We start from the raw sequence: 122,941 nt of genomic DNA on the forward strand, positions 1-122,941 counted from the left end.
GTCTTACCAAACAGACTCCAGGGAACAACCCGAACCCTCTCAAAGGAACTTGAAGATGTTTTTGCAAGGAGAGCCTTAAGCAACACTAGGCACTTCAAACCCACCTGCGCTGAGCTACGTGGGTCTTAAGGGCTGGGGTGAGGCGAGCACACGGAGAAGGGGAAAGTTTATTTTACACCATGGAAGAAGGGTGAAAACCGACTGGGAAGCGAGGCGCCCGGGGCGTGAAGGCGGAACGGCGCCCGGCAGCCAAGAGGGAGGCGCCGGGCCCGAGCACTGCCCGGAGAGGGGTGGGGAGAGCCGGGGGAGGGCGGGCGAGGTGCCGCCGGCCCTGAGGCAGCCCGGCCCGCGCGATGCGCGCTGAGGGCAGTGCCGGGCGCGGCGCCGCCGAGGAGCCTTTCCCCTGCCCTTCTCCTTCTCCCTCAGGGGCTGCTCCGCCCTCCTCCTCCTCCTCCTGCTGCTGCTCCCGGGGGCAGCCCCAGGTGGTGGCCGCGCCGGCGGCACCATGTGAGGCGGCGGGGCTGCCGCCGCGCCTCCCGCTGCCATGAGGGGAGGGGACGCGGGGCTGCGCCCACGCCGCCCACAGGTACGGCCCGGCCGGCAGCGGCTGCTGCTGAGGCTGCTGCTGCGCCTCCTCCTCAGCGGCGCCCTCCTCAGCGGCGCCGGGGTGGCGGCGCTCGGAGACTTCGCAGGTAACGGGGCGGCAGCGTGGTGTGAGGGAGGGAGAGGCGGGAAGGCGGGGCGGGAGCGCCCAACGGTCGCCCACCGCCGGTTAACGGTCGCCCACCGCCGGTTAACGGTCCCCCACCCCCCTGCTAACGGTCCCCTGAGGGGGATAAAAGGGGACTAAGGGTGTCCCCGAGGGCTCTGGCGGGAGGGTGCTCGCTGTGTGCTGTGTCCTCGCCCTTAGTGAGCAGAGCAGAACTTTCCCAAAGCCAGCCGGAACAAAGCTAGTATGGGATTAATAACCCAAATGTGCTATTACACATGTTAACGGAGTTCACAAGGCCAGTGATGGTCCTGCAGAAACTAGATCTATTTTCTCAGCAGTAGGAAAGCACAGCCTGGGACTTTCTGACTGTGTCGAGCTACGTAAGTCTGAGCATTCCTAAGGAAGCAATCACCAAATGTAAAAACCATGTGCTGAGATAAACTGCGTTCTCCTCTTGGATTCCTTTCAGAAATAAAAGCCTTTTAGGTCGTTTAAATGCTTGCTTTATTTTGTTTTTGCCTACCTGCTGGGTTTTAGATGTTAGTTTTGGACTTGCATGTAGTTCTCAAAACAGAAGTTCAGATTTTCCCTTCCAGATAGACACTGAGTTAAAAAATATCCCTCTGGTTTATCTAAGAAAGTTCCTCTCACAAAAGTCCATTCACATTTAAAATGAAGTTATTCAGATAAGGTTATCCAAGATAGATTTCAGAAGTACAGCTGTATTCAGTATTTCATCGTGTGCTGGACTTTCCCAATAAGCAGAATGACCAAAGATAATTCTCCAACTCAGCCTAGACATCAGCATTAAAAATGTCATGCAGACAATCCGGTAAATAAAATGTAGAAAAGATTAGATTCAAAAATGCTTGCCAATCCTGACTGGGGACGCTTCCAGGCCTGAACAAACGCTGCTCACATTTGCTTTTTACTTTTAACAGAGATGTAATCCGGAATGACAGAAAACACAGAAACGGTGCTGGATACTTTTTTTTTTTTTTTTTAAAAAAAAGGCATCCAGAACACAGGAGGAAGTTTTTAGCTACTTCAAAAGCAGGGAACCGCAGCAGGTGCTGCAGGCCGGGAGCTGTCAGATGTAAGGTGACACCCTGCAACGCCATCCCCAGCCTGCTTAATACCTGCTAAAGGATTGCAACGAGCTCTGCAACGGCAGCTTCGGGCCAAGCCTCTGAAGTTGCTGAATTTCCTTATTTGTTCCCCCCCCCCGCAGCAGGAACAGCGACTTGATTTTCATAAGCTCTGCTGAACGTGCGTGGAAACCAATCTGCCCCGTTTAAAGGGACAGCACCTCCCTGGGGATTGTCCCGAGGGGTGACAAGAGGGACCTGGCACCCCTGTTTTTACCGACATCCCACACTTTCACAGTGCTGGGAGGGGGCAGGTCCAACCCCCCTGCTTTACCCTTTCTGAAGGTGAAGCTCCCGGGTGGCAGCCTGCACGTTTCCACGTCGTGTTGTGGCAAAAGCAGCAGAGATCAGGACCGTGAATGTGTTCGGCACCCTTTGATCTCCTACGGGGGAATTTAAGTGCGCACAGAGAACCGGAGGGAAAGTCACTTAAACTTTTCCTTCTGTTCACAGATTGCAGGCTTTTATACTCAGATTATCAGGTGCATACTTTCTTGGGTCATTGCCTTTTCTGCTCTGTGTGTTTCCAGCATCAGATCCCTACCTCTACAGCCCAAGCTCTGTTTCTTTCTCCTTCTCTTTCTCTTCCCCTCACTCTTTCTCCTCATTCTCTCACTCTGGCAGCTTTCTGCAATCCTTCCCAGCCTGCTGTCAGATTGCAGCAACCGTACATGTAATCCTTGTTGTTCTCTTCATGTATGCATTAAATTACTCTGGCAATTCTAACCTGCCTGGAGTCCTTCTGTTAATCACAAGACCTACCTGCTGCTGGTAACAGCCCAAATGAGATGACCCCTCTTTGGATTTGTCTGGTATTTTGGAAAGCAAGAGCAGGGAGTGGTGTATGTGGATAGTGAAGGGTTATTATCAGGTTGTGTTGTTTTGTTTTTTTTTTCAGTATGTGACTTGTATTTATTTCCCCATTTAGTAAACTGTCGACATTTTTTTATGGATCATTTCACAGAGCAGAAGCAGTGAAACTTTTACAGTATTTGTCCCTCCCTTTTCATAAGAGGCAGGCTGGGAGTAGAATCTCTTCACTTGGCTGTTGCAGGTCAGTTGCCCTGATGGTCTTGTTATTGCACTTGCTCTCCTAGGACACTGAGCTGCAGGTTCTTGTATGTTTCTCAGTCTGGCTTTTAACTATGGAAAGGTGTTGTGTTGTGTTCTGTTTTCTTGGCAACATTTCTCCACTGTGTGGTAATGTTTTGTGAATTGGTATTTCCTAGGGAGAAAAATGTTCTGAAACAGGACTCCAGCAGCAGAGTTCTCCATCTAACCGTGTGAGGAGGACTCTGTCAGTAAGCAAAGTTAGTTTTCCTTGGTAACAGGAGGTATTTGAGGTAAAGCAATGTTGATAGACACGGCACTTAAAGATCCACGTAATCCATTCTTCTCCAGCAACTTGGTGGCAACAAAGGACATATGGATATTGTATTGGTTGTTGTAAGTGGAGGTTTGCCCTCAGGTCTGCAGTTCTCTAAATGATTAATTTTTTAAAGCATGCATGCCAAAGTTTGTTACTGGTAGCTGAAGTTTTGGAGTGGGAGGAAGGGGTAGGGGGGTCAGAGAGAGGGAGAAATCCCAGTTCTTTCCTCATGCATACTGGTTTGAGCTGCAAAATTTTCTGCCTCTTATGACTCCTCTTCAAAGGCCATCTAAAATCTTTTCTCACCAAAATATTTAGTCATGTGGAAAAAAAGGTGAAGAGCTGTTTTACCTCCTTGCTTTCTCCTCTGCCTCTTCTCTCCAAGCTACCTTGGGCACAGGCCTTCTTGCTTGAACGGCCCTCCTTCACTCGGTTCGTCACTTAGTCTCCCCTTCTGTACCTAAGTCCCAGCCAGGTTTTCTGGGCAGCTCTCAAGAAATGTGTCGGTAACCAAAGATCAGAAATGAAGTAACCGTGTGATTGCAGGGCTGGGCTGAAGAATGACTTTTGGGAGGTGAACAGAAAAAGTGGCCCACTGTTTAGGTGGAACCTTTTAACCTCTGTGCACCCGTGTCAACTTTTCTTTCATTTTCCAGAAAGTTCAGTCGGAGCTAGGCATTACTTTAACTTCATAGGCTTGATCTTCTGACCCAATAATAGGGAACAAATGGACCTAATGAAAAAGCAAACGAGTTCACCCAAGAAACATAATCTGGTCTTGCGGCCTTTCTCCATTAAAAGTTTCCATTAAGTTCCGTGGCATTTACCCATCCCAGATTCCCCCAGGCAAAAGGAAAGCAAACAAATGCTTCGAGCAAATGCTGTGTTTGTAATAACGTGGCAGGATCAATCAAGACCAACCGCAATGATGCAGAGAGGTTCTTTGTTGGCTTTGTGCTGGTCAGATAAAGTCCTGTACAAATTTTCTGGAGCCAGTTCTGTTGACTCATTGTGGCAAGCGGAGCTTGTCTTTCCACCAGGATATTTAATGAGGTGCTAAAAGGAGTAATGTCGATGATGCATCTTCTTGATACTGGCTTGCAAATGCCAAACACAAATTTTGGTTGCTTTGCTTAAAGGGAACATTTCGTTTTAGAAACACGTTTCATTTCAGTAACGTGTGAGTTAAATCTTTAAGTCTGGTTTAAGGTTTCTCAGTGTGTAGTGGATTTGGATCTGTGAAACAGGTCCGTGTCAGAAATGAGAACCAAGGTTTTGTTCTAGGCTCATCTCTGCAGTTCTAGATGCTTTCCCGAGGAAGTGTAGCTTATGAAATCCTATTTTATATGTGGCCTAGTGTTTAGTTTTTGTTGAATCCACTGGTTTTGATCATCCTTGTTGAAGCTTTGGCCCTACTGAATTCCTACACATTATGTGAGCATAAGCAGCTGGGCCCTGCTGGCTTCCCCAAGAAAGGATGCTGCTCCAGAAGCTCTCTGAAAGTGAGTTAAAGCTTAGCTTGATGCTCTCTGCCTCCCTCACCACCACTCCCAACAGACTTTGGGAAATCCAGGTATGAGACACAAACCTATAGGAAACCTGACTTCCTGAGCTCCACCGCTCAGGGATGGACATGTTGGAGTCTGTCTTTCAGATTCTTTCAGCTCTGGGGCAGGAACTGTCTTCTTTCATCACTGTGCAGACTGCTGGCACTTGACACATCATGTGTTATTTCTATTCAAAATAAACAGCAGGGTTTAGCTCCTCCTGCCTTCCTATTCTATCCGCTACCGATACCCTTCTCAGCAAGACAGAGCTTCCAGGCACTCTCGGCTTTATTAGAGAAAGTGGTTACAGACTATTCCAGACAAATGCTCTTATTTTGATGGAAGCGTCCCCAGACAGAGCAGTCACTGTCTGACCACTCACCAGAAGTCTGCTGTCTTCCAACTATAATCTGCAACTAAAACTGAAATATTTTGGTATATAACCAAACACAGAGAAAATAGTGTCTTAAAGGGAGCTGAAGAGCAGAAGGAAGTGTGGTTGTGCCTTATTTGTTCGGCATTGGTGAGTCATTTCATCTGAATTTTCTATGCATTTTAAGAGTTTTGTTTCAAAGGTCTATTGTGTGGCTTCTGGCAACAAATTAAATACCAGTGCTGTTTGGGTCTTAATTTAGAATTAATTTAAAAACATCACTCATAATATAAGACCTGACTGAAAGCCTATGGAGGTCACTGGAAGGATTCCCAAGAATTTCACTGGGCTTTGGATGAGGGTCGTAACCCACAAATATCTGTTTATTTTTCCTCATTGTATTTACTCTTGGATGGGAAGGCAAGCATTCATTTTTCAGAATCGTTGTACAGTTTGGGACATTTTTTTTAGGTTAAAACTGAGTTGGGAAAAAAGAAATGTTGCTGTAAAGAAAATCATCAAGCTATGAGGATAGAGGGTTGTAGGGTTTTGGTTTGGGTTTTGTTTTCATTTCTGTTTTTTGCTTTTCTGGCTTGGCCCTGGTAAACTACAAGCTCTCCTAACACTGCAGATGCAAGCTGCCAGAGGATGGACTTAGTGATTCAACACACAAATTCCCTGGGCTCTAATTTATCCCAGTCCCTGTAATCTGATTTTTCAAGTGTCACATATCAATGGGAATGCATTAAATGGGAGTTTGACTGACTCAGTTTGCAAATTGAATTTTCTTTTTATGAGGGGCTGGCAATGAACATACTCCCCCACCTCCCAAGTCTGCATGGAAATTCAAGTTCATAAATTCAAGTTTGCAAAGAAGTATTTTCCCCTAGTCCCTAGGGTACTTTTACTTTTAGTCTTTGGGAAGATCATAACTTTTCTGTCTTGTGGGCATGGTGATTGACTCATTCTGTCTCCATGATGAAGTTGCCATCTGCTGAGCCTTTCTCTTGTTACTTCTTGTTCATGGCACTAGAAGAAGCTACTCCATCTCCAATGAAAAGGAGTTTTTTTTTGTTGGTGGAGTTGGTGATTTTTGTTTTCTTTCTTTCCTTCTGTCTTTCTTTCTGTCTTTCTGCAGAAAAGAACCTCACAGTCTCCCTTAGAAGTCTTTTATCTCTTGTCAGCATCACTGGATAGGAGGGAGAAAATCTTCCTTTTTTACTGTGATTTTTCCATATTAAAGTCACAGGACAAGCATCTGGCCCTCTGGAATAGCTGGGAGAAGTATAGCTGACTGTAGCATGCGGTTTAATACAGCCACAAATCTTCAGAGAATGATAATAGTTTACCCCTTCCTAGCACCTACGTTGCTTGTTAAGGAACTCCTGGATGCTTTTACCCAGGCCTGCCAGGTGTTTTATGCTGCCCTTCCTATTTGGTGTACAGCCACAGGAGTGTGTGTGAGTGTAAGGAGAGAGAAGGAGGGAAGGAAACTAGGAAAAAAAAGAGCAAGTGAGGGGGAGAAAGGAAATGAGTAGGGATCTCTGATTTCCTCAGAGAGCCATTTGGATATAAAGAAAGTAAGCATCACTCCTCGGTGACAACACAAGGGAATATGAAATTGTCCATCTGAAGGAAACAGAGAACAGCTGTGGGAGGACATGCGAGAGAGAACAGTCAGCTGGCCTGTGAGTGCAAGTCATGGATTTTCCCAGTCTGAAAAAATTTCTTACACCTAACTGCAAGTCCAAGCTGAGTGGCCTGGATGCAAAGATGTTACGGGCTACCTGCAGAAACAATGCCCATTTGGCATAACCAGAAAAGCTGCAGGAGGTCTACGCTTCCTTCATGATATCTTTATTTGTTTATTATATTTTCTGAAAAGAGCTCATGGCTTAGACTTTTATGTGTGCTGTTACTCACTGAATAAACCCTGTTCACATAGTTGAGTTTAAACTCAATGAGTTCTTAGGCGGAATTGCCTTCTTGTTACCTAAATCCCTTCTTTGGCCTAAGTGGAATCAAACCCTTGCTTAATTTGACCCTCAGATTTAGCAGACAGAGGGAGTTATGATCAATAAGATGGTTATGACCCATGAGTTCCGATTACGGGGAAGAAAATATAAACAAAATCATTTCCTTAGTAAAGCGCACGCATGTTTTTAAAACAGTTCATGGAAAACATGACTGAGCTCTCCATCACTAATGCCTGCTTTGATTGCCACGCTATCCCAAAAGCATTTTCACTTTTAACTTAAGGATTTTCTTGCTGAAGTCTTAATCCCCCATCTGTCATTAAGGCCAGTGAAAACAAGTTGCCCCATTAGCAGCAGGCTGATTAGCTCTCCAGTATGTGTGCGCCAGCTCTTCAGCAGCCAGTTTGAATTGAAAGTGAGAGCTCTTCCTTTAGCCTGTTAGCTCGCGCTAATTTCATGAAACTTGTGGCAACTTTATTTCTGTGATTCCTCTACCCCCCTAGGTTTGAATCTGGCCACTGAGCTCAACAGCTGTTAAGGGAATGGCAGATGGACAGAGCAAGATCTCCTAAGTTTTATCTCCTTGAGGAATGGTTCATTGAAAACTCACGGGGTCTGATTTTAAGAAAAGTTAGAGCTTTGGAAGCTCTGAACCCAAACTAGACGTTTGGAAATGGAAAGCTTTTAAATTGTCACTAGCTTATCACAGGAATGAGACTACCACGAGTTTTTCCAAGCGAGCATCTGCCCTCACATCAAAAAGGTTTCAATAACATCAAAAATAAAATTATGGAAAAATTATTTTTCTAGCCTGGCAGACCAGTTTCTGATGTCATCACCCGCAGTGCAAGCAAAAGGATGAAGATGTTGGGATAGCAGTCACTGGCAAGGAGTGTGAGTGTTGAGAAGAGTGGAAAAAGGCTCACTGAAAAAAACAAGTGAGGGAAATTGAGTCAAACAGTGACTCTGCAGGAAAGCATGTATTAAGCAAGTGTGGATTTTTATGTGTATCTCTTGAGTGAAGCTGGTATGCTCATTTCAGAACAGTAAGTAGAATAATCAATACTTCTGCCTGAGGATATTTCTAATTGATAAAAGCCTGTAAGACCACACCTTTCCGGGGTGACTCAAACAGTATGCTTACATGGCACCTGATGTACAAGAAAGAATAAAATGATGTGGCAAGAAACATGGTGGTTTAATTTTAGAAATAATGTATTTCATGCATAACATTTTGCATTCTGTCATGACTGCTGGCTCTCAAGTAGAGCTACCACAGAAAGAGCTTGCAGACAGCCAAAGTAAGAGACGAAAGGGAATTACAAGAAGCAGATCCCTGCCCTGCCTCCATGAACAGAGCCAGCCAGGCACTGTCAGATCCGCACACAGAGCAGGGCTCTGAAAGCAGTGATTATGCAGTAACCCTGAACAGCACTGTCTGTGGTGTGGTTAGTTGCCTCTAAAGACCAACAGAGAATGTGGCAGAGGGGAGGGGGCATGAAGCTTCGGGGGTTAATTTTCCTTCAACACTTCCTTCGCAAACCAGTGGAGAACATACTGCCAGAGAAATACTGCAGCTGGATCGTAAATACCGATAAATGTCAGACTGATGCTTCTGAGGGGGTTTGTAGTAGAGTTTATCAGCAGTTCTGTTATCGCTGCATGAAATCTCTTCCCTCAAACTCGTTAGTCTTGCTTGTGTATTTTTAATGCCTGTTGGCACAATTCTTCAGAAAGCGGTGGGAGATGATGTAGATGCACTGAATGGATTAGCCTTCTGGGACTCCCACAGCAATGTGTGTGCTATTTCAATCTATTTTGATCTGAAATGGATTTAAATGTCTTTAAAACAAGCTAGCAAATCATTGCGCTAATTAAGCTAGATAGCACTGTGCACAGCAACCAGTATTTCTTACTCTGTGTATAAAGGCCTGATTCTGAGCAGCCTTGTAGGCTGTGTGATACCCAGCTTCAGCCTCCAAAAATATTACAAAGCAAAGCTGCTCTCTTGCCAGAAGGACATTACATCAGTCAACGCTGAGCTTGTATTTAATAAATGCTAAGCAATAAGAATCAGAGCTCAAAATGTTGTTCTTCTTGATGCTTCACGTGGTGAGATTCATGCTGGCACAAGTGGGGAGGGCAGAATAAACACATTTCTACAGCCTAATGCTGAAAAAGGGCCTTAAGGCCTTGTGTGAACAACCCCCACCCTAAGGGATGAATTCCATATAACGTAGTACCCCGTGCTGTCTTGTGCCACGCACTGGAGACATAAAGCGTCTCTTGGCTGGCCATTTGTAGGCTTTTTGGTAGTCATGGTTCTTTCAACTGAGATTTTTTAAATTTCCATTTTTACAGTGGTCTGAAGTGGAGGAAAAAATCTTTCTGGCTTTTCTTACCTTCAGGTTCATGGTAATAACTACCATGATTGTTATTATCCAAAGCAATAATAGTAAGAGCAAATGTTGGGTGTAAAACTACAACTTTTTAAGAGCTCTGTTTTACACAAAGAGGTATCTATTTACAACGTTAACTCTCCCAGGCCAGTTAATTTTGTCTGTCATTGTCATTACAGTTTATCAGTTCTCCTTTGCAACCAGAAGTCATCAATAAGGCTTAAAGCTTTGTTCAGCTGCTCAGTCTCAGTGTTTTGTGTGTTTTCCTGGGGCTATGTTTTTTAGTTGAAGTTCTTTGTCAACACAGTTGATGCTGTGACTAATTTGGCTAATTCTGCAAGAAAGGATTACGCTTGGATCGTGCATTGGTATTTTGAGTCTCAGTAAGAAGTTACAATGAATGAGGAGTCTGGGTTAGGCAGACGGTTGAGTGGGATGATACCTTTTGGCCTTCAAATCAATAGGACGTATGATTCAGGCTTAACTTCTGAGCCAGTCTGTAATGTCTTTGAGATGATTTTGTATGCAGAGCACCCCGTACATCGCTTATGAATGTGTCTTGGGTAAATGGGAAAGCTCCTAGCGAGGCTTTCACACAGAGGCACAGAGATGCTATTGGGACACTGCTGCATTGCCAAGTTATTCTAATTTAGCCAAATCTCACAACCGCTGACATTTTCTCAAAAGTATCATATTGTTTTAAAGAAGTCACATTTATTATTTTTTTGAAAAACAAAACAAAAGAGGAAATCTGTAGTCTCCCTTGCTGCAGAATGAAGCTTGAAAAAGTGATTCCGATAGCTACCTCCCATCCCCCGTACTACCCAGCGAGCAAAGAGAAGGGACCCAACATCATGCTTAAAACACAATCCTGCTGCTGGGTTTGGACGATGACACAACTGGGAACTCCTTTCAGCCTCTGAGAGAGCATCATTTGCTCACCCAGCCCAGTCTTCCAGGTGGGCTCAGGGCAGGCAGGGCCCCGGGACATGGGAGAGGGCTGGCATCAGGAGAGGAAAAAGGCTGGAGACGTTCAGGGAAGAAACAAGAGGAAGCTGTGATTTGGGTCAGAGCCTCTGCCCAGCGTGGGCTGCCTGGGCTGCACTACTCTTTGCAAAGGGCTAGCTGCTCAACCTGTGTGTATAGTAATAAAAAATGCAGGTTTACATGGTCTGCCATGTGAGACAGGCAGTTCAGATACTAGTACGTCACCACTTCTCTTATCAGAGGGTAGCAGCCAATTTCCATTACTATTTTTATCTTTTATTGTGTGCAAATACGTAAGGATTTTAGTGTCAGCTTTAAAATGCCACTCGGAAGGCCAGGGAGCACGATGTCTTATTTTCACCAGTCCATCTAACGCTACTTTTACGAGTGAGCCGTATTGCTTGTACAGAACCTGAGCAAGTTTTTTAAGATGGCTTTTTTTTTTTTTTTTTTTTTTTTTTTTTAAGAATTGAATAGTTGCAATTGTTGGAGAAAGGTGCTTAGGTACCGCATTAGGAATTTGCAGGATCAAAGTAGCAGTTAAGATGCCAGGGAACTTGTCCAAATCACAACATAGCTGATATTCTGTGGGGAATACCGGGCTGTTCTGTATACAGCGCTCTTGGCTCCACGTAACTTAAAACCCGCAGAATTGAAATGATTACAAATATCAGGCTAAATCTTTCAAGGTGTTGAGTGCCCACAACTCATGTTGGGCTGAGAACTCTTTTACACTGTGGCCCTTTATGCTGTGAAGGTAATGAAAAAGCACTCAGCGGCAGCAAATGTCACTGGAAAACCCCTTTCAGCATCAGACCTAAGCAAAGGAGCTTGGGTGCCCATTCTCCCGGCAATAGGCAGCACCTCTCAGGAGCAGGCTGGCAGAGGAGCGGCTCTGGCAGGAAAGCTCAGTGAGTTGTGAGCTCAGTTACACAAAAAATGTAGGGGGCGGATTCTGCTTTTTTCTTTTTTCTTTTTTTCTTTTTTTAACCTGTGAGAAGCTGCAAGGATATCTGCAGGGCTTGAGATCTGAGCTGCAAGTACAGGGCATGAAATTCTCTCCATCCTGCAGGCAGTGCCAGCACTCAGATCGAATTCAATGAGGTGAGGAACTCACCTACGTCCTCGCTGCACTGGCAGATGCATCCAGTGACTCCTGTCCCCTCTTGGCCTGTAGTTGGGGAATGTCAGACTCGGTAGTGGACTAGGCTTCTCCTTTCCCCAAACTTCACAACTGGAATTTTCCTATCCAGCTGCTGCAGCTGGAAAAAATACCAGAGAACTAGATTATCTTATTTTCAAATCATTTACTTGGAATACTTAGGTTTCTATTCAAAGTATTTTTTAATTGCTCTTCTATTTTGAAGGCTTAAAAAGGGCAACGGGTGTGAAAATGAAATGGCATGAACAAACTCCTATTTTCTCTGAGAGAACTAATTTTTTAGGTACAACATAAATGTATTCTGTTCTATATCATTCTATTTACGATTCAGCCATAAAAAGGGACATTTTTTCCTACTTAATAGTAATAATATTGTCACAACAGTGGAGTTATGCCAGGCTTCTGAGGAGATGATGCTTGTGTTGCCTTTAAGTAGACCGATAACATGTTTGGAAAAGAGGCGAAGATAAGGAAGACATGATTCATGACTTTGAAAATTAGGAAGATCCTTATGTAATCATTGTCTCAGTTTTAAAACTTGTACAAGTCTTTTTTTTATATCAAATAAATCAACAGAAGCTTTTAGTTCTTTTTCAGTACTTAATAGTTTGTTGTTTGGGTGATTCTGTTGTTGGTTGGTTTGGGGTAGGCTTTTTGTTTGTTTGTTTTTTCTTTTTTTTGTTGAATCTGGGTGAACTTGGTGTTATAGAAGTTGGCTATTGATTTTAGACAGAATTATACAGAATTTAGAGAATGTATAAAATAAAGAAACCATTCGACTCTAGTTATTATCTGCATGTTAATGAAAAGTCTGGCTAATAGTGAAAGATTTAGGTAAAAGATTTGCTTTGATTTTAGTGTATTGGGTTTGGGTCTAATTTCCATGTGTTTATGGATGAAGGATGGGAAGGATAATGCTTTATTTGTAGGCTGGTATTTTGTGTCCTGTCCCTCACCGCTCTTCTTCCCCTTCACCCACAAACATTCTCTTCTTAAAGACAGATTTCAATCAAGTGTGACTGAGTGGTAAAAATATCAAAGCTTCAAAGTATAGGTGAGGAAAGTCTTTGAATTAAATTTCCCCTAGCAGTTTCACATCACAATGGCTAATTTGTAATGGTTAAAGCTAGCAGCCTGCATGTTTCCCTGCAAGTTTTCCGTGGGAGAACAGAGAAAAGGGCAGCAGGACATGAATTTTATAAATATTTGTGGTGATAACAGAAATCTTGGCTTAAGAGGCAATACACGATGAAATATAACTCATAAACCCAGCTTTCATTAGCTGTTTCATTAGCTGCTGATGATACTGCTTATGAGAAGATGCAAACGGATGGTACAGGTGGACAGCTGCATACAGACTCTCCCTCTCCTGTTAACACTGACAGACTCGCTAGTAAATAGAAAATTCTGCATGTAGTACTGCTGGGTCTCTGTCCAGCAGCCCCACATCCAGCATGTATGGACTGCCTTTCCTCTCAGTTGCCCTGGCACCTGGTTCAGTAGCCCATGCAGGGTCACTTCCATTGCCACTTGTGCACGACAAAGCTGCTGGGGAGCCCAGAAATGTGAAAAAGTTTAAGCCAAGGTGTAAGAAAAACCTGAGCTGGCTCAATTGAAGGGTCTAGGCCACAAAACCAAGCCACAGTCCTTCCTCCTTCTGCAAACATGCCCTAAAATTGTTATTAACCATGACAGCCAAGGGCCTGAGCCCATTTCTTGTCTGTGAAGTGGCATCTCCGACACCATGTGGCCCTGGGTCACCGCCACCCGACCTGCCGTGCCCCAGACCAGAGCGTTACTGGCACTTAAAGGCTGAACCATTCGCAGCCCCGTGTGCTGTGGCAGTGGGCCATAAATTTAACCTTGACTACAATGCCCTTTCCAGAGACTGATCGTGGTTTTCATATTATCTAATGAGTTTGTCATTTCCTGTGCTAGTTGTAACACAGCTGAATATTTTCTAGGTTACCTAACCAAACTTCTGCAAAATCATACCGCCTATGCCTGCGACGGGGAACATCTGAGTCTGCACTGTCCTCGGCATTCGACAATAAGCATTCAGTCAGCATTTTACGGGCAAGACTACCAAATGTGTGGCACACAGCAGCCTGAAGCCAGGATGACAGAACCCATAAACTGTGTGGCACCCACCTCCCTGCAGGTATCGCATAATGCTGTGTAGATTTCCTTCTGAGCCTTGCTTTGAAAGCCCCGTTCCCAATGTTCCCTAAAATAACCAATTCCCTTCTAATCGAGGACTTGTCATGACTCAGCAGGCCAGCCTTCATCCATCGCACAGGCCCTCCTTATTCCCAGCAGAGGATACAATCATTTCACACATCGGTGTTACAAACCCATGGAATGAGATAAGCATGGAACAAGCCAAACTCCTACCACGAGGCTATCTTCACTTACTGAAAAGGCCCCATGAGTTAAGCAACAGGGCCTAAGCACTTCTGTAGCTATCTACATTTCCATAAATACATGATTTGTATCAGGAATATCCTATAGCTTGTTTCCTGAGCCCACTTGAGTATAGGTTAAAATGATTTAGGTTTCATAAATTATTGCTTTCTGCCGTGGTGACTTTTTAACAAGGCTTAGAAGGCCTGGCTTCCACTGCTGTCAAAGGCTTGTTTCATCATAGTGAAAATTACAGTGTTAGGCCCAATTCAGTAAATCATTGGAAAATGGGTTGTCAGTGGAATCTAAATATGTTCTGTCAGTGGAGCTGTTGTAAATGCTTCACAGAAGCTTTGATGAAGCTGGCAACATTAGTGCTTGTAGCTGACACATGGCTTTTTGTCAACAGGGAACGTCTGTTTCCCCCACTAGTGAGCTGAAGAGTTTTACAGAGTGGTTTGGCAGTAATATCCTCTCTCTAGAAACAATATTAGGCCACAGTTTCTGAGTGTGGCTCGCCCATGCTGTATTGCAGCTTCTAAAGACATTCCAGCCATGACCTATAGGCCATGTGAAAGTACAGCTCTCCTCTAAAATCGGTAGACCAGATGCATCCTTGAGGTCATTTTACTGACTACAGGGAAGAGATACCAAGGATTATTTGGGGTCTGTGAGTCTTGAGTGCCTTTGTGAGGTCTCCTTGGGCAGTTTTTTTCCCTTGAGTATAATAAACAGCATGGAGTAACAGTTGTATAAACCATCATCATCATTCAGGCACTGTCACTGATCAAAGACACGAAAACATTTTGACAAGACCACAAATGTGAGAGATACAAACGCTCTGCATCTCAGGGAGTTCCAGCTCTGTCAAGGAGAAGAGACACATCCTGTAAACTGATTTCTTAGAAAAGAGCACCAGTGATCTCATCCTTCCTCCCCTTCCCTCTGAAAACACATCTGCAGTCTGCATCATCAGGCATGATGCTGCCCTGCAGCCAAGAGGAAGCATAACAGGTAATTTATACAGTGACCTCCTATTAAAAGGATCACTGCAAAGTTTGATCTGTCCTGAGATATTAATAGCCCCAGGCTGTCTCATTACGATTATCATTGTTTGCTTTCGTGGTTGCGTGCTTTTGCACAGCAACATGATAGAAAGTATGACTGCTCTTTGCATTAAGAGAAAACACAAACAGATGCACAGGAGATGATTCAGCTCAGGTACAAACAGAAGGTGACTCAGTAGGGGACATCCATCTCCACTTACTGAAGTTGTAACTCTATTTCACTGGCCTGTTCCAGAGCATTCCCAGTTACGGATGAGTTATTTGCATGACTTGCAACTTTTTAAAAGAAGAATTGAGCAACAAAATTGTCCACTGTGCTTTTCTTTCCCTTATAAACTTTTTAGTGTGCACTTAATGCTCAAAAAGTGTTGGATGAAAGTCTCCTTCTTCTACCCAGGGGAACAAAAAGACAAGAGTGTTATGGGATCACTGCGTTGTGCTGCCAATGTGTATCATTTCTGCTTGGGAAGGATGGCTTCCAGGGATGACAGGAGAGATTCAGCCACTGCCAACTATCTGAGCCTGGAAACAAGAGTGCAGCTTGTGCTAATCACAGTGGTAAATTTGTGATCTGGCCTCTTGATATGACTCAGACCCCTTCCGATGAGAAACAAGGCAAAAATTTCCATAGATTTTATGGAAGTACCTAAAATGATCAGAGAATAATATACTGCAGTTACACCTGCTGTGTGATGTAGAGATGATGCCCTCCTTATTGCAATCCGCTGGGATTTTAAACATCAAGAATCATGGGTACAACAACACAGGCTGCACAAAAACAGTGTACAGACAGCCTGCTCTGAGCAAGGCTCTGAAGGTGGATAAGAATTTCTTAAGTACACTGCTCAATTTAAACTGTTTTTTCAGATGCTTTGATGTGTGACTGGGTTAAAGAGGGACAGAGTCATTTGGGGCAATGTCTTCATATTTTGTAACTATTGCAATCATTGCTACAGCTCCAAAAGCACTGGTGAGGCAGGAACAATAGTGCAAGCATTAGGAGTACTCTGTCCTTTAGCTGGACTTGGAGGAGGTCCACGTGACCCTCTGTGTGTAATGCTGGTGACCTTCCTATTGTCCTTCAGCTGCTACTCCCAGTAAAGCAGAACAGTAAGAACCACGGTATATTTCTGGGAAAATAAATCTGGTGTAGATATAGCCTTAAAACAGCATTAAAAAAAAAAAAAAAAGAAAGAGAGAGAGAGAGAGAAAAACAGGTACCAACTAACAGGTTTAGGATAGACAGGCATATCTGTCCTGTCTTTCCAAATTAATTCTGAAACTGAATCAAGTGGCAAGTCAGGTAAATAGGCAACTAAGCCACTTGTTAGACCTCTTTCAAATAAAAGTATCGCAGAGCATGGTCAGGTAAACTTAAGGAGATGGAGATGAAATGGTTAAAAAGGCATCTTCCTGAGTTACCATACTTTGGCTGGACATCACATTCCCATAAATGCTATCAGGAAGATGTGCCTGAAGTGCTAGAGGCTGAGCATGTGCTCGGGGCTCTGAGCAGGGTCCCAGACACTGCTGAGGCCGTGGTGGCACACAGTAAGGTCTGGCTGACTGGTGTGGGGCAGAGGGAAAAGTAACAAGCGACAGTGAATCGGTAACATCCTAAATTGCCACAGACATTGCTGCTATGTGTGTGTTACCAAAAACTTGGCCGTGGCTCAAAGCGGAGAGGCGGCCTAAATCCAGTGATCCAGATGTTTTATGTGTTTATGGCCCGAAAGCTGTGAAAGGATGGTTTGTCTGCTGTATAGAACAAAGTACAGCTAAGTGTTGTCGTTGCTTTGTAGCTTCATATCTTGTTTTCAAGACTATCCTTTTTGCCCGTTGTTCTAGAAAGTACTGGATGAATGCCAAAACCTGAGATCCTGCCAACTCCTTGTCAATAGTCGGGTTTTCGGACCTGATCTATGTCCAGGGACCACTAAATTCCTCCTTGTCTCCTTTAAATGCAAACCTAGTAAGTAATCCACACCAGGAAAACGTATTTTTTGTGTGTTTCATTGTTTGTTTTGCTAAGAATGCTGCTGCACAAGGCTTTGCATAAATCCATGTTAAGTTTTACGTCTCTTAGATTAATAACAAGTTGTTTTTTCTACTTTACTTTAGCCTGCCATTGTGCTTACAACTCCACTGTGCTTGCTGCCAATGTAATGACCAGCATAATTTGTCAGAATCAGTTGTCAGACACCAGACTCGAAAGGAAAAATGTCTTGGAAAATATTTTTAAAGCCATGTCTTATTAGAAATACAGAGCTGAACAGCAAAAACAGATGTTTTGGGTTAAGGATCCAAATGATGAAGCTATCGTAACAAGTAGTATTAAAAATGCTTAAGAAGTAGGACCAAAGCTTTCAAAGATCCTTGGTTTACTACATACCGTTTATAAAATAATGACTGGAGGATACACTTGCATGGTTAATTTTATAGCAGGATTACCTGTGTCCTAAACAGGTAATTGACATTTGTATGGAAAAGGGACAAATCCTGCCTCAAACAGAATGACCTTTGCAAACACAAGAAGAGCATCAGAAAAATTAAGACAGTCACAATGAGGTTTCTTTCTTCTTTTTTTTTTCTTTTTTTTTTTTTCCAGTTGTCTTTTCTTGTTGCTATTATGTATGAGAAAAAGCCCCAGCTGCCCAGGGGCTCAGCTTTTCCTGGCAGCTCATCTCCAGTCTGGCTGAAATGGGTCCCAAAGAAAATACTTGAAAGAATCTTAGAGTTTACATTTTTAATATATTACAATTACTGCATTATTCACAGTAGATTTGAGTATTGTAGCTGTACCAGTTCTCATTAGAAACCTCCTTTTACTAATTGAAAGTGGACTGGGTTCCTCTTTGCTACTTTTAAAATATTTTTTTCCACTGGAAGTGAGTTAAAATGAATGCCTGATATTCTCTGTGACCCAAATATTACAAAAGCTAGTCCAAAGTGTATTTAATAGCAAGTGCTGCCTTCAGAATTGAGGCAGAGTCCAGGTCCAGGGTAAATTACATGATTTATTGGACAGGAAATTTATGTTTGTAGGTAAGATACCAACATTGTTACACTTGGCTATGGGAAGCATCCTTACTCAGGAAATCACTTGAGCATAATTTAAGCATATGTTACAATCTCCTCACCTTCAGGTGGGCACTTAAGTAATTGCCCAAATCCCTTAGTTTTTCATCTATTTAGAAATGTTGCATTTCCCTCTGTTGCTGAGGTCTCTGTTGTGTTTTTATCCTTGCTGTGTCCTGTGCCACTCGCAAGTTTGTTCTGTAGCCTCCCCAAAAGCCCAAAGCACGGCTGAACAGAGCTTTAGGCTGTCAGCCCTTGGGTCAGAGCTGCTGTTTTCTTGGCCTGATCCCCATGGGCGTACACTATGGCAGGTGTTTCTGCAGAAGCAACAACCTGCAGCAGGTTTACTATTCTTAAAAAACATATTTTTTTGACTTCAACTTGTGAGCGATGAAGAGTTCAAATGGAATAAACTGGATTATTACCAAGAGAATTAACCCTTTTTCAAAAATCTGTTCTGTCCTAAACAAAACAATGTTTCCTCTGCTGAATAGATAGGAGTTTTTCCCTGGCTGGTTCCCCTAGCCCCGACACCCACACTCTGCTCCAGCAACACCTCTCAGTAACAATAAGATTTCCCTTTGTTCCTGCTTAGCTCAGGAACCTCCTTTCCTGTTTTCACATTTCTGAAAGACAGCAAAATGGAGCAGAACCAACCCTTCTCCCCGGCCCCGTCTGCACAAAAGGATGGTTGGCCATGACCCTACCCGGGCCAGGAAGACCTGAGCGGTGAAATGCCGCAAGCAGAGAGGTTGCTCAGGCCAGCTGGGGACCTCTTTGGCCAGATGGCAGACTCCAACCAGATCCCAAGGTGGGATCAGCCGCCCTGCCCAAAAGGCCGCCTCACTGCTTCCCTACCCCGTGTGGGGAGAGCCGCCAGCCTGCCCATGCCCCCTGAGAAAGGGAGGGGGATGCTTTTCTTGGGCTCCTGTCAGCCAAACTTTCGAAGCAGCCCTTGCCAGGTCAGGGAAACCCACTGACCATGGTGGAGAGATGAAAATGCAGCTGAGGCCTGGCTTGGCACACACAGGCCATGCCCAGGGGCTGTGCTGTGGCACCAGGTGATGCCAGCCAGCCATCCCCGTGACTGGTGAGCAGCCTCAGCACCCTGGCAGGCACTGGGATAGGCACAGAAAGTGACATTGTCCTTCAGGGGCACGAAAGGAAGGGATGAGGTTTCTCCTACTGAACAGTAGTGGAAAGCAGGCCAGGAAATCAGGCGGGAATGGGGGTGGCTGTTCCACCGGGAGAGGAGGTTGGCAAAAGTTAGTATTTTCATTCATTGTTAAAAGGAGCTGGAGGCTCTAGATACTCATAAGGGAACAATTTAGTTGGAGGAAGCACTCTGCTTTGCTATTGGCTTTGCCTCTGGTTGTAATCGTGCCGCATATCACTGACAGCACTATTTGCAGAAAAGCTGTTTTCTGTCATGCTGGTATTTGCTACGAGCAGTCCAGCTGAGAAAGTTGCCTCACGCTACCATATTGTTATTTGCTTCTATTTTAGCTGAATACAAAACCAAATCGGCCTGTGAAAACCAGGAACTGAAGCTCCACTGTCAGGAGTCCAAGTTCCTCATGATCTACTCTGCCATCTATGGCAGGCGGGCACACGAAGAGAGCGTCTGCTCGGCCGAGGCGGAGCGCGTCCCCCCGTTCGGTATGTTACCATGCTCTGAACAGACCCTCCAAAAGGCTGCACAGGGAATTGAGGGCACAGGCAGGGAGAAAACTGCAGGCACGAGAGCATTGGCATCTTGGAAGTGCCGGTGATTGAAACGTGAGAGATTATTTCTGGAACTCAAACAAATTGCCTAGCACAAGGGAGAAATGAGTAAGAAATGTAAGCAAAGTAATAACCCTTGATGTAGTTAATCAGTTCTTAATATGATTAACATCAAAAATTATTTCTGTTGGCTCTCTTGAGCTTAAGTGACTGTATTAAATAGCAGCTGCTGGCCTCTCATCTTCCTCCAGCTTCTGATAATGATCAAACAACCCGAGTGGCCCAACACCTTATCTCACAGCTGCCTTCCACTTTGGTCTCTGCTTCCAGTGTCTTTACTTTCCCTTAAATGCAGCCAGTCAGGATGAGGTCCACAGATCAGGGACTGTTGCTTTAGATGCTGTTGTTTGACCATACTCCAAGACTGTAGTAGCATGCTAATAAATCAGAAGTGTCTGGGACTTCTCTCTGGCACCAAGTCCAGCAGGCAGGAAATGTCCTGTGTATGTAGCACTGAGCTCTTATCCCCCCAAGCAGGACGAATGCATGCAGGCTGCCTCCTGGGGCTGCTCTCTGCCCAGAATTGTGATGGAGAGCTGGTGAGAGGATGCTGTTGGACAGGCCAGAAAAGTGCAGGACTCGTACATACCACCGCAGAGCACTGTGTTACAGTGTCAGAAATGTTCCCTGCCGCTGCTGATTTGCTAGTACAAGTGCATCACAAAGAAGAGAATATTAATGATGCTCGATTAGTAATTAATATATAGCCAATATAGCAATGTTGATAGAATTTTAATATCACTTTGGTCATGGTCTATGAACACTGTCAGACTCACACCGTTCCCTTTCAAAAATGTGAAAGAACCCAAAACATCACAAGTCATCATCAGTAAGCTGTCATTGACTTCAGTGTGTAGTCTCAGCTGGTGTGTGACTGGTGACTCAGTTTTTATCATTAAGTATTTATACTTTTATATAAATTTATAGTAGCACATGGTTATGAGGGTGCTTGATGTTTGTATGAATGTGTTCAATGGTTGACAGCGAAAGCGTGAAGGTAAATTTGCATTCTGTAGAGAAGGTCAGCACAAAATCTGGGTGTTGTTCACATCCCTTCATACCACACAGGGAAGGACTTACATGACTGACACCAGGCCTGTCTGTGCAGAGCCTGAACTTTACTTACTTCTGAGAAACGTGCTACAAGTGAAATCTATAAGAAGCATTTCTGAACATCAAGAAGAGATCAATAATTAGTCTTAAAAGCCATTTGTCTGCAAGCCAATGTTTCAATTTAGTTTTATAGGTATTAAAAATGTATTGGCTGAAAATTGTATTCTGTTCTTTTACAAGAATTTATTTAAAATCGCCAAATCTGTGTTTCATATTAGCTGTCCTGTCTGATCCTTCACTGGGGCTTTAGCTCTAGATATCTGTTCTACAAAGGAAACATTTCAGCAGGTTTCTGAAGGATCCATACATCCTCCATGATGATGGCCTTGACTCAAAGCAGAGAAGAGAGAGCTCAGTTGACGGAGAAAGGCTGCTACTGTACTTATTTCTTGCACTTCATTCACCTCTGGGAATTGCTCAGTTGTCTATGGTGTCAGTCCTTACAGTTCACAGATCATAATACTACAAATCCTTTCTATATAAAGTTTCCCCATGTAAGTAGATGAAGAGTTTGCAACAATGACAAATTCTGTGCTGTGGCTGCCTGCATATAAGCAACTCCTGGCTGTTGCTGTTCTTGTGCTATGCAAAGAAACCTAAAACAGAGGTAATAGGAGAGAGCATAAAAGCTGAGACAAACACAAGGTAGATCTGTAGAAGGTAGATCTTTATGTGGGTTTCCCATTACTTAATGAAAGTAGCTGGCCTCTTGCTCCATGCTGCCAGTAACCCCTTGCAGTGAGCATGATTTTCAAAGGCACTTATGTGGCTTGGGGAGATAGATTCAGTTATCACAAGGGACTGAGCACTTAGGAGCCAAATCCAATTGACTCCAGTTCTATCCATCTGGAGCTTAAATCTTATTAATGTGGTATCTGAAGCACGATACAGATGTCAGTGGATGCATAATAAGACTTTTTAAGTGCTTGGATACCCTTCTCTGAGAGAAAGCAATAATAAACTGAGTGTCAGCATGATCTAAATGATTTGAGACAATTTAGAAAACATTTCTACTGCTCTTCATTCCAGAGTCAGAGCCCATGTACCTGTATATGTTTACACCAGAAGCTAGAGTCTGCTTCATCTCACATCCATGTTGTTTCTACACATTTGTTCATCCTGGGCTAAAGACAGTGCTCAATCCTTTCCATTTCTTTCATTGCATTATAGGGAAGCTGTTTGTTGTTGTTGTTATTGTTTGTTTGTTTATTTATATTTTTTTTAGTACTATGCAGAATAGAAGTTGTCTGTAGCTCCTCATGACATGCATAGGAAATCTCTGCTGAGTTCAGTTTGCATCAAGGCATACTGGATGTGGTCCTGCTAGGAGGACTGGATATCAAATTAATTAGATACTCACATGCAATATAGCTGGTAAGCAATTACTGACAAGCAGCAGCTTTGAACTGAGACAGATGTATTCTGAATTATCACTTTTCTTTGAACAATCTATCAAACCAGCTGACAGATTTCCAGAGCTATTCTTCAAAGGCAACACAGGAAGATGTATAATGTCTTTAGCATAAAGGCATTTCTCCATGTAGTAAATAGAGTATATAAATCCATCACTGTTATTGATGACATCTGTGTAGCCTCGGAGCACTTGTGGGATTGTGAGCCTCAGCTCAGCATTCAGCATGACTGCCTCCCCCTAGGACATGTTTTCCGAGCCAGTTCAATAATCTAACTCAGGTGCCATTGCTGGTACAGAGGAGGAAGCCGTGGTGCCTCCCCTGCTAGGTAAAGCCCTGACAGAAAAGTTTTCTTCTGGTCTGTTTGGGTTTTGCTTACCCTTGGTGGTGGAACAGCTTTAGCATGAGCCTATGCCAACAGAAAAGCCTACACAGGATGGGATGTGGGAGACAGACACAAGTGCCTGTTCTCCTTCAGACAGAGTGAGCACGTGAAATACTGAGTACAAGAAACTCTCTAACGTGCACTTCAGCCAATACAACAGCACCACTTCAGTCCCAGGACTGATACCTAATTATATGTGTGACTTCCACCTTTTGTTTCCAAATGTCTTCTACTTTTGTTAAAATTGTCCAGAAACAAAAAGCTGCACTTAGAATGACTCATCTTGCTCAATGCAGGTTTGGGGAGGGGAAGATTAATCAAAGAAGATAGTATTTCCATGTATGATCAGTAAAAAATATTTTTCCTGTTTTTTCTCCTTCATCATCAAACCGAAGGAGGACTTTTAACATATTTTACACGTTCTCCAACTTGGCATCAGGACCATTCATTCCTGTGAGCGGACACAGTTGCCCCCTTCAAAGGACAGCACATGAAGTCTTGTCTCCAAGTATTTTAGGGTATTTTGCCTTCAGGAAAAGTTTATTCTGCAAAGTAAACTCTTGCCAAAAGTAAGAGAATTCATTGAAGCTCAGGGGTTTATTTCATTATAAGATCTCTGGATCTTTGCAGGAAAATCAAGGACTTCAGGCAGTGTCCTGCTTCTGCAGCTGTTCAGTGACTGGCCCTGTTAGGACTCCACAGGATTTGGAGAAAGTAACTTCCTTGTTATGCTAAGATTATCAAAAAGCTCACAAGAAAACTGAGATTTGTTTTGGTTACAGTTCTGCTTATCAGGATCTATTGTGCCCAGCAGGTCTCCAGCAAAGTAGGAGCCTGTAGCAGTCAGCTCCTCTTCTGATATGCTCTCTTTTACATTTGTGCTAACATGTGTATGAGGAAAGAGAAAATTTATTGGCCAAATGAAGCTAAAGAGTTGTGCCAAAACAGGTTGCCATAGAGAATATGAAGAAGGTTCAGGCCAACAAACACTTCCCAAATAATAAATTACTCTTGTTAATACATGAAAGTACTTGAAAGGAGGCTTGGTGGTAGGCAACCTCTAGCTGCAACTTGCAAGCTAGAACACCAAAACATAATTCCCAGAAATTTTACCTGGATGTGCACTGGCTGGTCAGGTCTGTGCTTCCACAAGTGGCAGTGACCAGCAGAGCCCAAGAGTGCCCATCTGCACTGCTGGGAGGTAGGGTCCTTCCCAGCACAACCCTCTCTTTAGCCCGTTTCCATTCCGGGGAGAGTGAAGGGGTGTGTGTGAGTGTGTGTGTGTGTGTGTGTGTGTGAAGAATTCAGGCACTCCCATCACGGCTGTCACCATGGCATGACTTACCCTGGGGCTGGATTTTGTCTAATCCCCTCTTCCTGCTGAAATGATATTCAGGTAATAAGAAGGGGTGTTAGGAAGGAAAGAGAGACTTCCAAAATCCTGTAGATGCCTTCCAGCCCAGCACGGTATCACAATGTCATTATATAACAATGTTTTGTGATATTGTGATTCCTTTATTTTTATTTTTATTTTATTTTTTTGTATCAATGTTTTGGACAATTCAGTGGGCCTGCATCTGTTATTCACCAACAGTGACTGAAAATCTTTTGGCTCCTTCCCATACCAGGGGGTGTATGTTCCTCCTAGCGTGAGCCGGTCCCTCGTACAAGTCTCTTGAGAGCAGCTGTAAGTGAAGTAAGGGTACAAACAACTGAAGTCAGATCTGGAAGCACTTACGCACTGATGGTGTGGGTGGGGTAGATGCAGAGGCACGGTTCTGTAGCAACACCAGGACTCGGGGATGTGGAGAAGGTTCACATCTTCCCTTGCAGCTTCTGCCACCGCTGCCTCGTCACTTTGGGTGTGGGCGACAACAGCCAGCAGAACCTTATGGGTGCAAAGGTGGGGACAGAATTGCTCGGCTTTGCTTCCACCACAAAATGCCTTCAGTCAGCTCTGTCTGTGTGCAGACATCAGACATGAGAAGATCCTTGTCCGTGGCATCCTTGAGAAACTGGGAAAACCAGGAGGTGTTTTGGCCTCAAAAGAAGCCATTCCTCCCCTTGGCCCCAACAACAATTGTCAAGACAAAGCTCCCCTAGAAAGAAAGCAGCAGCAGGAGAAGAAGCAATTGTTGGAGTGCAATAAAAAAAGATCAGTCACCATTTTTTGACTCCAGGTAACTTTCTGCTGAGGTGACTGGGGAAGGTCACATTTTGCTGAGCAGCTGTTTGGAGGTGCTTAAAGCATGCCCAGACACACAGCACTTCACCCACCAATGTTTCCCTTACCAGCAGTTGAGGGGTTTTCTTGCGTATAGGTTCTTCTAGCTTAGATTTCTGAGCTGTTGGGAAAAGTGTGCTTGGCATTCAAGTTCAGAGTATGATAAGGAGGTGAATTGTGCAAACCCAGTGCTGTGAGCTGTTGAGCAGTAGGAGTTTGGTCCCTGCTGCCACCCGAGGAGCACGGAGCTCCCCTTGTGCCTTCTCCTCAGTGTTGGTGCTGGCAGATAGATCCCTCGCCCTGAGCCTATGCGGGATGACTGTGGGGTTTTTGCCCCAGATGCTCACAGACTGAATTCCAAACTCCGAGCTACTCGTAAGGAAATCCAAGAGCCTCGCAGCAGGCACAGGAGGTACAGGTGGTAAGGAATGGCCTGTTCTGACAGCAAGTGGTGGTGTGAGCATATCGTGCCGCCTTGTTTGCTGGCAGAACGTGGACCTGGGGTATAAAGGTATCAGCAACGCTTTCCCTAAGTGTTTTTGCTAGAACCAGCAGTGCAAATGGCCCTCCTCTGATGCGCAGGCAGGACCCTCTACGCCATGCCCTTGCATAAATTACCATGTTATTATGGAAACTTTCTTTAGGAGCTTGCAGCCCTGCTTGCTCCGGAACTCCGTGGTTTCCCCTTGTCAGTTCTTATCCCCGGAGCTGATGGTTGGGCTCCACAAAGCACAAGCTGTGCTGATGCAGTAGTGTGAAATCTTTGCTTTCAATCGATTCTAAAAGCAAGCTCCTTATTCTTTTTGCGGGTAGGCGTAGCCCACAAAACATAAAGCCCTGCAGGCCAGCAGTTTGGGATGAAAGCAGCTGGGCCCTAGCATCGAAGCGAAAAACTGTGGTGGGGCTCCTCCTTTGGGTGCCCCGGTCCTTCAGCAGCACGTTACTTTGTGTGTAACGTGGATCTGCGTTCGAGACACATCCCTCTTGTGCTCTGGGAACAGTGACGTGGGAGAAGACAGCCCTCAGTGGTGTTGGGAGCGGGTGTGCCAGGCCGGGGCTGCCAGCGCTTGGCACAAAAGGGCCAGCCCTGGCTACTCCATCACCTGCAGCTCTTGTGTGGCAGGATGCAAAGAAAGGGAGGGGAAGCTCTTAGGGCCTGAATGGAGAGAAGCTTTGAGCAACCAGAAGACAAATTGCCGCTCATTAAAGCCTTCGTGATTTATGGCATGTCATTTGCATGCCAAAACTTTCCTAAACAAAGCTAATTAGGGAGCTGAAAGAGCCTTTCCTCTTGAAACAAGGCTTTCTGCTCCAACTGTTAAATAGCTGTAGTCAGATCTGATAGTGTCCTACTGTGCACAGACCCTCTCCTCCCTGCCTGTATCTCCATGCCACCCATAGAAGCATTTCAAAGGATCCTCCAGCACTGCTGGTAAGTAACGGGCAACTCCGGCAGCAAGGCAAGAAGAATTGAGCGTTTTCCCAGCCGTCCATCGCTGCTTTTTCTGCCACTGCTGGTGGATGTCAGCAGCCTTCTAGCGTGCTGGGAAAGTGCTTCTCAAGAGGCCGTTTGTTTTAAACAGATGGTACCAATTTAGCAAGGCCCATAAATGTACGCTGAGTTCAAACATCGCTTAGATGTTCAGGAAGAAGACACAAGACATGTTTATGTTCGCCTCCTGATTTGTGATTTCTTCAGGGCCGCTGACTGCTGATTCAGGACTGGCTGCTCACTCATGGACTCAGAATTAATTTATTAATTAAATTAAGTACGGAGTGAATCGCCTCCTCGCTCAGACGCTGCAGTAAGGTGTTTGACCAGAAGCGTCCCTAGCAGGCAGGTAGCAGTGGCACAGACAAACCAGACAGAAAGAAACTGAACAATTTTTGACCGCATCACTAAAGGCCAAAATCTTCCCAAACCACAGATAGCTGTTAAATAGCGTTACCGTTGTAAATTGCTGGTGTTGTTGTTGTAGTTATGGTTCTTTCCAGTTAACGTTTGTGCTGTTCTGCAGAAGCAAGCCAGCCTTGGTCTCCATTCACACACCTGTGACACCAGCCAAGCCTTGGAAAGTTCTCCAAAACCCGGCCTGCCAAGAGCCTGTGGGCACATGACGGCTGGCTCCTCAGGTGGAGGAGCCAAATCCAACACGAATATAGGTGATAAGGAGCTATTAACTCCCAGAGAAACAAGAGCAAACATCTACCAAAGGCAAAGTGAAACATGTACTCTCTGTAGCACTGAATTTGTAGAAAACCATCAGCATAACAGCCGGCTGTGAGTAGCTCGAAGGGCATTGTGTAGAAAACACAATTCAGCTTGCCGGACTGCTGTTGTGCTCCCAATCCATTCAGCAGTTGGACCTGGTGATCCTGAGGCTCTTTTCCAACCTGGATGACTCTGTGATTTATGAATCATCTGATAGTTCCTCCTGATATTCTTCGGTTGTTTTCGTACTTGCCAAAATACGCTACTTAGCTGCCTAAAATGTCCACCTGGATATATCCTTAGTTAGCTGAGATCTCCAGAGGGACTAAAATAGCAGACTTATTTAAGCAGAGATATCCAGTGTTTTAAATCAGCCTTCCCCACCTGCCCAGCAGCCTCCTAGGACGCACAGGCCTTAGGTTTTCAGGTCTCCAGAAAGAGAAAGCTGCTCTCCCCAAAATCTGTCTTGAAAGGTAACCCCCGGGCCCTTCACCAAACATACAAATCAGCCCAAGGAAGACTTACAATAAGAAATGCCAGCCATCCATAGAGGCTGACCAGATGGGTGAGGTAACGCTGACTGGAAGTGGGCAGCTTCAGAAAACTATTGCCTCCCCCAGACCTGTGCCTTCTGCACGCTTTCTGTTTCGAAACTGAAACTAACAGGTATTTTTTTGCTTGATGTATGAGGGTTTCGCACATGTGGATACTGAGAATTCAGTCACATTTAGAGACATGCTTTCTTTTCTTTAAAGCAAGTTTTTAAAAGGTTGCTCCATCCACGGCTCTCCATTGGTATGGAGAAGCTGGGCAGCGGGGGCCCTCTGCGCACACACAACGTGTCATTAGGCACGAGCACCGTGCGGCGGAGGTGCCTTTGAAGTCTCTTTAGGCATGTGGACTTGGCTTGTGGTAGCAGCCCGGCTGGAACAGCGTGGCATTTGGTGCGGCAGGAAAAGTCAGGGGTCTGCCCGGTTAAACATCGAGCTTGGCCTGACCTCTTGGCCGTGGCGGAATGGCTCCCAGCAGCACCGGGCTGAGCAAGTCGTCAGCTACCTTCATACACCGAACATCACTGTTGTGGTGCACAAAAATTAATCTCGCCTAGCTGGAATTGAAACATCTGGTCAAACCATCGTGATAACCCAGGGAGATGGAGAGAGAGACCTGCAAACAGGATTGGATCTCCTTTTATTTGCAAGCTCTTCTTAAGGTGAACCAGGTGGAGAGCTGTTTGTGGGTGCTTGGTTCTTCCAGGCCATGATGAAGGGAACATAAATGACATCCAGCACAGCACCTCATTTGTAGGTTGACATGGATCTTACTACAACCTTAGCACGCACCTGGAGGTCAGCAGGAGGCAGTTAGCTTGCTATAAGTTCACATTTTCCTTGCATGCTGAGCTTCCTTGTATTCACAAACCCTGATGCCTAATTCTGAAATCCCATTTAGGCAAATATAGCTGTCCGAAACTGAGAGCAGATGTGTGTGTCTTGTTGTGCCCATAGCAGCTATTACTTCTGATAACACTGCTGGTGTGTATTTATGGCATGTATTTTTCTTTCAGACTGTTTGTCTTACACGGCGTTGGAAGTTTTATCGAAAAGGTGTTACGGGAAACAGAGGTGCAAAATTATTGTCACTAGCCAGGATTTTGGAAGTCCGTGTCTGCCTGGAGTGACAAAATACCTTAACGTCAGCTATGCATGTGGTAAGAGCACAATCGTTTTAAAGCCCTTTTTCTGTTTGCAAAGCAAAACAATGCCAAACAATGCGCACATATGGAGACACACACACACGTGGGCTTCCGAAATCTACCCTTCCTTAACACGGGAATTTTGTGACATGTCTATACCCAAAATATGTGAACAATCCCATGGGTAGAGCTGCACCCAGTGTAAACTTTGACATTAAGTTGTTTGTTGGTGTTCTTTTGTTTTGTTTTGTTGTTTTTTTTTTCCCTGTAAAGTGAATTTTATAATAAAATATTAAGTATGTATTATAATATCTCAGGAAATACTATCAAAATAAGATTCTGTTCTGCAGAATTCAGCTATAATGGAGCTAGGAAAAATAATCTGCTGTTGCCTGCCATGGGTCCAGGTACAACAGTGCTGTGTACAGAGCCCCGTCCTGAAACCTGAGTCACACGAGCACACCTCCAGCCTCCAGCCTTGCAGAGGGATTTCCTTTCTCATGGGCAAGCTCTCACTAAAATAAAGGTTTGAGGTTATAGATCCCTTGCAGGACTGAAGCCTACTTCAGCTCAGACAAGAAGGGAGAGTTTTTCATTTTCTTTATTGTAGCCTGATATATTGACATCATGTGGAAGCAGAGTTCCCTATAGTTCTTCTTCTCAAAAGCGAAGGCCATGGGACAGCAAAGTGTAGGACAAATGAAAGTGAGGAAAAAAAAATGACTGCAGGACTTCAGCATAGTGCCTTGTGTGGGTGTTGCATACTTTTAGGAAGTTACGTTGTTTAGGAACTTATGTTGTTGAGGAGAGCTGGGGACCTGCCTTCGTGCTGACACGTAACGTTGTTGTGCAGTTGTCTTCGTGCCGTAGTAACTTTATGAATGAGTTAATGGGATCCTGTTTAATTAAAGAAAGATAGTTGTAACAGATTGCTCTCTCTCCCGCATCCATATGCTGGAGGAGAAGCGTGTGTTTGTTTGCAGTGAGGTTACGCGTTCTGCTTTTTAGTGAAGTGGTTTTGCAATAGCACACGGATAACAAATAGCGCTCGTGTGTGCTGCTGGCACACCTCGAAGACTTTTTCTTCTGCCAGATCCTCCTGAGCTGTGCAGTCTGAAGCATTAGGCAGTGGTTTGCAGGTCTAATTGTTTTATAGATCATCTAGGGAACAGGGGAAGAGGCTGGCTGTAGTCCAGAGTGACCTTTTACAGTTAACTCCTACTGGTAAAAGGAGAGGCTGGTCTCTCACAGTCCCGGTGCCTCAATGACCCCCTCAGCATCACCTCGTGACCCCCCCCAGCATCACACTCACCCAGCATCGGCCACGTGGAGGCTCAGAGAAAGAGGCTACAGCGTGGGGATGCCGCAAAGTGTAGGCAGGGGACGCCTGCACCTCGTTTACTGCCTTCCAGCTCCTTCCAGCTCAAACTCTGCTCCTAGGAGCCAGGCCTGCGAACGCAGCCCGCAGGCTGAAAGAAGGCAAACCAACCTCGTCCGCTGACAAAAATACTCTGCTGCTGGAAAACAGTTATGAGTTACGGTGGTATACAAGCCAAAATAGAAATTAGCTCATTCGGCCCTATCGCTGTTGGCTTTCTGTTGCAAACAGGAGCAAAGAGTCCCAAAAAATTCCCTCATCGGGAAAGGAAACAGATATGACTTGGAGCCCACACACAGAAGAGTGCTGCTCAGAAAGAAGTGCTATTTTTAGTTGTTTTTGCAAATGAAAACTATGCTGAGCCCCAAGCCTCGGTCTCCTCTGTTCCGTTTAACTCTCCTTAACACTGTTTATTGGCAAATCTTTGTGTAAAGCATAGAGGTGAGCTTCATACTTGAAATTTCTTTCTATTTTTTTTCTCCTGCAAATCAATCATTCTGCCTTCGCACAATACAGGGAGCAGGTGCCAAGACCTGGGTACCTGAAGGGCCCATTCATCCCACACACAATACATGAGCTCTCAACGTCTGCACGCTGTGCCTTCTTTTAGCAATTTTACTTATTTTAAGAAGTATGTGAAAACTTCTCAAGGGAAAAAAAAAATAAATGTCAAGAGAAATGCCATACCCAGAGCCCTGCCAGCTCATCCTGAGCACCTTCCACTCTGGGACCTCTTTGCAGAGCACTTCACACGAGACTTTAAACAGGCAAAGCCTGAGGTGCCACCAGCAGAAACCCAATTAATGTTCGACATAAACACTCCTTTCCTGAGCAGGTGACCGAGCCCTGCCACAGGCTGCCCAGAGAGCTGTGGGGGCTCCTCCTTGGGGGTCTTCAGAAGCCACCTGGGCATGGTCCTGGGCAGCCTGCTGTAAGAGGTCCTGCTTGGGCAGGGGTTGGACCAGGTTGGACCTCCAGAGGTCCCTGCCACTCCCAGCCATGCTGTGATGCTGTAATGGGATTAGTAGTTAACCAGGGATCTGTTTTCCAAAGCTGACAGTGCGCCGTTTGCCTTTCTTCTTTCCAGTTCCTAAATTCATCCTCACAGCTGTCAACCCCCTGGTCACTGACAACAAGTCTTCCGTGAAGCTGAACGACGGTGAGCATGGTAATTAAAAAACTAATAATCATTTAGTCCTCTCCTTTGTCTTTGGCTGCAGTAGGACAGCAGAGGTGGGTGTGAGGGAGGGGACAGCATCTGCCCTCCTGGCTGGGACAGGCTGGGGCCAGCACGGCCACGGCTTGGCTGCCACAGCGATAGAGGGAAGGCTCTGCTGTCCTCTGTATGTTCCTTACGCTATTTCCAAGGAACTGTGAAGCTTTGCTTCAGTCAGCCTAAGTGTCATGCCAAGCAGGGGCTGAGACGTGCTGAACTTTGGCTGACAGGGATGTGGATACCCGGCAGTCCATAACCAGTGCACTGCTTTCTAACTTTGACAGATGGGAAGAGTAAAAGTGCAAGTGCAGTTGGTTCGTGGTGAAGGGTCTTTTAAAAATTATACCAACACCTGCTCCTCCTAAACGCAAACAGAATGAACGATGTGGCTAGTTCATTATGAATGCTGCACATTCACTACCATCACTAACTGCAGTGCCCTGCAGCAACTGGGCTAAAAAGTCCACTGGACAGGTGTGAAACTTAATGAAGTAAATTATTTCAGAAAGCCTAATGGGAACAGGCAAGGGGTTTCACTTGATAGTAGATCCTTTTTTAAAATAATTTTGCTATTTTCTATATACTCAATATTTTCAATGCCTTAATTATTTGCTGTTTATATTTGATTTCAATATTTGTTTTATTAAATCATCAACCATCATTTGGTCTAACGTTCTGCAAGGTTCCTACGGCACAGCGCTGTCCTGCCTGTGTTTTAGTCAGACTCATTGGTCCAAATGTCATAAGAAGAATATCGCCTTAGCAGCTTTGTCATCTACAACGTGACTGAGTTTGCTTTACCTCCTCTTGTTGCAGGTATCGACATTGATCCAAAGGAATCCAGACTTCCAAAGAAAGATGGCACAATTGTTAGCAACTCCTTGGCTACATTTGCATACATTAGAGGTAGGAAAAAGAGGCGGATTGGGTCATTATTAGATTGTGGCATTTTGGAAGGAGTAAGGAAGGGGAGGATCACCTCAGAAGGTCGCAGCTGGAAATCCCGTATTTATAGTAACAGTATTGTTGCAATATACTCGCAGTCTTGTGGATGGGACAATCACAGCACAATTGACATTTGTGGAATATTTTCCATCTCGAAGGATCCAAACTCTTTTTGGGACTGCAGCCAAGATTTTTTTTTAATGAACGTTTTCAATGGGGGCTGTTGGTTGTTCAGTATTTTTGAAAACCTGGTCCCCGATCTGGGACCAGCGCTGGAGACATCCATTTTTGGAAATGTTGGTTTACATGCATGGAAGGATCATCAAGGAGCAACAAATAAATAAATAAATCGTCCCAGCCATCGCCATGCTGAGCCGTGGCAGGTTTGTGACTCCGCAACACTAAGGCAAATTGTATTGAGGCCAAGAGATCTGCAAGCACCAGATCTCTAACACCACAGGAAAAGTCTCATGAATTTTGGAAGTGAGCAAGGGGCTGGCATTAAGAAGCAACTTTAAGGCTTCAGCTAAGGTTTTGGCTCTTCTAGAAAAACAGCAGGAGCCATGCAGCAGTCGAGTTGCTGCCTCCCTTGCTGCTATACTGGGACGTGATCTCAGCCTGTACTGGGAATCACAATGCTCCCTACCAGCCCGGGCTGGAGATGCTGCTGTGGTTCCTCGGAGCAGGGAGTTGCTCTTCCCATGCCCTCTGTTAGTGAGAGTAAGACCCATTTTGGCAGGGCAGCTGGAAAAAAATGGTATGCTTCTGGTAGGTGGTTAAGAATGCTAACAAAGTGGTGGGATAATGTTGTTATTTTGTGATGTTTTCAAGAGTCCAGGATTTTTGCACAGTAATCTGAAGAAGCGGAGACAGCACCATTCAGTTCCCCAGTGCAGGGTGTTTTGGGTGCAGGGCACAGCAAGCCCCCCCCACATCCCCTGCCCATAAACACCCACATAATGCAGGACTCTGGAAATGACAGCTGGCTTTGTTGCAGATAGACTTTGGCAGAGTGTGTGAAGTGTTTAAGCACTGGATTTCTAATTTCAGATCACCCAGAAAGAGCTGCTCTACTGTTTGTGTCCAGCGTTTGTGTGGGATTAATCCTCACGCTCTGTGCCTTGGTGATCCGCGTGTCCTGCTCTAAAGACTTCAAGAAATTGCAAGGAAAGAGGGAGCACCTGGTGCCAGAAAGTGACGGAGCAGACGAGATCAGTGAGAACGAGGAGGAGGACGACTCCTCCGAGTCAGAGCTTCAGGATGAACTGGCAGAACTTTACAGACCTCCTTACTCAGGTTATAACTCAGCAGAAGCAGCGGATCTGGCTGAACGGATCGAGCGCAGGGAACAGATCATGCAGGAAATTTGGATGAACAGTGGTTTGGATATGACACCACCTAGAAATATGAATACATTTTATATTAATGAACAATAAATGGCTTATTTTGGATGACACCCTAGCCTTTTTTTTTTTTTTTTTGAAAAAGAAATGTACCTTCTGTGAAGGAACATTTGTATCAGTACATATAATTATTTGTAAAGTAAGAAGAAATATATGCAATAAAAAGAGAGCTTCAAACCCTTGACTGTCTATAAATCATTCTGTGGAAAAACACTTTTATGAAGTCTCATAGTTTTGGATTATATTATAGATTGCTTTTCACTGTATTTTTGGGCTCAATTGCCATATGCGGGTTATGAAATATTAAAAAAGGAGAACAATATTTGAGAATCATAACATGGAGAAAAGCCTTCTGCTTTAGGACATAGCACTTGTAACCACTTAGTGTCTTGCAGCCCATAAATTACATGAGAATGTGTTCAGCTGATGAGAGATGTATTATTAACAGAGGCAGCAGGACAGAGCAAAATTAAACACAGGTGCTTGAAGCTTGAACCTGCAGATTCATTGTAACACATGGGGGGTGTGAAAAAACAAGCATACCTCCCCCCAACATCTGTTCAACCACTCTAATGATCTCCCACACCCAACGCATTTTCTTCTCAAATAAAATTTCGGTGAACCCAAAACAGTACCACAAAATGCTGCAAGTGTAGTAGGTGCATGTGCTTGAATGAATATCCACTGATTTTTTTTTATATTAAGGACCTACTTTGTAAGTGGAGCACTGTGTTAATAGTGCTAATATCACAGCATATTTTATAACCTTGATTTAAGATTATACTCACAGGATTTTTTTAAAGATCGCTTGCAAGTCATCCAGACTGATCAGGTTTGGCTTAGTGCAGTCAGACAGAAAATTAAACCCGAAATTTATCTAAGTTGAAAACATAACCTTCCTGCCTTTAAATAAAATGTCTCCAATATTTTAACTGCACTCCATAGGGAATTTCATGAACAATAGGAGGAAAAATGTCACTTCCTATTGGTAATACTTCATGAGTTCATTGTGCTTTCCCGCTCAGACACTGTGCTTCTGGGTAGCGCGAGGTAGCATGAAACGCTTGGAAAGAAAGAAGGGACAGGGCTCGTCATTTCCTACTGATACCAAGTCACATCTGAGCATGGGAAAACTTAAAAAGGAGGAAGGGACCTACTCGGATGACTAAGGCACAGTTGCGTGCTCAACTGGAAAAAATCTCAACAGTGACTGGCATCCTATTAGCGGAAGGAAGAGGGATTGAAGGGAGACACGAGGAGCTGAGCTCATCTGCAGGGCTGGGACACTTCCCCTCGTGCTTTTGGGGCTGCACGAAAGGCAGCGCTCCCGCGGGGGCCTGGCTCTCCCCCTGACGGGTAGATAGAGAGGTGTTGCTGTCCATGTCCCTGCGCAATGGTCCCAGATAGGTTTGTGTCTGAAAAGAATTGGCTTTTGTCCTATGGGTGGAGGAACCGGGGTTTTACTTCTGGTCGGCCCCGTGAGGAGATGTGGGACAGTTCTGCCAGGAGGTGACGCCGTCCTCCCAACCCATAAGGCAGGTTGGTTGCCAATTTAGGTTGGTTATGAGGCAAATTTCTTCACTGAAGCAGTTGTGAGGCATGCGTGCCTGCTTAGATGTATTCCTGTCCTACTGCATCTTCAAGCCTGGTGACAAAGTCCTGTCATGGGCGAGCACCAGGAGCATCTCGGTGGGGCCGGGGCTGTTGCTCCAGCGCAGTAGGGTGAGATTCACTCAGGGTTCGTTCCCTTGACTAAATTGTTTATGCTCTGAGCCTGGGTTGCTGTTTCATTCTTTCTGTGGAAAACTTTCCAAGTCTAATTGGGGAAAGCTATCAATTAGTGCTTCGTCTCGTTCCCAAATGTTCGCTGCTCACAGCGGTATGGAAGTCAGAGTGAAAACAAACACCACCAAAACTCAGGAACAGGCACCAAATTATTTCAATCTCTCTGAAATGACACCTTCTGCAGAAAAAAATATCCAGCATGGAAAACAGAGAACTAATGGGCAACATATTTACCTGACCTGACCACACAAACTGTATTTTATGGGAAGGCACAGGGTATGCCAATTAAAGACAAGCAGTGCGTACGGTGAGCCACGTTGTTGTCGGTGCTGGGGCTGTTTTACTGCAGTGGCATCAGTGGTAAGAAGCAATTGGATTTTGCCAGCTATTAGTGGGATACACAAATGAGAAGGAAAAAATAAAATATAAAATAAAATAAAAGTAAAGTAAAATAAAATATAAAATAAAATAAAATAAAATAAAATAAAATAAAATAAAATAAAATAAAATAAAATAAAATAAAATAAAATAAAATAAAATAAAATAAAAAACCACCACACAGCAGAAATACCACAGCCAGCATCTATTTCATTGCCAGGCTAAGGGCAGAAATATATCTGGACGAGGTGCCACAGGTCAGCAGCAACACCTTGGGGAGGGCATTTCACAGCTAGCAAGAAGATGACATCTCAGCCACAAAATCCTAGTGAGTGCCCAGAAAAGCAGCCTGGGGATATTACAGGGGAGATTTCGCAGGCTGTGTGGCTGGCTCGGCATGCAAGTAGCTATTAGGCTTTGGCTGCAGACGTGGCTGTGGGAATGACGTGCGTTTGAAAATGATAGGAGCCAGCATCAGCACCGAATAACCCAGGCAAGGGATCTCACATCACTTCTGAAATCATGCTTGTGAGCACCCAGGAGCAATTCCTCAGCGGGATCACCCGCACTCCTGGAAGGGGAGCCCTGCCCCAGCCTTACAGAGCTCCCCAACCATTTCTGCACCCGGCATTTCCCCGTGTTAAGGGGCAGCACCCCTAAGGAAGGGGCCCCGAGGACACGAGGGTGACACCCGGCTGCTCTCTCCCTGGGGGAGCGGGCGGTCAGGAAGGCCTCAGCCGGAGCTCAGGCCTTCGCTATGCAGCCAGGTCAGTCAGCCCTGAGAGCCTTTGCTAGGCCCAGAGACAGCAGAGCCGCCTGGTTTGGGTTTGGTTTTTTAATTTTTGAGACATCTGGACACAGCAACACGGCCGGGTTTTGGAGCTGGGTCCTGTCCGGAGCCGGGCCCTTCTCCAGGTCTGCGGTGGGACCAGCAGGCCTCAGGAGCTCCTCGCAGCCTACCCCAGTCTGTGAGCCGCTGACCAGCTCCAACCCCAACATTTGGGGTTGTGGTGACAGCAGTGCCAGGCCTTTTGGTTGTCTGGCTTGTCCACGACTGCTCCTGTCCACTCTAGGCAGAAATTTAAAATGGAATAGCTAAAAATATCCCTCATCAGGAAAGAGGCAGCATGTCCTTTTCTGAACGAGCCCGCAGGGTGCTGTTGAGGGAGAGGCAGGAAGAAGCAGAGCTCCGAAACTGCGACCAGCCTCTGCACTGTGGAAAATTATGGGCTGGATCCTAAAACTGCACAAACTGCTGCTCTGGCATGAAAAGAAGAGGTGGCGGCATGAAGCAGCACACCATGTGCACGGCCGTGCCCGCAGCCCCGAGTGGCGATGTGAGTCGCAGCTGTGCTGGTTCCTGGAAAAAATCTCCCTGCACAACAGCTTCTAACCACAGCATTATAAATATTTAATCTTGCCTGGCTGCATTACTCAGCCTTTATTAAAGAGCCGCTCTCACGGCCATAAACTTTGGAATAAAATAATAATCACTTTATTTTTTTTTCTTCTTTTTCTTCCTTAAGGAAGTGCCAAATTTCCTATTTTTGCTATAAACTTCCTCATTCAGAAGGCAGCCCCACCACGGCCGCTGCTCGGGACGCGCTCCCGGAGGCACGACGCGGGACAGGCGCCGTCCTTGAGGCTACGGGCAGGTGGCTTTGGCGAAGGGCCTGCTGTCCTGACAGGGCTGTCCCCGTCACCCGGAGCAGTGTGAGGGGGGGTGAGGACAGAGGATGGGTTGTACTGAGGGGGATAATAGAGCGAAAGTAGTCAGATTGGTTTTAAAATGCGCCGTGTGCGTGAGGCTCACCCTGCTCTGAGGCTTTCCAGTGCAGCATCCAGCCCCCAGCCCCCTGGTGATTTTGGTCCATGACCCTCCCGCAGTAAAATGAAGCAAGGGAAATGTGCTTGCAGGGGTCCCAGCCGCCCGCTGGAGGGGTGAGAAATGGGTGACTGCGAGGACCTGCCCCATCCTCCGAGGCAGAGCGGGCTCTGCAGAGCAACACCCACCCCATGCACAGGGGCTGGGCTCAGGTGGGGAAACCGTGGAAGAGGAATGCCCCTGTCCTGAGGCAGATAAATGCTTTCACAAACCTGCAAACCTGCAATGCTCACATCTCATAATTCGCAAATTCCTTGGAGCAGATACTTAAATATATAGCCCCGTGCTTTGTTCTAGCAGGCTTTCAGCTTTTTCCCATAACTTCATTCGATTTCAGTGGTAACGAATGAGTCCAGCAGCTCTGTGGATGCTACCACGAGCTCTCAGAAGAGCATTCATCCTAGGGACTTTTTTCTCAGCTGAAGCAGGAAGCAATGCCAACTACAAGAGCCTTGTGCAAGAGCACTAACAAGGGAGAGCAGTCATCAAAGGTATTTAGCATATAATGCAGTTTCTTCCACGTTAATTATTTCCTGTGCCTACTTTTTCCTCTCCTAGGAAGGAAATGACAATATCGTAAGCGACATCATCAAAGGTCCTGTTCAAATGTCACCCCTCAGAGATCAGATCCTCCATCTAATGGCAGCTGAAAAGGGTCTTTATCACCGAAACAATGACTTGCAACAAGCCTTGGAAATACAACAAGAGTCCTCAGGCTCCTTTGGTACGTGTGCCAGTGGCACAGAGAGCTCTGCTGGGAGGAGGGCGTGGGCAATGTCGGGTGGTTTTGCCATGGACAGCCACTTCCTTGCAGTTGTGGATGTGCACCGGGGTTTAACGAGTGAAACCCAGGGAATTCAGATACTTAACCGTGCTTCTTTCATGTTGCCTCCCCTGCTATTGAACACTTTCCTGGTATCAAGGGCATTGAAATGCCCTTGGTGGCCAGCAGCCAGCAGTGACTTCAGTTATTTACAGGCCGGGGAGCGCGCAGAACAAACTCCGCAGAATAACACTAATCTAAGATGAAAGCTCTGCTTGCAAGAGGGATTCGGGTGGGTATTTTCAACTGATTATAACTGATCCAAAACATCTGGGAAGCTTCCTGCCAAGGACACTAATCTCAGCGCAGTTATGACAAAGCAACTAAAAAAAACTGTTTTTTGAAGGAGGAGGAGCAGGAAAGTAAGGAGTGCTGGGGTGCATAAACACCCATAAATAATCACCACCAGGTACGGTCAGGTCGCGAGCCCAGATCCCAGGCAGCGATCTGTCCGTCTTGTGGAGATCTCAGCACCCTGCAGCAGGGCCTTGGCACGGCACTGCTGGCCCTGCTCAGCCTGCTTATTAAGCAGCAAAGATTCGATTTTGGGGAAGTGTTGTCAGAAGCAGCGCAAGAAACAAAGTGATCCTGGGAGGAATGAAGGCTGGGAGCCTCCAGACTGTAACTCCACTGGATGCAACTTGTGCCAGGCCACTGACCAATTTGCTGTAAAAAGTTATAAAAAGGGCTACTTTTTATATTTGCAACAACTGCCAGTTATAAATAGCCATTTGATTATTTCAAGCATAAACTGCCCAAACAAAATAATCACTTTCAAGGCAAAACCTGCTTTCCTTGGACAGCATTCATACACCTCGGAGTGAAACCCACGACGGAGAGCATCGCAGGACAGAGGGGAGAAGAGGGTTTGTGTCTGTGTGAACTCCCTTAGAAGTCGCAGCAGCCCCACTGGCAACCAGCACCTCTAGTGACCAGTAGGAGCTAGGTGCCTAGCACCTTTTATCATAAATCAATCGTTTTCATGATTTTATAATGATTTCACTGAATGCTGCCAATCCTAGTTATGGATCAAGATCACTCATTGTACCACTGTGGGTTGCACTGACTATGATATTAATAAATGAAGTACTTTCAGGTTTTCTTCACTCCACCCTTTGATAATAGCAAAGGAGCACATTAGGAAGAAAGCCTTGAGCTGGGTGAGTACTTAAAAGCCTCCAAAGAATTGCCCAGGATGCTGATTTTCATCTGAGGAAGCAATAGAAAAAGGGATTCTTTTAAAACCTGCTCTATTTCCTTGCTACATGGAAATAAATTCGAAGCAGCTTAAAAATACAAAGATAAAATATTGACATACTGACTTTTTTTCTTGAAAACATGTTACTGTAAAACTGATACTCAAGAAAAACCACCGGACAGCAACTTTCTTAAAATGATCAGTGATTGATGAAAAAAAAAATCAATAGTTTATTAAATGACATTATTTCTGTTTTCTATATTCAATCTTCCAGCTACAAGTTCAACCAAGCACTTCAATTCCATTTGATCCATGTCTCTTCAACCATACTAATACATAAGGAAAATTACGATTGCTTTGCAGTAATGGAAAAACATTTAGCAACGCACCTTCTCTTTGTTGTTCTACAACGACTCAAACAAGCTGAGAGACTGCAGCCAGCAGCACTAATATTTGGAAGGCTGGAGAGCCGCATGCAGGTATTTTTATTGGACAGGCAGCGACCACAGAATTTATTTCCATCTTGTTGCCCTGGCAGGTTTGGCACAGCTGGAAGTTTCTAGTTAATATCTCAAACATTTGTGTTTTCCAGTGTATCTATGACTAAACCCTTGTGACAAGAGGATTAGGGCATGAATAAGACTTAAAAAAAAAATAATAAAAAATCTACCAGTGAAAAATGTCAAACACAGGTGTAAGTTCAGACAGCAAACATAACCAGACTGTTAGAGCTGCTGAGTCACCCTAGCACCACAATCCCAAAACGTGGCGCCTGCATAAAATGTTTCACATAAGAATTTGACATAAGTTATTTGCTGATGAGCGACTGCCTGTTCTTGACACTGAGGTAGCTTGTGAACATGATCTAGTTTGGCTGAGGTGGAGAATGATGTGCAGGGGCAACTTGTTACCTGGAGTGTGCTGCAAACTACACTGCCAACCGGCTTCCTTCGCTTGCCTTTCTGCACTGCAGACTGGAAAAGAACTGATTCGGGGTGTGAATGAAGGCATCGTTATAGTTGCTGGCTGTGAGTGACCACAAAAAGTATGAGTTCACCTCCCTTTAAAACACCCAGTTGATCCTCATGCAGAATTTTCTAAGCAGCCTGGCTCTGCACTGCGCGACTACTGACAAGGAGACATACACACCTCTGTAGAAAAGCATCTCCTCTGAGCACACAGAAGCCTACACACAAAACTTGAGCGATGTTTTCTTAAAGACTTCTTATTCACCTAGGTAATTCTAGATACTTAATTATCCATTAGTAGCCTAGAATCCTAAATCAAAATCCTCCCTTCAAAACAAACCCAACATTCAAGTCTACTGCATTTTCTTTGTTACTCCTGAACCCAGAACTGAGACACTCGCCAATAAATTTCATTTTTCATTTTAAAATGTTGATGTTATAAATAAAAATACTTCTAAAGTCATAATCTTAAGAGTTATTTCTGTGGTAAAGATCTTACCCTATCGAGCTTGTTTTTATTGTATCCAATCCATTTGCACGTGATGCTTATTTCTGTAAACAGATTTCTGTCAGTCTCTGAAAGCATGACAGCTAACAGCTTGTTAAACTGAGCGAGCTCAGCGGAGTGCCTTCCAATGCCAAAGAAAAATAAAAGATGAAAATCTTTCTAGAATGCTTCATTTTCAATGTTACTGGAGCTTATACAAAAAAAAAATATATGTTCCTTAAATAATTAAGAGGTCAATTCCTTTAAAAATAAGGTTAAGATCAGGTATGGCAAAATGCAAACAGGCATATAGAGATCACTGAACTTTTACTGTATTAGCCTGGGAAACTTTATTTATTTATTTTTATAAAAAAATAACTTATACAGACTGTACTAGCTAAAAGAAGTGCAAGAACCAACAATTAAAGACCACTCAAAACAATATCCAATATCCTAGCACACATTTATTAGATATATTCTCTCTGAAATAGGTTAATATTTCAATACTCAAATTACAAGTTTCTAATAGAACAATCAACATGAACAGGACTGATTCCAATCTTTGCAGACAAGTGCTGCTACCGTTGTATAGAAATGTAAACATTTACTGAAAACCTAAGGCTGAAAGAGGCATCTGCTATGGAAGAGACAACTTCAGCTTTTCTCAGAAGAATCTAACACACAACGCCCCTCTTAGCAAACAAGTGGATCAACCAAACAGCAGGAAGAGGCAAAAAGGTGTTTGTAGAGCTTCATCTCGGCCCCCACTTGATGTCTTTTACGCCGTGAAATTGTCTTTTCAAAGCATGGCTGTCTGCCCACTCAGCGTTTAGAAAAGAGTCGTCATCATCCTCTTCTAGTTTCTGTGAAGAGAAGGGACAGGTGAAGGCAGCAGCAGTGAATTAAACCCGTGCTCGGTGGCTGCTGCAGCGTAGCTCACACAGAGCTAAAAGTCACTGCTACCTTAAGCTCCTCCTGCTTTTTGTAGTAGTACAGCATCATCTGTTTTTGCTCTTCATGACTAATCAGAGGTTCACGCCCTGGAGCTCCTTGTCCTTTCTGAAAGGGAAACCATAAATTTTGTTCACAATGGCATTTGTGATACAAAAAAGAACAGGAGAAACTGCTAGGCAAAGATAGCAGAATCTTTCTTCAGACAGTAAGGTATCTCATGTTCGACAAGGTCCTCAGGGCAGGAAAATAAACATTAAGAAACTCCTGCTGTGTTCAGGTGAGACTTACTCTTTTATCTTGCCATCTTAATCACGCTGTCAATTTTGTGAACATCAATGGAAGCTGCAAACAAGATTACTGAGTCTGCTTTATTTAAACTTCCGCTCTAAAAAACATTAGAAATCTCTCAGCTTTCAGGCCATTCCAAATGTCTTGGGGGGGGCCCATCCACCTTTAGTTTCCCTGCTAACACAGACTCAAAATGGCTATGGCTTGGTAAAGCAGGGAAGGAAGATAGTTACAAAACACTACAATTAAAATAAATTTTACTTGTTACTACAAATACTTTTTTCCAGGCAACTGTCCTCATGGAAGAAGTGATGCACACAGCAGAAAATAGCCGATGACAGCTATTGTCAACAACAGCAAACAGAACAGTTTAAAGGGAGATGGCGAACCCCTTCAGGAACAAAAAGGGTCTGGCATGGTTTAAATTAGCTCTCCAACCCAAGAATGCGGGCGTCCAGTGTCAGATAAGAAAACCACCGTACTACTTTGCATTCTCTGAAGAGGTCCAGCAACTAATTAAGCAGTGAGACAACTTTCCCAGGAGCCTGTCCTTCAATGGCTGTTGAGTTGTTGCACCATTTTTCAGCCACCCTGACAGAAAAGAGAAAGCAGTTCTGGGCTTCTAAATGGCATACATGTAAGTCACTTGACTTGGCTTCGAAGGGTTCTATTACGGGCACTCGCAGACAGTAAGATCTGCTGTAGCCATTTTGCTTTTCAAGGCAGAGAAGCGAAATGCAGCACCAGACTAACTCTGACCTACGGATAAGTAGGATGCTCTGAAGCATCCGACATTCACAAATGCATCCTTTGAACGTGGTGCTATATACACACAAACAGGCTAAGCAAGCTCCAAAAAAGTTCTGAAAGTGCACTGAAAACACAAATGTTCTCCCCTCAAATATGGCCTGAGGTGAACAGAACGGCAGTTAGTTTGTCACTCTGCCCAGAAAATAATGGCCAGGTTTATAAACTGAGGAGCAGCAGAATCTTTGCCTCTTTTTCGCTCGCTGCTCCACAGCAGAGCTATGTTCACAAGCCTCATGTGCTTCACCACACCTGACTGAGAAGTCTGATTTCTTTTAAGAAGCTCAACCTCAAGCTTTAGGTGCGCTGCAGCTGACAGCACAGCTGGGTGGTGCATGTGCAACAGCTTGATTTTCCTTCTAGCACGCAGCAGGTTCTCACTGAAGACTTCGGGAGAGCTCAAATTTGGGCTCTTTCACAACATGTGTCCTCAAAGAAGACACAAGCCCACATTCCCAAGACAACCGAAGCAGTTTGAAGACCTGCCATCAAGCAACTGAGGACCCCACAGTCAGAAAGTAACTGAGTTGTAGAAACCTTCTTTCAAAAAAGGCAATGAAGGGTATCCACACCACATATAACTGTGCATACTGAATGAGTGGGTCTGTCCACTGCTCCACACAGAGATGGAACTGAGAGACTGTTTGCCTTTTTTTTGTGCGTTTCTGTGGTTTTAAGCTTTTCAGGTTGTGTTTAATCTGGTTTTAAGTAGCTCTTTGGTGTATTCTTATAAAACAGGTAATAGCAACTACAGTAATTCCTTTGCCTATCAGCTAAATACTAAGAAGTACTTCGGATAAAATAAACTAAAAGCTCAAAATAGATTGAGTACAGCTTTGAGACACTTAAACTGGACCTAATCTAATCCATTTTATACACCTACTACCAATTCTCTTCCACAAAGAATCAGACTGCCGTAAACAACACATAAAAAACCTTCCCATGATACTTACTTTCTGTATCTTTACAATGATGGTTGTTTTCTCATTTTTGCCTACATAGTCAGAAAGCAACTTGGTTTCTTTCAACTCTTTTCCTGCCCACCATAATTGTGCTTCAGTTTCTTTTATAACTTCAAGTCCGGCCTGTGACAAATAAACAAACAAGGTGAAGAGTTTGGGGGAGAATTTACTGGGGTGCTGGTTTTAATTTTTTGCCTTTTTTTTGTCTTTTTTTTTTTTTCCCCTGGAAAATCTTTTTGGAATTAAGTGCAATTCAGCTGATTTTACACTATACGCCTGTTTCACTGCTCTCTTCATGTTAATGTGCAGCATCTTGGTTTATATTCCATTCAATTTTGATCTAACAGCAACACTTTGGGCATTAAATTCTCAATATTGACCACAAGGTATTTAAACTGGGTTTCACGCTTACCTGAACTCAGCTTTGTACATAACATTTCAAAGATACTTCACTCACATTATTTCTAGTTAAGCTATTGGTGTGCTTTTATGTACATTGTCTGACAAAAATGTTAAACAAAATATTTCAGGTACGTGAAAACAAGTAGCCTTCACTGATAAAGTGGGAAACACCACAAATTTAGCCCAGACGCTACATATAATACAAAAACACTACTGCATACGTGAGTCCCCGCCAGGTCTTCTTTATCTTCCAGCTCCATCCTCACTGGGTCATATGGAGGCAATCCCATTGGGTACACAATCATCACAGCCCCTCGCAGCTGGTCCAGTGCATCTTTCACCATCTCCATATTAACACACACGTTGGCCTGAACTTGTTTCTGAAATACAGGCAAGGATCATTAATAATTTACTGTAGAGAACTGTAAAATATCTACGTATATATATGGAGATTTTACATGTACATATGTGTGCCTGCATGAAGACTTCATTTAGTAGTCACTTTAAAGGTTCATTGCTGGGATATTTGAGCAAAGCTAACCATCTGCACAAAAAGAAGAGGAATGCAAATTTTCTCATTTGAGTATTGATTTCCATACGCATCACTAGCACCCTCTCTGCTTACCTTGCTTACAATGGCAAAAAATGAGAGATCTTGAACATCCACCAACTTGTGCAAGAGGCATTTAGTAACAAACATCTGTGGATAGAGGCTTTCAGATAATACGTATCACTTCAGAAACTGGATGGGAAGTCCAAGTGCTCGTGATTCATAAACAAGACTAAAACAGTAGAATTAAAGCAGGGCTAGAGAAAGGGTCTAAAACCTGAGGGTTGAGTTAAAAACAGAGCACATGAGCAGAGGAGTAAAGCTTGGCATGGTTCAGGCAGAGATCTGTAAGATCAAATACCTGAGATCATTCCAAACCCAACTGCAGGAGACAAAAGACCAAACAAACAAAAACCAAAACAAGATGCACGTGGAAGCGAAAAATTGACACTTTTGCTTAAGGATTTAACTGTTCCAATACTGCAAATAACAAGATTTAATACAAAAATAAGAGAATGCTGCCTCCTTGTGGATATTATTAAACTAGTTAACTGGCATGTACAATTGGTTCCTCAGCCTCAGATGATTAACTTTTTTCCTTTTTTGTTTTTTAAATACACAGGCATATTTATTTTCATCACTATGAAGTGACAAACCTGCCAAAATACTTCACATACTATCTTTTAACTTAATTCACCAATAAACAACAGTAATTCCTGGAGTAAGAAAGCATTCAGTGCAGTAATTTTGCAATTTCTTATTGTAAATGACGATAAGGTAGATAGTTGGAAGTTCCACCCAGGAAGAACTGCAGAGTGGAGACGAGATCTGCAGTTTTTTTTTTTCCTCTCAAGACGTAAAGCCAAATATTATTAGTTTCCTAGACATTTAAAAATAGAGTTGATCGGTTGTAATCCAAGAGAAAGTGTCCACCCAGAGGAAATCTTTAAAGTAAAGCAAAGGCTTTAACTTCTCTCATTTCATCTCATTTAACATGTCTCATTTCGTATGGATTTTGTTATGACTCGAAAAAAGTTTGGCTGAAATCCTCCCTAAATTCAGGACAGGTTTGCTGCAACTCAGCACACCTGAGGCACTGTCACGCAACACAGTAGCTCCTCTGCTTGCCTCCAACAGATCCATGAAGCCGCTGGAAACACTGAGCTGCTCACTCCAGGTGACTGATATGACACAGTTATCAGCAGTGGAACTGTCAAGAAGGCCAATTTCAATGCACAGGCAATGTTAAAAAAATTACTAACTTTATATGTATGTTTAACTGGTTTTAAGCTGTTTTCAAGTTCCACACCTCCTAATTCCCGGATTATAGAGGTGGGGAAAAGTAAACAGCTTGCAAACATCCACCAAAAAAACCCAATCTGATAATAAATATGATTTAATAAGTGTTTCAAAGTCATATGAAAGCTCAGACACTATATAGAGTATCACAATATTTGGTAAAATGAAGATGAATAACTGAGTCTGTAGTTCCATTGGGGCGTACCCTCTGACTTACGTTTACACACACGAACTCATGGAGACCAAGCTTGCCTCCAAGTACTTGCAAAACCAAGGCCTAATCTAAGAGATCAAAACATATTTTTCAATTAATTATATGTAGAGCCAAATGACTACGCTAATGAGCAAAAGGTACTTTATTCCAGAAGCATCACAGAATGAAGTTAATTTTTCACCAGAAAACACGACAGGCATCTGCCTCAAGAATGCATCAATAGCAAATTAAGAGCATGTGGATAAAATTAAATGCAATTTAATCATTCATGTGGTCTAGGCTGCCAGCATTCACTTGGTGTTTAGTATCGGATTCCTTAACTTGTTGAACCAGCTTGCCAAAAGCCATTAAGAAAATCATTAACAGAAATGTCCGTTTCTGTTAGATTGTTCACATCACCGCAGGATATTATTCAAAAATCATTATCCCTTACACTGAAAAGAGCCTGTATTTAATTAAGCCATGCAACAACACAGCACCTATTAGGATAGTTCACGCTACTTCGGAAAACTTACCTTAGAGATTAATGCCTTGGCTTCCTCTATTGTCTTCTTTATTACTTGCTGCATTTTTTCATTTGGAGCTAAAAATAAGAGATGCACACTTAATAATTTGTATTTACCATAAAGCCAAACTAAACGAAAGCAAAACAAAAACCACAACCAACCACCACCAACCCAAAACAAGCGAAGGACCTGCCCTAGTTATTCTCTACTGTAAGCAAATGAAACATTGTTAAAGCACAAAGCAAGAGATACATAGGCTACTACATTGTAGTCTATTTACCACTTGGATAGTGCATTGTCACACTTCTTACTAACTCGAGAAACAAACCAGCAATGGGAGAGTCAAACTTACATTTGCATAAAGACAATTGACTGGTACTGAAAACTTCACTTGAGACAAAAATACTGAGTAAAAAGCAACAGTCATAGTCTCACACTCACCCCAACCTAAAGCATGACTCTTTCCCTTGCTATGCTTGTAACTGTTGTGGGCTCTACAGGCTGATGTGCTTTAATCAGGAACACCAGCTTGGAGTTTTCTGACTTTTTTTCTAATTAAGATCTCATCCTAATAGTAAATGCAGTTTTGCAACTACAATGCACGTTTCATATCATAGTTACATATTTAAACTGTTATAAAAACCCTCCTCTCAAAGAAAAACACAATTAAAGCATGCTCGTTTCCAGCTGAGTACTTAAATGCATCATTTAGTTGTATCTAATTTGGCCCACATTTGTGCACTGTTCAGTATTGTAGTTTTGTTGATATTAAAATGCCTGCCCCAAGGTGTGCAAGAGACTCGACCACTTGTGAGAACACAGGCAGGAGGGAAAACATTTAGGTATATTGTAAGCTCTTACTGAAACTCAGCAAGAGCTTAAGCTTAATTGAATGATGCATTGCACTAGAAGAATTATTTTCCCCAAAACAACATTTGGAATAAGCTGCTTGCGTATGCCAAGTTAAAGCTAAATTATTCAAAGCTTCCTCTGTAATTGAACTGCCTGCAACCAGCATCTAAAGGGCTGCTGGCCTGGCAGGGGCTGTTGTGGTGTTGGGATAACAATAAAGCAGCCAGCACAAAGATGGTCACAGCCAGCCCTCGTGCCCCTGGCACTGAGGTGGCAGGGAAGCAGTGCTCGATGCTCGTAGCAGGTGCTAAGGCAGGAGCAGAATTTGCAGAAAGAAAAAGAGATGAATGAGTTCAGGAAGCCTGAGTCACAGTGAATACAAGAACTGAGAGACACTAGAAGAACCTGTTAACTCAAAACACCTTAAAACTCCGGAGAGAAACAGTACCCAAGTATGCATTTACAAACAGGGAGAATAAATTGAAGCAAAACAGTCACTCTCCATACTGGCAACTGCTTGCTTATTTTTGGAGTTTACTTCCAAGCATTACAGTTGCAAAGTTAAATAGCACGTGTGCCAAAGAGATATAACACCATTTAGGCTTTTAAATCAACATTACGCTAGGTCCTAACCCAGGATTTATGTATGTAACTCAACATTTAGCTGATTTATTGTGGAAAAAAAGGCTCTTAAATAGCTTCTTACATAACAAATCTACAACTGCCTTTAATACGGTGTGTTTATAGGATGATCACTGTAGTTGGCAAAGAAACATTAGCTGGCTATCAGGCTGGCCTGTTATCGAATGTATACTAAGTATTGACTTGGTTTTCTCTTCTTCCAGGACAGTGAGGTGAAAAAGAAGTTCAGAATTATGGTTTTCACGTTCCTCATGATATCACAGATTATTTATGCTTACAGACAAAGAAGCAAACATCTCAGCTCTATTTACCATGTCCATTTCTTCGTCCAATTTCATCCTTCTTGAAGACACTCCCGCCACTGGGTACACACTTCTCTGCCCACTCATCCTTTAACTTCAGTTCTTCAATTTGCTCTTCTGTCAGCCCTTGCATGTTAAGCGGCAAGTAAACACCATGCTCTGCCAGCTCCTGCATCTCTTTAAAGCGTTTGGAGAACAAGGTTAGAAACCTGTGTTACTGAGAACACAGCACCGAGAAATGCCCTTTTGGATTATGCACATGCAGAAAGCCTTACTGCTGGGCTTCAGTTTTTAAAGATCTATGTATATGAAAATAATAATGAATATATATTTATATAAATGCTTTGTATATATATAAATATGTTGTATATATATGTGTGTGTTAAATACAGATATATGTTATAGATACGTATATACACACAGTAATTACGTTAAAATTCACACTTTTTCACACATACTTGAAACAGTGTAACAAATGGAACAAGGCTAGGTACCCAACCCTATGTGATACCAGATGAAGGTCTTTTCCACCTTTAATGATTCTGTGATTCTCTACGTGCTAGCTATGAACTTTTCCTTACTTTTAGTCAGCTTTAGCTGACAGCATGTTCCTTTTTCCAAACGCTTTCGTGAAGGCAGCTTATTTCAGGAGGGGAGCACGTTTTACCGCTACACAGCAGCGAATCTCCCCACACCTGGGATAAACAGGCAGCCTCTGCCTCTGGTGCTGGATCAGAGCCGTGGGGTCAGCCCGTCTCCCGGTGCGACCCAAGGGACAAACACAACTCTCTGCAACCATTTCTGCCCGATGGAGGGCAGGCCGAGGTGTTTACCCAAGGGGTAGCCCCTGGTTACCACCGCCGACTCCTCGCTGCCGCTGCCTCCCCCTCCGCCCTGCCCTGCCCTGCGGCCGCCGCTCCCCTCACGGCGGCGGGGAGGCGGGATGGCGGCCGGTACCTGCGCACAGCCGCTGCACCTTCAGCCTCCCGTTGTAGATGCGGGCGACGAGAGGCGCCAGCTCGGCCAGGCGAGCTCCGCAGGCCGCCTCCAGCAGGAACTGGCTCTCATCGCCGCGCTTAACGTGCAGCCGCACCATGGCGGCGCCTCACGGCCCCTCACAGACCCTCACGGCCCCGCTCCAGGCATGGCGGCCGCGCTCGGCTGCGGCCGTTATGGCGGGCGGGGCGGGGGGACACAAAATGGCACCGCCCCCTCAGCCGCGCCTCCCCTCAGCCGCGCCTCAGGGCGGGGGCTGCTGCTGCGTGAGCGGCTCCGGTACAAAGAGAGAGAAGGGTGAGTTGGTAAGGGCAGGTATGTTTATTTCGTTAATGCAACACCGCCTTCCACAGGGTATATAACGGCATGGTGCACGCCACTGAGTTTCAATACTGCGGTTCTGGAAAGTATACAGCCATAAATATCGTGTGTCACAAGCAAGAAAAAACGGGTACATTTTTACCACAATTTACCACAGGGAACACAGGAGTCATGGGAAGGTGTTGAGCGTTTCTATGCTGAATCCTTAGCCGTCCCAGATCTGCTGCTAGTAATTTGTTTCGTTAATACACGTCACGGTGGTTAGCGATATTTACACACGCTCTCTAGTTTTGGAGCAGTTCTTGTGATCTCCGCAGTACGTTGCTGTCAGCCTCCGTAATCCCGTCTAGTGCAGAGGTGCTGTATACCAGGTACGTTTTTTTTAGTTTTTAATCACTGTAATTAAATATTCAACGAAGAACATATTTATCACGTAACTCCCACTAGGAAAAAGTTTCCCCCCAAAGTTGTTTTGCTAATGTAAGAATATACCAAAACACCGATCACACAGATGTTTATAGCCAACAGTGTAAAACAAGGTAATCCACATACTGAAGCACAAAGATTAGAGTACCACCGCTGTTTAAAATGTGCAAGTACTGTTTAATGAGCTGAACAGAAAAAAGCACAATATAAAACTCACGATAGTCACTTCTCTACCCAGCTGCAGCTCATGGCCAACCAGACAGTGTTAAAGGAAGAGTGGATTATTTTATAAATAATGTTTTGATAGCATTTGAGGATTTTAAAAAAGTACTGTCGTTCTGTATTTTACTACTATAATGCTAGTATGTTGAGTTTCAGGCATTAATTCTGCAGAACCAGTACAGTTTGTTTGCAGGTAAGCCCATGAGTGTAGGCAGGCAGTTGCAGTCCCCCAAGAGATGACAACATCGTGACACGTTCAGCTTGTGGTGAAAGCACACATCTGCACAGGGAAGTTATGTCCCAAGACACTGCAAATTGTAAGGAAATCAGTTATTTTGAATTTGCTCATGATAATAAAACACTACATTTTATGTAATTTAATGTGAGCCTTAGAAAACATAAAAGCACGGAGTTGTATTTTTATAGAATAATATGTAAAACTGAAACTTAGCCTTTGCTAGCCTCAAAGCAGCACCACACACAGGATGGTCACCGTCTCTGGGGAACAAAGGGTCACGTATTTAGTATAACTGCAAAAGCGACTAAACGATAACATTCACCTCAGAGAACTGCAGTTCTCTTCTCTTTGAAGGCGACGTTTTTGACAAATGCAGCAGTAAGTATAGTAGACAGGAAGGATGGTGGGAGGACAGCCCAAATATGTAAGATGACTTTCTCCTCTGATATTTTACAATGACCGCTGATTCTTTCATGCAAGGCCTTCTATAGGACAAGAGAGCCCTTCCAACATGTGAAAGAGGGTGGGACAAGCTAATGGTAATATGTTGTCTGTAACTGGTAAAAGACTGCTTTATATATATCAAGATTCAAGGGGATTTGTTTCCAGAGGTTGAGGGAAAACTTATGTCAATTGTTTCCAATTTGTGTGTGGGGATAAAGTATCTTTAAAAGAGTAATGAATAAGTGGATGATATGGAACAATTACTCTGAACTACTGCTAGTCAATATATGTGACAATAATATTTTAACACCTGAAATGTACTGACACAGAAAATCGAAGTCAAGTAGTGAATATATTAATACACAAAGCATTGTTTGTATTTTGAAATTAAACTATTTCTGTTGTGCCTCACATTCAAATATAAGCCTTACAAATCTCCATAGCCTCTGTTATAAATTAAACAACTTCTAAACAATACTTGTCAACATTCAAATCTCAATAAACTTTGGCAGCTCTTTGGTAAATACTTATAAATATCAATTAACAAAACAGTAAAAAGGGAGTGGGAAGGCTACCAGCAGGGAGCCTCTTTTGAAATTCCACAAAGGGAAACAGAAATGAGAGAGCTCCCTAAGCAAAAACTATTTCCCAGGTTGGTATATTTTATTGAGATTAGTAGCTCATCCTTCTTTTTCTGTCTATTCAAATACTATTACATTGGGATTTTCATAAGTTTCAGACATTTTTTTTGTGCTCTACCATATATACATATTCAAAATTTATACAGAAATAATAGTGGCTGCTTATGAGTAAAGTTTCAGTGCATTTGACAATTAATTATTGCACACAGAATAATCTCAAATGCCCAATTATTCTACTGGATAAATCTAGCAACAAATATATCCTCTTATATTTTTGAACACCTATCTTTCTGTAAAATCTTGTGTTGGTGACACCTTAGGTGCCGAAGAAGTGGTGAAAGGATCTGCAGGGGATCTGTTGCTGGTTATTCTTGATGGTATAGGAGGTGCGGGTGGTCTTCTTGCTGGCATTGTATAGAAGCAATCAGTAGAACTTTTATTCCAGTCAGTATCAAAGTTAAAGTCTGAACCAAGAAAAGTATTTTGTTCAGTGCCCAGCAAATCTGGAGATCCAGCTGTCTTCCTGGAACTGATTCGCTTAAAATCTGGAACACTTTTAGATGGCTTTAGCTTTACACTGAAATTCTCCTCCTCATCAAACGTTACCCATCCTTTTGGCTGTACATTTTTTACCATGAGAGAGTTACTTCGCAAGCAAAAACTGTTTTCAGATGCATCAACAGAAAATACAGGCTTGCTCGTATTACGACTGGGGGGATTTAGGGAAGGGAAAGGATTGCAAGCAGCACGTCCTTCCAGTAAATGTGAAGTTAATTCAGATCCTTGGGTTTCTGTTCTAAATGGGTTTCCAGCATTAACGGTTCTTTCAGTGAATGGGTTTGTGCAGTTCAGTCCAGTAACAAATGGATTTGGAGAGCTGCGCGTATGTTCCTGGGATGCGTTAAAGGTTGGAGTAGGAGGCATTGCTGGCATGCAATTTACAGTATTCAAAGTATCATAATTTCTTTGTGTTGCAGAAGGTAACTGCATCAACTCCTTTTGGTTTAAGGTTGGAACAGCTGATGTTCGAACAGATGTCTGCATCTTTGATACAAGCAGCTTAAATGACAGGTCTTCAAAAGGGTCACTGTTCAACTGTGTTTCGAGTTGAGTGCCGTAGGCTCCATTTGTTTTAATCTGGAAAGAAAACAAAGTGCTTAGTAAGTCAGGGGGCTGTCTCCTTTTAAGATCATTACTAACTCCCCATTTCTCAGTTCTATAAGAACAAAACAAGCTCTTGGTCTTAAATGAAAACTGTAACCAAACTGTACTGAAGTTATTTTACAACAAGCGCATCATGCAAGTTGCTTCTTTTCTGGAAGACAATAACCCTCAGCCCCTTCTCTGAAGTAAAGCTCACTGGCTGTTAAACACAAGTCCCCTCTTGTCCCCCCCCTCACCCATGCCATCGGTTCATGCAACTCAGAATCCTGACCAAAAGCACTAAAACACAAAAGGCACAAATTTTATCAGAAAATCTTTGAGAAGCTTGGGCAAATACGCTATATTCTAAACAAGTGATAACCCAGCGCAGATGTGAAATGAAAAGCTCTAGGTCTCACTGTCGGAAAGGTTCTAAGGCTGATGTTACAAGCAATATTTAAGCATCACAATGAAAGGGAAAATTAGTGTTATTAGTATATGCACATTAGGCACTTCTGTGTAGACATATCTGTAGGCTTCTCTGCTGTTTCATGATGTCTGAAGCTAAAATCAACAGCTTTGTAGGGAAGAGGAAGGACTTTCTTTTAAAATACATTATTATTTTAGAAAGGCAAGTTATCATCGTTTAGAATAAGACTAAATGGAAAAGCCAGTTTTGTCCATACAACTTCTTAAAACCAAAATATTCCTCGTTTTATAAATTTCTTCAAACAACAATGTAACTTTTATACCTTGTTACAATTGTCAAGAAAAGGTAGAATGTTATCTACAGTTTGTTCAAGTCATGACACTGACAGAACAAAGTTTGGAGCTCCACCTTATTAAGCGAAAGCAAAGCAATTAAGCTGAAGTTGAAATAGCTTCTGAGAATTCCAATTTCACAAATGACTGTCATTTTAACACATTGTTTTAAAATACCCAAATATTTATACCTTTAGCATGAAAATTGCTAATGTTTTGTTGAAGTAGGAAGCTAGCTAAAATTATCAACTAAAATACAGTATTATAATAGCCTAACCTCAGTCTCATTGTTTTTATTGCATTTATTGTCCATAGTCTGAAGCATGTCTCCACACATCCACTTACCAAGGAGCTATGCAAAAATAACATACTCTAGAGACTCTCAGGACTAATAAAAATATTGTAAGTTTTTTATTTATTTTTTTTTCCCCAGTATATCCACTACAGCATTTTTATTTTATTGTTTAAATTGCATCTTTAATTGGTTGACAGGATAAACAAAGTACTCTGGCAACACTGCATTTGCTCTGGTGTTTTTATCAGAACAATGCACCCTGATACTCCTAAGTCAGGGTTTCTAAAACAGATGAAGCCTAACGTTACCAAACCATAACTAGAATAGTTCATCGTCTAAGTCTACAGTAGCGTAGAAACACTGTTAAAACAAAGATATCAAGAACTGAGGGGAGAAATGTAAATATTTGAACTGCAAAATGAACGTAAATCAAATGCAGCTTGGCACAAGTTGATTACATTCTATGCTTATTAACCAAGTAATCAAAAAGTACAAAATCCCAAAAGAAACTATGCATCCCAATTGCTCTTTATTGTAAGCAAAATTTGGTCTGAATAATTCTGGAAACAAGTGCTTTTAAGTTGTCCAAAACATAACGACTTTTTAATTTTAACAAACAGCATATTTTACTATGGGTAAAGTTAAGTTCTCTGCTCTTTGACAGATGTAAAATGTGTTTTATTTTGAGAAAAACACCAAGACTGCAATTGTGTCAGGGTTCATTTGTGTTAAAGAGAAATGCTAAGTCCAACACCTACTTGTTTTTTCCAAACAGACTGAGACCAGTGGATTCAGTGGTGACTAAACAACGTAAATAAGGTTTCTAATTGTTCCATAAACGATGGTAAAGCAAAATATTTGCTATGGCACTAGTAAATACAGTTAACACTATCATTTTTTATTGCATTATGAAAGGGAAAAGCAAACTATGGTATGACAATCAATCCATTAACATGGGCAGGTGATTTTAATGTGGATGAGACTGTAGATGTATGAAAACAAGATTCATACATCTTTTCTGCTTGAATAGATGGAGACCACATACAAGATTGGTAAATAGATACCTGTTACCCTGACGGTTGCTCCTGCTTGTGAAAGAGAGACATCAAAGGAAAGAAAATTAGGAAGAAAATCCAAGTAACAAACCAACCTCACGTTAAAAATATTTGTTTTTAACAAAAAACATTTTTGGAGATACAAATATTAAACAAAAATATTTATTACAAGACACTATAATAAGTTTTAAATTCATATTGTGATTTTGTTGTAGAATTTATAAGCTTTAAGAGTCAGAAAAACAGCTCAAGCCAGTTCTGATGTTATTTCTATACTGACATGCATTGTGCATCTGACTTGTGCTTCTTTGTGAAAACTGTTTAGAAGTCTTTGCCTATGGGTGGTCTTGTTCTAACTATCCATTAATATGAAAAGCACCAGTCTCCCTTCTGGGAACTGTATTGATATAATCTCACCCATCTATAATAATAGTTTAAGCTGAAAAACTATAAAGACCTTCCATTCTATGAAAAGCCAAGAATTCTTTAATTTGCAATAAATAAATTCTATTTATAATAACTACTTTGCTTTTTTAATGTTGTGTGGTAATCTATGAAGTCCCAAATATTCACTCTGTATACAAGCAATTACTTTTATAAAGAGAAACTACTGTCATTAACTATCACAGTCAAGCTTTTAATCAAAGGATGGGATTGGAATCCCACCACCTCTCAAAAGCCTTTGTGTTTAAATTAATTTTCTCAGAAAATTTCATATTTACAAACGGCAATCAAGAAATAAAAGAAACATCATTTAACCAAACTCTTAAAAAATGGGAAAAAGAACATTTCAAAAAATAAGCTAGAGACAATAAATTAAACTCAAGGTGGGCCTATGTTAATCAAAGAAATGTGATTGCAGAGAAAATTACAGCTACTTGAACTAGTCTTAAACTATCTGCTTTCACTGTAACAAAACAGTACAGCCACAGCATTAGCCAGCTCAAAGACCTGTTTATAGTGTTTCTGAGCATACTTTTGATTGCTGTGTATACACACAGATAAATGTAATTTTCATAATAATTTTGAAAGAGCGGGTTGCTTCCACAAAACCATCAGTGGTAGAACTACATTTAGAAGGCGTGAGGGCTTTCAAAAGCAACAAAATGCAATCCATTTCTATTCAGAAAATTGGTACGTTCTTAAGTACCTTCTGCCTACATATAGATTTTCTACTGGCAAAACTTTATACTTTCTAACAAACTCTAAAGTCTTGATATTCTACCTGTATATTCAAAAATATTCTCCTCTTTTTTCGGCTGAAGTTTCCAAAATGGAAAAAAAAAAAAAACAACAACAGTTAACAGGCAAAGAGAGAGTTTTAGAAAAAAAAAAAAAAGAGCATTTAAAAATTTCCCATTAGAATTCAAAATCAACAACTCACTGAGGCTGCTTCACTGTTGTACAAAATAGGTATTACCTACTAGCTTTTTGAAAGGGGAATTCAGATATAGAGATAAGGTAAAATCTAAGATACTGGTGTAATTAAAGCTTACATAGTCAATGTCCACAGCTGATTGCATTAAAAAACAAACAACAACACGCCACCAGAGAAAACAACAAATTCACTCTTGGAATTAAGAAGGCACAAATCTACCTATTTTCAAGGAACATGCATCTTTATTCACATAATGAATAATATGGGCTAGCACCTGGTACTGTAGAGATTAACACCACTGGCCTTTAATGAAGAAGTTTAGCCTTATGCATGTATAATCAGCACTGGAAAACCCACTTCTGCATTTTTTTTTTTTTAATTTTAAAGTGGTAAGAAACTGACTTTTCTTAGAAAAAGGTTTTGTTTTTTGAAAGTTACACTCTCAGTGGTCCTACAGAACACAATACCAAAGTTACCATACTGAATTTTCAAATTATTTTGGTATTTTAATTGAGAATGGGGAACAGGGGAGATAAGTGTTTTTCTGTTACCCATCAATATCATCATCCTGCAATCAGTTATCTGACATAAAGCATCATATCATGAGATCTATAAAGCTTACACTTTATTAAACAGGAAACAGCATTATGCATGTGTCCTTATAAACTTACATTTTAGATTGTGTATTTTTCCGTGTAAAACTGTTAAATGACAACATAATTGTAAGAACAAGTTGTTCATCTGTCTGTCATAAGAAATCTTAAGTTAAATGTTTAGTATGCAAGATATTAGTTATTCACAGATGATACAAAATCAGTTAAGTATATCCAACCAGAACTTCAGAACTAATCTTTTGACCTTCGTATTTCTCTGTTTGTTTGCTTTAGGAGTTTCTCACAGTTCTACAGCATGCAGTACAAGCTGTGTTAATTTACATAACAAAAGACATATATGAAGTTGTTGGGTTTTTGGCTTTGTTTTGTTTGAAACTTACTTGCTGCTGTGCAGGAGCAGAATCAGAAGGCAAAGTGTGAGATGATCGGCTACGAGGCGGCGGTTGTGGGGGTGGTTCCAGACTTGGTGGGGCACTTGTCTGAGACGGGTGTGATGCCACTGGTATCAGCGGCTCCTGCATCCTTAGCACAGGTGGTGGCTGAGGGACAGGCTGGGCAGGAGCAGCCTGAGGCTTGAGTGGTTCCGGAAGCAACGGTGAGCCTGCAAGTAGATTTGCAGCATTGTTCACTGTTAAGTGTTTTAGAAATCTTAAGAACAGCATCAATGAGAGCGCATGGATGTGAAAGCACAAGAGAGAACTGCAGAAGAGCAAGTGTTCATGGCGAGTAGACTGGAAGTCATCAACAGCCTGGTGTATCTCCAGTAAAAAAATATTACTATAGATAGAAAACAGAGCCAGAAACCACACCATTCTTAAACATACTTCAGTTGAATTTCAATATACTTTTGGATATCACCATTATAAAATTCATACTTTGATGTTAATACATAGGAAAAAAACTTTATATTTCAATTTAGGAAGTGGCTTTTTAGAGTCAAATATAAATCCTATTCCAAATAAGATGATTATGGGGCAATCACTGCAGAGAACGATCCATTGATCAACACATCTAATGAGAGAGACTGGTAAGCCTAGACCAGAACACATCTGTAAGAGTTTTTCTTAATGGAATGAAGTCTGTGGGCCTACATTTCCCCTGACTGCTGCCTATTATCTGGTAAGGGTTTACAGTAGTGGTTGATCAGCAGCACTAACTGCAGCTGTCAGATGTTATTATATCTGAGAACCTTCATTTGTAGTGAAAAATGAAGACATCTGCTGTTAATAGCAATGCATTTTTGATAATAGCAATGTCAGTTTGACCTCAGTACCAGGGAAGCTCATGGAGCAGATCCTCTTGAGAGTCATCATGCAGCACTTGCAGGGCAAGCAGGCAATCAGGCCCAGTCAGCATGGGTTTATGAAAGGCAGATCCTGCTTGACAAACCTGATCTCGTTCTGTGACAAAGTGACGCGCTGGGTGGACGAGGGAAAGGCTGTGGATGCGGTCTACCTTGACTTCAGCAAGGCTTTTGACACCATCTCCCACAGCATTCTCCTCAAGAAACTGGCTGCTCGTGGCTTGGACTGGTGCACGCTTCGTTGGGTTAGAAACTAGCTGGATAGCTGGGCCCAAAGAGTCGTGGTGAATGGAGTCAAGTCCAGCTGGAGGCCAGTCACTAGTGGCGTCCCCCAGGGGTCGGTGCTGGGGCCAGTCCTCTTTAATATCTTCATAGATGATCTGGGCGAGGGCATTGAGTGCACCCTCAGTAAGTTTGCAGATGACACCAAGTTAGGTGCGTGTGTCAATCTGCTCGAGGGCAGGAAGGCTCTGCAGGAGGATCTGGATAGGCTGCACCGATGGGCTGAGGTCAACTGCATGAAGTTCAACAAGGCCAAGTGCCGGGTCCTGCACCTGGGGCGCAATAACCCCAAGCAGAGCTACAGACTGGGAGATGAGTGGTTGGAGAGCTGCCAGGCAGAGAAGGACCTGGGAGTGATGGTGGACAGTCGGCTGAATATGAGCCAGCAGTGTGCTCAGGTGGCCAAGAAGGCCAACGGCATCCTGGCTTGTATCAGAAACAGTGTGACCAGCAGGGCTAGGGAGGTGATCGTCCCCCTGTACTCAGCTCTGGTGAGGCCGCACCTTGAGTACTGTGTTCAGTTTTGGGCCCCTTGCTACAAGAAGGACATCGAGGTGCTTGAGCGGGTCCAAAGAAGGGCGACGAAGCTGGAGAGGGGCCTGGAGAGCAAGTCCTACAAGGAGCGGCTGAAGGAGCTGGGCTTGTTCAGCCTGGAGAAGAGGAGGCTCAGGGGCGACCTTATCGCTCTCTACAGATACCTTAAAGGAGGCTGTAGAGAGGTGGGGGTTGGTCTATTCTCCCACGTGCCTGGTGACAGGACGAGGGGGAATGGGCTTAAGTTGCGCCAGGGGAGTTTTAGGCTGGATGTTAGGAAGAACCTCTTTACCGAAAGGATTGTTAGGCATTGGAACAGGCTGCCCAGGGAGGTGGTGGAGTCACCATCCCTGGAGGTCTTTAAAAGACGTTTAGATGTAGAGCTTAGGGATATGGTTTAGTGGGGACTGTTAGCGTTAGGTCAGAGGTTGGACTGGGTGATCTTGAGGTCTCTTCCAACCTAGAAACTCTGATTCTCTGTGATTCTGTGATTTGAACCAGAGGCAGTACCACAATAGTGACATTTAGATTTAGCTTTTTTAATATATATGTGTGTGCATGTATATATATATATATATATATATATATATATATATATAAATGCATATAAGCATACTACAGAAGAAATAAAACTTACCCCTTGGTGGTTCAGCTGGTTTGGTTTGAGGTTCAGGTGCTGGTCTTCCACCAGAGGGACGGACATGGCTTTGTGGTACACTAATAACTCCAGCTCGAGGTGGAACAGTCTGCCATGATAATGGGTAGAAAGAAAGTATTTCAAATTCTATTTCAGATTTGTAGTCATCTACTGCTAATTGACTTGGGATCATTATGACTCTGTGAAAAGTATCTTCTGTGATAACAGTTGTAGAGCAAATTTTTTATGCATATATACAAGCAGAGAATATATTCTCAAAATACTAGGAGTGCTCAAGTCAAAGCCAAGGATTTTTACAACAATCTTCCTCTTTATACATTTACCAGTGCGACAACATTTACAATATTTATTATTTTGCCAGAATTAGTAACTCAACTTTATTTAAGTCTCTAAAATGTTTTAAGCAACAAAACCAAAAGTATTTTATTTTGGGACCTAATAAGTATATACTGATAGCTCACTGTCAACACAGACCGTAGATACTGTCTACTTTTTAGCCTGTAACTGGCCTCCTGCCAATGGCAAACAGAAGCTACAGCCTATTTTATATACCGAAAGTATATAAATGTGCACAAGAGACTATGGTTAGCTCTTTAATCTGAAACTTATGTTTGCTAATTGTAAAGAAGGTACTTCTGCTCCCCAGCAAACAGGATTAGTGAAACATACATTCTGCATCAACTGAAGGCTAGAGTCTTCCCAAACTTTTTGGAATAGGAGCTTATATGATGGGAATTGAATTGCTCTCTTTAAAACAAACAAACAAACAAAAAAGACCTATATCAGTATTTAAAGAGAAATCAGAAACTAATGCAGATTTCAATTAATGCTGAATGAATTATAAACACTTGAAAACGGAATGTAAAGCGTTACAGTAAAACCCACTGGATTTCAGAAAAAAATCATGAGGCAAATAGTTTTTGTTTCCTCTGGAATTCTGTGCATGGTATATTCTTACAAAAAGTGGATAACAATGCATCTTCTTGAAATGTTTTTCAGAGCAAATCCCATCAGGCATTTACTTATGCAAATATTATTTTAAAATATGCAAACAAACTTCACCTCTTAAAACCAAGAATCATCCTTGTTGTTACTTTTACTGGATGTAGGTACAGTACTTAGAAGGCTGTGTATGATATCTGATTCATTACGCTTGGCTGAGTCCATTTAACAACTACCTCATGTTTTAAACCACATAACCTCTGAAATACCGGACTTCCCTTTCATTGCCAAGACGTATGTCACTGGGCTCTCTCTATATATTTAGAAAGTAGGCAGAAGGATTGTTGGATTAAATTATAAAATGCAAGCTAAAGATTATACATCAAAAAAACAAACCAATCGAGAGAAACAAAGCCTAGAATACTCCCCAGGACCACTCTGGGGGAAGCAGAGCACACGTGGTTACTGTCCCTGGTCCTGAAAGCTTTGGAAGGAAATGTTGCCCAAAAAACAACCTGAGAGGAAGAAATGATGTTGTGTCAGCTTGAAAATCCAAAAGAGGGTCAAGCTAAGGCTTGAAAGCATATCTTGTGAGATCTTTCTCAGACCTTACATCTGTTATAACTTGAAAAAACACACCAGTGTAATAAACTGCAGAAATTTAGAAGGAAAATTATTTTAAGATAGAATGCCTACCGGTCGAGTAGCAGCATATCCAGCAGCTCCTGCACTTGAAAATCCAGTTGAAGGTGGAGGCTGGCTACGAACTGAAATAGATATTAGAGATTGCTTACTTAGAAAATGTTTCAAAATCAACTTATTTCTATATTATAATTAGTACAAAGCATGTGTCTGTATTACCTAAGTTATCTTTTCTTTGTGTTCCAGGACTTTTTTGTGCTTTGAAGCATGGAAAAAAAATAGATTATCTTTGTTAGATAAGTTATAAGCAGGTATTATACAGTAATGGTACATTATCACTAATGGAAATGGGAGCAAGAGACATTAGTGTTTTTGTTTTTGTTTTTTAATTTTTCAAGTTGTTACAGATTAGAGTCTATTAATCAGCTAAACTGTGACACTAGTACTCTTACCCCATGGCACATGAGAAGTAATTCGACCCATCTAATCGCAATTTAAGTCAAATCACCTCCTATTTGTTGCAAGCTAAAGATACCCAGTTGCACGGGTACCCTGTGTTCTGAACCTTGCTAGAGAAAGTTGCTTCCTTTGTCGTATATTCTGCAGATGTCTTAACAGTGGTCTTTAAAACAAAGAACTTATGCAACATGCTGATTCAACAAATCATGCGATCAGAAGAGGACATCCATAATTATACACAACTCAGCAATGTATAGCTTCTACACCAAGTTCCTGAACTTATTCTCTTTGTTTATGGGATAAATATATTACAGCACCAACCTCAACATTTACATGCTGATGCTCATGACAACTTTGTATGCGACATTCAAGTTGTGAAGTGCAAGATATGAAAAAGTTACCTTTACCTCAGGCAAATGCACAATTTCTAACAGGCAAAGAGGTTTAGGATTCTGGCTTGTGTTTCTGTTGCCTATTTCCCAGGAAGGTAAAATCGCCATGTCAGTTACAGTAACTGGAAGGAATACTCTGTGGTACATAAGACACTTAGTTTATGAAATTAGCTTCCAGTTGGGAGACAACGCTGCTTTCTTAGAACGGGCTTCTGGGTCCAGTTCTCAGTAGATGCAACTTGTACCCAGAAGAACCTGGCTCTAGCTTACCCTACTTTGAGCAGGGGATTGGACTAGATGACCACTAGAGGTCCCCTCCAGCCTGAACTATGCTATACATACAGAGATTTTGCCAACACAGCAAAAAGAACCAGCAGTATAGCCAAAATGAATATAGCATACAGGAGACTACCTTAGGACTTTCATTGCCATACCTATTTTTGCCGCAAAGGGAAGAAAAACAAAACTCTCCTGGGAAAGCTAAAACAGGACCCATTCGGAACCATACATACATAGGCCGACTAGAATAATGCAAGAAAGATGCTTCCCATAATGTATGTCACATACATTTAGGCACTAGAATCAAAACATACCCTATGCTCTTTAAAAAGAGTTAAATATTAAATTATAGGGCAAATTATTTGAATAGAAATTTCTCCCCTCAGAACACGAGTATGTGTAGCTCCTTATGAAAAATTAGGCTATCTAGATTCCTGATTTAGCTACAGGCATAGCATGTACTCTAGCAATCAGTCAGTTACATGTTCTGAGAGTCAGCCTTGAAACTATTCTTCTTGATTACTGCAGTCTATGTCTCCACATCGTTTTTTGTAAATGAAGACTGCCTTCTATAATAATTCACACCATCAGAAAGCACCTTGCCTGTCTGAACTATGTTAAATAATTAAAAAAAAATCCTATACAATAAATTCCTTAATGAAACTCTCTTCAGTGTCACAAGGACAATATCACTTGGGTATTAACATAGAAATCAATTTCAATATTACAAGAATTGTTATGTTACCTTCTACTTCTCTCTTAGCTACCCCAGGACTGGGAGGAGCTCCAAGACCTTTTCAGAGAAAGAAGAGAAGCTGTACATTGCATAGAAAAGCAGCAGATTGAGAAAGCAAAAACAAAAAGGATACTGCCACAAGACAGCTCTACGTAAGTTAAAAATGGCCTAGCTAGATTGTAGGTACTTGTAGGAGATACCTGTTTGGAGCAGCATGGGGAAAACAGACCGATGGGAGTTAGAGATCAAGAAGATCATGATTAGACACATTTTGCATTGCAGCTGAAAGGTTCTTAAGTATACATTCTCCACAAACTTTTGTAAATTCAGAATGACATTAAACTCTTCTAAGTCAGAGCACGTACCTATACTCCAGCACTTGAAAATATATGTACATCATTTATACCCTGCAACATTAGGTCTGCTTCCAGTAACTCAGGAGAATACTATACAGTATGTTTCTGACAAGAGTGTATTTGAATAACCAAGTTTATGGAATAAGTAAGTTTCTAATTTTGCACAACACATTGTATCCTACAGAATTGTATCATGTTCTCCCCAAGCAGCACTCTACTTGAGAAACCTGTATCAACTGGTGCAGAGAATATCTGCAGTAGATGTTCCAGTTCAGACTGAGAGAAAGAAGATTTTCAATCATGCATAATCATGCTGAATTATATTGATTCTGTAATATGATCAAGCGTATATAGGGTCCATAAACTTGTATGGTAACAACATGGTAGGACATCTAACACCAGATGGTGTGCAAGGAGGAATCCTTAAGGCATGTGGATAGGAGTTAAATAACATCTGCCAACTCTGGAATGGCTTTAGTGTAGGTGACACGAAGGAGCTAGTGTTCACGAAGCCTACCTTAAAAGCAACTTTTGCCTTAGCAATGACACAGCCTCATGCTTTCTCATCATGTGCCAATGTGTGGTATCTGCTCAGGAGCTCTCTATGATCTGGAAAGAGCGCTGCGAGTTTTGGCAGTTATGGGTGGAGGTGTTAGAGTGGGAAGAGTAGAGGCTGGCATGTGACATGTCAGATCTCTGGTTTTGCTGAACATCTGGTTTCAAGATGTTCGACACTGGTGTATGTTCTGTATTCTGGGTGAGTTCCAGGCTCTGCCAGTTAACCTTACATTTCCAGACAGTGATGTTCTGAGAGAAACAGCACTGAGGAGGGATGAACACAGAACATAAGCAGGGGGCACAGAAGGAGAGCACTGCCAGAACATTTCATTTTCAGGTATTAGCTTTGCTCTTCTCCTGTGCAACCCAGAGGAGCACTGGGGAAGAAGATATAGCAATAACCCATAGGCTGTTAGAAGCCTACCTGCTAACTGGAGAAATAAAAAGGAGGTAGAGAGCTTTCTCACAGGACACCCTTCTGAACCTAACTGTCCATCTCATTACATGGAAATGGACACAATAAAGCCACTCTACGAGTGGAAACTAGCCTGTTCATTTCACAGACCTTCTGCACTTTCCCCTCCCAAAGCTCACCTCAGCTCATATTTTGAATAGGTATTTTCAGGGTTATTTTTTTTTTTAAGCAAATCCTGTTTTCTGAAAGATTATTAATCAGCTCCTTTCAAGGAAAGGAATGGAGAGAGTATCTTTGACCATAAGCACATAGACATATTCTCATGTTGATGTAGCATACAAAAGAAGACTTCTGTACATGACGATTTTAAAAGGGTTAGCAAAATTTAAAAATATTCATTAAATGGGTGAGAAAGGGAATATAAATCAAATACCCCAAATTTCACTCACTAATAATGCTCTTCAATGGTGACAAAGCGAAGTTATGTTGTGATAATGCTATCACAACTGGCATTGTAAGAACCTTTTCATGTTAAGGACAGGGAAAAATGTACACCTCAACCTGAAACAAATTTTTGGATATAATTTGTAACCGTTACCATAGTTTGCATATAGCTTAAAATTTCTAACTGCAGTTTGAAACAGAGTTGTGCAGGCACAGATACCACATGCTTGTTTTACAATAGTGTTTTAAGGAAAGGAGTTGGATTTATATGGAAACAAATCTGTAACTTACGCCCTGACGTCTTTTAGACAGAACTGCATGTTTTGCAAAGGTTACATTTACACATTAGCTTAATGGAAAGTAAACTCCAACCTCTCTTGAATTTAAGCGTCTGTGTGTGTGCGTGCAACCACTGAAAAGCTGTGGGTGCCCCATCCCTGGAGGTGTTCAAGGCCAGGCTGGATGGGGCTTTGGGCAACCTGGTCTGGTGGGAGGTGTCCCTGCCCATGGCAGGCAGTTGGAACTGGATGGTCTTTAAGATCCTTTCCAACCCAAACCACTCTATGATTATAAATACATACACACACACACCAGGAGAGAAATCTAGGTCATTTACTAATGTTTGAACAATGCATTAACTGTTTTAGGATTAAGGCCTTTCATTTCCTCCGTTACTGAATATTCATTCTTCAGCACAAGAGGAAGAATTGTTTCACCATATTTTTCTTTTTAAACAATAAAAATTAGCTTTTTTAGAATGACTGTCATGTTCTCATGTACTCAGCTTTAATTCTGATCTAAATTTCAACGTAACTATCAATGTACACTAAGAACTTGCTGCTTGGGTGCATTTATTTTTGTAGCTTGGCAACCTTGCATTTCTTTTAATATCAATTTTACTACTGCATTTTCCAGGTTTAAGATATTTATCTAGAGGATAATCACACTGAAAATTAACACTTTACCCAAATTGTTGCATATACTGAAAATACTGTGCATTCTCTCAGTCTTAACCTCATTTTCACAATTTAAACCAATGATAAAGACAACTATCAGCCTTTCCTACATGAATCAGGAAAATTTTGAGTATTATTGTTAAAGGAAAAAAACAAAATGTGATTTTTTTAAAAAAAAACTTCAGTTAATTGACAATAGCCTTTATCATTTCTAACCACTAGAGTTAGCACATAGTCTTGTTTCCATTATTCCTTGAATTCTGAATTGATTTTATCTATGACCAACCTCTAAAAAAACACTTAGATGCGTCTTACTCACTTATTGAAATAATATTGACCCATGAGAAGAAACACTACGGGTACTGAAGGGAGTGAAGCCTTCAGAATAAAACGTTAGAACACACGGCTGGGGGAGGTGGAATAACATTTAAAATGTACTACGTTTCCAAGATATGATCATAATCATTTTGCTTGTACTACAGAAGTCTAAAACAAATGTTTCATACACATGCACAGTACACAGGGTTATTTTTCATAGTACTTTCATAGTACAAGAGGTGGTATTCTAGATAAGAGAATCAATGTAATTTACCCAAACATTATGACATTTACACTGCTTCCAGTCTTGTGCTAATTTGCTCAGAGCTGAGCTCAGGTACTGCTGAAAAGCAAAGCATTATGCTTTATAAGCATACTACATAAGTGGAAAATGAAGCAAAAGCAAACAAAGTAGGATGAGCTTTAGGTCAGAATTATGAAAAAACATACTACACTTCAAAAATTGCATAAAAACAAGTTTTATGCAAAGCTATGCTGGGAAAGAGCAAAAAAAGAAAGGGTAATGTTTATACAATTGAGACTGAAACTACACAAATTGTGTCTATGTGCAGAAAACCATCCAGAAAACTATACATGTACATGTGACTATCCTGTATAGTCACGTCATACATTATGTATACACTGACTATATTCTAAAGCTTAAGCATTTTAACTAATTTGAAGTATCACACATTTGGCATAATGACTTCCTCCCCTCAAGTGTACCTAAGAGCTATGCACATCTCTGGCCCCACATCAGAATAAGCTGTATTTATATACTCTGTAAAATAGATTATGTATTTTCTGGGATTCCTGAAAAGTTTAGAATTGTTCTCTCAAATAAATGTTTCCACCAACTGAGTGCCAATATCTGATGAGCCATTAAGAAAGTATTCCAGAGACTCACTTTATCTCATTTATTAATGAGCTGATATAAGTCCAAGCAGGACAGCTCAGCTATGAATCGCATGACAAAAAGGGACAAAATTAGTTTCAAGAAGCACTTTGGAGAACAGGTGAATTGTTATAATGTGCAAAACCAGGTCAAGACAGAAAAAAAAAAAAATAGCCCAGAGAGTTTATAATGCCCTCAGCATTACCAAAAAAAAATAAAAATAAAAATTAGGGGAGGATTATTTCAGCATTTTGTTACTTTGTAAAGCCTTGTAGTTCTCAAGTGCCTTTAAAGTAACTGCATAAATTCCTTTACTGAATTTGTGTTGCTAAATTACAACCTAGTTCCAAGAACTATAAAGCATATTTCATGTCTCTAGAAAGGGCTTCGGAGCACATTTCAGAGACTTGGAAATAGAAAATAAACTATCTAGATGTCAGTGTACAGCTCAGTGATTTGCAGCTCTTCGCTAACTGGTGATCATCCAAGGGAAATTTAATTTCAGCAGTAGTTTCAGCTTGAGCAATAAATGGATAATCACTCCAAGTAGCTACCATCACAGTCCATTTCACAGTGCTCCAGATCATGGACAGTGAGGAAAAAAAAGTCTATGCTTTTCACAACTGGAAACAAGATAGCTTTCACGGAAAAGTTAGTTACAATATAGGGTATGTTATGACCAGGACAAAGTAACAAAAACCTGGAACAATCTTAATGTATAGTGTATCAACTTCTAGCGATATATTTATTCATAAATATCAACGTAATTTCTGCCTTTGGACATCATTATATTAAATAAATATCATCACAAGAGACCACCACAGAATTTTTGCTACATAGTCATATCCAAAAACAATTAAAATCATTACCTCCAAATTCTTTTCTAGCAGGTGCAGGGCTCCTACCGCCTTACAGTATTTAAGAAATGAATGCAGCAATAATGAAAAATATCAGTACAGTAAGAGGGAAGAAAAAGAATGAGAAAGTTAAAAATGACAAAGGTCAGTTTGTTAGTTGCTATGCTGCCCATATGCTTCTGAACATCCAGTTTCTCTTAACACTCAGTTGTTTATATTTTCAGATGATCCAGATGGACTCTACATTAAAAACTCAGACATGATAACATGCGTGTATACTGATGTCAAAACTAAAGGAATAGAAATCATTGAATGCACAAGATTATTTATCTTTTATATAAAAAATGAAGATGCTATACAAAAGCAGAAGTGTTGATAAACACTGCTGTGGGAAGCCCACATTTTTAAGCTGTGAAAATAAGTTTATAAACATTATAAAACTTATTCATTAGGCAAAGAAAATGATATTTAAATGGTGCTGAAAAATGATGTTATTTCAACATCATAATTTTGCTACTAAATGGTATGAACAAAACATTTCAGTGAAAAACTGGTAGGTTGCATTGAACCCTAAATCAACAATAAGCAGTTTGTGTCTGGGACTTCAAAGCTCATCTCACAGAGCTGAAACAAAATGTTCCTGCCCTCCTGCTACGTGTCACCGCATTACCTGATGGTGGAGGTGGCCTCTGTGGTGGAGCAGGACGTGCGGGAGGAGCAACAGGGCGAGGTGGTGGAGGACGCTTAGGCTCCAAGGTCTGAGAAGACTCTTTCTGCTGGGTACCAAGCTGACTTTCACCTGGAGAACATGACAAAAAACGAAGCAAAAATTAATCACTTGCCCAGTCTCATCACAGTAAAGCTTTTCTAATAGAATATTATTTTCAATATGATGATACAGAAGTAGAATAGAAGTTTTAAGAGAAGAAGAATGAGGAATAAACCAATGATGAAAACAAGCTGATTTTCTAAACCAGGATTTTTTTCTCATATACTTAGAAAGCAAATGCTGATGGAAGAATGAGTTGATTTACCCAAGGCTGCCTTTGTAAAGTTCTGTGTAAAATGCATAATGACAAAATTATTTATTCCTTCTTTTATTAATCTAAAAGCACTATTAAAAATACTCTATAAACTAGTATTCTGCCAGTGGGCCATTCCACTGCCAGGCCATACAGTAATAGAGCAGGTCAAGCAATGTAATACCCACTGTGTGTGGAAATGGGTGGTCCTGGAGTTTTTGTAGGTGCTCGGCTCGGTCTCACTGGGAGCGCTGGTCCATCTGACAGCGTAGGGGACTGACAGGGACTGGAACGCGGTGAAGAGCTTGGGGAGGTTCCAAGACCAGAGCTTGACGTTGGCTGGAGATGCTGGGGAAGGATTTCTTCTACTTCAGCACTATAGTCATCGATGTCACCTAGATAACAACCACCCCAAAAAAAGAAAAAGCATGTAAAATAAAGGGAGCTATAGTTATTTTAAAAAAGTGGGAAGATTATGAACTGATTCTAGGTAGGGGATTTTCTGCAAAAAACCCTTAAAGGCAAGGAATTTTCCCAGTGATCTAAGTATGATTCTTGATCTAAGTATGATTCTTACATGATAAAGTTACACACAAGGAATGTAGATATATTCAAATCAGTTGAAACACTCCAAATGCACAAGATTTCAGGGTCTTGTAGTATTTGAGGTCACATTTTAAAGGAATTGTACTGTTTCCAAAGGGATAATAAATAAAAATTTAACCAATAATACAGGCCTCTGAACCTTCAAAGTTCTGCTTTCTACAGGAATTGGAAAGAGATTAAGTGTCACGTTACAATGAAAAGCAAAAGTAACATTTCATATAGGTTTCCCATACCTGTACCCTTATCAAAACATACCTTCCTTTATGAAATACCTGTACAAAAACAAAAAAACAAAAAACCAACTTTGTCTACTCTTTCCAGTATATCCTAGAAAAAAGAAGAGCTGCCACCTCCTTTCTTTAAGCTTCTGCAGTATGTTTGCTACAAAAAAGCTTGGATAGAAAACCAGAGCAAATGAGCTACTCAGTCCTAAGACAACAACAGAAATCAACGTGGACATAATGACTACATCCAGCAAGTACATCTGTTCAAGAAAATAATAACAGAAGAAATACCCATCACCCTATAAAATACAAAAGAAACTGGAATACACACTAGAAGTGTCACGGGTTAAGGTGTAGAAGATTTGTTGTTGTTTTGGTTTATATTTGTTTTTAAGATACTGCTGGAAAAATAGATGTTTTACTTGCTAAGGATGTAAGAAGAATACGTTGTAACATAGCAAATAAAATGAATCAGACCTCCCAGAGAAATTTATTTTCTGAACACAGAGGCCAAAGCACAGGGCTTGAGCAATACTTACAATGATTTAAAAAGCTACCAAAAAAATAAACAACAAAACATAAAAAGACAACAAAAATATTTGCACAACTTAAGCTTTGCAGGTCTGCCTACAAACCTTCCTGCGTTCTTCCCCCAGATATTCTTGAAATGAGGCACTAATGAACAAATAAAACAAAGCTGCATATAAATCCAATTCCATTACTCAAAATTCACATTCAACTGCTGTGATAAAACACATAAGCTTACTCCCACACAGTGATTTGAAAATCCTTTGATAAACTACAGTCAGTACAGTACAATACATCAGGAGATGTCTATTGATGTTACTGATTCATGATATTCAGATTATTCAGATATCATGATTCAGATCCCATGAAGGCATAACACCATCTAGAAACCCTGCATACATTTAAAAATCTCCCTTAACCTTGTGTTTAGAACAGTATCTCAGTCTATCAGGGTTTTTGAAAACACTCTCTTTAGTAGACTTTTAGCCATTGCAAATCATTTCTTGAACTACAAGTGTGGTATCCAGCCCCATGACGAATGTCCAGAGAGGCTGTTCTATCAGAAAAAAGACATTGCTCTATTTTTTCCTTAATTATTCCACTCAAATTTAACAAAAAAAGGAAAAATTATACTCCCAGGATGTTTGCAGATCCCTGTGATAACAAATAATTACATATCAAGGAAATAAATTCATTTTAGGACTACCTTTAGAGGCTTAGCATTTTCTTTATCTTCACTCAAGTCGAAAACTGTCTTTACTACACAACTTGATCCACTTTTCAAAACATCTGACAAGAAGCTTAAGGGCCTTCTAAGAATTAGAACTGTGTTTTCAATTGTGTTTACCGATTGTATTTTCAATAGATACTGGGAGTCTGCTTTCATTAAATAGCTCGTTTCTATCATCTAGAACTACCTTTGAGCAATATTGAACCAAGTCCCTCAACCTAGGAGGTTGACTTTCTGTGATCAAGGGCCTAGTTTTGATGTACCACAGCTGTGTGCCCTTGGCATACATTTACTGCAAGAACTGTGACAAAGTACATAGATTAGAAACGTGAAGAAAAGCAGAGGTGCACTTGCTGCAACGGTGACACTTAGCAGCTCAAGGAATCCATTAAAAAAGTAGTGACAAAAAAGACAAAACAGGAAACTGGAAAACAGCAATTGAATGCTCAAGATCACCCTGTTGCAAGGAGCTATAGAGGATGAAGGCTTCCTCATCCAACTGGTATTTTCTTGCCTGTCAAAGATTCATTGTGTTTTTTTGGGGGATAGGACTAATAAGCTTCCATGGTATTAGCCAAAAAAGAAACTGTTTTGTACTCTGAAGCCATGTATATAGAATCACAGAATGGTTCGGGTTGGACAGGACCTTAAGAGTCATCCAATTCCAACCCCCCTGCCCCTAAGCCTCATCCAGCCTGGCCTTGAACACCTCCATGGATAGGGCATCCACAGCTTCTCTGGGCAACCTGTGCCAGTGCATCACCACTGTCTGAGTGAAGAATTTCCTCTTAATATCTATTCTAAGTCTACCCTTTTTTTAGTTTAAAACCATTACTCCTCATTCTTTCACTACGCTCCCTGACAGAGGCCCTCCCCAGCTTTCCTGCAGGCCCCCTCTAAGCACTGGAAGGCCACTATAAGGTCTCCCCAGTCTCCTCTTATCCAGGCTGAACAATCCCAGCTCCCTCAGCCTGGCTTTGTAGGAGAGGTGCTCCAGCCCTTTGATCATCTCCCATGGCCCTCCTATGGACTCATACTAACAGGTCCATGTCCTTTTTGTGCTGGGGGCCCCAGAGCTGAACACAGTGCTCCAGGTGGGGTCTCATAAGAGCAGAGTAGGGAGGGAGAATCACCTCCCTCGATGCTTCTTTTGATGCAGCCCAGGATACTGTTGGCTTTCTGGGCTGCAAATATCCTGCTTATAGTGTCTCTATAAACAGTAAAAGCTACCTGAACAAAGCAACCTTTGAGACATCACAAAATGAGATGAAAATGATGAGCAAATTAGTAAGATGTGCAATTAGCAAAATGTGAGCAAATTAGTAAAGCCTATGCATACAGCGACAACGAAGCTGACGCTGCTCAACGAGTTGTCAAGATATTGTTGCAAATAACCAGATTTTCAGTTTACCTGTTTCAGCAAGGTATATGCTTTTTAAATTGTAGTATCAGTATATATATTAACCAGATTAATTAGAACTATAGGCATTTCAAAAATATCACTAACATTTTTTTCAACAAACCTTCCATATCATAGTCTGCAGTAACCTCAGCATCTTCACAAAGCAAAGTGGAGCTTGTTGATGAAGGCAGCCCAACATTCATCTTCTCCAGATTCATTTCATCTTCCAAACTTCTGATCCAGTCTGGATTTTTCAAGCTTATGTTTATAATCCTTCCTAGTAGCTGAATTGTCAAAAAGGGATGCACAAAACAAATTGTTAAAAAAAGCAATATTGTAATTCAGCATTCTAGATTAATGAGGCAAAAGAAAAAAAAATACTCATGGAGAAGATGGTTCTCGAACGTATTGAGGCGCACCTGGGGGACAAAGCAGTCATTGGTCCCAGCCAGCATGGGTTTGTGAAGGGTAGGTCCTGCCTAACTAACCTGATTTCCTTTTATGATAAGATCACCCGTATGGTGGACCAAGGGAAACCAGCTGATGTGATTTTTTTGGACTTCAGCAAGGCTTTTGACACGGTTTCCCATAGGATCCTACTGGACAAAATGTCCAGCATACAGCTAAATAAAAACATCATACGATGGGTGAGCAATTGGCTAACGGGCAGGGCCCAAAGGGTTATGGTGAATGGGGCTGCGTCAGGCTGGCGGGCGGTCACTAGTGGGGTCCCTCAAGGCTCCATTTTAGGGCCGGTACTTTTCAATATTTTTATAAACGATCTGGATGTAGGAATAGAAGGCATTTTGAGCAAGTTTGCTGATGACACCAAACTTGGAGGAGTTGTGGACTCGAATGAGGGTGGAAAGGCCTTGCAGAGGGATCTGGATAGGTTGGAGAGCTGGGCGATCGCCAACCGCATGAAGTTCAATAAGAGCAAGTGCCGGGTCCTGCACCTGGGACGGGGAAACCCTGGCTGCACGTACAGACTGGGCGATGAGACGCTGGAGAGCGGCCTAGAAGAGAGGGATCTGGGGGTCGTGGTAGACAGCAAGTTGAATATGAGCCGGCAGTGTGCCCTGGCAGCCAGGAGGGCCAATCGTGTCCTGGGGTGCATCAAGCACGGCATCGCTAGTAGGTCGAGGGAGGTGATTGTCCCGCTCTACTCTGCGCTGGTGCGGCCTCACCTCGAGTACTGTGTGCAGTTCTGGGCACCACAGTATAAAAAGGACATGAAACTGTTGGAGAGTGTCCAGAGGAGGGCTACGAAGATGGTGAAAGGCCTGGAGGGGAAGACGTATGAGGAACGGCTGAGGGCACTGGGCCTGTTCAGCCTGGAGAAGAGGAGGCTGAGGGGAGACCTCATCGCAGTCTACAACTTCCTCGTAAGGGGGTGTCGAGAGGCAGGAGACCTTTTCTCCATTAACACCAGCGGCAGGACCCGTGGGAATGGAGTTAAGCTGAGGCAGGGGAAGTTTAGGCTGGACATCAGGAAGGGGTTCTTCACAGAGAGAGTAGTTGCACACTGGAACAGGCTCCCCAGGGAAGTGGTCACTGCACCGAGCCTGACTGAATTTAAGAAGAGATTGGACTGTGCACTTAGTCACATGGTCTGAACTTGGGTAGACCTGTGCGGTGTCAAGAGTTGGACTTGATGATCCTTAAGGGTCCCTTCCAACTCAGGATATTCTATGATTCTATGATTCTATGATATCACAAGTAAGGTTATTAGAATTTATGGAACCAAACAATGACAGTGACATGTCACAGAAAATAATTATGGTCACTTCATTTTGGTAATTAGGTACACTTATGTAGTTTAAACCATTAATTGCAACTACTTAATAACTTTCTAAAGAAAAACAGACAACGTATCTAACAAGATTTTTCTTTCCAGTTAATACGAAAGTTTCTGGTTTATTTATTCTGACACAGACACTACACTTTGTAAAGGAAAACAGACTTGCCAGTAAACTACATTAATAAGTCATTAGACACTAATAAAAGAGCAGGCCTTCATTCTGCAGGCTGACACGACACTGAGCCCCTATCATGCATGCACCTTCAGTGAAACTCTCAACAGGTACAGGGATCCATCTGCAAGTATCACCTTATAGAATCTAAGTCTTAACAGGACTATAGCTCAGTAAAAAGCTGAGTATGAGAACTGAAATTTTTACAAAGATGAAATACCAGCCCTACAGAAGTCAATGACAGAGCTGCAGTCACTTGGAAATGTGAAAATTTCAATACAGGAATGATGAACTCTTAATAATACCAGGCTATAAAAGCAATGAAGTAGTTCATACTACAACCTCAAGTTAAAAACTACACCTTTTAAGTAATTAAAGAAAAAAGAATTTTAAAATCCTTTATTTGATGAAGTTTGATTTGATGCTGTTTGATTCCCTCAACTTGAAATCTTAACTTCTCTAACGGTCCTTATCCTAAAAATAAATTTATTTTGATACTTCCTTCAGCTGGTTTTTGAAAGAGAACATAAATGCTATGAGGCTATCAAAAGCAGAAAAAAAGACTATATGCAACAGTCTACTACGAAACACAAAAGCCTTGTAAAAATCAAAGTGAAGTATTGCTTAAAAAATTGGATCTTCAGTTGCTATTCAGAAGTTCAGTAATTTTTACATTACCTCAGTACCATTCAAATTCAGGACATTCAAAGCAGAGCTTCCTTCCAAAAAGGTTACCCACATCTTGTCTGCCACGAACCTGTAAAGTCCATTGGTAAGTGATTTGTAAATGATAATTAAAATACTTCATCCTACCTACTGTCCTCTGAAGCCTCTCACCATAAAGATTTTTAATGATTCCCTTGATGGAAAATATTTTATTTCCTTTTAAGTTCGTATATATATATATTAGCTAATAAGCTTTAACTGAATGTATCCTTGCAAAAAAAAGGCAAAAGAACTAGGCAAGCATAACACAGAAATCACTGTCCTCTCAAAAATTATGCAGCTACATTTACACATTCAATATTAATTGAGTGGCTACTGGTCAGATATCAGTATTAGGTGTTCCATATTAGCTGGAACTACGTTCTCGGGACTATGCTCTCAGCTTTCTGAAAACAACAGCAAAAACACACCACTTTTTGTTCTATTAACAGCTTTGTGAAAACACAACATTCACAGGGATCCTCTTGACGTCAGATCATTAAAACTGCTGAGCTAACTTCTGAATACAAATCTGTACAAAAATCATACAAATAACAGATTTAAGTCTGATTTCTGACAAAGCATAATAATCTCTCAAAAATAAAGACAATGTGGGAAAAGTCTGAAAACTGAAAAACATGTATGTACATAAAACATCTTCAACTGTAATTGTTCAACATTAAAATAAGACTTGAAAGCAATGTTAAAAATGAAGCAGAGCAGAACGGAAACACCCACTAAGAAAGTCACTTCAATTAAGAAATAGATGGGAACAATTAAGAGGAATAGAGATTAATAATGAAAAGTCTTTTTTAACCTTATAAGAATAACTTCACCGTAGCTTGCAAATTTTTGAAGAAGATCATCGATCAAGTTATCATCAAAATAGCTTTCTTCTCCTGAAGAACTTCTGATGGAGACCATTACAGTGCCATCAGGTGGCCCTTGCATTGCGATCACCGCCTTATAAACTTTCTGTCTCTCTTCTGCTTCAATTTCAAATATGTCAATATCAATCAATGCCACCACAGGCCTTGAAAAACAAAATGAAGAAAAACCTGTAAGCAAGAATATCTGAGGAACAAAATATAAAAAGCATTGATATTAAATCCTCAATGATGAGGACTGTATAAGAAAAACTGAAACCTATGATCAGACGTTTTCAGCTCCGCTCTTCCATAGTGCAACAAGGTACCAGGATTCCACGTGTAAGGGACTTTACTGTCATCGTGAAAACTAGCATTTAGAAGATCCAGGTCTTCAGCTACATTCAGTATTAGAGAAAAACATAATGATTATAGGAACATGCTAAAAAATAAATCATTTGTAAAAAAAAAAAAAAAAAAAAAAAAAAAAGAAATAAGAAAGCCAAAACCAAGCACTGTACAGAAAAAAAAAAAATTCCTTTTGAACTAGTGAAACGTCAGTAACTGCTGTCTGATTCTTGAACCTCCTGTTCAGTGTTGCTTCTATTTATCAAAGACTGTTAGAAGCTTTCTGTCTGGGATAGAAGCTCAGAATCACCGGCACTGTGAATGTCACTAATAATGTCACCCATAAGCCGGTTAAAAGAATCTTTAAAACAGTTTAAGGAAAGCACTCAAACCTGATCGGTCAAAAGGCCATTTCCTTCTTCTCCAAAGAATACGATCTGTCCATGCTGGTGTGCGACATTTCTCACTGGTGTCATAATCATCCGAAAACAGATCATATTTGTACGTAGGAGCAAAATTAATTTTCCCCTCTAAAAATCCCCTAAAAATCTGTAAGAAATAAAGTAATTATATGTCATGACAGAAACAGATGGGAAACAGCTTGAAACTAATCAGAACTCTCTCTTTTAACTGTGAAAATTGTATACACATCTTCAAAAAAAGAGTAATTTGATAGTATGAATCCTTTTCCAAATTTTATCTGCTGGAAGCATTCTACATTTGCCACTATGACTAAACAGTACCCAGACAGATCATCATTAAATAGAAACATGTCAACATTTATGTCTTTAAACCCAGACTCCTGAGCAACCTATTGTTCTTCCAACGCTATGCAGAACTTGAGGCCACCAGGAAGACAGATGCTGTCCACAACACTTTAATTAGTTGATTAGTTGCTCATTTATCAGCAAAAGCTGGGAACTGAGGTTTATATTTTATGTACCTGTCTGAACATACATAACATTCTCAGAAAGGCAAGGTGCCCCACAAGTAAATTAATAGGAGTTAAGAGGAAGAAAAAAAAAAAGACCTTAAAATCAATACATTTGACATGATCTGAAAGATTAAAGAAATGCTATCACTCTTTCTTCTCAAGAGGAAAGGAAAACAGAATAAAAAATGTATGTGAAATTATCTGTCAAGAGTACATAGGGAATTTAGAGAAGCAGAATCAATTGCAAGTAATCAAAAACCCTGAAGCCCTGTTTGGTATTTCCCAGTGTAACAGATACAGCCAGCTGACACAATGCCCTAGAAGGCCAGGAGATTTGCTCGCTCCTGACGTGTTTAAATTAAACATAAGCTAAAATCCTTTAGCTAGCTTAATCAGCTCCAATCTATAGCTTAATCTTGCACAGGCAGTTTTACCTGGTCAGAAATCTGGAAAGTACCGATCTAACTTAGATCTTCTAGCCAAGTCCATATCAAACACCAGGTTAGAGTGCTTTTCCAGTTGAAAATATAAATCAAAATCCAGTCAGTTTAAACATCACTGTCAGATCACCCGCAACTGCTGAGACAATGTATGAATTTATTTGCCTTGGGTAATTATTTCACTACCTACAGTTATTAAGAAAGGTGCTGTGTATATGCTTTTCTTGAACAACAGATAGATGCTGGGGTGTGGACGTGGGTCTGTGGGGGTGTAAAGACTCACAGGCAGCAGCAGAGCTCCTCTTGCCAGACAACTGCATTGCCCTGCTGCCCAGCCAGACATCTCCCAGTAATGGGGTATCAGCCTGAGTGTGCACTAACACCTCTCCTTGTTTTCCCCAACCAGGGGGTGATCTTGAGTCTTTTTCATATTCTGTTATTTTCCATAGATCTTTCCAGCTTTATATCTGTCTTAAGTGTCCCTGCAACCTTTCCCACTTGGATCAAATGAACAGGCAATCATGCTGTCTGAACCTACACCATTTTTCTCTAGGAACTAGGCTATAAAAACAATTTTGTCAATGTTTTCCCTCCTCTTCTGTTGCACAGGACATGAACGTAAATCGAAGAGAATTCTACTTCAGAACAACACTGCTTATGATCAAAGCACTGGCAAGCAGACAAAACAAACACAGGACTGCCTCTAATTTTACCATCTACAGCATTCCCACATAAAGCTGGAAAAATAGATTATATACTTTCGCACAAAATTTGACTCATTACAAATATTCCTTTAACTGCTACATACTGCCTCCCCAAGAAACCCTAAAAATCTAAATCTGAAGCTTTCTTCAGACTTCATTGTTCCACACTCTTTTTCTTTGGAAATAAAAAGCTATCATTTGGACCATATGTTGTAGTCAAACTGCTAGTTATTGTTCCTACAACTAGTCATTGTATTGGTATCACTACCTCTTCAGGGCAGTTACAAGCCCGTTACTAAATGTTGCTGTGACCCACACACCCTTCCACACTACTGCCCTGACAGAAGTGATAAAAACGTTCTGGGGATCATAGATTTACAGACGCACCACTGAAACTTGTTTCTTGAAAGCCAAAAATAAAAACCTAGTATTCTTAAATGCAGTAGCGTTTTTAAGATACCTGTCCAGAATTTTTCTGATTGATAAGCTGGTCTCCTGCTATAAGGGAATCCCAGTTTTGTTGCCGTATTAGTTCCTTAACCTCTTCATTAGGAATGTCTATTCGATAATTAAAGTCACCACACCAGAAGATGTAGTCATGGGAAAATAGCATCCTTCCCTGTAAAAGACAAGCACACACTGAAGTTAAAAACAATAAAGTGACAGTAATTTACTAGTTACAGGTGCAGTTCAGTTTTTTTGTGTGTTTGTTTTTGTCTTGTATTTTAATTATAAAATATGCATCATTTCTAGCTGATGAGGACAACTGAAGTATGTGTTAGTATTTAGCATGCATATGGTTAGAACCACATAGCCAAGGGTGTGGTATTCACACATCCATGATATGAAGGAAGAAATAACATTTATGTTGTTTGCATTTCTAAAGAAACATGAATCATCTGAATTGGATTCCAAAAATTCCTCTTCCTTCTGCACCAGTTTTAGAAGTTTGCTCCAAGATGATGACTGCTACCTGTATCACAAATAAGTTACAAAGGAGAACAACAAAACACTATCCTGCATTTCTCTAGTACAATACCCTGACAAACTGCAAATTGAAGCCTTTATTATTCAGATTAAATTGAAGCCTACAGCTACACAAATTTTTCAGTTCATTCAGTTACATAAAATTTTCAAGGCTGGGAAGAGACAGAAAGGCTCTTTTAGTTTAAAGAAAACCTAGGGTTTAAAGTGAGAACTTTTACTTTGTTTTGATTTTTCCATTGTCCTTAAGTAGATCTGCCCAGAGCAGATACACTGACAGATTAAAACAACAGCACTTAGGAAACAGTTTCTGGAAACCCTAAAAAAAAAAACACTTTCAAGAAAAGCTGAAACAGGACCATGGTGAAAAATTTAGAAAAAAGAAATCTTGCAAAATCAGGTATCAGATATCCTGTACAACGCCACAGGGCTAACAAAGGACATTTTGACTGTGCAATTTAAGACAGCTTCAAGGCTCAAGCAAGCATTTTGTTGCAGTGTTAAGATCACCAAATATTTATTTGGTTTCTGATAACCCCTTATGAGAATAAACTACAGAACTGTATGATCTAATTTGACAAAAATGAATTAATGAGAACTTAAAATGAGTTAACAAAAAAAAAATCATTCTTATGTGAAAATAGTGCAGAAAATAGTGCTGTTTCCTATGATTATTTTTCCCCCCTCATATTTGATTAGCTTCAGTATCTACAGAAGTTCTACCATTTATCAGGAACCTAGAAAGCCTCTTTCCTATGCTAAATCCTTGATGCAAGTGAATTTATGCTTCATCTCTCCTATCAGTCACTGCAGTGGAAAGGTCAGTTCTTTTTCCAGTCATCTACTTTAATAAAAATTATGGGAACTTAATTATCTCTGAGACCTCTAACCCAAGGAAATTTAATTTCTGCAGGCATCTGGAGAGGGGAGAAAAATAAATAAATCTTTCGGATGACACTGCTGGAGCTCAAGGGATTTAATCTCTCATTTCTGAAGGAATTTGAACACTTGCTTACCATTGGAAAACTGAGCTTGCGAGCTATTTCTGCAAAGTCTTCATTTCTCTCTTTAACTTGTGATTGTCCTGCAGCAAAATGGCTGCAGACAAAGCAAAGACTGGATGTATGAAACAACATCCGAATTGCTACTGCACCTTTGTTACCAGTGGCTCCTCCCATGCCAGTCTTTACAGTATCAACAGCGACGTCCCTAAAAGAGTTAAACAACTATTAAACCTTTGAACACAACGGCACAGAAGTCAACAGCTTTAAGTCTGCCTGAGAAGTGCTGTATCACTGGGTGCTTTGTAAAGCAACCAAAGGATAACAGCATGGCATTATCTTGGGGATATGACATTTTCACATTGTTCTTTCAGCAGGAAGGCCACTGAACCGTTCTAAAAAGATGCTAACAGTTACCAAGCAAGCAATGATATAACACCTCAGCTTTTCAAGCCTTCTAGGCAACTGATACAGCATTTAAAAACTATGATAAAAGAATTTAAGCAACTAGTTCCCCAGAAGTCAGAACAGCTCTTTTGGAGCCCAACCTCCTTCTTAGCACTCTTGGCTATTATTTTGCAATACCCACTAACCTGCAGGTGACCCAGCCTGGGCACAGCTGTGCATTCACTGACCTGATAAAGGGAGCGTGCTGGGGTCTGATGAACACAAACAGGCAGACGCCCACTAACTGCTCGGAAGCCAGCAGCACATACTTGTAATCCCTTGATATAGTCTTCTGCAGTTCAGCAGCCCAGAGCTTCTGATTCGTTGTGCTAGCCGTGGGATTAAAAATGCCAGTTTTAAAACATAAGAAATTAAGCAGGTATCAAAAGTGTTGATCTAGTTGAATGATGTTCATACAGTAACCTTAACCAAACACTGGGGATGTAAGTCAAAGCCAAGCTATGAATGATGCACTTCTGAAGCTAAAATAGAGGAGCAAAACCAAAGAATTTTTCTCAGGAGTTACCTCCCAGCCTAGAGCTCAGTTAATTTTGGAAAACAGAGATGTCTGTGGTCTTAGATCAAGAAGAAACTTCCTTGAAGACATAAAAGAATGGTTTTCAGAGCTAGCATTGGACGTACATGAAAAATAACAGATCTGAAAGCAGTGTTAACTAGACAGTGTGAAATTAGGGGATGACACAAACTGCCACTTTATCCTCAGGACAAAAGCCTGTGCAAAGGCTAAAAGTACAATAGGCTTTAGATTCTTTTTCCAATGAATTAAAGCTTGACAAATGCCACAAAACTTGCAGAACAGGCAGACAAAACAACCAACAAAGTGAATACAATCCCAGGATTACACCCAGACTTCATCACTAGTATTACCCAGCACTGGTAAAAGTGTATTTGCATACCCCACAGAGGGGAAAAAAATATATATTACCACTCCATGGTAATATCTATATGTAATGTATGGGATAATAGAGCTAAATACAAACTAGAAACAGATCAAATTATGATCAAATTTTACTTCTTCTCTTAATAACAGTGAAAACTGATAGTATGGAAGGATATACTTGTTTTATAAAGATCAGAATCTGATGGAAGACATTACATAAAGGCACACTGACAATACATGCTTTTGGAAGGAAAAAAAGCATGAGGGCTCGCTGTTCTCAGCGGTAGGAAGTCACAGAGACTGCAGAACACTACCATCAGAGAGAAATTCCTTCGAAGTGTTAAGTGAGCGTAAAAGTTAAGCTACTGAAGGTGCAATCCAAAACATAGCCAAGTACTGACTGTTTGGATCCTGGAGATTACATTGTAAGTAATGTAAGTGGTCACAGCTTTGCAATGGAAAGCTGAGAAAACGTCTGCTGTCCTGGCGTAGAAACCAGCAGAGAGAACTGGAATACAGTCAAAAAATAGTATAGAATAACCCCAACAATTACAATTAAAGACATAATAAATAAATAACATTTTACTCAAAAAATGTGGTTATGTAGAGATTTTATCACCTACCTTGCATTCACAATGTTTCCTGCATTTAACTCCACCATTTCCTCAAATCCAATGGCAAATATGTCTACAGGCTTGCTTCTTCGATCTGCATTTAAATATTGAAAAAGCTATTTGTTGTTTACAATTAACTTCAGAACCAAGGCCTCAAATATATATTAATGTTCATGTCCTAATTAAGAAAATCAGAGTTTTCAAGGAAAAAAATGACAGAATACAAATCCTACCTTGGAATTCATGAATACCAGCTATGTTTGGTGCGTCTAGAAGCCAGTCAGTGAGGGTCTGATTTTTAAAGGCAATGCTTCGAAACTGCTTCCCCCCATTGACGTTCCATGTCCCAACGCAGACTCTAACTTTTTTCGGTTTTGCATACTTATAAAAGTTTTCACACATGCTCTTTAGCACTTTTACAGATGCTGCAAAAACATTTGAAGATACGTTATTTTTTTATATATTTTTTTTCTTTTCCAGAAAATTTGGCAATGACATCTTCCCTTAAAAAAAAAGAGGCAATAAATCCATGCATAGACATACAGAAAGTTAAACTGTGAAAGCAAGATGGATGCAGCATTTTGCCAGGGAAAGTACGTTTGCAGATGTATTATTTGCCTAAGTAGGATACTAACTGAATTAAAGATGGTAGAAATTTGTTCAAAATAGATATATATTTACATATAGTAATATAAATATAGTAATATATATTTAATATATAGTAAGATATATATACACATCAGATTAAAACAGTTTCTCTTCTATAAATATCTACCATTCTCTCACCTATCTGTGACTCTCTATGGAGACTGTTATTTTTAATACTTGCCTGCACAGATTTCTGTCTCATTTTCATGAATTGCATTTATGAAATTCAATCTCCATTAAAAAAAAAAACAAAAAACACAACAATTTACAGATATTTAATTTTTAGAAATGTAAAAGAGACTGATGTAAATACATTTACTAAAATAGATAAGTTAAATTACCATATCAGAGTATGTTCTTTTTAAACCACAAATCTGAATTATATATATATTTTTTAGCTCAGTTGAATTCCTGAAGCTCTACTTTAATGAAGGAAGCAAGCTAGGACTCAAACCAATTAAACTAATTTCTGTGCCTTGTTTTTATCTGCCAGATGGGAAAAAGAATAATGACCTATTTGTAAATATCTGGGCATTGTGAGAAGGAGGAAAAAAAAGATTATTCAATGCTCAGACACTGGAATTACAAAAATTTTTGAAGACCCTTCATAGATTAGCTGCATAATATATGGATATAGATATTTCCTCAAAGAGATCTGATTTATTTTTTTTAATTATGCTTTTTTCTTTCATCTGAATGGGAAAAAAAAAAAAAAGCATCAAGTGTAAACACTATCATTTGCATTGTCCTTACCCAAGTAATAGCAGTTTACCTACTTTTAAGTCTCCCATGGTTATAATTCTATTAGAATCAGAGAAACTCTATTAGGTGTAATTCTTCCCTCCACTGCATGGTGCCTTGCAAATGACTGCAAAATGATTTTCATTCAAATCCCCAAATAGGATAATGATGAACCTGGGTTTCTGTCATCTTTTTAGTTATTCTTTTTATATTTACCACCTTTAAATTTGCTCCAGAATCTTGGCTATCCAATTAAAACAAAAATCAGGTATTCTCTAGCCCTAATGGTTTTAAAACAAACCGGAACCAATAGAAGAAAATACAGTGTATTTGTTGTTTGTGAACAATTACTCTGGTGAACTGATCATATACCTTTATACTTATATATGGGGCAATTGCATACAAAAGCCAATGAATTGAGTGGTGTTTTCTTGGGGGTACTGCAAGCAGATCATGCTTGGATCACTCCATTTCTTTCCTTATCATAATCCAGGCAAATGAAGTCAACAAAACACTGAGGATCCAACAGAACACCTGATGCCTGAAGAGGAGAGCCACACGCTGAGTCTACAACGGGATGAATCTACACGCTGAGCAACAGTCAAGTCAACAAGGCCATAAAATGCTAGAAAAACCTCTGAGAGTCAAAACACAGAAACCACCCCAGCACCTGACCACTGAAGAGAAACCAATCCAAGAAATGTAGCCAGGATGCATGCAGGTACCCAAATCAGCCAAAAGATGAGCTTTAGAATCCAAAATAATATCACTGGCAAGTTTTGAAGACCTGCACAGATTGCAGTACTCTCATTAAGATAAAAGCAAAGACCAGAGTTTTGGACTTCTATTCTGTTCACTTCAGCCCCTCTTCCTTTTGGTGTAACCTTCAGCTTAAATAGTTGATCCAAATAATTCATACCTCCTTCCAAGAAGGAATGAATTATTGCTTACTTAACCGCTGGCCCTGTAACGAGCCCCTGATGTGAAAAATCTTACCAGAACAGTCTAAACTTTATAAGTGACTGGACAACACGCTGATTACAAACATTAAATTGACACCTTGAAAGCAGAAAGATTTTCCAAAAACACTCATTTTCCAAAATATTGATTGAGCCAATAGTTTTTAAGAGCTCCTTAACTTCCCACATACATTATTTTACTACACACTTCTAGCTGTTTATCTAGTTGACAAAAAATTGTCTCGCTCTACAACATTACAACCCCAATCAATTGAATTTTAGGTTATTTTGAAACAAATATATTTTAACCTGTGTTCATACTGGGCAGGCATATATTTGAAAATCATTTCTACAAGAGGAATAATAATTTAAAATCCTTGGTGGGATATTCTATACAACTGAATTTGACTGAACTCTGGCTACAACATCCAAAATACTGTAGGTATTTTTCAGCACATACAGTCTGTATCTGGATGAAGCCCAATGTGAAATGTTACCTCAGTAAGTTAAAAAAATAAATAAATAAAATTGACATTTGTGACTTAATGAGTTATAAACTAGGTTGATATAGTCTACATGGTAACACCAAAAATGACAATGTCACTATATGTTTCAATGATCAGCAAATATGGACAAAACGCAAATGAATCAATTAATTTCAGGTGTGTGTGTTACCAGTGCCTCTGGTTTCATTATTTAACTACTCAATAAAAGTAGGTATTAAAAAAAAAAAGAGAAAGAGCAAAGCTGAGATAAATGTAAAGGGAATAAACATTTAATGTTCAAAAACACAGATTACAGCTGAGCTGGTTCTAGAAGAAAAAAAGCTTCAAACACTTCAGATGTATCTGAGCAAAAAATCTAGTCAACAACAAATCTTAAGAGTTTTTTCCAAGGATCCTCCCCAATTAATCTGCAGTACCTGAGCATGCCAGTTCATGGGATACTGTGCAGAACCCCAGAATTCCCTTAAAATGGGAGAACAGTCTGAACAACTATTAGTAGCTTCCTTTTTTCTTTCTCTCCTCCTCTCCCTTTATGCTCCCATATATTAAGTATGAAGTTTTTCTCCTCATCTCGAAACTAAGCATCTCATCTAGTTTCACTACTTCTGCAAAGTAGTAAAAATGAACCCTATATTAAGACAATAGTTCAGAAACCTGTTTAAATTTTCTCAGCACATAGTAAAATCTGAACATACAAGCATCAGGAATACTTCATTTTAACTAATGGTTTATGGGAGCAAGGAGATGAAACGTTGAACAGCTGAGGAGTACTCTTAAGTCTTCCCTAAAAAGATGTAACATGTATAAATCTACATGAAGTTGCTCCATTTGAGGAAACAGCTTAAGTTGCAACAAAAAGGAGAACTTCTGTTAAGGATAAGAAACTTCCGACATCAAAGTTCAAAAGCACGACAAGAACTAGGAGTCTTCAAAAGCTTCTTAAAATGCACAGATCTTTCACGTCATTTTCCTCTATCTAGCTCATCTCTGTGCATTCTTACCATCAGCACTTCTTCATGGCTATGGTATTGCTGAATACCAACGTCTCATTTTAAGCCCAACGTCTGTCTCATCTTAAGCCCATCAAACACAGCTCAAAGGTATCACTGTCATGTCTCAAAGCAGAAGATTATTCTTCCCTTCTCCAGGCCTTCTAGTCGCTGAGAATTTTACCTAAATGCTCTAAGACTTTCGTGTTGCATGCAGAGGTAGCCATATCTCAGTAGCTTTGACGGTACTTTTGCTCCACAAGAAAACAAGTGTCAGCATATTATTTTAAATCATTCCTGTAAAGCATTAGCCTTTGCTGGGACACGATTACAAAATCGGTCAGTCTCATGCAAGAACAAACGTAAGGCCTTCTAATGGCCAAGTCAATGAAGTTACAGATTGTACTAAAGAAATTTCACCTGATATCCTAAATTAAACATTCTGACAGAACAAAAATACAGAAGCTCCCAAACTTAATTTAAAAAGCAAATTCCTCTACAGTGAGAATAAAGCCTTTGCAAAAATAAGAACAAAAACTACAAGGAAAAAAAAAAACCACAAAGTATTGGCTGTCTCTTTTCATAATTTACAGCCAAGCATAATTGCAATCTTTTTTATTTCTTCTATTTTCACTTCTCTTGTATTAAAGAACCTGTCTCAGATTAAGGAATTTTGTGGCAGATGAACGCCAGGCCCAAACAGTACCAGGAAAACGTGAGCCCGCAACCAAATATTATGCAAATAGGCATAAGATAAAAGAGAAGAAGAGCTGCTCAGATATTTACAGCTTAATTTTCTATACTATACCTGATTGTAATGATTGCTCTGAAACTACGGATGCAGTAAGAAGGAAACAAGAAAAAGATTAGTCAAATACACAATTAAAATAAAGAGAGAGAACATGCTACAATATATGATTTACTACATGTAACTGTTCAGATCAGTTAAAACACATCATCTATGTTGTAAAATCTAGAGCTTCACAACAGTTTTAACAAAGTCCCCTTTCCTGCTCTGCTAGTAGTAGATTTAGGTATATTGAAGCATCTCTCTAGTTAATTCCCACCTAGTAGGCAACACAAAGACACTACATTCAGTGAAGAGAAACTCATGGTCCTCAGCTGACAGGAGCTGCAAACATTGAAAGGATAGTTTGCGTTCACAGAGAAAGTGAGAATTAAACAAGAAAGACTTTCAGCTAGTTTTGAGGCAAGGTGGATTTAGCAGGTTTCAGATACAGGAAAAGTTACAATAACATGAAACCTTGTGGTAAAGTGAGAGGAAAACAGCCTGATTCCATGCAGTAATAAATCCATTCCCGCAAGATGAATACTACAATTGGGCAAGGTGGTTTTTTGTTTTGTTTTTTTATGCCACAGATTCGCACTGAAGCTCTAACACATTTTTCTCATTCTAGGTTAGAAAGTGTCTAGGAGAAAGGTTAAAAAAATGGAAAAGTCAAGAATGTTATTCATCCCTAAAAATTATAACAACCCAGCACTTAGAATATTCTTACCTGGAATGCTGGGAAGAAGATTCAAGCTTAAGCTTCTTCCTTGCCCAAGAACTAGCTCCTTTCTCTCTTACATCCCAGGGGAGTACTCTAAGCACAGCCCTATACCAAGACTACTTGCTGCTTTCCTGCCTGTCACAGCTCCAGAAGGATGGGACACAACTAGGCACTCCTGGAAACCGTGCAGGCTATGCCTGTTTGGAAATGCAGGTTTCTGTGGCTCACTGCCCCATTCCGATCAGGTGAGCTAGATCGAGGTAGTCAGACCCTCCAAATCCCACATGACTGTGCCTAAACAGAAGTCCGAATCGAAATCTCTCTCCGATTTAGATGCAGGATTTCACCCACAGCCTGACAAACTTTGGTGGTACACACATTCCTGGGAAAGGCTTCTTACACAAAAAATAATTTTGTGACAGAAACTCATTCACTAGGAATTTTCACATAGCTCCCGTTATCTGAAATTTTCTTCCATTAGCTCCTTGGTAGAAGAAACCAGAATGATGACAAACACTAGCCTTCTTGAGCTTGTGAAAAGAATAAATGCTTTGCATCTAGTTTAACACCACAATGAGAAGTTCTTCATTGACATAACGGATCAAGATAAAGAAAACCTTTATCAAAAAAAGAGACATTTTTAAAATAGAACAGAACATTTTTTCCCCTAAAATTCATCAAGTAATTGTCGTGGTTAACACTTGCTATAAATGGATTTGAAGAACTGAACAAACCATAGCTCACATGCATCTACTGTACAGTTCAGACAAGTATGCTCCACAAATATTTACCTATTACACCACAGGTACGAACAAAATACAACCAGTAAAGAAACGACTGCAGCATGTTAGTTTGGTAGTATTAGTAAAGCAGAAGTATCTTTTTATCTTTTAATAAGCCAACAGAATATAAAATAGCATTTACACTTTCCAATACTGCTTTGAAAACAGACTCCATACAGCTTTCTTATATTAAATAGTTATGAGACAGATTAAAATCCTGAAAGACACATACCGCGTAAACTGCTGGTGGTTAAGAGAGCCCGTGCTTTATCTGCTAAATCACTATTTAGGGTATTTCCCAATAACAAAACATCAATGGCCTCCTGCTTGGAGCTATCAAAAAAGTTATTTTGAATCGTTCTGGTCACAGAACGAGCACCATCCTTCAGCTTTCCAGCCTGTTAGGGAGGAATACGTATAAAATATTTTATGTTGGACATTGCTCATAAAAAACATTGGCAATATTCATTAACATTTTTGTAAACTGCAATAATGATTTTAATATCTAAGGCAATTTCCTTCCTTTGGTGTTAAATAAAAGTCTCCTGAGCTTACTGTACTACATCTGCTTTTTTTCCTCAAATGCTAAACAACATGCTAATACCTTCAAGACATATCTAAGAACCAGATTGTTCCAGTTTAAATTATTTAAACTAAGCAAAATACTGCAAGAAGGGGAATAACAGTTTTTCCTAAACCCTTAGTCTTCAAAAATTAAATTGATATAATGCCATGTTTAGACCATGATACGGGATTTTGGGCGTTTCCCCAAATAGTGAGATGAAGAAGCACTTGAGTCCAAATGTCACGATACATGAACATGTATGCATATATGCACATACGAGCATATTAGTTCAGAATTTACGTTCTGAAATATCCGTGTTACAAAAGGGATAGCTTCCATTTATTAAGACTCCTTAGCTTTTTAAAATAACATGCAAGCCTCATGCAGTATCCCAGAAGGAACATATTCACTAATCTATAGCTACATTTGTACCAAGGCACTGTCATCGCACACACTGCATGCCAGTGGCACAACAGAACAGTGCTCTGAAAGAGCAGCATCTTAAAACAGCTCAGCAAAAATTTCCAAGAAGTACTGGTACTACATGGGTCAGACATCTAGAGGATAACGTAATCAACATGCCATGCAGTGTCCTACTTGATTCAAAAACCAGCAGCGTTAACCTGTGTACAGAGCACTGACAATGACTTCCCAGGCACAAAGTAATTTTCTTGATTACATGGCTTAGAGTGTCTTATGCACGCGAGTGTATTTTGCCTGCAAAGCATACATAAACACATGCTATTGCATGTGCATGAAATGCAGACCATAATCCATCAGGGATGCTGCATGGTATTATATTATTATAAAAAATGCTCTAAGTTTACAGCTTGCATCATTCATGACGGTCTCTTAAATGCACATAGGAAAAAAGACAAAAACTTAAAAAACTACAAACCCAACCCATAATTTAGTTCAATTAACTGTACTATATAACAAGAAGAGAAACTACTCTTTTGTCAAGGATAAGTAGTAGCAAATTCACAGTATGATTTTGTAAGATAATGTGAATGAAGTGTTGGGGAGCATACTATTGCAATAGAATTTTAATAGGATGCTGCTCGCTTTCTGTCAGACAATGTATAACTGAATACATGATCCAAAAACACACTCACCATTCACATATCAGGCAATTAATTGAAAGGAACCCAGAGAAAGCAAAAGAAAGAGTAGGTAAGGAGTTAGATGTAATTAGTATTAGAATTCTTAAAGGTTTGTTTTTCAGCATAGAAATGTACATTAACACATTTAAGGTTAAAATATTATTTCTCCTCTCCTAAATTTCCGTATTTTTACTTCTAACTACTCTTGGACTTTGAAGAATCTAACTGGCAAGCAAGAAATGGAAGAACTTCAAACACGAAACTTTGCATTTAAGAAATAACAACTTAAAAACTACTTTTTAAATATATTAGCAGAATGCTCTTGAAGATACGAACTAGTGACCTGGTCAAGTTGCACTGGAAGAACAGAAGGACTGTATGGCTTTGCAAGTACTAAAGATCCTTCTTGGACACAGACTTTTATCAGGGACACTGTGTTTGAATTATGACACTTGGTACTCATTAACAGCTGCACCAGGACAGGGATCCCTAGCACAGTAATTGACTCTTCTGTATTATTTCAAAAACAGCAGAGGAAATACACTCTGCATTTTACACATTAAAAATTTAAGTGTAAATACAATAAATGCATTTTACAAAGTAACAATTTAAAGTAGTCCAATGAATGTCAGGAACATACTAATTCAAGAGAAGAAACAAGTGAGGTTGAATGAGAAAGGAGAAGAGGAAACACCCCCCAAAAAAAAAATACTTACTGTAGTTTTCTCGAGGGTCTGGGTGACATTTTTGTAAGAAAATAAGTCTAAACACTTTTAACTAAATTCCACTCTATACAAAAATAGAAGCAATTACCAAGTGAGAAGGTCTTGTATGCACCAAGTAAGGGCAGAGTCAGAAAAGAGCTTTACTTGTTTTCTTTTTTAATGTAGCTTACTGTGATGCCTTGTACTTGGGCAGAGAAGGACCCTGATATGGTTTGAAAGAACAAGTGATGGGAAAAAAAGTCAACTATGAGTACATAGTATATATATACAAATGAAGCGAACAGAGATCATGGAATGAGAAGCATTGTATTCTAGAATACAATTTGTATGAAAAAAATTCTTGAAGGAACTAAGGGCAAAAATTACTATGGCTCAACACTCATTTGTCTTGACAGGTATCACCTGATAAGAGAGAGAGTTATGGAAACAAGGAAAGTGACATTGTTAAAAAAGGAAAGTAAGAGGCAGCATCAGGAAATCTGAACCACTCAAGCATCAACATAGACAAAACAAATTGATGGGAAACAGAGCAGTACATTTGCAGTATAGTACAGAATTGTTATTGTAATATTGAGAAGGAAGGTAGAAACAGAATTTGGTTGTTGTTTTTCTTCAGCAATTGCAGAACTAAAAAGAAATAGCTGAACGAGCATGCAAAGGAAAACCACCCAACTATAAGCTGTTAAGTTTTAGCACTATTAGTAAACACTTGATGCATGATCAACAACGTCCAGAGGAACACATTTTAAAAGAAAGGAGATATACCAAAACAACAGAAGGCAGAAAAATGAAACTTTTCAAAGAAACTAAAGCTGATCTGAATATACTTTATATATATATATATATATATATATATATATATAAATAAATGATCTAAAGAAATAAAAGCTTTGAGCCTCATCATTTCCTACAGAATAGTATTATCTGGGAAGCATTAGTCTTACTAAGAAAGGATGTACTGAAACAAGATCTGGTTATCAACATAATCAAACTTTTCTCATTAAATGTTTGTTGTTTTTTTTTCCCCATTAGTTTGTTTTTTATTACAACAAAAGCACACACAAAAAAGAAACCTAATTGTTCTTACATTCATGACAGAATTAAAAAATAACACACACACACTGAATATTGCTCGAGTTTTAAAATAAAATGTACTCTACCTTAGCTTTTCCTTCGAGGGCTCCAGTTCCAGCATAAATTTTACTGACAGAATCCCCATTGACAGACCACATGGATCGGAAAACTTCCTGAAAGCGAGTAACCAGTTGAGGCTTCTCTGCTAATCCTAATACCTCCAGCTGTTTTGTTAGCATCTGCAAAAATTGAAGGCAACATTTGCAAGAAGATCTTTGAAATCTTTAAATATTTATTCAAAGGTATAATGTATCTTTTCAGCATATATACACCCCCCAAAAAAATCTTTGTTTTATAAACATAATTCTGAACAAAATGATACCTTGTCATGTTTATAAAGCTGTGCTGTACCTCTAACCTTAGCTTCAGCATTTCATTTTCTTTTAAAGATAAGTAGCAGTATAGGAAAAGAATTATGTAGTTGACTTGTAAATATTTTTCTTCTAAAAATTCACTAGTTATAAAATGAACTAGTTTTGGTTCTCAAGTCTTTCGACTTAAATTATTTAGAATTAGAACATTCTTTGTTCTCCCCTACAAAAAAAAGAGTAATAGAGGTCAATGTGTTTGTTATTAACAAAATGCAACAGGAATGGAGCTCAGTGATGAGTGAAATCATAACGGCTGCTGTAATTCACATTGTTTTCATGCATAAGTTTTTCTCACAAAGCGCAGTATTCACACTTGCGGTCAATATGTCTAAATTAATTTTCCCACTATCTGTTCTACATTAAATTCATTTATATATACAAACACATTATTCTACATTTAAGTTGTATTATTTAAATACAGTATTACATTCGGGGATGCAGAAATGGGATATTGTACCTTTCTTGAAATCCTGGTTTATGGAATCAAGTTTACTTACAAAAAAAATAATCAGGTCAGTCTCTATTGTTTATGGCTACCAATGTTAATATTGAAAATAAATAGCAAAGATTAAAGCTAATAAAATAAGCTATTTTAAAGAGCTTTTAAAGATCTTTAAAACCGTGAGGTATTTAATGGCAAGGAAAAGGAGTCTAAAATGATGATGGATAAGATTTTGTAGAGATAGTTTTCTGAAGGTTGGGCAGAAATTAACAGAAGTTACAAAAGGAAACTTGCAGAGGAACTTAGGTAGAAATAAATGAGAAAAACTTCAGAAATTGCATACTTCATCTTGTAATTCTAGCTGGTCATCCACAGCTCAGTACTTTATAAATGAAGAGAATATTGTTTAAAAGACAGCATTTAGGGTAGTCGACTTCTAAAATTAAACAAGAAGCTGGTAAGGACTTACAATTTTACTTCTTATTAGTTTTTACAACTTTAGCTCTCATATTTTAGCTGAAATTATAATTTAGCTCTAACAAAGGAAAAGTTTGACATATCTGGCCTAAACAGAAAAATCAATCTCAATCCTCAAAAGGCATGATAAACAAAATTCAGAGCTGTGTATCTGTTTGCCGCATGAGCATTATACTATACTTTCCGTTATGCCATAAAAACTACTGTAATATCATTAAAATACAAGAAGCAACGTTTCACAATGTTTCAAGAGCAAGCCAACTTGCTGAAACACAGCCCTGCAAGAGGACTGAGTCCCATGGTTAATGCCCAACTCCACATTAACCTGTGTGTGGCCAAAGCCTCCACCACAACACTCTCCCAAGAAGAATTCACAGCACAGTGCTGTGAAAACAAGATGACACAGCACTGGCAGATGCTACCCAGAATCTTATATGCTGAAGAACTTCACCTAACAGAGCAATTGGGAGTGTTTTTGTGTACAACACTACCACCAATTCTGGAATTGCATGCCTAAACCTTAACAGCCAAACTGATAACTAAAAAAAAAAAAAAAAAAAAAAAAAAAAAAAAAAAAAAAAAAAAAAAGCGAAACATTTTTCATAATGCTGCATGACTGCTGTGTAATTACAGCTACTACACAATCACAGCTTCTGCAAACTACTAAGAGCTGGCTGCCTACAGAATAAGAAGAGTATCATGCTCTAAAATCAACAGCAACCTATGAAACATTTTAATTCAGCTATCACACAGAACACACGGCTACTTTTACAATCTGATTCCTACAGAAGCACCAGGAGCAACTCTATCTCGAAATCCATGTTATTTTTTCCTACCTCTAAGCCAAAGAAAGCCTGCACGCTGTTTGTTCTATCCAGACAGTCCAAGCAGTTTGTTCTGACAGTACCACTTTGAGATCTGTGCCAAGGACAACGAGAGACAGAGAGAAAACAACTGAAATAACTCATTTAACACACATATCATCAGCAAAAGACAGGGACATCAAGATCTGAACCAGAATAGTAAATCAGGGTATTGTTACTGCATTGTTACTGTCATCTCAAGTACATTTATAAATGCATCAGCAATAGAGGGTTAGCTACAATAACAACAGGGAATTTTGCAACAGTGTTCATTACGCAAAAGTAATTTATTTTCTGCAAATAAAATAAGACTGACTTTATTTTTTCTGCCTTTGTCCTTGCTTTCTTGGTTAAGGTATTACGCAAGACAAAAGTTTTATTTTCAAAAGAATCCAACTAATATGTTTCAGAAGAATTTCAGAGGAAAAAAATAACAAATATGAAAACAAAACTAAGAACGTATTACGACAATTGTTCGATTTCCTTAATTAAACTGAAAGTAGCAGGAATTTTTTTTATATAACTAAAGCTAATTTCAACCTCTCTTTGCTTTTTCTTTCCTTCCCAAATAAAAATGATAAATAAACCTCTTCCCTTTAGCTCAACAGATGCTTGAGGCCCTCAGGGTCCCTGAGGTGCTGTCTTTCTTTGGAAGAAGCTCATCAATCTATGCTAAAAATCTCTCAGAAGGATCATGATAGGCAACGTCCATGTTCTCGGCTGGCTACAAGGATTATCTTCTGATGGTTCTCCCAGTGATTCACACTTTGTGTCTTTCAACATTCCTACTACGTGCTTTGTCCAATTAAGTGAGTAAAGCTTCATCACACTTACTTTACTTGGACATCTACTTTGTTTTTTACTCTACTTGAAGATCGAATCAGAAAAGTGTTGAAAATTTTGAAAAATCTTCTCCAAGATTATTTCATTACTATCTCTGTGTTTGATTTGAAATAGAAATCATTTTAAGACCAGTATTAGAAGAAAAACTTACATTCTCCAAAGGAGATGGTCCATGAACTCCATGCAATTCTTAAAGTTATCACAAGCCACGGCCTATTTTGCTTTCATTTTGTTATCAGATCGTATCAGTTGACTCTCCAGCAAGACCAAGTAGGTCTCCACAAAGGGATGGGAGCAAACCATTTTTATGTTATAAAAAAAAAAAAGCTCTTAACGCTTCTGGAGAAGCATTTTGAGGTGTCTGTGGGATCTAACTGCCCTCCCACTAAATCTGATTTCATACAGGTCTACTAAACCCTGCCCCTGGGGTATTTAATCCCACAGCCAGGTCAGAACAGAGTGGCACTGTAACCTTCTTCTCCTCTTCCACTGCACTACAAGATGGAAGCCAGGACATTGCAGCATCCCCTTGCTTAACAATTCTCCTCTCACGGAAAACCCCACACAGCAGCTCTGCTCTGGTATTAATTAAAAGGAGGAAGGGTGTGAAGGGGAGAAGAACAGGAATGTTGCCTATTTCTAACCTTATCTCTCTGTTCCTGCTGAGATAAGCACAGCCTTTGCTCTAGGAAAAGGGACAGGGAAATCAGGACAGAAGTACACGTTAGCAGGACTGGGCAGAGCAAAGCAGGGGATAAAGTGTGCATCCCTGCTACCACAGAGGTACAGACCCCCAGAGTTCTGTTAACAACTATAATTACAGGTACTGCCATCGTAACAGTTTACTGCCCATTGCAAACCTCAACACTTCCACAAGTACTCAAAAGAATTTCTCTCTTTACTTGAAGTTAGAGCTAAAAAGAATTTCGTAAAATTGGAAATCCGTGACTTAAAGCAAACATCAGCTGCTAAAATGTCTCTCCTGATACCTTTGTCTCCTGTTCCTCAACTAGCTGTACTAGAATAAGTTGTTACTTTGATGTATTTTTATATGAACTGCAAAAAGCACAGACTGCTGATCAAAATGAAGTAATACATCTTGTCTTCAAGGTTACTGAACAGCTGCTTGTCCATTTTTACACAAGGACACTTCAATGTATATTTTTGCATGCACCTTGATATGATGCTTTTGTAATTATAATTCTCCCAAGTGGCAAAAACTTTCTTTTAAAGCCTCTGTAAATCATCTGTGTTGGATAAAGGTCTTACAACAAGAAGGTATTATGTCTCATTACATTTTAAACTTCTACGGCTATTGTGAGTTACTCATTTTGTGGAGAATTAAATCTGTCAATAGGGAAAATCCAGACAAACAAATTTTGAGGAAGATTGTACTGAACATCAACACTCACAACAAACAGGAAGTGTTATGCTCTATTGCTGAAGAAAATATGATTAACGTTATAGAGGGAAAAACATTCATTCTTTAATTCTATGTGGGTATACCCAAGAAAAAGGACAATTCCCCATTCTCACCAAAATGATGAAAATTAAGTCATACACCAATGTCTCATTTTCCATCAAGACTTTCAGAGCATATTCAGAACAAGACAAAATTTTAATAAAATAAGCAATTCATACTTTAGTTGTTGATCATCATCTTGTATACAATTAAAAATATAACAACATAATTACAAATATTTTTCCCTCCTATTTTCTTGCTACAGGGTAACAAGCACCCTAAAAAACATAATTTAATTTGAGTAAAGTTACAAAAAACACAAACCTTTTAACTTCTTTTCCATCAAAATAAAAAAATCCGCACTCTAAGAATTTCTGGACTTGAGGTTTAAGCACACTGTGTAGTTTTTCTGCTTTTCCACCTTTAACCATTTGATGATAGTCAAAGTTCACCATTTTGATATCAGCTGAATGTTCAGATGCTTTCAAGTGGCTCTGATATTTTAAACAGAAGAAAAACATAAATATACCAATAAATGAACATAGAACAGCTTAAGCCAAATAAGAGGTTAACTAATAGAACTGCTTTAAAAATATTTATCCATCGCATGCTTTCTGTAATGAAAAGAAGAAAACATTTTTATCATTATAGTTCAGTAAGTCACTCAGAACTGATTAGTATTTTGCCTGTGTTTTTTTTTTTTTTTTTTCTTGCCACAATCAAAGTCAGTTTTTTTGCTTACAATACTAGGGTCACCAAGACAGTATGCATATGAAAGCTGCTGCTTCTGCTAAAACACTTCAACTGGCAAAGAGCTGTTTCAGTGGAAGCCCTTTTAGGCATGGCTGCCAGCAATGAGGACTGACTAAATACTCCATAAACTACAGGGGGAAAAATAAATAAATAAATAAATAAAATAAAAAATTAGATTGCTGTGGAGGGTAGTTTGATCAAAACTTCCCCGATTATTCCCCGAAAAATCTTAAAAGTGCTCACAAAATCTTTGTTGGTAGAGCTGTAAGCAGTTTTAGGCACTGATACACATACGGGAGCAATAATGTCTCCTGCCAGGATAGCTCAGATGCATAAAAGGTGCTGGTAAATTGCCTAAAATATTCAACCGTTATATTACAAAGGGAAAGGGAAAAAGGGGAAGGGAAACAACACATGGCTGCTGACATGTTCTCTGGCTTCAAACAGAGCTTCTCAAATTGTCAGCATTTGCGGACTACAGCGTGACAGTTATTTTTAACCTATCTAGCAGGAATTCATAGAAGTAGCCAGTTACAGCCAATACCTTCCGAACAAATACTCCTATTTAATCAAAAGCAGCCCTTACGTTTAAATTGCAAAACTAATTTGTGATATTTTTAAATATTAAAGTAATATACCCAGAAATTCCAAGATTTTAAAAAGAAATGCCACGGTATGAAATGCCATGAAGTATCAATTGCCAGCATTACTGTGCAAAAAAGATTTCCTTTATAAATAGGCCACTTATAAGCATAAAATATGAAAATAACTGAACATCTTTCAATGTTGTCTATGTTTGTTACAATTTTTCTGTAACAAATCTGAAGAGAATAAAAAATAACTGTACATCTAGCTTTTTTTTTTTTTTTTTTTTAAATCATTTCATGTTACTTATCTTAAGCGGTATTTTTATGATAAATCCAATTTTAACTCCAAGCAGTAGATGCTGTAGGGGACAGCACACTTATTTCATTTTTCAATGGTTATGTAAAAGCTTCATAACAAGCACGCAAATTTCAAGGATACGCACGATGGGAGGATTGTAGTACTTACCTGAAAAGCTTTGCTGAGCATGTGCTCCCCTTCTTTTGCCCCAAGTAAATTTACAATAATTTGCTTGCCATATAAATTTTTAAGAGTTCGGAAATGCCTGTTAATAGAAGAAGAATTCCACATATTTTCTGGCATGCTGAGGATTCACGCGAACAGGTGGAACCCTGGCTGAGACACTACAAAAATGTACTGGCTACTCTAATAATTCCTGCAAGCCTTTTATTACATCATGGCCAAACAAGCCAATATCACTGGATGACAGCATCTATCAATTGACTGCTGTTTAGTTAGTTAGACAGCACAAAAAATGTCGTTTAACAAAATACATTTAGTTAAAGCCATAAGTTTATGAAACTGAATTATCATCACAGGAATAAAATTGAAATACAGATTTCACTTTTATAAAGCAGCTGACAAATATAAATTATTCAATGTAAACCTATTACATTTTTTTTCTGAATTTAATAAAGTATTCACATTCTTAAATTTTCTTGAAACTTTTCAACAAAGCACTCAAAAGGGCAAACAAACCTTTAGCAACCTGAAAAAGCTGCCCAGGCAGTTCACTGCTTTGCTGAATCATATTGTATAGGCAAAGCCTCCTGTTTGAAATAACATATCCATCACACTGATGAAACACTTATTAGTAGCTTGTAGAGCATTAATAAAAAGCCTAGACATCACTTTACCTGTCAAAAGCTGGTGCATTCGCCTCAAAACCCCTTGACATTCTGACACGATGGGATCCCACCTATGACATGAAGATTACATTAAATTATTTGTCTTTACAAATTTGACTAACTCTTCAAAGACCTCTCAATTCTAAATATGACCTAAAAATTCATTTCATTACCTAAATTAAATCCCCCAAATTTATTCTACTTGTTACACCATGCATTCTTTTTATTGTTTTTTCTTAAGTTCCTCTTATTTTTCTAAAAATAACTTTTTTGATTGAATATATTTAGTCACATCATCTAATTATTTCTTGCTCCGAATAAGGTATGCAAATATTTGAGTGGCTCTACTGCAATATTCTTATATGTCTAACTTAAGGAACCAACAGTAACTATGAAGAATTAACTTTTTAGAATTTTCCCTGTTAAAAATGTATCACAACACTAGTTGCTGTTACAATCCCTCTTTCAATAAAACTGCGATGTAATTATATTGCAGTTACTCTTGATCCATATGACTTCTCGAAAAGGCTCATACTCCAGAACAATTCAAAAGAAATGAGTCTCTTTGTATGCCCTTAGATAACCTATTTTGAAACGGCAATTTAATTTAAAACTCAATTTCAAAACCAAAACATCTCAAAGTAACGGATGTTACATCCAATGGATGCAAAACAGCATTCAGAGACTCAAAAGTAGCAGGCTCGGTGTATTAAACAACAGCACCTACTTACTCCCAAAGGACAACCTCATCCTAATTGGTAATTGTACAGAAGAGCCTAAACTCTACTCTAAGATGCCTAAAAAGACATGAATAATAATTAGAGCCATCTCCTGCTTACCTGCAGGCCTGGCTGTTCCCAAAATAATGGAACAGATCCTCGAATCTGTATGAAAGATGACACAGAATCATCTAAAAATATCACCTGTTGAGGAAAAACAAAGCAAAACAAAACATAGTATTAATAGGCATTAGGGAATGTAAAAAAGTTTTAGTTTTCTTAGCCTTAGCTAAACACACAGAAAATATATTTACACATTGCCTATTCCACGACATAAGCTGAAATACCAGTTGTCTTCCCCACACTTTTTCCTCTCCCCACTCTAAACAATTCATATAGGAAGTTCTGGAACTTCTGTCCTTCCTGCCAAATCCTGATTCAGAAGGGCTAAGCAAATACGTCAAGATTTTATTAATATCGCCTGAATGACTTTTGTACTATGACTTTTAAAAACTTGGTAAGAATTTCCTGTATGTTCTCTGCTTCTTACATCACGAGACCCAGAACAGTTGAAATGTAAATCTATGCATAGAAAATAACAATGCAGCCTACTCAGAACACCTGCACAGATTTTGTGCATTAGAATCCGAAATACAGTGGTGTGTTTTGTGTAAAGGAAAAGAAAACTAAGTAGGATGATATCCCACAGTCATCTAGTGACATTATCTGCCAGGAAACTTGGACAGAGAAACTGTAATGACAGCGTTCTGACTAAGCTCCTAAAATTGGATGAGTATGGATGGCCCTACCTAGATAAAATCCTGCTGAAGTCACCTAGGCTTTGCAGGAGTCAGTCAGTCAAAGATACCTACTCACATGAACACAGCTGCAGGAACAACACCTTGATAACTAGGTTATCATAAGAAATAAGCAAAGAAAGTCCAGCAAAAAATGATTCAATAGCTTTGTGCATTTCTCTGTAATAAAGGCAATCAAATGCAGTGGAATTAGAGTAGCTTTAAAGACTACCTTTAGCTGAGCCATATTAAGTAACCATAGGAATGCTTTTATCTTTGCCCAACCACCAGATAACATGTATTTGCCAAAATCTCTTCTGCTGATGTTTACAACTAACTCAAGCTAAAAGTAGTACATGCTCACTCACAGCTCAGGTTAGAGCAAGTATGGCCACCTACAGCAGTCCAGCTGATAGGTAGCAACGTAGGCTACTAAAACGCAGACCCATGCATGCCTTGACCTCAAGCTACACTAAAAACCAAGATCATTGAATTATGTAAGCTACTTAGTTTCCTTATTCAGCAGCAAAGGAGCTATTCCTGTATCTTTGGTTATAGACAACTCACAATCTGTTGAGTTAGGGCAAAAAACTATCCACACACTTGCTTATATTGAGCTCATCAGACAAGTGAAGGTGGACTGTAACTAACATACCTGCTCTGTTTCAACAAAATTTGCAACGTGACCGTCATCATTAGTTCCCCGAACATTAAACCTGGTCCCAGCTCGTTCACAGCTTAGTCGTGAAATGAGACAAGCCTTTGCCTGCTTGTGAGCTGCATAAATTGTCCTTATCTCCACTCCTCCACACATGAGCCGTAACAACCAGTCATCACAATTCACACCATAGTGCTTCAGATGTAGATGCAGCGATTGGTTCCTATCAGGAAAAAAAATGGGAAGGAAATAAGGCACAACTCAATTTGTTAAGCCAGCTGCTAACTTCTTAGATCTTATGCCGACTACTACAGATAAGTAAAGAAGAACGTATGACAGTTTCATGATATAATTATTATTTAAATATACTTGAAATAGCAAAGGTCCCAAGAGAATTGCTTTGATCATGGCACAATAAGAGTATGGGGTGTAGCCATGAATTGTAATGATCTCAAAAAAATAAAAATAAAATAAACACTTACAGCCTCTGCTCTTCACCTAGCAAAAAAACCACAACAGTTCAACTTTTTTTCTTTTTTTTTTTTTTTTTTTTTTTAACATTCCCAAGCATACATTCATAACCAATAGATTTTCAAATTTCTGAAAATACCAGTTTCATGGTTAAGTGCTGGTACATTATATACCCAACTCTAATACCAATTACTGCTCAAATGAACGAAAGATCCACAGTCTGGGTATACCTGCTCATTACACAGTACTCATTACCACTGAAGAAATTAAATAAAACTGAAGATTGGGTTTTGTGAGGGTTTTTGTTTGTTTGTTTTACCTAACTCCACTGGGACTTGGCTTTTGATCTTCTTCAATTGTATAAAAAGGAAGTAAAGTTTTCTGTATAGCTAAGAAAAGCAAACTCTAGTAAGGGAATTGTTTCATCACTGCCCAGAAAATTCTATCATAATTTCAAATAACATTTGGCTTAATAGTTGAAGCTATTTACTTTAATTTTAGCCTTTTCATTCTAAGTTTCTAATTAAAAAATACACCTGCAATTCATCAAACACCTTGGCTGCTTTAAAAACTCATTAATGAAGATCCAAATCAGATGAATGCATTCATTTCACAGAACAGTACACACACGCATTACAATAGAAGAAACAATATTCTTGCCTGGAAGATCTGAGACTGGAACTTTTAAACAGAAGAAGCCCAAGAGAGCTTACTGAAATGCATAAGCAGAAAACTGTCTATTATTCACTTTTAGTGTTTACATTTCTAGATCTTGAAATCTGGGACACTACGTCTTCCTCCTGTTGAAACCGATTCTTACAGGAAAAAAAAAGCCAGATAACTTAAGAAGTTTTGCAACAGGGGACAAAATGCAAGGCCAATCTGATTTGGATAGGATCAGCAGGTGTCATCACCTCAAACCTTGAAATACTGACCTATCAAGATGGAGCTCAGTCTTCTTCCAGACATAAATAACTGGGTTCCCACAATTCCTGTACATCTACGTTAAGATACAAGGCTCTGAAAAGTACAGATTACTTTCTGTCCTAATACACATATTTGGTCTCACATACTAATTGGATCATACTCCTCTATCTGACCAAAACAGTGGCAATGGTATGTCAGAAGTGTTCTGGTGTCTTACATGATGAACAGAAGAGGGGGAAGAGGTAGCTTTTCACCTGTTCAAACAACTTACTGCTGAACCTTCAGGACCTTTCCAATGGTTATGGAAACATACTCCGTTTTTAACAAAGGCTGAAAGGGATTAGAATTTGTTTACCTTCCCTAAATGTCAGAATACATATCTGGTGCTTATATTTACTTATTGGCAGAAACAGGAGTATTCTTTTCCTCAAGAATTCTGTCAAAAACTTGGCTTTACTGAAAGATATTCTGTAAAAAAGATAGCAAGTTCAGCAGCCAAGCAATGTGCACTGTCATGTAACGTACCAACTCTGTTTCAACAAAATCAGTGACAACACTATTATCCATGTAATAAAAGTTTTAAACCCCTTCAATTTGTGGAAACACATTTGGAAACCACATATAAATACCATTTGGAAACTACATATAAACCACACACCATTTTAGAAGCCAGAATGCTCAAAAGATGAAAAATTTCTTTAGGGTTCCATGCCCACACTCATTTAAAGAAACTGACACATCTGATGAAGAATTAAGAGACACCAAAGCTGAAACATACCATCACGACCAACTGTTCAGATCAAAGTATAGTATCAGAAGCAGTAAAAAGTCTGTCTCTTCCAATTAAGAAATTCCAGGTGGCCATGGAAACATTGCATCATGAAGACAAAAGTTATGTCCTTACAATTAGAATAATGCTATTCTAGCTCATCAACATTTGTGAGACAAGGGCATACATTTAAGAGCTGATAAAGACAAGGTTAAAAAAACTTGGCACAGGTTAGTCTGCACAGGCATGTGCTGTTCTGCATGATGTCTGATAAAACACACTATGAACTCACCAGAAAAACCTGTTGTCAGTGGTGTGCTCTTGCATGCTGCGGTGAGCATTAAGACTAAGATCTAAACTGACACCAGTTGCAGACCATGCAAAATAAAAGTTTCCTGAATTCAGAACTTTGCGCACTTCGGAAATACGATCTTCATCTGATGAATCAATTCGTAATGATACAAATTCGGTGGAAGTAACTCGAAAGACTTCAGAGTCTTGAATCTTTCCCACAGACATGCATCCTGTTACTAGAACCAAATAATGTAGCAACGTGTCTCCTGTGAAACCAGAAAAGCCAAAGGTAAGAGAACAAATCTTGGTAGACTGTGATGCTGACGTATTTATATTCTTAAATGTGCATAATCTTACCCTGATTTGGCTGAAAAAAAAATGAAAACATAATCAACATCAAGAAGCCAATCTCAAGTTCAACAGAATAGAAGGAAACACAAACAGGAGAAACTATGCTGAAAATAACAGGGATTGCAAAAACGGAAGTTATTTTTGTCTACTCCCTCATTTCTGGGAATGCTCCAAACTTGCAAGCTACTCTATAAAGTCAAAAAATAAAAAAAGAGCACAGTTCCTGTTCTGGAGATGCCGTGCTGTGCAGTTTTACAGAAGCAGCACCATTTTCTTTCCCAAATGAAAATTTAAAGTTTTAGATAGTTTACTCACCCAGGTTTAATCTTAAAACGCCTAGAAGCCCGTATGCGTCCATTACTTTGGAGTAGGTATTCTTGATTGTATCTTTTTCTGCAGATGCTGAGGAGAGAAGACACAAGATGTTATGATGGTAGAGACTATATATGATGGTAGGAAGAATGAGTCCACTCTAAACTGAAAATCCAGGAATACAGCTATAGTGCTTACATGAACTTGCCAGAAAGAAATCAGAATGTATAAGCATATGGCTTCTTACAATGGAAAATGAGTATTTGATTTTATTACAGCGTATGGTCATGCTATGTTTTTAGGCAACAAAAAAGGGAAAATCTTGCAAAGTCTCCAAGTGATAGTAAAGGGGAATGCTTGCATTTTTAATATCACCTCCTAATATGAAAATTATTTTAGAAGAAATTAAAGTATATCTACCCCTGTTTATCAGGGAGTTAATTTTAGTGTACACTTCAGAACTCAGATTTGCTCTTGAAAAACCAGGTAAACAAGCTTGATGGCAGATCCAGGTGACAGCAATGCCACAGAGCAGAAACAGGATCCGGCCAGCCCTGAGCTCTGGACTGAGATTGCACCTGAAGCACGGGGACCAACAATTCCAGCTGTGCCACTGGTCCATGAGCACAGAGATTTCTGGGTCAACAACGATTAGTGCTTTCTCCCTCCTCAAAAACAGATAATTTTCACTAAGTTTGACATAAACTGTAAATCAAAACGCCTACTGCTCTGTCACTCTGCAGCGTTTTGCATCACAGTAGCTGTATTTCCTTCAGAACGGCTAGTGTAAATCTTTCCAGTGAGAATTCCCTAAGCTTAGCACAGTCCTGCCCATGTACAAGTCTATCCCTTCTGTTCAAATATCTGCCAGTTCTATTCTTAAAGTGGATCGGAGTCTCCAGTACAGATGAAACAACTATTTAACCCCAGCCTGAAATCTAAGCTCACTCAAGATGTTATTAGATGCACTTAAAAAAAAAATTAAAACTATTTATCTGATATACTGTATTCCTGTAACCTAGAACCTAAGAAAGAGAGAATTATAACAGCATGATTCTTCCCAAAGTCTTCATTCACAACAAGTGTTAAAACTCCCAGCTAATCTAAATACGTTGTTTACATATAGTGATTTTGTCAGCATCACCAAACCATATTTTGCTTAGCTAGATCACCAACGGGCTGGAAAGAACACCTTCTAAACTTCAAAGCATGGTTCTTCCAATCTATTTTTCCAAAACACATTTAATGATATTAATAGACTCATCTAAACTCAACTTCTGCTGAGCAGAAAATTGCCGTGTTGTTCTTCCACATTTCAAATTATTAATGAAAGATGAGGTTTTGTTTCCATCTAAGAGCTTTTTGCAGGGTTTTTCTTGAGGGTGCCTGGCAACATTTAATGACATCTTAGAACAACAGCCTCTCTGTCTTCTGCGGATTTGTTCTGCTTTTCCCACTGCACACAACGCCTTTATCCTTCCTAAGCCTTAGTAAATAAATGCCTGAAGTGAATTAAGTAATGTGGGCTTTGCAAATTCAGATCTCACAAAAAAAAAAGGCCACTAATAAAGCAGTAAAAATGGCAAAACCAAACAGAAATAGAAAAAACTTACTGTAGCCAGTAAATTACTCTTTCAACCAAGCTCCCGAGCACCAAACAAAAGCACCTAAGTTTCATGTCATGGTTTGCAGATACACTATGTATAACAGTGTGAACCCTCCCACGGTCTGAGCACTCATGAAATCTGAAATAATTTCCAATTGGGGATGACTGATACTAGTCAACAGAGCAAACCAACAAATGGCTTTTAAGTAGGTCTCCTTTCCTGAAGAAATTGAGCTAAAAAGAAAGCAGCCCCAAGAAGTACTGACAGCAGAAAAGGGAACAATTAACACTTGTCCAGGGTAAGCTCCCCAGCACTGCATCACTTGCCCACCACAGAAGCTCCTGGTGGGACAGGCCATGATGTCAGTCTGTGGCCAGGAGTCAGGACCAGGCCTGGTGAGAGCAACCATGGTCAGACACAGCCCTGGGACGTCCAGGGCCATGGGGACAGGGATTTGGCAAGGCTGGGCTGGGACACCAGCTTGTCTTGGTGGGCCCAGGGCCAGGCAGATCCAGACAGGAATTATTATTGACTGCCACTGCACGTGGCACTTCCCATTTCTGATAATACCAAAGAAATTTGTGGATTTTCATATCAAGCAACACCAACAGGGTAAGGAACAACCTAAGTGCTCTGGGACCATTCAGATTCTCCCCATGTCTACTGTATTTAATTGATCCATCCTTGCCAGAGCTGGAAGCTTCATCAAGACCTGCCACCTCTCACGTCAGTCAGGATGCACACAACGTCTTCAGGTAAAGGTGGGTATGCAAAAGCAGCTGAAAATACAAAAATACGTGGCTAACACCTCATCTCTGTAATACCTTTATATAGTACACACTAAGCCAACTTTCGGTTTCCTCTGTGAACAGCTGAAATTACCAGCTGGGTGAACTGCAGCTTAGAAGTTAAACCACAGCAAGGCTAAGGTAATCCTGGCAGGAGGAGAGGGCATTTCCAAGAACATTTCCTCATTTCCTCTGCAACATTCTTAACGAATGTGAACATCTCTTCATGGAATGGTGGGCTGGCCTGCAGCCAGGAGAGCCCTTTGGATTTCTGATTTACAAGCTCTATACCTTGAAAAAAAGCACACCTACTATAAATATCCATTCAAAAAAGCATAAACTCCTGCAAATTAATGGACCTACTTCTCTTTCAAAATTTGACTTCTCTATTTATTTATTTTTAAATAATTGGAGGCAAGGAAACACAATTGAGGCTATTTGGAAAAAAATAAAGCTAAACATTTGCTATGAAGTAGAGTTAAAATGCGCAACTTCTAAAGACAGAAATTAGCAACTAGAATGTTTTGGATGAAAGTTAACAGATTTAAATTGCAACGTATGGGGCACTAAACAGTAGACTTAATGCAAGGATGCACGTGTCTACATATAAAGATGGACAGAAAATATTACGAGGCCATAATCCTCCATTACTTTGCGTGAGCTCAGACAGTAGGCAGAAATTAAAAGCAGCTTCAACTTAATCCATTACATTAATAAGATTCAGGTTGATTCACTTCTAAAACAAAGATAACGATTTGCTATTTGGCAGCCCAGAAAAAATAAATAAATAAATAAAAAACTACCAACACATTTTTAATGCGGTTTTCAGGTCAAGCTGTAATGCATTCCGGTTGAAAGCCAGCAAGCCTCGTTTGCAGTGTCCAGAGAAAAAGAATAAAATAATTTTAAGTCAACGTTGATTAAAAATTAATAGGCCATAGTATTTTTAAATAGTAATGTCTCACTTGTTCCAAGTTAAATCACAAGCGCGTATCTGTAATATCACACCTTATCGGTCACCGACTCACTTCAGAAAGGTGACTGATTAAATTATTTTAGAGGGATTATGTCAGCCCTCTTACTGTTATACAAAGGGAACCCCATTAAAAATCCTGTCTCACAACAGCTTGGTTCAAAACCTAATCTGTTTAATTCCCAGCTAAAAATGAGTGTTACAATTTCTACAAGAATTATAAAGCTATAATCACATTAAAAGTTATCATTTTGGCTTTCTACGGTTGCTCTCTTCTTGGTGGGTTCACCAGGTGGTATCATGGCTCAGTATGAGCTGAGAGCAATTCCCAGATAGAACATGGGACACATCCCAAAATTATGTATAGCACCTTCAGAGAAAACGCTACTCTCATCTAAGTTTGAAGATAGAAAAGATCATGCTACTGCCACTTCCAAATGTTTAAAATCTGAAAAGGTTTTTTTGTTTTGTTTTACAATTTGTTGAGCTTTTAAGATTGGGGTTTTGAAGCTTTTTCTTAAATTAGGACAGTTATGAGTTCGGTATTTAAATGAAAACTAACACTTTAATATCACCACATAGGAGAGACATTAAAGACATTAAAGTCAGAGCAGAGTAATCACTTTCATTTATAAGACAACCAACTGAAGAAACCTTTTTTTTTTTTTTTTTTTTTTTTAAAGTTTTGCGTCTCTTTTATGTCAACAAAGTATCAAAGATAACTGGAAGACTGCTGATATGCAAAGCTGCCATAATTTCTGCAATTATTGTTTGGAATTAGTAGGATGTTTTTTTTTTTCTATTTTATTGGCTAGTTCAAGTTATTAAGTAAAGTAAAGCTAGTATCAAGTTATTAAGTTATTAAGTATATTTATTCACCTCAAATACACGTTTAAATGTTACTGTAATCTACAGATACCTTGAAACTGAGGGGAGGAACCACCAAATAACAATTCACCTCTACTCAGCAATAAGAAAGAAAAAAAAAAAAAAAGACATTTCTAGATGTTAGCAACCATATTTTAAGTACAACACACCAAATTAAATGCTGTTTGGAACAAAACAGCAAAGTAAAAGATGAGCAGGTGAAATGAAAAAGGTTGCTTTAAAAATCTTTCTCAACACTGCAAACATACTATTGGTTACTTCAGAAAACCTATCTTTTTAACTAACAATACTGATGCGGGGGAAAAAAATAAATTAATTAATTAAAGCTGCCCTCATAACAGCCTACAAGCACTTTTTTCATTGCTTTCTGACCCAAGCACAAGTTTTTCACTGAAAACAAAAATCTATACTATTAATAATATGCAAAGCTTTTTTTCCCTAATACTGATTTGATTAAGTTATTTTACCACATGAATTTATGAGTACCAATTTTCTGCCTGTACAAGTCAGTTCTATGTAGATTAATTTGTAATATAATTTACAATCACAACATTTTCAATTTAAATACATGCTAGCATACAGAAAGGCTACCAAATTATCTCAAATGTAGAGATGTTCATTAGTTTTTCTAAATGATGTCTGAGTAATTCCAGTATGCAAACTAACCTTCTTAACAGACATTTCATTAGCAAGAGCTATGATTCAACGGATGCCTAGTAGGGAAAAAGCCAAGCCTTTTACTATCACTCCTGTGCTAACACAAAAGTGAAAGTCTCCTGAGCTGAGAAAGGAATATTCAGGCAGATAGTTATTTGTTCCCAGTAAAATCCCTTCTTGAAATCATGCACAGGGCTGTGGTACAGCTACAGAATGGCCTTCACAAGTGCTGTAAAGCTAGCCTACCTGAAAAGCAAAGAGCTTTCAGGCTCTCTTGTAAGCAACCTTCTTCCTAATATTTCCAGAGCTGTGGACCAAGTTTTCATAGCTCCATTTTGCCATTCAAACAGGTCATAGTCCTCTCGGGCAAAGGTTACTGCCTCCAAAAATCTCCCAGGAAAATTTTTACAGTAAGGGCTTCTTGAACTTATCACAGTGGGCTAGGCTAACACACGTTGTCTTTGTCAAATGACGTGATTTTGTTGGAAAAGCCTGGAAAGCAATGAGCTGAGCACCTTCCCAGCAGATTTGGAAGGACAGTAAATTCAGGAGGAATTCCGCAAATGGCAGCTGATGACAGGAGGACAGATGACAACCTCCTCCACCAGCACAGCTACACTCAGCATCCACCGTAGCTGGTGCTTCCCTGAGGCTTCCAAAATGTCTTGAGATACTGTTTAACGGGTAGGTGTAGCCCAGAAGATGACAGTCAAAATAGTAGTGAGCACGGTGGGGTGAATTTGCTATTTGCTCTATCCATCCCAGTCCCTTTACATTGGTATAAAGGGCTGGCTTCAGACAAATACAATATTGTATCACAGTGCATTCAAAAATTGTTCCTACCACAGCCTGCATTTAACCTTTTTCCATAACACAGACACTCCTTTCAGAGGATAAATTACTGCTTGAAAAGTTGTAAGTCTTATTACTATATATATACATAAACACATTTATGTGTGCACAAATATAATATATCTGTATTTTGCTTATTTTGTAGGATCCCGTTACGAAAAACAGCATGTAGAAATTTCTTTTGAAATATTCTCTTTCCCTAATTAAGGGGATGCGAGTCCACTCAAAATGCGGCATAAACATTATTTTGGGAAATAAATAGAAGAAGAGAAAAATATCACAGTAGCAGGCTGTGAGTATGCAGAATGTTACCCTCCTTCAAGATTACATACATATATGTGGTGCTCATATGCTTGTTTTCTGGGTGTCTAAGTTTGCTAAAGCACCGTATCAGCTCCAAGCCTCCTGCGAAATGATTATATGCTATATCTGTCCGCAGGAGCAGATGGGGTATCTGTTATTTCCTCCGCCCCAGCGATGCAGCATCAGAATTTTCTTTTTAGAAGAATGTATTTACTTCGAAATGGAGCGTGAATGAGTGATGGCGTTGCTAAACAGGACTGTGAATACTGGGATGTCTGCTGCACACGTAGGTTATTACAGCTTTTAATTTATCCAGCTCTACAGAAAGCTCAGGGTGGGCACAGTGCCTCTTCCTGTTCACACCTGCTCTCTTGTCAGCTTTGCAGAAGACTGAAGTCCAAGGACGCGCACGAAGCTCCAGCTCTGTCTCCACTCCAGGGCGCAGTATTTTCCCAAACGACAGAACATTCTCCTTTACTCATCACAGGCGACAGGAGTAAAAACAGCTTCCCACTCATTTCGTTATGACTCACCAGAGAGGCACAGGGAGAGAGAACATCTTCCTGCTCGGTCAATGAAATCTTTGAAGGTATGGTATCTCATTAAAGGCCCCCTATTTCACAGAATAAATATACCGCCTGTTTTATATGTCAAATAATAATAATAAAAAAAGATCCGTGACATCCTCCAACTAAACTCTAAACAAAGAAGCAGTCAAGCTGCTGACATTTAAAACCAAATGTCTCATGAGGCCTTGAGAAGCAAGTTGGCAGCATCCCTTCAGGCTTCAACACCCTGGGCTAACCCAATACGAGGAACTAGGAGCTGAAAAAAGAAGTATTTCATGTTTTTATGTAAGGCAAGTGAAGCATTTCTCAGATGTGTTGGTCACAGTAACGCTAACTAATCCGTGTCACAAGCAGCGCACAGAATGCTTCCAGCAGAGGCATGGCTTGGACTGCTTCCACGTTAAGACTGAATGATTATGCAACGATAACCCTCTGCAAGCTGCCCTTTCCACACTCTTCTTTCTTCCATCCCACTTTGCTGACTTGAATAACACATTCAGCACAAATACTGCAAAAAACACACAACATAGGAATTGTACAGCATGTCATACAGGGGCCTAATGAAACCCTCCGAATTATCTTGCAGTGCTTCACCGAATGTAGAGAGGATGAAGGTTAATACCATTATCCTTCCCTCAGCAAAATGCCAGATGGACTTCCTTTAAGATGACATTTAAAGGATCAGGAAGCTTTTGTTCCTTTCTCTCAGTCCAGTTCAAACACAGATCTCTCTGTGCGTGTATCCTGCACAAGACGTGGTTCACCAAGGCTCTCCGAGCCGAGCCACACGATTCACCTCCACTACTGATGTATTTCACTAGGTTGTACCTATGTCACATATTCTACATGCAGACAGCAACTATGATCAGGCATAAGCCAACTTATCTTTAATATTTATTAAAATCTTTGGAAAAATGTTTAACAGCTTAAGATTGGTCTCGTTAGTTTTTAGACCCTGAGAACTTACCCCCACCAACAGAAAGTTTTTAACAGTTTGCAGTGATGCTGCTCTGCATTTATACACACCTGATCTGACCATTTTTCCATCTACTTATGCAGAATTCAAGAAACATCTTGGGGAACTTCCCAAAGGACCAGTCTTCCATTAACTTTGGCTTTGCATTTAGGTTTCACAGAATCATTAGAAACATTAAGGTTGGAAAAGACCTTGAAGATCATCTGGCCAACCATCCCCCTACCACCACGTCTGTACCAACACCCAGAAGTTTGTGCAGCTACAGACTAGGTTCTTCTGACTAGATTCTGTGGCACGACTAAAGCGATGGACTAGCACTTTACAAACCACAACCAAGCACCAATAACTGTACTCCTTTAAATATGCACTAAAAAGAATAGGTACCATAAGCAAACAGCAAGCAAAAATAAAAGGGAAAAAAAAATCTGAAGAAGGGAACTCTAGCTCCTTTCTGCTATCTAGCATACAATCATGACCTTTCAACCATTAAAAAAATCATTATTCAGTAAAGAGTTTAAGTTTGAAAAAAAAAAAAAAAAGGAACTAAAACTACCACAGTATTGAAAAATAAGCCCATTTACCAGATAGAAAGAGTAAGCAGTTTCCAAGCTAAGGTTACTGAAAACAGTATTCAGAGCAACTACTTATAGCGAGGCATGAATATTTACCATGTTGCAACCTACCAATCAAAATACGAAGGACAGACCAGAAACCAAGAGGAGAGAGGCTTTTGAAATTCCTTTGGGTTTTAATTTCTCCATCCGGTAACAATGCAAGGCACAGGAGGGGGCAGGAACTTCAGTAGGGATTTAGATTTTGAAATTTTAGAGAGGGAAGTCTACTTATCATATCTGCACCGTATCACTGCACAAGAAATGATTAACTTTGTATTTTTTGAGCTTGGCTTTCATGAATAAATTTTGAAGACATTCCTCCTTAGGTAGCTTAAACATGCGCAGTAATTACTAAACGTGTGCTAAAATAAATGTTTTCCACAAATCTTCAAAAACATTTTGCCCTTGTTTTACTGACTTCTCTAAACCTGTTCGGACACTTATTTCCAACCCAATCTGCACAATGCCATTCAAACACTGCTGGCAAAGCCAACTTCAGAATTAAGAAGGAACTGCATCAGATAAAAACAGTTCTCAAAAGATGGGAGAAAAGCACGTACTGTTTCTTACCTGGATAATCATACAAGTTCATTTCAGCTGTAATGTCAACCACCCCAGCACGTCCCATTGCTAGGGCTCTAACAGTTAATGGCAGCTTGTTCAAATCGCACAGTAACTACGATGCTGATGAAGACATACGCCTGAGAGCACTTGCTCATGAGGCCTGTCCAGCAGAGATGATTATGGCCCGACTTCTAAGCACCTAACAGTTCACAGGGACAGTCAGGTGCCTCAGAGAGAGACAATGCCACAGACAAGGAGCACACCCACTTATAGGAGAACCAACTGCACAAAATGAAGAAAGGAAACACATCTCAAACCCCACTCATTTTTGGGGCTCTCACTTCTAGCCTTGAGTCTTGTTGCAGTAGGGAACGTGCCCCTCTCAGCCCACTCTGTCCTCTCGGAGCCAGAGCACCCTCCTGAGCAGCACCGCTCCTTGAGCCCTCTCATGCTGCAGGCAATGAATCAAGGCTCCCATTTTCTGAGCAGCTGCTCAGAATAGCTAGGCTACAAAACCATAAGCAGGCACCAGGATTAACTCATCAAAAACTTATTGATTCAAAAGAAGTACATCCACAGTATGCAAGCTTTCTGTAAAGATCTAAAACAAGCCTAGAAACCCTCTGCAACCAGGTGCTCAGGTTTACGTGCTGAAGAATACAAACTGAACTACATTTTTAAGCCATATCTGTAGACTTCAAGGATCTTTCCTGCACTTCTCGTTTTAGTGTCCTTGCTCAACTACGACTTTTAAACAAAAATAATTTAATAGAAGCATTGTATATATCACTGAAAATACATAAAAATGACTTTGCAAGACACCTTGCTCCAAATACTTACTTATTTTATTACAAGATGAACTAACACACACACAGTATGGAGATAGATTAAAAATACAAGGACAAAATAAAGCTAAAAATCAAAAAGCCATCAAAAAGTCATGACATAAACTGAGATAAACAAATTAAGATGATATATCACTTAAAAATATAGAACTTTTTATTACAAAATATGACATATAGATTTAGCTTCCTAATGAGTCATCACGTATTCAAAAGCAGAAGACAGCTCAGAACCAAAGATAAGCAGATGTTGTTGAATGTTATTAGAAGAAAATTTAGAATACGTGAGAGTGCATATTCACAATGAAACCTTTTTAAATGTGTAAAATTCCCTCCCAGCAGTTAAAGATATGAAGCACTTTTCATCTAAATCAGAAGATCCTCCATCAGCAAATAAAAACAAGAGTAACTGTTTCTTTTCTATATTTCACAAATAAAAGCAAAGAGCTTACACAACGTCACGTCTGCCAACTTTTTACATGGTAGTTATCAAAACATATCGACTTACAGAGGACAGCCACAGCTCCAGATTCAAACATGAGGCATTCTTCTCTGTTCCTGGCTTCCACTATCACGCTGAATGGAAGGGGATCCAGCTTGTGATAGACACGATATCCTTTACTGAAAGCCATCTTGCCTTTATCGGTGGCGGTCCTGTCCAACACAAGATGATGTTAGTGAGAGCTTCTCGTGCTTCCAGATACCTTCTGCAAAGCGGGTCTGACTTCCATGCTTTCCTAAGGCTTCTACAGGTTTAACAAAAGGAGGGGGGAGAGAGAGAAAAAAAAGACATGCTCACTCCTTCTGTGTCATGAGACTTATTTTATCTCGTGTTTCAAAACAAATATAGGTACTATTTAAGGATAATATGCGGATGCTTCAAAAATGTAATTACCAAGGGCAGCACAAAGGCTTTATTCAAGACCATGACAACCAGAATTTGTTTCGCAGTACTGAAATAAATGAGATTTCTCCTTAGGGAAACTGAAAATAAGGCTCACCTTTAGCCAGCACGAACACGTTAGAGCGGCAGCTGCCTTAATCAGAAACTAATGCCAAACGCAGAGGACGAGAAGCCTGGGCCGGCTTCAGTTTATGGCTGTATTTTAGCCATTTTGATGTTACACAGAAGGATAACAAGGACGTTTTAAACGGCAGAAGCGTCAAGAGGCTTTAACGTGCCATAGGAAAGCGTTAACCTGCTGGGGGAGAGGGCTGTTTTTACAGACCAAAGCAAGGTTTTGTCTGCACTGAAACCCTCCCCTGCAGCAGCCGGCAACTAAAACCTCGCAGCCCCATCCCCACAAAACCACAGGGGCGAGCTCCTCCCTCAGTGCAACGCGGAAAGCAGCGCGGGGAGACCCCCGGCACCCGCGGCGCCCACGGCGCCTCCATCTTGTGCCGCCCTCAGCAGCCCCCCCCCCCCTCACCCGCTGCCCGCCCGGCCCCGAGCCGCCACCGCCGCCGGCTCCCCCCTCACCGGCCCCGCCGCCTCCGGCCGCCTCCGGCCGCCCTTCCCGGCTGGGCTCAGGCTCCCCGGCAGCCGCCGGGACCTCCCTTCCGCCACGGCCCCGCCGTCCCTTCCGCACTGCACCGCCCGCTGCCGGAAACCGGCGTGTGTGTGTGTCCGTGTGTGTCCGTGTGAGTGTGACAGTGTGAGTGTGTCAATGTGTGTGTAAAAAGCGAGGCTGCCCACTCCTCCCGGGTCGCCAAAGTTGTATCCGCAGAGCCCCAGGCGCCTCCGTGGAAATTTCCACGCGGGCTGCTGAGCGGAGGAGGAGCGGCGCTGCTGCTCCATGGCGGGCTGCAGATAACATCGAGAGAGAGTCCTGTCTGCCCGGCTTAATTTCCTTTCACAACAAGGTCACCCATCGCGCTGGCCGAGGGAAGCCAGTAGATGTGATCTCTCTGGGTTTCAGCAAAGCTTTACTACGTGTACTCCACACACTCAGTACCTCAGTACTGCTCCTCGCAGTATCCTCCTGGACAAAATGTCCAGCCTGCAGCTAGATAAATACCTAACACAGCGGATGAGTGCTTGGCAGGCTGTCTGAGCTCAAAGTGTTACATTAAATGGGGTTCAGGCTGGTGGCCAGCCACTAGCGAGGTTCCCCAGGGCTCTTGTTTTATGGCCGGTTCTCTTCAGTGTTTTCATAAACGACCTGGATGTGCACAGGTCACCTTGAAGGTGCACTGAGTAAGCCTGCAGATGACACTAAATTGGGAGGAGCTGTTGACTCCCTCGAGGGCAGAGTCCTTGCAGAGAGATCCTGACAAATCAGGGGCTCTCTGGTCGATGGCAACTGGAGCATGAGTCAGCAGTGAGCCCTGGCAGCCAGGAGGGCCACCCCTACCCGGGGGTGCATCGGGCGAGGGAAGGGACTGTGGTGCTCTGTGCTGGTGTGGCCTCACCTCCAGCACTGTGTGCAGGTTGGGGCACCACAGTGTACATAAAACTATCAGAGAGTGTCCAAAGGAGGGTTGCAAAGATGAAGGACAAAACGTGGGGGCAAAATTTCTTTCCTTCTGAGGAAAGAAATGCAAACTCAATCTGAGGTTACACCATAAAAATGTATATAATAGTAATAAATGGACACAGGAGAACTGTAAAAGGTTTATTATGCAAACAACTGTTTTCAGAACAATCAGCCTATGAACTGTGAACAACTCTGAACAACTCTGAACCTGGAAGTGGGTGCCGCTCTCCCTGCTATCCCTGCGCTAGTGGGTCCTGCGCTAGGGTGCCGGCCCATCGCCTGCAGCTGTCCTGTCTGAGCCGCAGGTGCAAGTTGGGCAGTGTGGGGGTGCTGAGGGCTGCCAGTCGGGTGGATTTGGCATGGCCGTGGCAGAGGCTGCTGCCAGCCCGGGACTTGCAAGTGGACGCAAGGGAGGTCTGGCAGCCTCGGGAAAGCGCGCAGCTGCCGCGTTTCGGTGCATAGGTGGCAAGGCGGGTCCCATGAGAGGCAGAAAGTGGTACCGTGTGGGAGTAGGAGAGGCAGGTGGGCTCTGGCTGCTGCGTGCTGGCAGCTGGGGGGAGGCCGGAGGCTGTTGATTGTCCCTGCCTGCTGCCTCTGCAGCGGGGCCTGGCAGGGAGGGAGCATCCGTGCATGAGGCTGGATGGGCACCGCTAGCCTGGGGGGGGGCTTTTGCCTGGCGCTTTGGGAGAGGGGACCCTGGGGGGGCTGCTGTCTGCGTGTCTTCTTCTGCAGCTTTTTCCATCCCGTCCTTCTCCTGCCCAGCATCTGCTCTCCGCCCATGCTGGATGCCTGAGCTGCTGCTGCTGGGGCACTTTGCATCCAGATCCGCCTGTGTTGCAGGGGCAGCCGTGGCTTTCCTCTTCAGGGCGGCACGGCGATTGCAGTTGATGAGCAGGTGGGGAGAATACCTCTTGAAGTTGGGGTTGTGGTAGAGGAGTAACTAAAAAAATGCAAAGGAGGAGAGTTAGTTGCTACCATTTCCCAAAAATAATAAAAAATCGTTGATTGAGAAACCCAGGTACCACGACTCGACAGATGCTTCTGCGTAGCATTAACAGAGAGGTAAAGGTAAGACTACCCTGCTAATGTGCATCCGACAGTTGAAACAAGAATTCAGATATTGCACAGCAAGAGATCTTGCAACTATATTAAACTGAGTAGACTCCTCATAGCCCAATTTATTTATATTTCCATTCCATTAATTTAAACTCATTGAGTATAACCCAAATATAGTGTATCCACATTTCTACCACTCATCAATGCCACCTGACAAATACCTCGACACCAGCCTGAGAAAGACATTAAGTTTAGAACATTTACTGTCGTCCTCACCTCCTCTATTGCCAAGGCCTACTTTATTTAACCCCCCCTATCTCCCACTAGAATATCGTGAGTGTTGGTTCATGTGTGGAGCAAGTGATGTACCTTCCTATGAGCAGAAAATGCATCTTCTGCCATGAATCTGGGAAGCGAGGCAGATCTTGGGAAGGTCCATTTCATTTTGGTGAATCCGTACAGGTTAAGTTCACGAATGAAACTCTTCACACTGTCAGCCTCAAAAATTTTCTGCGGCCCGGTCCTCCCCAGCACTTCTACGTTAAACATTTCCTCATCGATCACAATGCAGCTTTCACAGCGAGCCCAGCAAATGCTCTTAAACTCGTCGCTTTCAACTAGGTACCACAGTTTCGTTGGGAAACTGAGGAAGGAGAAGACATTGGTTTTGACAGCACGCTCCTCAGAAGAACTACCGCGTCTGCTCTCACGGTTATCAGTGGAAGCTGGGCAATCCTTTCCTCCCTCCGTTGATGCTGCAGCACCATCAGAAGCTGCTCCTCCATCCTGTCCCGGAGGCTCAGCAGAAGGGGACTCTGAGGATTCAAGCGGCTTGTCTGGAGCAGCATCGGGTGAAGTTTCTGCTGGAAGCGGCTCCCTTTTAATTTCTTTTGTCTCATCTTCACTGAAACTTCCGCCTGAAGCCATTTCAGTGGGCAGCTCAGTCTTCGTCCTGCCAGTCAGCAAGTGAGACCCAGCTGGTCTGTCTGGGCGTTCTGGTGGGAGATGCTTGAACATCACCGTGACACCCGCAGTCACCACAGTGACATCACAGTGGAACGGCCAGAGCAGATGTTGCTGCCCAGCACTTGTTGCTGGTGCTGTACCACGGGTGTTTCCACTCCAAAGAAGCACATAAAGCTGTGTTGAAAGGGGATCGCTTCTTCCCTAGACCTTGCTTCCCCTTCCCCGTGTGATAGCTCCCTTCTGGCCTCCTTGATGTCCCTCTACGTTTTCCAGCTGGGGAGGGAAATCAGTTGCCCGAGCAATGTGAACTAAAGAATGTAGCAATCTCTTCCTAGTTTCCTGCCACTCCTTGAAAATGCTCTGTGATTTCCACAGCACCGCTTCTGCAAGGGAATAGCTGTGTACCCAGGCGATGCTCCTCAAGGTCAGCAGTCTCCCAGAGGCTGCTCTGCAGGTCCAACCAGAATAAAGCCTATACAGATTTTGCTGATGACATAACAGAGTAGATGTACAAGCCCTTGTTTCTTTGATCGGCTTCCTATGCTTTGATTTGATATTTTAGCAGTGTGGAAAGCAACTCAACAAAACCAGTGACGTTCTCCAAGCCTTTTAAATCACACCCCTCTCTACAGGGTCAAATGGGTCCCTTCTTGTAAAGGAAAGGTTCGATGTCGAGGTAGTGTCTGGATGCACTATGGATGGAATAAATCCTAAGTTTGCAAATCATACTAAATATGAGGAGATGTGAACTCCCTTGTGTATAGACAGGCCTTGTGGCGAGATCTTGACAAGTCCGAGTGCCAGGCAATCACTGACGTATGAAGTTTAACAGGGACAAGCGACAGATTCTTCACCTACATGTAGGTTGGGGCAACATTGCCTATGCATACAGAGTGGGGGATGAGCAGCCCTGCAGCAAGGGATCTGGGCACTGTGGTCAGTGGCAAGTTGAATAGGTATCAACAGTGTACCCTGCGGCCAGGAGGGCCACCCATACCCTGGGCTGCATCAGGCACGGCATTCCTAGCCAGCTGAGGGAAAGGATTGTCCTGCTCTGCTCTGCTCTGCTCTGCTCTGCACTGATGTGGCTTCACCTCAAGCACTGTGTGCAGTTTTGGGTGCCACAAAATAAGAAGTACATAGAGCTGTTAGAGAGTGTCCAAAGGAAGCTAGGAAAATGGTAAATAGAAGGTCTAGAGGGCAAAACGTGTGAGGAGCGGCTGAGCTCCCCTGCTTTGCTCAGCCCCGACAGGAGCAGGCTGAGGGGAGGCCTCGTGGCAGCCTGCAGCTCCCTCAGGAGGGGAGCGGAGGGGCAGGCGCTGAGCTCTGCTCTCTGGGGACAGCGACAGGACCCGAGGGGATGGCATGGAGCTGGGGCAGGGCAGGGTCAGGCTGGGGGTTAGGGAAAGCTTCTGCACCCAGAGGGTGCTCGGGCACTGGGACAGGCTCCCCAGGGCAGTGGTCACAGCACTGAGCCTACAGAGTACAAGAAGCGTTTGGACAATGCTCTCAGACACATGGTCTAAATTTTGGGTGGTCCTGTGTGGAGCCAAGAATTGGACTTGATGATTCTTGTGGGTCCCTTACATGTTAGGATATTGTATGGTTACATCTTTTACAAGAGATAAATTCAAATTAAGTATTTTTTTTCTTTTTTTCTTATGGACACTTGTTTTGCTTCAGGGTAATATATATATATACATATATATATGTATATTTTTTTTTCTGATAGCTGAACAGTAAGGCACATTTGAAAATTTAATACTCCACTCTTTGCTGAAAGACTTTTCAAAACGCCAAAGAGCATCAGTTGAAAATGCACTCCAGCTGAAAATGTGAAAAAAAAAAAGTATTATTATCCACTAGTGGGAGTTTTGATAAAGCTATCAATTTCCAAAACTATTATTTATGAATTTATGGAAAATGAGAAGGAATATTTGATTCCAATTGCCAATATCACAGAATCACAGAATCATGTAGGTTGGAAGAGACCTCCGAGATCAACGAGTCCAACCTCTGACCTAACACTAACAATTACAAACAAAGTTTAATTTGTTCCTAACTTTTGAATAATAAAAGGTTTTGGTAGTTTTTCTTCAACTGCTAACTGAATTTCAGAATCTCATAAACCTTGAATACATGGGAAGAGTGAGGCATGCCTCTGTGACTTGGTGTTGAATATGCTCTAAAAATTTCCTCATCTTGCATCCTTCTTTCTCCCAATTGCCGTATCTTTGTGCCAGATCTCACCCATTAAGCTGAACAGGTGTAATGGAAAAAGAGTTTTCAAAGAGACCACAGGAGCAGAGTGTAAGGAGAATTTCACAGATATGCAGTGTATTGAATGCACTCCTTGTTATTTCAGTGTGCTGTATTTTACAGCTTTCTAGCAACTTTTAGCTGTTTCATGCTGTAGGCAAGAGAGAATATGGCTTTCCTTTGCGTCATTTACAGTTAACCTGATATACTGTAATTTCTTTTACTGTAAGGGCTAGTAAATGTTATAAATTATATGTAACTGGATTATTATCTATACTTTAAGCAAAGAAGGAAACAAATCAAACTGAGATAAGGAATAAGAGAGACATGAAAATGCCCTTGTGCTGGTCTTTCACTTTATGCAGGTAGAACAGCAAGGAGACTGTATAAGAATACCACACCAAATCTTGGAGATACATCAGTGCTTTACTCCAGGCCTCTGCCCTATGAAAACATTTAAATATGCACATAAAGCACAAAAGTAATCCAAGTGGAGTCAATGGGACCATTCACATATACGAACAAAAGCATATGCTTAAGTCATTCTCTGGAGAAGAGCCATAAATTGTAGGCCCTTGTATTACTAACTAAGTTTGTCTCCGTTTAACATTTTTTTATCCCTACTCATTTATTTCTGAATATTGAGGTCAAGAGCTTTAGTTACATACAAAAAATTAAGCATTCTTGGGAAAAAAATTAATACATTTCATGGTTCAGACAGACTAACCCAACTAATAATTGCATTGCAAGCCTATCAAAAATTTTGTTTGGAGCACCACATACAGGGTAAAATCAGTCAACTCTGATCCGTTCTGATGGTTATGAGTTTCTCAGAAAACCCCGTCCATCCTCCTTTCAGCAATCTGTTCTGAAGCCTCTTTCATAGCTCTCTTTTCGTTACATACCACACTAGCTCCTGCAGGAATGGTTTCCTTGTGGCTTTACACGGAAAGCCTAATGGTCAGACCACAGGCTATTTAATTTCCACTATGGCAGCTTACAAATGTAAGAGGACAGGGATGATGCTTTTTAGCACCACTGCTCACAAAAGGACACAGAGTTCAGCCTGCTAAACAAACCTCACGTCAACCAAACGTCACCACATCAAAATTGCAGGTGCATATCCCTTCCCCCAGCATATGAGATGTATATATATTATATACATATAAAATATATATATTTAGAATTCATTCTAAAAAGTGTGGGTTTTGTACACTAACTGAGGGAGAACTGAAAGCAGAACCACAGATAACCAACTTTTGCAGAAAATGAGATGTAGCTGAAAGGAGGAGAAAGAGGAATTACATGGCCCCATATATCTGCACAAATCTTCCTCAAACTTCTCCATTTCAAGTTTTAGCTT

General features: G+C 40.8%; 3 protein-coding genes and 1 long non-coding RNA gene across 15 annotated transcripts; 2 read left to right on the top strand and 2 right to left on the bottom strand.

Annotated features, from left to right (window-relative positions):
- The first annotated feature begins 298 nt into the window (after window positions 1–298).
- Window positions 299–34,172, top strand: EVA1C (eva-1 homolog C). Of its 2 annotated transcripts, none has more exons than XM_027449196.3 (8): window positions 299–692; window positions 13,638–13,834; window positions 16,992–17,115; window positions 19,728–19,880; window positions 28,920–29,063; window positions 31,514–31,594; window positions 32,459–32,548; window positions 33,638–34,172. In XM_027449196.3, exons 1-8 carry the CDS (start codon window positions 545–547, stop codon window positions 34,021–34,023), a joined length of 1,323 nt encoding a protein of 440 aa, XP_027304997.2. In that variant the 5' UTR covers window positions 299–544; the 3' UTR covers window positions 34,024–34,172. The 2 variants fall into 2 exon arrangements, with proteins under 2 accessions (XP_027304997.2, XP_021124079.3); XM_021268404.4 differs by lacking the exon at window positions 299–692 and adding an exon at window positions 2,789–2,914.
- A 7,786-nt stretch (window positions 34,173–41,958) lies between these two features.
- Window positions 41,959–50,493, bottom strand: CFAP298 (cilia and flagella associated protein 298). Its single transcript, XM_027449193.3, has 7 exons — window positions 50,250–50,493; window positions 49,302–49,469; window positions 47,506–47,573; window positions 45,149–45,307; window positions 44,517–44,648; window positions 42,478–42,573; window positions 41,959–42,377 (listed from the first exon to the last, which is right to left on the bottom strand). Exons 1-7 carry the CDS (start codon window positions 50,386–50,388, stop codon window positions 42,267–42,269), a joined length of 873 nt encoding a protein of 290 aa, XP_027304994.1. The 5' UTR covers window positions 50,389–50,493; the 3' UTR covers window positions 41,959–42,266.
- On the top strand, window positions 50,447–85,700 carry LOC139999207 (uncharacterized). Of its 2 annotated transcripts, XR_011804443.1 has the most exons (4): window positions 50,447–50,585; window positions 64,082–64,206; window positions 83,763–83,875; window positions 85,165–85,700. It is a non-coding gene; the product is annotated as an uncharacterized lncRNA (long non-coding RNA). The 2 variants fall into 2 exon arrangements; XR_011804448.1 differs by lacking the exon at window positions 83,763–83,875.
- SYNJ1 (synaptojanin 1) lies at window positions 50,595–116,565 on the bottom strand. Of its 10 annotated transcripts, none has more exons than XM_072026439.1 (33): window positions 116,301–116,565; window positions 115,329–115,566; window positions 105,191–105,277; window positions 104,523–104,790; window positions 102,061–102,286; window positions 100,729–100,812; window positions 99,899–99,960; window positions 99,210–99,306; window positions 97,728–97,897; window positions 95,072–95,153; window positions 92,972–93,124; window positions 89,651–89,816; window positions 87,934–87,957; window positions 83,516–83,707; window positions 83,292–83,376; window positions 81,956–82,096; window positions 81,336–81,528; window positions 79,796–79,954; window positions 77,650–77,806; window positions 77,190–77,307; window positions 76,861–77,076; window positions 76,017–76,095; window positions 73,487–73,649; window positions 70,064–70,270; window positions 69,524–69,652; window positions 68,866–68,904; window positions 64,064–64,111; window positions 62,408–62,446; window positions 62,243–62,313; window positions 60,584–60,692; window positions 58,208–58,428; window positions 55,845–55,865; window positions 53,579–53,717 (listed from the first exon to the last, which is right to left on the bottom strand). In XM_072026439.1, exons 2-32 carry the CDS (start codon window positions 115,450–115,452, stop codon window positions 55,848–55,850), a joined length of 3,927 nt encoding a protein of 1,308 aa, XP_071882540.1. In that variant the 5' UTR covers window positions 115,453–115,566; window positions 116,301–116,565; the 3' UTR covers window positions 53,579–53,717; window positions 55,845–55,847. The 10 variants fall into 10 exon arrangements, with proteins under 10 accessions (XP_071882512.1, XP_071882517.1, XP_071882516.1 ...); XM_072026434.1 differs by having other exon boundaries at window positions 55,845–55,868; window positions 116,301–116,564; XM_072026411.1 differs by lacking the exon at window positions 55,845–55,865 and having other exon boundaries at window positions 50,595–53,717; window positions 116,301–116,561.
- Window positions 116,566–122,941: the final 6,376 nt, after the last annotated feature.

The sequence above is a fragment of the Anas platyrhynchos genome, chromosome 1 (assembly GCF_047663525.1).
Source record: "Anas platyrhynchos isolate ZD024472 breed Pekin duck chromosome 1, IASCAAS_PekinDuck_T2T, whole genome shotgun sequence".
In the NCBI taxonomy this organism is placed as follows: domain Eukaryota; kingdom Metazoa; phylum Chordata; class Aves; order Anseriformes; family Anatidae; genus Anas; species Anas platyrhynchos.

Coding starts and splice junctions, on each gene's coding strand:
- EVA1C (XM_027449196.3), top strand. CDS start 545: ATGAGGGGAGGGGACGCGGGGCTGCGCCCACGCCGCCCACAGGTACGG. Junction 19,881..28,919: donor GGAGCGCGTCCCCCCGTTCG/GTATGTTACCAT, acceptor TTTTTCTTTCAG/ACTGTTTGTCTTACACGGCG. Junction 32,549..33,637: donor TACATTTGCATACATTAGAG/GTAGGAAAAAGA, acceptor TTCTAATTTCAG/ATCACCCAGAAAGAGCTGCT.
- CFAP298 (XM_027449193.3), bottom strand. CDS start 50,388: ATGGTGCGGCTGCACGTTAAGCGCGGCGATGAGAGCCAGTTCCTGCTG. Junction 45,308..47,505: donor CCAAGGCATTAATCTCTAAG/GTAAGTTTTCCG, acceptor CCTGTATTTCAG/AAACAAGTTCAGGCCAACGT. Junction 44,649..45,148: donor AAGACCTGGCGGGGACTCAC/GTATGCAGTAGT, acceptor TATTTGTCACAG/GCCGGACTTGAAGTTATAAA.
- SYNJ1 (XM_072026411.1), bottom strand. CDS start 115,452: ATGGCTTTCAGTAAAGGATATCGTGTCTATCACAAGCTGGATCCCCTT. Junction 93,125..95,071: donor AGGCTTTCTTTGGCTTAGAG/GTAGGAAAAAAT, acceptor CAATTTTTGCAG/ATGCTAACAAAACAGCTGGA. Junction 77,308..77,649: donor ATGGCCTTTTGACCGATCAG/GTTTGAGTGCTT, acceptor TACTGAATGTAG/CTGAAGACCTGGATCTTCTA.